This window comes from Globicephala melas, chromosome 2 (assembly GCF_963455315.2).
Source record: "Globicephala melas chromosome 2, mGloMel1.2, whole genome shotgun sequence".
NCBI lineage: Eukaryota > Metazoa > Chordata > Mammalia > Artiodactyla > Delphinidae > Globicephala > Globicephala melas.
Genome location: NC_083315.2, coordinates 127,992,554 through 128,136,732, shown reverse-complemented (window position 1 = coordinate 128,136,732; position 144,179 = coordinate 127,992,554). Strand labels below are relative to the sequence as shown.

The 144,179-nt window shown below is 40.8% G+C and overlaps 1 protein-coding gene across 16 annotated transcripts; it reads left to right on the top strand.

Moving 5' to 3' along the window:
• Positions 1-29,939: 29,939 nt before the first annotated feature.
• Positions 29,940-134,810, top strand: NIN (ninein). 16 transcript variants are annotated; one of them, XR_009563133.1, is made up of 34 exons: positions 29,994-30,067; positions 30,571-30,624; positions 38,773-38,976; positions 49,715-49,796; positions 59,404-59,493; positions 61,573-61,742; positions 80,418-80,457; positions 82,066-82,256; positions 86,091-86,237; positions 86,722-86,889; positions 87,366-87,502; positions 87,840-87,980; positions 88,235-88,409; positions 91,141-91,251; positions 91,625-91,714; positions 95,064-95,202; positions 97,065-97,186; positions 98,285-98,790; positions 99,713-101,857; positions 103,156-103,281; positions 103,390-103,459; positions 105,459-105,674; positions 108,422-108,535; positions 111,660-111,782; positions 114,142-114,255; positions 115,060-115,206; positions 116,436-116,615; positions 117,632-117,781; positions 118,720-118,767; positions 120,470-120,571; positions 124,604-124,804; positions 128,685-128,798; positions 130,887-131,156; positions 131,829-134,810. XR_009563133.1 is itself a non-coding variant. In XM_060294802.2 (33 exons), exons 3-33 carry the CDS (start codon positions 38,794-38,796, stop codon positions 131,094-131,096), a joined length of 6,552 nt encoding a protein of 2,183 aa, XP_060150785.1. In that variant the 5' UTR covers positions 29,940-30,067; positions 30,571-30,624; positions 38,773-38,793; the 3' UTR covers positions 131,097-134,810. The 16 variants fall into 16 exon arrangements, 15 of the variants coding, with proteins under 15 accessions (XP_060150785.1, XP_060150790.1, XP_060150781.1 ...); XM_060294802.2 differs by having other exon boundaries at positions 29,940-30,067; positions 130,887-134,810; XM_060294798.1 differs by lacking the exon at positions 59,404-59,493 and having other exon boundaries at positions 130,887-134,810.
• Positions 134,811-144,179: the final 9,369 nt, after the last annotated feature.

Genomic DNA, 144,179 nt, shown 5'->3' with positions numbered 1-144,179 from the left:
TTTAATTTTTTTTAACATCTTTATTGGGGTATAATTGCTTTACAATGGTGTGTTAGTTTCTGCTTTATAACAAAGTGAATCAGTTATACATATACATATGTTCCCATATCTCTTCCCTCTTGCGTCTCCCTCCCTCCCACCCTCCCTATCCCACCCCTCTAGGTGGTCACAAAACATCTAGCTGATCTCCCTGTGCTATGCGGCTGCTTCCCACTAGCTATCTATTTTACGTTTGGTAGTGTATGTATGTCGATGCCTCTCTCTCGCTCTGTCACAGCTTACCCTTCCCCCTCCCCATATCTTCAAGTCCATTCTCTAGTAGGTCTGTGTCTTTATTCCTGTCTTACCCCTAGGTTCTTCATGACATTTTTTTTCTTAAATTCCATATATATGTGTTAGCATACGGTATTTGTCTTTCTCTTTCTGACTTACTTCACTCTGTATGACAGACTCTAGGTATATCCACCTCATTACAAATAGCTCAATTTCGTTTATTTTTATGGCTGAGTAATATTCCATTGTATATATGTGCCACATCTTCTTTATCCATTCATCCAATGATGGACACTTAGGTTGTTTCCATCTCTGGGCTATTGTAAATAGAGCTGCAATGACCATTTTGCTACATGACTCTTTTTGAATTATGGTTTTCTCAGGGTATATGCCCAGTAGTGGGATTGCTGGGTCATATGGTAGTTCTATTTGTAGTTTTTTAAAGAACCTCCATATTGTTCTCCATAGTGGCTGTACCAATTCACATTCCCACCAGCTGTGCAAGAGTGTTCCCTTTTCTCCACACCCTCTCCAGCATTTATTGTTTCTAGATTTTTTGATGATGGCCATTCTGACTGGTGTGAGATGATATCTCATTGTAGTTTTGATTTGCATTTCTCTAATGATTAATGATGTTGAGCATTCTTTCATGTGTTTGTTGGCAGTCTGTGTATCTTCTTTGGAGAAATCTCTATTTAGCTCTTCTGGATTGGGTTGTTTGTTTTTCTATTATTGAGCTGCATGAGCTGCTTATAAATTTTGGAGATTAATCCTTTGTCAGTTGCTTCATTTGCAAATATTTTCTCCCATTCTGAGGGTTTTCTTTTGGTCTTGTTTATTGTTTCCTTTGCTGTGCAAAAGCTTTGAAGTTTCATTAGGTCCCATTTGTTTATTTTTGTTTTTATTTCCATTTCTCTAGGAGGTGGGTCAAAAAGGATCTTGCTGTGATTTATGTCATAGAGTGTTCTGCCTATGTTTTCCTCTAAGAGTTTCATAGTTTCTGGCCTGACATTTAGGTCTTTAATCCATTTTGAGCTTATTTTTGTGTATGGTGTTAGGGAGTGATCTAATCTCATACTTGTACATGTACCTGTCCAGTTTTCCCAGCACCACTTATTGAAAAGGCTGTCCTTTCTCCACTGTACATTTCTGCCTCCTTTATCAAAGATAAGGTGACCATATGTGTGTGGGTTTATCTCTGGGCTTTCTATCCTGTTCCATTGATCTATCTTTCTGTTTTTGTGCCAGTACCATACTGTCTTGATTACTGTAGCTTTGTAGTATAGTCTGAAGTCAGGGAGCCTGATTCCTCCAGTTCCGTTTTTTGTTCTCACGATAGCTTTGGCCATTCGGGGTCTTTCGTGTTTCCATACAAATTGTGAAATTTTTTGTTCTAGTTCTGTGAAAAATGCCAGTGGTAGTTTGATAGGGATTGCCTGGAATCTGTAGATTGCTTTGGTAGTAGAGTCACTTTCACAATGTTGATTCTTCCAATCCAAGAACATGGTATATCTCTCCGTCTATTTGTATCATCTTTAATTTCTTTCATCAGCGTCTTATAATTTTCTGCATATAGGTCTTTTGTCTCCTTAGGTAGGTTTATTCCTAGATATTTTATTCTTTTTGTTGCAGTGGTAAATGGGAGTGTTTTCTTCATTTCACTTTCAGATTTTTCATCATTAGTGTATAGGAATGCAAGAGATTTCTGTGCATTAATTTTGTATCCTGCTACTTTACCAAATTCATTGATTAGCTCTAGTAGTTTTCTGGTAGCATATTTAGGATTCTCTATGTATAGTATCATGTCATCTGCAAACAGTGACAGCTTTTCTTCTTCTTTTCTGATTTGGATTCCTTTTATTTCCTTTTCTTCTCTGATTGCTGTGGCTAAAACTTCCAAAACTATGTTGAATAAGAGTGGTGAGAGTGGGCAACCTTGTCTTCTTCCTGATCTTAGTGGAAATGCTTTCAGTTTTTCACTATTGAGGACGATGTTGGCTGTGGGTTTGTCACATATGGCCTTTATTATGTTGAGGAAAGTTCCCTCTGTGCCTACTTTCTGCAATGTTTTTATCATAAATTGGTGTTGAATTTTGTCAAAAGCTTTCTCTGCATCTATTGAGATGATCATATGTTTTTTCTCCTTCAATTTGTTAATATGGTGTATCACGTTGACTGATTTGCATATATTGAAGAATCCTTGCATTCCTGGAATAAACCCCACTTGATCATGGTGTATGATCCTTTTAATGTGCTGTTGGATTCTGTTTGCTAGTATTTTGTTGAGGATTTTTGCATCTATGTTCATCAGTGATATTGACCTGTAGTTTTCTTTCTTTGTGACATCCTTGTCTGGTTTTTGTATCAAGGTGATGGTGGCCTGGTAGAATGAGTTTGGGAGTGTTCCTCCCTCTGCTATATTTTGGAAGAGTTTGAGAAGGATAGGTGTTAGCTCTTCTCTAAATGTTTGGTAGAATTCACCTGTGAAGCCATCTGGTCCTGGGCTTTTGTTTGTTGGAAGATTTTTAATCACAGTTTCAATTTCAGTGCTTGTGATTGGTCTGTTCATATTTTCTATTTCTTCCTGATTCAGTCTTGGCAGGCTGTGCATTTCTAAGAATTTGTCCATTTCTTCCAGGTTGTCCATTTTATTGGCATACAGTTGCTTGTAGTACTCTCTCATGATCTTTTGTATTTCTGCAGTGTCAGTTGTTACTTCTCCTTTTTCATTTGTAATTCTATTGATTTGAGTCTTCTCCCTTTTTTTCTTGATGAGTCTGGCTAATGGTTTATCAATTTTGTTTATCTTCTCAAAGAACCAGCTTTTAGTTTTATTGATCTTTGCTCTCGTTTCCTTCATTTCTTTTTCATTTATTTCTGATCTGATTTTTATGATTTCTTTCCTTCTGCTAACTTTGGGGGTTTTTTGTTCTTCTTTCTCTAATTGCTTTAGGTGCAAGGTTAGGTTGTTTATTTGAGATGTTTCCTGTTTCTTAAGGTAGGATTGTATTGCTATAAACTTCCCTCTTAGAACTGCTTTTGCTGCATCTCATAGGTTTTGGGTCATCGTTTCTCCATTGTCATTTGTTTCTAGGTATTTTTTTATTTCCTCTTTGATTTCCTCAGTGATCACTTTGTTATTAAGTAGTGTATTTTTTATCCTCCATGTGTTTGTATTTTTTACAGATCTTTTCCTGTAATTGATATCTAGTCTCATAGCGTTGTGGTTGGAAAAGATACTTGATACAATTTCAATTTTCTTAAATTTACCAAGACTTGATTTGTGACCCAAGATATAATCTATCCTGGAGAATGTTCCATGAGCACTTGAGAAAAATGTGTATTCTGTTGTTTTTGGATGGAATGTCCTTTAAATATCAATTAAGTCCATCTTGTTTAATGTATCATTTAAAGCTTGTGTTTCAGGGCTTCCCTCGTGGCGCAGTGGTTGAGAGTCCGCCTGCCGATGCGGGGGACATGGGTTCATGCCCCGGTCTGAAAAGATCCCACATGCCACGGAGTGGCTGGGCCCGTGAGCCATGGCCGCTGAGCCTGCGCTCCGCAACGGGAGAGGCCACAGCAGTGAGAGGCCCATGTACCGCAAAAAAAAAAAAAAAAAAAAAGCTTGTGTTTCCTTATTTATTTTCATTTTGGATGATCTGTCCATTGGTGAAAGTGGGGTGTTGAAGTCCCCTACTATGAATGTGTTACTGTCAATTTCCCCTTTTATGGCTGTTGGTATTTGCCTTATGTATTGAGGTGCTCCTATGTTGGGTGCATAAATATTTACAATTGTTATATCTTCTTCTTGGATCAATCCCTTGATCATTATGTAGTGTCTTTTTTGTTTCTTCTAATAGTCTTTATTTTAAAGCCTATTTTGTCTGATATGAGAATTGCTACTCCAGCTTTCTTTTGGTTTCCATTTGCATGACATATCTTTTTCCATCCCCTTACTTTCTGTCTGTATGTGTCTCTAGGTCTGAAGTGGGTCTCTTGTAGACAGCAAATATATGGGTCTTGTTTTTGTATCCATTCAGCCAATCTGTGTCTTTTGGTGGGAGCATTTAGTCCATTTACATTTAAGGTGATTATCGATATGTATGTTCCTATTCCCATTTTCTTAATTGTTTTGGGTTCGTTATTGTAGGTCTTTTCCTTCTCTTCTGTTTCTTGCCTAGAGAAGATCCTTTAGCATTTGTTGTAAAGCTGGTTTGGTGGTGCTGAGCTCTCTCAACTTTTCCTTGTCTGTAAAGGTTTTAATTTCTCCATCAAATCTGAATGAGTTCCTTGCTGGGTAGAGTAATCTTGGTTGTAGGTTTTTCTCCTTTATCACTTTAAATATGTCGTGCCAGTCCCTTCTGGCTTGCAGAGTTTCTGCTGAAAGATCAGCTGTTAACCTTATGGGGATTCCCTTGTGTGTTATTGGTTGTTTTTCCCTTGCTGCTTTTAATATGTTTTCTTTGTATTTAATTTTTGACAGTTTGATTAAGATGTGTCTTGGCATATTTCTCCTTGGATTTATCCTGTATGCGACTCTCTGTACTTCCTGGACTTGATTAACTATTTCCTTTCCCATATTAGGGAAGTTTTCAACTATAATCTCTTCAAATATTTTCTCAGTCCCTTTCTTTTTCTCTTCTTCTTCTGGAACCTCTATCGAATGTTGGTGCATTTAATGTTGTCCCAGAGGTCTCTGAGACTGTCCTCAGTTCTTTTCATTCTTTATTCTGCTCTGCGGTAGTTATTTCCACTATTTTATCTTCCAGGTCACTTATCCATTCTTCTGCCTCAATTATGCTGCTATTGATCCCATCTAGAGTATTTTTAATTTCATTTACTGTGTTGTTCATCGTTGCTTGTTTCATCTTTAGTTCTTCTAGGTCCTTCTTAAATGTTTCTTGCATTTTGTCTATTCTATTTCCAAGATTTTGGATCATCTTTACTATCATTATTCTAAATTCTTTTTCAGGTAGACTGCCTATTTCCTCTTCATTTGTTAGGTCTGGTGGGTTTTTATCTTGCTCCTTCATCTGCTGTGTGTTTTTCTGTCTTCTCATTTTGCTTATCTTACTGTGTTTGGGGGTCTTCTTTTTGCAGGCTGCAGGTTCATAGTTCCCATTGTTTTTGGTGTCTGTCCCCAGTGGCTAAAGTTGGTTCAGTGGGTTGTGTAGGCTTCCTGGTGGAGGGGACTAATGCTTGTGTTCTGGTAGATGAGGCTGGATCTTGTCTTTCTGGTGGGCAGGTCCATGTCTGGTGGTGTGTTTTGTGGACTTATTATGATTTTAGGCAGCCTCTCTGCTAATGGGTGGGGTTGTGTTCCTGTCTTGCTAGTTGTTTGGCATATGGTGTCCAGCACTGTAGCTTGCTGGTCGTTGAGTGAAGCTGGGTGCTGGTGTTGAGATGGAGATCTCTGGGAGATTTTCGCTGTTTGATATTATGTGGAGCTGGGAGGTCTCTTGTGGACCAGTGTCCTGAAATTGTCTCTCCCACTTCAGAGGCACAGCAGTCACTCCTGGCTGCAGCACCTTTCATCCACACGGCTCAGAGTAAAAGGGAGAAAAAATGAAAGAAAGAAAGAAAGAAAGAAAGAAAGAAAGAAAGAAAGAAAGAAAGAAAGAAAGAAAGAAAGAAAGAAAGAAAGAAAGAAAGAAAAAGAAAGGAGGGAGGGAGGGAGGGAGGGAGGAGGGAAGGAAGGAAAGAAAGAAAGAAAGAAAGAAGATAAAGTAAAATAAAATAAAGTAAGATAAAATAAAGTTATTAAAATAAAAAATAATTATTAAGAAAAACCAAAAAAAAAATTTGAAGGAAAAAAAATAAAAAGGACGGATAGAACCCTAGGACAAATGGTGGAGGCAAACCTATACAGACAAAATCTCACACAGAAGCATACACATACACACTCACAAAAAGAAGAAAAGGGGAAAAATTCATAAATCTTGCTCTCAAAGTCCACCTCCTCAATTTGGGATGATTTGTTGTCTATTCATGTATTCCACAGATGCAGGGTACATCAAGTTGATTGTGGAGCTTTAATCCGCTGCTTCTGAGGCTGCTGGGAGAGATTTCCCTTTCTCTTCTTTGTTCTCACAGCTCCCAGGGCTCAACTTTGGATTTGGCCCCGCCTCTGCGTGTAGGTCGCTGGAGGGCGTCTGTTCTTCGCTCAGACAGGACGGGGTTAAAGGAGCAGCTCCTTCGGGGACTCTGGCTCACTCAAGCCAGGGGGAGGGAGGGGCACGGAGTGCGGGGCGAGCCTGCGGCGGCAGAGGCCAGCATGACGTTGCACCAGCCTGAGGTGTGCCGTGCGTTCTCCCGGGGAAGTTGTCCCTGGATCCCAGGACCCTGGCAGTGGCGGGCTGCACAGGCTCCCGGGAGGGGAGGTGTGGATAGTGATCTGTGCTCGCACACAGACTTCTTGGTGGCGGCAGCAGCAGCCTTAGCATCTCATGCCCGTCTCTGGGGTCTGCGCTGTTAGCTGCGGCGCCCGTCTCTGGAGCTCCTTTAAGCAGTGCTCTTAATCCCCTCTCCTCACGCACCAAGAAACAAAGAGGGAAGAAAAAGTCTCTTGCCTCTTTGGCGGGTCCAGACTTTTCCCCGGACTCCCTCCTCGCTAGCCGTGGTGCACTAACCCCCTGCAGGCTGTGTTCACGCTGCCAACCCCAGTCCTCTCCCTGCGCTCTGACCGAAGCCCGAGCCTCAGCTCCCAGCCACGCCTGCCCCGGCGGGCAAGCAGACAAGCCTCTCGGGCTGGTGAGTGCTGGTCGGCACCGATCCTCTGTGCGGGAATCTCTCCGCTTTGCCCTCCGCACCCTGTTGCTGTACTCTCCTCCGCGGCTCCGAAGCTTCCCCCTCTGCCACCCGCAGTCTCCACCCGCGAAGGGGCTTCCTAGTGTGTGGAAACCTTTCCTCCTTCACAACTCCCTCCCACTGGTGCAGGTCCCGTCCCTATCCTTTTGTCTCTCTTTATTCTTGTTTCTTTTGCCCTACCCAGGTACGTGTGGACTTTCTTGCCTTTTGGGAGGTCTGAGGTCTTCTGCCAGCATTCAGTAGGTGTTCTGTAGGAGTTGTTCCACGTGTAGATGTATTTCTGGTGTATCTGTGGGGAGGAAGGTGATCTCCGTGTCTTACTCTTCCACCATCTTCCCTACGATCTCCTCTCCATACTATTTTCCATAGTGGTTGCACCAGTTTACATTCCACCAACAGTGCAGGAGGGTTCTCTTTTGTCCACACCCTCTCCAACATTTATTGTTTGTAGATTTTTTTGATGATAGCCATTCTGACCTGTGTGAGGTGATGCCTCATTGTAGTTTTGATTTGCATTTCTCTAATAATTAGTGATGTTGAGTATCTTTTCATTTGCCTCTTAGCCATCTGTATGTCTTCTTTGGAAAAATGTCTATTTAGGTCTGCCCATTTTTTGATTGGGTTGTTTGTGTTTTCAATATTGAGTTGTATGAGCTGTTTGTATATTTTGGATATTAACCCCTTGTCAGTCACATCATTTGTAAGCATTTCTCATAGGTTGTCTTTTCATTTTGTTTCTGGTTTCCTCTGCTGTGCAAAAGCAATTAAGTGTGAATAGGTCCCATTTGTCTATTTTTGCTTTTATTTCTTCTGATCAAAGAGAAGTAAGAGAGACTGATCTAAGAAAATATTGCTGTGATTATGTCAGGGAATGTTTTGCCCATGTTCTCTTCTAGGAGTTTTATGGTGTCATGTCTTATATTTAGGTCTTTAAACCATTTTGAGTTTATTTTTGTATATGGTGTGAGGGAGTGTTCTAATTCCATTGAGTTATATGTAGTTGTCTCGCTTCCCCAAAACCACTTACTGAAGAAACTATCTTTTCTCCATTGTATATTCTTGCCTCCTTTGCCATAGATTAATTGATGGTAGGTACGTGGATTTATTTCTGGGTTCTCTATTCTTTTTTTTTTTCTTTTTTTTTTTTTTTTGTGGTACATGGGCCTCTCACTGTTGTGGCCTCTCCCGTTGTGGAGCACAGGCTCCGGACATGCAGGCTCAGTGGCCCTGGCTCACAGGCCCAGCTGCTCCACGGCATGTGGGATCCTCCCAGACCGGGGCACGAACCGGTGTTCCCTGCATCGGCAGGTGGACTCTCAACCACTGTGCCACCAGGGAAGCCCTGGGTTCTCTATTCTGTCCCACTAATCTATATGTCTGTTTTTGTGCCAATACCACACTGTTTTGATTACTGTAACTTTTTACTATAGTCTGAAGTCTGGAAGGGTTATGCCTCCAGCTTTGTTTTTTTCCTCACTTTGCCTTTTGGTTATGCATTAAAAAGCATTACTCTGAGGAGCAATCCAAAGTCTTTACCATATTGCCAAGAGGTTTAATGATGAAAAAGTTTTAAGAACACCTGACTTAAAGCTAAAATAAATAATGCTTGTTAATGATCAAAGAGGAGGAGTGAGGGGGAAGGAGGGAAACAAGGAGACTCCAAGAATACCTGGCTTGGGCTTCCCTGGTGGCGCAGTGGTTGAGAGTCCACCTGCCGATGCAGGGGACACGAGTTCGTGCCCCGGTCCGGGAAGGTCCCACATGCTGCGGAGCAGCTGGGCCCGTGAGCTGTGGCCGCTGAGCCTGTGCGTCCGGAGCCTGTGCTCTGCAACAGGAGAGGCCACAACAGTGAGAGGCCTGCGTACGGCAAAAAAAGAATACCTGGCTGAGTGACTGGGTGATTGACGGTGACACCTCCCACCACAAAGAACAAGGAGGGAGGAGACGTTTGGAGAGGATGATGATGAAAGTTTTCATTTGTGAAGATGCTGGGTATGAGAAGCCCATAGTACAAGCAGTTGGAACTGTCAGGTGGAGAGTGGGAAATATGGCTACAGAGTTCAGGAGTAACCATGGGAACAGACTCATTTCAGAATCAATGGCATAGACTCATTACAAAATAAGCAAGTATATCCCTCTCAACTACTATGATTGAATAGCCAAAAGAAGAGAAAGAACTCAACATGAAAAAAAAAAAAAGAATAAACAAGCATATCCAGGCAGATTATGTGTAAGGCGGTATCTAAGGGAACTGAGGAGGGAGAGGGGGTGGCGAAAGAGAGCAAGGTCAAGTGGTCAGAATGGAGGGAGGAGAACTGACTTGAGGAGCCAGGGCAGAAAGGATGCAGGAGAGAGTTGTGTCAACATTGTCAGACGCAGCAAGAGGCCAATCGGACTCAGACTATTCAGAGGCCACAGAGTCAGGCAGTGGTGACTCTATGGGACAGTACCCCAAAGCTGCGAGGAGCTAGATCTCAGAGAAGTGAGGAATGAGGATGTAGGAGCCATATATATGGGCTTCTCTTTCAAGACATTTAGTTGGAGGGGGGGGAATAGGGGGAGGAGTTGGGAAGCCTCTGAGAAAGAGGTAGGCAGGGAGTGGTGTGGCCAGAATCAAGGGATGACATTTTTGAGCATGTCTCTGGTCTGACAGGGAAGACCCAGTGGAGAGGAAGAGCTTGGCCATCCAAGGGTGGGGAGGTCCGTGGAGAGACAGAATCCCGAGGTGGGGAGGGGGGAGGAGACCAGGGGCCACGAGGGCACAGGTGGATGGAAGGAGAAGGGCCATCTGTTCCTCTTCCATGAGAGGAGATATTGACTATAACAGAACGTACAGCTGAGTCTGGATGAGATGAGAAGAAACAAAGGCATTCCCTCATTCCTCTTTCCTCCAGACAGAAGTGGATCCACGGCTTGTGGACCTGAATTGTGTGCAGTTTGTGGGGAGGGCCTGTTTACGAAGAAGAACACAAAATTCACCAAATCAAAAGTAGGGACAAAGTAAACATTTATTTAGAACGAGAAACGAAATCACACAAATTATACATTTTTAAAAAACAGACAAATACCACAAACCCTATAAAAGTCAGAAAACAATATGGTTTATAGTTATCAACTGGCACACTTCTGCAATACTTTTTTCCCCTATATATTTGGCTATAAACTCTGATCATCTCTATGACAATACTTGTATAATATTTCCTAAAGAGAGAGTAGAAGGATAATTCAATATTTCTTCTAATGTGGTTGGTTGAATTTGTTTTTTTAATATTGACTGGTGGGATACGTAAAGCTTGCATCTTTACACACAGACTTACCTGCTGTTTGTAGTACTGCTATAGGATTCTGCTCTGCAAATTCAGGAATTATAATTTTATCTAACCGAATTCCCATTAAAAAAGAAAAAAAAAAACACCTGTGTAATGTATGTTTTAGCTGACTCAGGCTACTATAACAAAATACCATAGACCTAGTGGCTTAAAGAATGGACGTTTATTTCTCACAGTTCTGGAGGCTGGGAATTCTGAGATCAGGTACTAGCATTAGTTGAGTTCTGGTGAGAGGCCTCTCCCTGGTTTGCAGATGACTGCCTACTTGCTGTGTCCTCACATGGCTGAGAGAAAGAAAGCAAGCTCCCTGGTATCTTCTTATAAGGTCACTAATTCCATCATGAGGACCCCATCCTCATGACCTCGTCTAGATCTAATGACCTCCCAGAGGCCCCATCTCCAAATACGATCACATTGTGGGTTAGGACTTCAGCATATGAATTGAGGGGGGACAAGTATGCAGTTCATAACAGTGCATTACTAATTAATTAATGCCACATTATCTAGTATGTTCCTGACAGGGAAAAACTTCTGTTTTGACTATGTCCTGAGAACCAAATCCTCTACTTATTTTATATATAAGAGGATTACAAGAACTTTCCACAGACTAACTTCTGGCTTTGTACATTTCAAACCCTGTTTCCCCCTCTATCCCCACACCCCTGCTGCCAGCCTCTAATGGGACACATTCCTGTCACCATGTCCTGCTTGCACAGATGGCACAGCGGGTGGTAGGAATCCTGGGAGCTTCTTCTACACCAGGATGAACAGCAATAACTGAGATCAATATGGGAGCGACCAAACCACATAGATGTTCCCCACTAAATCCAAACTAATGCCTTCAACTTCCTCTCCACTGGAGCCCCAAATGCCGACAGCTGCTTCCAGGCTACCTGACACAAGGGGAACATATGGAAACAGACAGCATCTTAACCAATTGCTATTAAAATACCTTACTTTTGCAAACTTGACAAAAGCACCACATGAACACATTGCTAGGGCCTCTCTCAGGGCTCAGGAAGTGACGGGCTTTCGCTTCATGGTGAACCTATTTCTGCCTCTAGTGCATGGGCTGTGAATGTGAGGGTAGGGGCAGTGGTGAGACAACTATATAAAATAAAATCATTGACAATTATGTAGTGCTTACCAGGGGAAATGCTACGTGTGTATTAAGTTCTTTAATCCTCATAACAAACCTATGATGTTTGCACTATGAAATTCTTCATTTTATGGGCTGGGTAACTGAGTCACAGAGAGGTTAGGTAACTTGCCCAGGGTCACACATGTAGTGAGTGCCAGACCTCGGATTTGAATCCAGGCAGTCCAGCTCATGCTTGCCCCTCGTGCACAGAGCAGCCTTTCCGTAGCATACCTCCCATCCTGCACAACCACTCCAGGACTCTGCAGTCCCACCTGTCACTTTCTGACATAGTATAATTTTACTGATTTGCTTGTTTTCTGTCCCTTGCTACTAAAATATAGACTCTATGAGGACAGAGTTGTTTATTTTGTTCACTGCTGCATCCCCAGCGCCTAAAACACAGTAGCTCTGTAGTAAATATTTTGTGATCATCTGAAACTCTTTAATACTCCTCTAAACTCTTTAATCACTCCAAGAGGAGATTTGTAAAATGCAAAAGAAAACAAAAATAAGAGGAAACACAAACAAATGGGGAAATTTTGGCTCACATGAAATCCATGGGGAGAAAACGAACTTTATATATTTTGAATAAGAAGTTGACGCCGTGCTAAGTGTCTGTAATTCATGTTATCCAGTCCTACATGTCTCAGATCAGGTAGATTATACAGGGAACCACCTAGGAATGACCAAAGAACTCCAGATGGTCTTGTGCACTCAGCTGAGGTTTGAAATCAAAATTTGTGTTAGCACCTGACTGCATATTTATGCATTATGTGATCTTCTCTTGTAATACTCAAGGGCCAAAGAAAACATACAGATGGGTGGATGCAAGACTGAGGATTTGTTGATTGGCTGTGCCAGCACGTCAGAGGAGTGGGGGGGTTGTGTCTGATGAGGAGAGTACCCTTAAAGTGTCCTTAAATCCAAGAGGGCTGGGGGCTGTTATACAGGCAGATTGAAGGCCGATGCCTTGGTAAGACTGAAGATGGGTGGGATGAAGGTGGAGGGGAAGGAAGGGTATAGAGTTGAGGTCAGAGTGGAATTTCAGAGTTCAAGATTTCAGAGGTGAAGCAGTTCTAGGTGATGACAAGGTCTTGTAACAAGATAGGAGGTATTGATGGCAACTGAGTAGAGCTCTCAGATGAGTCATAGGACATGAGAAAATTTGATATTGTGTGGGTTAGGCACTGATGCATACATTTATCATCTTGGGTGATGATTTGGAAACTGCAAAGCCAGCTTTAAATATCACATGATGTTTAAGTATCACCTTCTCCAATAGTCTCCTTTTGCTTGAAAATACTTGACTTATAATAACTCTAAAATAATAATCCTCCCCAAATTAACAAACCAGGATTTTAGTATCATTTCAATTCAGCAGGTTCATAATGTTGGGGGCTGTGAGTTTTGCTTGCTGAAGGTTTGATTCTTTTTTTCCTTAATATTTATTTATTTATCTATCTATTTATTTATCTATCTATTTATTTATTTGGCTGCGCTGGGTCTTAGTTGCGGTCGCAGAATCTCCTTTGCGGCATGAGGGCTCTTTAGCTGCAGCGTGCGGGATCTAGTTCCTTGACCTGGGATGGAACCCGGGCCCCCTGCATTGGGAGGGCGGAGTCTTAACCACTGCGCCATCTGGGAAGTCCCTGAAGGTTTGATTCTGTTCAAAGAATAATTTGCAGATAAACACACACCAAAGGAGTGCCACTCTATAGCTCCAGATTAAAGTCCGTTTTGAGATGATACTGAAGAATCCATATTCTATTTGGTGCCACACACATCATAAAAGATCTTGAGTCTCCAGAAATCCACATTCTAAAGCTACAAGACACTCAGTAAACACATAAATACCATGTTAAACAATGGTAGGATGGATAAAAGCACTTAGATCTCCCAGACACCCAATGCACGAAGTGCTCCAATTACAAATATAACAGGCTGACCTTCAGAGAAACAAAATCTTTACTAAGCATTCTCTAATAGCTTTTAAAAAAGATAATAGAAGCTTGAAATTAGATGTAATGTCCAGTGAAGTGTAAGATTTCAGCTTCTTTCACTGTCAGGTGCAGCTGGGGATAGGCAAAGAAACGTTCTGTTTTGTTTTGTTTTTCGAAGTTTTTTATCCAGTACTAAGCGTGAAACATTAAAGAAAGATATCAGAAATCCCAGATCAACCGTAGCCAGCAAGTAAATTGATTATATTCTTTTTTAAGGATATTCATAATAAAAGAATCAATCCACATGTTTAATTGAATTCACCTAAAATGGTAAGAAATCTTACTGAAGTTGTACAAAGTAGAGATTGTGTAAAAGGCATTCAACCTTGCAAACTTTCTAACCAGGGAGTAACTAAACAATTTCTCCTTTCCCCGCTTGGGAAGGTTGAGTGCCAGGTACCTGGATAGTGTGGGAAAGTTCTAACTGAAGGAATCCATGCTCTAGATTTTACATGTGAAGTCATTTTTAGACATTTTGTAGAGCTAGGGAAACAGTTTTGCCCTTTCCATTTTTCCCCTACCAAGTTTTCCATATCTTCAAGACAGATGGAGCACATGTAACAAAACCAACCCGATGCAGAGGATGCAATCTGGGATATTAAAAATAAAATCTTTTCCAAATCTTCACAAGCTCCTTTAAAAACACTTCCAACCAAGTGTTAAAGCAGCTAACAGAGGTGTCTAAAAATGGAAAAAAGAAGAGGTGCTCCAAAGGGTTCTTTTTTCAAAACCAGTCAACATTAATATTTACTTCTCAGAAAGAGCTCTTTACACAATCAGCAGATATGACCAAATTTAGTCATATGTGAATTGAAAATGATTATATCCCAGAGGGCTCTCCATTGACAATCCTTTAAATATAAAAATGTTGAATCAAATCCAGAAATAAGACAAATAGTCAAATGCAATTAATACACAAGATAATGTTAATATTATATTTTACTTTATTTATTTTTGGCTGTGTTGGGTCTTCGTTGCTATGCGTGGGCTTTCTCTATTTGCTGCGAGCAGGGGCTACTCTTCGTTGTGGTGTGTGGGCTTCTCATTGCAGTGGCTTCTCTTGTTGTGGAGCACAGGCTCTAGGTATGTGGGCTTTAGTAGTTGTGGCACGCAGGCTCAGTAGTTGTGGCTCATGGGCTCAGTAGTTATGGCTCACAGGCTCTAGAGTACAGGCTCAGTAGTTGTGGCACATGGGCTTAGTTGCTCTGCGGGATCTGGGGTCTTCCTGGACTAGGGATCGAACCCGTGTCCCCTGCGTTGGCAGGCGAATTCTTAACCACTGAGCCACCAGGGAAGTCCCAGTATCATATTTTAACAGACTCCAAATAAACATTCAGCACCATTGCATTATTCAAAGAAATCAGTAAAGAAAATATGGTTAGGTAGATTTTGACATTGTATTCTTACCCTTACTAACTCTAAGCCCTTTATTATAGAAACATTGTAGCTTATATTTTACATTTTTGTAATATTTAAATTTTATATTTTCATAATATTTAAAAATAGGAGCCTATCAATCCTGACTCCTGGATTTTTAATTTTCTATGTAAAACTAATTTATTCTGAGCCATATATAACTTCAGATTTTCTAGCAAGAGATTATCCGCACAAAATTGTGTTCAAATGTTACTCTCCCATTGCCATCGTCCAAAGAATGCATCAATATTCAATTAAATGTAAATAAAATTAATCTTTCTTCTTTTTTCCACTGGGACATATAAGTAAATTGTTTGAAATGTATTACTGGTGGAAATTAAATGTAAATTACTTCTTAATTTATGGAGCCTCAGTGCACTGGGAACTGATCTAGGTGCTAGGGATACAGCCATGAATGAGGCAAACAAGGCCAATTCAGGCCAATAGGGGAGACTGGCAACAGCCCTATAAACAAGCAAAGGCACAAACAAGACCATTTTGGATAGTGATGAGTTTTGTGAAGCAGAGGGAATCCGCCAGTGGCATGGAGGGTGGCTGAGAGAGCATGAGGGCCAGGGAACAGGTCAGTTGGGAAATCAGAGAAGGCGATGTTTCGATCAAGACCAGAGCAGCCGAAGGAGGTAGCTGTGCAAAGAACAGGGGGGAAAGCATTGCAGGCAAAGCGAACAGCTAATGCAGGGAGGAGCTTGGTGTGTTTGTATATCAGAAATGCGGCCAGTGGGGGTGGACTGGGGCGCCGGGGGTGGTGGTGAGAGATGAGGTCCAGGTGTTAGGCAGGGCCAGATCATGGAGTCAAGATTTGGGGGTTATTCTGAGAGTGAAAAGAAGCCACAGTAATTGATTGCATTTTTAAAAAAATCACTGTCTCCTGTGAGGCAAATGGAAGGGCAAGGACCAGAATAGAGGCAGGGAGACCAGGTTAGACCTGCCAGGAGTCTGGGGGAGGCACAACTAGAGGCCCTTAGCAGGGTGCTGGCAGTGGCCACAGCGGGGAAGGTGAGAAGTGCTCAAATTTGCAATATATTTTAGAGATACAGCCTAAGGGACTTTCTGGTAGTGAATTGCAACTCCTCAAACTAAGTTCTCTCTCTTGAACTACCTTTCCAAAGCTTTTCTGATACAATTTTAGATCCCAGCCCCTTGCGCTCACCTCCCTACTCCTCTGCACATCTGTGCGCCCCTTTCAGACCTCAGAAAAATGCCCCCTCAAACCTCTTAAATCACAGTTGGTCCCAATGGCTTATCCAGCCACCCATTCCAGAAATGGCTCTCCAGACAGCCTTTCCCAGGTCCTATCACCTTACAATCCATACCTTCCAAAGGACCCCCTAGAGAAATCCTCAAACAGTCATTTCACATTTTTACGTGACTCCCCGCATACACAAGACTTCTGCACCCTCTGGGGATCTGTCCTAGAATGTTACAGCAGCCCCAGTCACATTCAGAGGGTGGTTTTGCAGGCAAGCTCTATACTAGGGTCTTTGCCTGCCTCAGTTACCTTGCAGGGGACAGAGCTACCAGTAGCGCCTTCTTACAATTGAGGAAACCAGGATGTAGATGTGTTTTGCAAGTTGCAAAACAACACCCAGCTAGGATTTAAGTCAGGTGAGGCTCAGCTAGGCTCTTTACCTCGTGCTTCTCTAAGAACTGCTTCCCCCAAAACAACACCCCTCCCCACCCACTCTTGGTGAAGCATCATGGTTAGAACACTTTTAGGAGTGTTAGGAGCCAGATTGCCTGGACTAAAACCCGAGTGTCATTACTTTTTAGTTGCATGACCTTGGATAAGACACTTAACTTCTCTGTGCCTGTTTCCTCCTCTGTAAAGGAGCGATAACGATAATACCTACCTCATAAGGTGAGGATTAAGTGAGTTACTATATATAAAGTGCTTAGAATGACATCTGGTTTAGAACAAGTGCTACATAAATATGAATTATCATTGTCATCATTCTCCTGTCCCCCACTGACACGTCACCTTCACTTCATATTTGTGCCACAAAACTTCAGCTACGTGATTATCAAGCTATTCCCAAAAGACTCCTAGGTAGGTGTCTAGGTAAGGGGGTTGTTAGGGGAGTGCAGAGTGAGGTCATCATAAAAAAAACTTGATGGGCAAAGTGATGAGGCAAGTGTCAGGGAGGCTAAAGAGACACTTAATACGTTGTGATTAATTTACTCTGAATAATGCATTGAAGTGAAGGCATTTTTAGAGCATTATTTAGATTAAATGACTTACCATTCTGAGGCTCATCTCACGAACCAGGAAGTGTGTGGAGCGGGCAGCGGGGAGCCTGTTCTCTCCAGTCTTGCATTACCTGGGGTTCAGGGCCTGCATCTCAAGCTCTTGCTTCCACTTCATTGTTTTTAGTCACTACAATGTTTAGGATGTTTACCAGTCTAAGTAGACTGGGTTTATCTGTGGGAACGACAATAACAACACATTTCATCAGCTCAGTGATAAGGTTTGTTTCTTGTTCCTGCCACAAGTCTGTCACAGAAGGCCTACTTCTTGTAGTCATTGGGGAACTAGGCTGGCAGAGGCTCTATCTCAACATGCTTCCCTGACCATGGGGGCAGGGGAGAGGGAGCATGGCAAGCCACACACATGGCTCTTGAAGCTTCTGCCCAGAAATGCCCCATCATGCTGCTCATATTAACTCCACAAGGAGTTAACTGAAAGTGAACAGAAAACCCAACTAAAAGTAGCTGGAACAATAAAAGGGGGGGGGGAGGGTATTTTCTCACCCAATAAGAAGTCTGGAGGTGGATCAAGGCCCAAGTCTGTATATCTAGCAATACAAGGAGGGCTTCAGGGGTCCACTTTATTTCCATCCTTAGGGTGTCAGCAATATCTCCCGTCAAGGTCACAAAATGGCTGCAGCAATACCAGCCATCACATGCATACCAACAACGTCTGGAGAAGAATAGTGATGTTTCCTCCCATTAGCCTCATATTATTGAGAAAATGTTTCCCAGAACCTCCAGCTTCCTTGGGTCCCATTGGCCAGAATTAAATCATATGGCCGTGTCTTAGCCAGTCACTGGCAAAAAGAATTAGACCACTTCCTGGTATGAGAAAAGGCCTGTTTTCCCTTTGCCCAAACAACTCTGACTTCTGTAAGAAATATGCCACCGAACATAAGAAATCAGGAAAACGTAACCTAGTTTCACCAATAAGCTCCTTTATTCAGAGTGTAAATAAAGAAGGACCACGATGACCCCTCATGAAAAGCCTTCATTTGTGCTAACGTAATTATCCACAGTGGAATAACTATGGGCAAATAAAGCAAGCAAAACAGGCATTTAATAGGGAGGGATCATTTACCTAAGGGTCAGGGAAATAAGAAACTACTTTGGGTTGATATTACATCTGTCTCAAAAGAGTTGACCGAAAGAATTCCCCACTCCCTTCTTTGTGATCTCCCACCATAACCTAAACATACCTTCTTCATCATTCCACTCACCACACGTTATTGCCTTTATCTGTGTACCTGTCTGTCTCCACCTGCAAGACTGTAAGCTCTTTGAAAGATATGGTCTGTTTCATCTATTTTTTTCCTGTGTGTGCTAAAAATAACAATGGGTAACATCAGTGGATTGCTCCCTGTGTACCAGTGCCCGTTCTAAGTTCTAAATGAATGAATTCTTGTAATGTTCACAACTGTCTTGTGATGTCTGTGCTGTTATTATCTATATTTTATAGATGAAGAAGAGACGAAGGTTAAAAAGGTTAAGTCACTTGACCAAATGTACGCAACTATTAAGTGAGAGAGTTGAATTTCAGATGGAGGCAGCCTAGCTGAGTCATGCCTCACAGATGTGCTCCACAAATGGGTCAACCTAATGTGCTTGAATATGCAATGTGAAGGTGAGAGAGAACAGGAGTGAAGAACAAGTGAAGTTATCTTTTATTGACATGTGGAATCTGAAATCAAGTATGAGAGACCTAAATTCCCTAACGGTAGAGATCATGTATGTTTCCCCTGTTCAGTATGGTATCTCTGACTTCTAGTAGTCCCGGCACACAGTAGGTCCTCAAGTATTCCTGGAAGTGGGGGAGGGAGGAAGGGAGGGACTGAGCAGGGAAGAGAGGGAGGGAGGAAGAGAGATTAAATGAATAAACACAACTAATGTCCTCCTTCCTCTATATTTTCTACCTTCTCTTCCTCTTACTTCCATGGGTAACTTGGCTTCTGTTACCCTAACATCCTACCTAGGAGAGGAGGAAGTATTGTTTCTAAGTATTGTGTTCTCAAAGAGAAGAGTTTAAGTGTAACATTGTTACAGAGTACTGAGGCCTCTCTGCTGCCCTAAAATTCATTTGGGTTTTGAAACAATGTATCTTGTATAGAGTAGACTTTTCCTCAAACTGAAACATTTTTAAAGAATTTGGACTTGTGCTTGTTTTCTAATTGTGTGCTGCTTGAAATAATGCCAGGCAGGGTTGCCAGTTTCCACGTGGACACATTGATTTATTTGTAAAAAGTCAATGCAAGTCCATAAGCAAATGAACAGCAATAATTAAGGGCCAGGAAATGGCCACTCTCCGTTGATGGAACTAGTACTCCAGCAGTCCCTCCACCAGCAATGTGTCACATTAGGTAATAGGCTGCGAATGCTAAAGGCACTGTTTTTCTTCTTTCAGCACCATTGTCTTAGGACTCTGTTTTCATGGTCCATAGAATTTCACAGTCCATAGAAACAACCGTACAAATGCAACATATCAGATCTAATCTTTGAATCATATATACTCCCCACTCTAGTTTTAATCATCAAAGTAAAATCATACTGAAACTGAAGCATTGCACTGTTGTCGCAAGTGCATTTTAAGTGTTCTTATTCGTAAAGGGTGTCCAAGTTTCTGTTGTTGATTTTCTTGTTTGATTCTTATCCAGAGAGCTAATTTTTAAAAGTGTCTCTTTGGTCTAACCTTGAACTGGAATTTCATGGGTCTTTGAATATCCCAAAATTTGTTTGTTCTTTATTCTCAGGTTACTTTCCGATTTCATTTAAATGTCTTTGAGTTATTAGGGATTTTTTCTGGTGTCTCCTTCAATTTCAACACATCCAAAAATGAGCGCATTGATTTCTTCCCCATCTGGCTTTTTCCTCTGTGTTCTGTCTCTTGACTGATGGTACCGTCCTTCACCTTCTGATCTAACCCAATACTTTAGCCACTCTTGATCACTCTGATTTTCCCACCTAGAGCCAGTTAGTTGACAAGTCCATTCGTCTAATCTCTAGATCCATCCTTTCCTTTTCATTCTCACACCCACTGCCCTAAGTCAGTCCCTCATCCTTGTCACGTGGAATATTGACCCCCAAAGTGGTTTCCATTGTTTATCTCTTATCCCTCCAACCCATCCTTTATATTTCCATTCAATTCTCTCCTAAAAGAGAAGTGTATCATTTCTCCCCTGCTTGGAAATCGAAAATGCCTCACCCTGACCAATTTTTAAAAAGCCCAAACTCTTTAATGACACCTTTCACTCCCCACCATCACCTTCATTATCCCTGCATGTGTATGTATTTTCCCCAGATTTACCATGACATTCCTCAATTCCATCTGCCTGGCAAAATCCAAATAACCCTTCAAGGTCTAGTTCAAATACCCCTCCTTTTATGGAAAGGTCCTTGATCGCCAGGCAGAATTAATCCCTCCTTCCTGCTCTCACAGCATTTTGTTTATATCATTATGCCCTTTGTCTGAGGTCAGGTTCCCAGAAGAAGAACCTGAGAGGAGCATTTGTAGGCAAAGGTGTTACTAAGGCGATGTTCCCAGAAGAGACTGGCAAGTGTATGAGGGAAGTAGGACAGGGAAGGAAAAGAGACAGAGCGAATGTAAGACAAGGCAAAGTCCTAGGAGTAGCTCGGCCTGATCTGGTAGGGAAAGCCTGGACATTAACTTAAGTCCTGCTCTAAGGCAAAGGGAGCTGGGCTTTTTTTATTCCCACACTGAGCAGTCACTGCTAGGAATTAAGCTCCCCAGCACTTGCTGCTCTCTAAATTTGTACATAGTACCCTGGGGTAGCAACTGAAGAAGAGACACTAGGTCAGCCCAGTGGAAGCAAAAGCACATCAGCTGATGGAGGGGCACAGAAATGGTGACAGGGATCCCCGAACATCCGGGAGGAGGCAGACAATGTCAGCTCTGCTCCTTAGTATAGGCTGACTTGGTTCCGTCTAAGCCTCCCCAATCCCTGGATCCCCAACCACTTGGGGGCAGAGAACCCTTCTTAGTCATCCTTACGTCCCCACAGCGTGGAGGGTATCACTTTGCACCTCGAAAGTGCTTAAATAACATTTGTTGGTTCAAATTGAATACTCCTTTCCTAGGTCTTGTGCAACATTTTGCTGCTACTAATCATACTGATGAGATGGGTTTTTTTCCCCCTAGCTGGTTTTAGCTCAATAATAGAAGATATGGCTTCTGGGGTTTCAAAACCTATGGTTCAACTTTTCACATTGCGCTTTTCTTCCTGGGGCAACAACTTGCTGAGCACATCTCTTCCTAAATTCCAAGACAGGCTGCTTGCTCTGCTCAGTCAAGACTGCCAACTCAAGAAACATTTTTGAAAGATCACAGTCAGCATCACTGCCAAGAGAAGAAGTTCTTGGCACAAAAAGGACCTGTTTCAATATGAGATGCCAGATGGTGATTTCAACTTCAGCTAAATTCCTGCTGAAAAAAAGTGTTTGAGCTGCAGATGAGAAAAGCTTCTATGACAAATTTCCAAGTGTTAGAAGCTTCAGAAGGAAATGGCAAGTGTTGATATACTCCCTTCCCAACCACATGCACACACACCATAGAACTACTACCTGCATCTGGTAGCTAAGATTCCTACAAAGATGCCTTTGCTTTTTAAGAAGACTTTCAGCCCTGATATGATTTTTACTAATATTAAAGTATATTATCCAAATCCATGAAAATAAAATACTATTTGTTTTTTGTGCAGTGTTTTTTCAAAGTATGTGTCCCTTTAGCATCTGCTGTGAGCTTTTTTGGTATCTGGAGGCAATGCTTTCCTCTCCACCAACAACTCCATTATTAAGCCAATTTATAAACAGTGTGTCTCCCCTCTCTAAATACTTTCATGTTACAAGGGATGTACGTGAAGTATACATCGATGGTGCTCCGCCTGGATGCCCTTGGGTCCCTGACTTACTGGTGCAGGAAATAGAAAGCCCAGCTCCTCTAACTCAAGTCGGGGCAAACTCTGAGGTGCAGTTTATGCTCCAGAGCTCCACTCAAGATTAGGCTGAGGTTGGGACTTTGCCTGAAATTTTGCCCTTGGCCGGCTTCTTCTCTTCTGCTCTCCGTGTCTTCCCCCTCTCCCTCCCCCTCCTCCACCACTCTCCCCTATGGGTTTCTGCTGGAGCATTTCTTTAATAAAACTCATGCACACAAATCCTCATCTCAGGGTCTAGTTCTGGGGAACCAACCTAAAATTATGGACAATAGAAAAACTAAAGGCATTTTGTGCTAACAGAGGGAAGACAGTTTTTTCTGGAGCAAGGAATGTATGCATACCTCCTTTATCAATCAAGGTCTCAGAAGGAAATAGTGGATAAGCTCAAATTAGGTATTTGGAGGATAGTTAATAAAGGGACTACTTACAGAAGGGTAGGTCGGGTGCAAAGAAACAAGGATAGTGCCTGCCTGGGAGCTGATAACAGGGGTGCCATTACCAAGCCCAGGCCTGAGTGGCAGAACGGATGACTGAGAGTTGTGTAGCAAAGACTGTGCCACAGAAGCTGTGATCTTAAGGAAAGCAGCCGGCCTACAGAGACCCTATAGGGGGCAGCTGGCTGAATAAATTCCCCAACCTCATGCTCTTTCCACCTTCCAATCTTTTGCCAGTGACCCTGTCAGCCGAACCTAACGGGATGCCAGGTGCAAAGGAGTCCCTTAACGCAATACATTTTGATGGCCTCTTAGGGAATTGAGCAGTAGAGAAGGGTAGAGGGGGCATCTGGAAGGACAAACAAGCACACCTACCTATTTTCACACACACACACACACACACACACACACGTTTGGCCCATTCTTGACTTTGCTTTGTGACCAGATTCACAGAAATAGGCACTCATTTTTCTCTCTGCTGATTTCCCTCCTTCCCCTTTTATCTTATTTGTACTCCAGGGGGTCCAGAAATAGGCTGCATGATGTTGGGGAAGAGACCTCAATAATAAAAAATCAGACAAAATGCTTTTTCTGTTAAAGTCTGAGCATGGCATCTGGGCATCTCAGCATAGCCCCCAAACCTCATCTCCAAGATGGCTTTTTTTTTTTTTTTTTTGGCAGATTGAAATATGACTCACAGAGCTCACTGCCATAAGATTTATCATCACTTTGACCTCAGTATTTTGGCGCAAAGAGGTCTAGATTATATCCTTAGAGAACCATGCCCATTCTGTCCAAATTGAAAACAAAATGCAAATCAAAGATTTATGTCACTTTTGGTAATGAAGGATCTAATTGCTTTCTCATCAATCCAGATGCGAAGATGCCCTCATTATTCAGTTTAGACCCAAATGTCCTCATTATTGGAAATGATGCTGTCTTCTTATTGGTTTCATTTTCTGTTTCTGAAATGGTCATTTCCCCTGCATTCACCTTTGGCTTGGTTCCGAATATAAAGCACTGCAAAATGTGCAGAGTGGAAGACAAAAGGTCACCCAGTTATTTCAAGGCCTTTGAGATTAATCATGGAAAACAACACGGCTCCTTAGGATGCCAGCAGTAGCTGATGTGGGCGGGACAGAGGATAGAGGATGGAGCAACGCCCCTCCCACTCATCCTTAGAGGACAGGCACACACAGCAGTGACTGCCCTCTGAGCCTCCACCCCTCTCTCTCTGGGTCCCCTGCAGGTGCAGATACAGCTGAGCAGAAAACAGGTAGGCTGTGAGACAGGTATTAACAAATGGCCTGCAGGGTTGTCATGTTTAAGTATTAAAATAGGGTACACTGGGCTATTATCTCCTGAAATTTTATTTTTTTAAATACTTTTTGGGGGTCCAAAGGTTTTAGAGGGTGGTGGCTTTTAAGAATACTTAAAAACTCTGTGTTTCATTCCAAGAAGGCTGTTTGCATCACCCATGAACCTGCATGGGAGGCGAGTGCGAGTGTAGATGAGCCCAGCCCAGGGGACTGATATGTGATCTTGAACAAAGCACCAAACCCTCCTGAACCCAGGCTCGTTGTCACAACAAGGAATTGGGTGGGATGAAGTAACAACCCTCTTCTTGTTCTAACATTACACTCCCTGAAACATGAGCCAGCAGCCATAGGCAGCTAGTCTGAGGGGAGATGAGCTACAAAATACACACACGATTTCAGACTTAGTACAACCACTCATGTAAATCATATCATTAATAATTTTTATATTGATTACATGTTGAAATGATAATATTTGGGGTATATTGAGTTAAATAAAATATAAACATTTTACTTGTTTGCTTTTACTTTTAAAAATGTGACTACTAGAAATTTTTGAATTGCACATGTAGCTCACTTTATATTTCTTTCAGACAGAACTGTTTATTTATTTATAGGACTATTTTAAAATATGTTTCTGGGTTCCTATTTTACGTGTGCATCAAATTCTAGAAAACTTAAAGTAGTCTTGCTTGGGGAAAAAATGTTACGTCATTTTCCACTCAAAAGTCTTTCTTTTTTTTTGTGTGTGGTATGCGGGCCTCTCACTGTTGTGGCCTCTCCCGTTGCGGAGCACAGGCTCCGGACGTGCAGGCTCAGCGGCCATGGCTCACGGGCCCAGCCGCTCCGTGTCATGTGGGATCTTCCCGGACCGGGGCACGAACCCGTGTCCCCTGCATCGGCAGGCAGACTCTCAACCACTGCGCCACCAGGGAAGCCCCCCCCCTTTTTTTTTTAAAGGTAAAGATTTCATGTCATGTTGGCTAAATGTTTAAGAAAGTGCGAGGTGAAGGAATACCAATGCTTCTTAAACTAGAATTTTATTTTCTTCTGCTTTGAAGTAAGCTATAAGTGTCAGTCTTTAGGCACTTAAGTCTTTAGAACAGTAGAACATTTCCAGATTCCAGACACATGAAAAAAGGTATTTCCAAAAGCGAAGACCAGCCTCCCTGTGCTGCCATGCACACACATGTGACATCTCTTCTCCATGTAAGGGCCAAGTATTTGGAAAGCACCTCATAGCTCAATCCGTGAGCTCCAAAAGGCTCATGTTTCTGCTGTGCAATAACTGCTGGGTCAAATAAAGAACAGTGGACAGAGACAGGGCATCGGATATACCTTCAGACTGATGATCTGGGCAGAAAGAGCAGCAGAGGGAAGCTGCAGAGGCAGTTATGAGCACAGTGGAAGGAGGGTAGGTTGTCTGCAGACAGTGAGGATACATATATCTGCATGGATCAAGTAGGGTCTTGAATGTCAGGAAGGAGATCTAGGACCTGATATGAAAGGCAATGGGCTGAATGACTTGATAAAAGCCATGTTTTCAGGAAATCACACCTCTCTTCTCTGTCATGCTATATATGTGTATGTCTCCCAACTGGAGGACCTGACTGGAATCCAATGCCACCTCACAGTGTTCCCTCACTCTCTCATGTGTGCATAGTTTTGCTTCCCCAAAGGAGAGTAACACATTCCTCAAGGGCAAGGACCCAGGTTGATGTTTCTTTTGAACATGACTCCCAGGATAGTAATGGGCACAGAGTAGGTGTTTAATGCTTATGTTAAAAAAAAAAAAAAAGTGCTGAATCCCTGTTTCTTCTTCATTCATATATTTCACGAGGGAAGATGGAGAATCCTAATTCCTAATAGAGGTCCTTCAGGGCAGAAGTGTAAACCTGTTTGCTTTCTGTCTCTTTCCCATCCCTCTTCTGTGTTTTTCTCATTTCCTGCTGGCATCTTCTTGGGTTCTTACCATAAATATTTTGTCACTGAAACTCCTAGTCTTTGATTTGCATGTCTGGAACCCAGATTTCCCCCTTCCTCCTTTCACCATTTCCTTAGGGCCTTGGGGAGAGTATAATGTCCTTTTCACCCAGACAGTCCCTGCGTTGGATTATTCCCGCTAATCTGCTTTATCTACTTGGTCCTCCCTGATATAGCTCTACAGCTCACATGAACACCGTTCTGATTAGTTCAAATCACCAGAGAAATAAGAAAGACACTTATTAAAGAAGTGTAGAAGGAGCTGGGAGCTACTACATAGTGATAGAAGAATTTTTTTTGACTATTCTGTGATTAAGAAATAATGTATACCCAACTATGACTTTGAGGGAGAGTACACTGAGTTTGGTTAGAGGTCTAGCCTTTCTTTAACCAGAAAAAAATAACTCTGCAGATCCCAGGAAATTCACGAAGCCTGAATTTCCCTCTCTCTCCTCACCCCCAACCCTTAAAAAAATGTAAGTCTATTTATTTATTTTTGGCTGCGTTGCGTCTTCGTTGCTGTGTGTGGACTTTCTCTAGGTGCGGTGAGCAGGGGCTACTCTTCATTGTGGTGTGCGGGCATCTCATTGTGGTGGCTTCTCTTGTTGAGGAGCACAGGCTCTAGGCGCACGGGCTTCAGTAGTCGTGGTTCGCGGGCTCAGTAGTTGTGGAACACAGGCTTAGTTGCTCTGCAGCATGTGGGATCTTCCCGGACCAGGGACCGAACCCGTGTCCCCTGCATTGGCAGGCGGATTCTTAACCACTGTGCTACCAGGGAAACAAAGAATAACTTTCTTTTCCCTGGATGATGATTATTTGTTAACTTTTTACAGCTTTTTACCACTCGAAGAAAGCCAGTCCAGTACTGAAAAATGTAGCAGAAAAGCCATTTAAAAATTTCGGCTATAAACACCTCAAGGATACTGGGTCCCTGAACAAGGCTTTTTTTTAGGTGAGAGCTGATATCAGAGGCAGATAAACTGTAACAGATAAGAAATGTGGCTTGTAAAGGGTATGAACTCTGGGTATTTACATTTCTTTTAATTTTTTTCTTATATTGCATATAATGTAGTATTGGAGCTTGGCTACTATTTCTGCTGTTATCTTTATTTTTTGTTTAACAGAGAAAAGCTCAATTGATAGCTTCTAAGGTAAATTCCTGCTTTCTTCCAGTAGCTCAGTCTGGACTAAGACAAAACTTTCACGCTGTGTAACCTAAATTGCAGGCACATTGTGTCAAATTATCTGAGTTAGCAGGACTGTTTGTGCAAAGCTACACTGTGAAGTAGCCATGCTGCACACTTTCCCCTCCTTTGTAGGGAAGCTGGAAGTTATATGTAATTTCCAGCATTAACTCCACCCCATTAACTCCCCTCATGAAAGAGTATCTTGTGTTTTTGAAATTACACAATCCCCACCAATTCTGATCTTTCTCTATAGGGAACATCTCCTGGCCCCCAAGAATCACTGCTTGAAACTAATGACAGTCTCATCCTTAAGGATTCTTGCAGGTTAAAAAGGGATGCTTGGAGAGAGAACTTGTAGGATGAGGTTCCCATGGCAGAGACTAGCTGAAACAAGAAAAAAATCTATAACATATATAAATCTAAATATATATATTCTTTTTCATATTCTTTTCCATTATGGTTTATTGCAGGATACTGAATATAGTTCCCTGTGCTATACAGTAGGATCTTGTTATTTATCCATCCTATATACACTAGTTTGCATCCGCTAATCCCAAACTCCCAATCCTTCCCTTCCCTACCCCCCTCCCCCTTGGCAACCACACGTCTGTTCTCTATGTCTGTGAGCCTGTTTCCATTTCACATATATGTTCGTTTGTGTTGTATTTTAGATTCTACATATAAGTGATACCATATGGTATTTGTCTTTCTCTTTCTGACTTACTTCACTTAGTATGATAATCTCTAGGTCCATCCATGCTGCTGCAAATGGCATTATTTCATTCTGAAAAAAAAAAAACAAACTCTTCATTCTTACCTTCTAAGACTGTTGGCTGTTTTAGTCCCCAATGAACATATTCTCTTATTTATAAGATGACACCTATGTAAGGATTCTGGTAACAGGTTAGCTATTCCCATAACAAAGAGTGTGTGTGTGTGTTGTGTAATTATTACTAGACTGAACAACCACGCATAAAGTACATGAGTGTGTGTGTGTGCATGCTTGCACAAGATTGTTAAAAAGCGGGAGAGAGGAGCATGAATCTCTCCTTTTTCTTATTCTCCAGGTGCATTGTGTTGAAGGAATAGAATTTGGGTTCTAAAAGAAGACTGACCTTCTTGGGGCTTCCCTGGTGGCGCAGTGGTTGAGAATCCACCTGCTAATGCAGGGGACACGGGTTCCAGGCCTGGTCTGGGAAGATCCCACATGCCGCGGAGCAACTAAGCCTGTGCGCCACAACTACTGAGCCTGTGCTCTAGAGCCCGTGAGCCACAACTACTGAGCCTGCGTGCTGCAACTACTGAAGCCCGCATGCCTAGAGCCCGTGCTCCACAACGAGAAGCCACCACAATGAGAAGCCTGCGCATCACAAAGAAGAGTAGCCCCCGCTCGCCACAATTAGAGAAAGCCCGTGCGCAGCAACAATCAAGACCTGACACAGCCAAAAATAAATAAATTTATTTAAAAAATAAATAAAATAAGACTGATTTGCTTAAAAAAAATAGCAAACAACCCCCCCAAACTTTGAGTTAACTGTAGATTCACACTGTTATAAGAAATAATACACCTTTTACCCAATTTTTCCCGATGATAACATTTTGCATAATTGTAGTACACTATCACAACCAGGAAATTGATGTCAATACAATCCTAGGGCTTTATTCAAATGACACCAGTTTTATGCTCACTCATTTTTGTATATTTTGTTCTATGCAGTTTTGTCACATACGTCATCTGGTTTTGAATCCCAGCTCTGCCAACTAGCTGTGTGGTCCTGAGGAAGCTCCTTAACTTCTCTAAGGCCCTAATTTGCAAAATGGATATAATAAAGTCTGCCTCCCAAAGGTGGTGTGAGGATTAGGTAAGATTATTCCTGTCAAGTTTCCAGTACACTGGATTCTCAATAAATGCTAGTTTCCTTCCCGTCTATCCCTTGTTCTTTCAGTAGCAAGGGAGCGTTCTCCAGTTTCCTGCTGAAATAACCAGACTTGTGTAGAAATGTAGAGATGGGGGAGTGAGAAGCGGAGACTCTGGGGGAGCCCATGGAGTAGGGGTGGGGGGGAGGAGGCGGTAAACACCGAGCAATCATTGGCCTGAGCGGTACCGACTCCAAGGAGTATCCGTCCCGCGTGGCTAGTGACGGAGGGTTGGATGCACCCACAGAAGCCTGGATGGGGGTGGGAGCCTAAGAAGGCATGGTGGGCAGGTGCGGAAGTCAGTCTAGACCTGGTAGGAGGGACGCACTCGCTCCATAGGGTTCAGAGTCAAGTCTGGAGCTCTTCAGCCTCCTGGACCCCTCTTCTAATGACCGCCAATGGGCGCTCGAGGGCTGAGAAATCCAAGGTCGCCTGGGGGAAAAAGAGGCACCTGGATCCCCACCTTCAGTCCCACGGGCTGGAGGCGGGGACTCTTCCCCGACCCGGAGACGTTGCAGGCCGGGTGTCCTAGGCACAGAGGGGTTTGTGCAGGTGCCTTTGGAAGGAAGGAGAAGCTATCCGGAAGGGGGTCGACCTCTGCTGACCTCCTCCATATGCGCCCCGGCAAGCGCCGGAGCTTCCAAGTTCAAATCTCCGAGGCGAGCGCCCCAGGGTCACAGCCAAGCCGGGACCGGACTCCTCCGTGCTCCGGCCACCAGAGGCGCAGTCCCCGTGGAAGGGGTGGAGTGGGGGGGACGGACCCCGCGAGGGCCCGGGCGGCGCCCAGCGCTCCTCCCTCAGCGGCCCCAGCTGCGCGGGCCGCGGAGGAGGAGCCGCGCCCGGGCCGGCGTCGCCCTGGCTCCTCCTCCCCGCGCGGGCCTGGCCCTTCCTCCCCTGCGTCCAAAGCTTCGGGTGGCCGCGGCCGAGCCGGGAGCCGAGCGCGCTGGGCGCGGCCGTCCTGCTGCAACTGCCGCCGCCGCCTCCGAGCCCCGAGTGCGCCCGCGGCCATGGCCCCCGCGGCAGCGCCAGGCGCCTGAGCCCCGGGACGCGGTAAGCGCGGAGCCCGCTCCCGCGGACCCCCGCCCCGCGGCCTGGGGGTGCGCGGAGGCCTCTTGCTGCCCCCGCGCTGTGGGCGAGGCCCTGCGCGCCCTGGCGGCCCAGGCACCGGAACAGGCTGGGGCTTCCCCTGCCGGGCTGGGGCCGGGCGGTGGTTGTCCCCGCGGGCCGGGAGCAGGGGGCGGCAGCGAGGAAGCGGGTGGCCCGGCGGCCAGCTCGGGCCGGGGCGCTCCAGGCTGACCCCGCGGGGAGGGGGCGGTGTGGGAGGCGGAGGAGGGGTCGGTCCGGGAGAGCGGGCCGGCGGGCGGGGAGGATGCGCACCGCAGCCCCCAGGAGACGCGCTTTTGTGAGCGCTGGCCCCTTACAAATGGAAATGACGCTCGCGCGGGTCCCCATTCGCGTCCTTTTGAAGGACGCCCGCCCTGAACCCCGGCGCCGACTGCGAAGTATTGTCCCGCTTCTGGAGCCCTAACAAAGCGTCCTCCCCCGCTTTGCAGAGCACTGGAGGCAGGCGGCCGGCTGTTCGGGCGCAACGGAGAGGCCGACAGAAGGTAAGCGAGGACGGTGGGGGCCGAGAGAGCTGCTGCCCGGGGACACAATGGGGTGTCTGGGGTTTCCGGGGGTGGCGATGGGCGGGCGGGTCGGGGGCGCATCTGCATCACGCGTTGCCGGGGACCTGGGCGGCGCGCCCGCGCTCCAGCCGCACGTCGCCTCCCGGCTTTGCAGCGCAGCCGGGTCTGGGCACCTCCGCCACCCGCGTTGTCCCCGCCCGCGCTGCCAGCTGAAGGCGGCTACTGTGTGCTGGTCCAGGAGAGGACTTGAGTCCCGGGGTTGGGGGGGGGGGAGCAGAAAGGGTGGTTGTTCTGTTGCCTTGTGCCACCCAGGCACCCCTGTGACTGGGAAACTGGAGAGAAACCTGCCTGGGGAAACCCGAGGTGTTAGTCTGGGCTGTCTGAGTAGCGGAGAGCTGTTTGGACCCATTGTAGAAGGTGTCAGGGATCAAGGCACAGAGAAAGACTTTACCCAGTGCGACTACTAAGAAAGGAACAAAATGACGCTCGGCTATTGCCTGAAACCCTTGACCGCCAGACCCACGGAATGGAAGTGTGGAGTGTCGCGGCAGAAGCTTCCAGGGTTCCAGGGGCTGGGCTTCTGCAGCTACCAAACCGGTCTCTGACAAAAGGACAAAGCTGATGGAAACAGTTTACTGCTGAAAGCTCTTTCTGTGAAGCTGAAAGAGATAGAGATAGGAAGAGGCGATTTCCCAGCCTCAGCCCTGACAAACCGGGGCTAAGTCGGTGCAAGTAAAATGGAGCTGGAAAGATTGTCCTACCATGCACCTTGTTTCTAGACAACTTAGCTCTTATGAGATCTTCTGCTTTCTTTACTTGACTGGGGCAGATCCCCTCCTGGTGTTGAGGAATTCCTGAGATGAGCTTGCCATAGAACTTAACTCCTGAATTTGTGAAATCAAAATGGATCGCATGGTTGTCTTTTGTGACTGAGGTGGAAGCATGTTTTAGGATTAGAATCCTAATAAAGTCAACCGAGGCACATGAGCTAAGCTTCTGAGACCATGGAAGGTTCTCGATCCCGCTCCCTTAAATACATTAACATAAATGTATATATGTTTACTTGTTTCCTGAGGATTGACAATCTGCAAGGATATGTATTTTTTTCTGTGTCAGCTTAATTCTGAGTCTTCCCTAGTGGCTAACGTATTGGTAGCTGACCTGAAATATTGGCAGGTCTTGCTGTGGAGTTGAAGAGGGATGTGGAAATTCCCAGACTGTGTGTAACAGTGACATGACAGGCTGGCTGATAAAACAGTTTGCTGTGGTCTCCTCAGCTGTTGTCAGTGTCCTTAGAGAGGTGAAGTAAACTGCTGGAGAGTTTCTTTGCAGATGTGTTTATTTTCACCTGGTCTCTGGTGATTCCTTAGAGGAAAGCATTCTGAACTGCAGTATAGATAAAGTGTAGGACTTACGGATGTTCCAAATGGGTTGGACATCAGCAAAGATATTGCCAAGGCAGGAAAAGGCTTTACAGGGGGCAACGGAAAGGCAGCCATCGCAGGCACGGTCTTTGCAGTAAAATGTCAAGGATCAGTCATCTTAATAGACACTTACTCAGAATGGCATGGGTGTCTTTTTTCTTGCTTTTTTTTTCATTTTAGATATGTGGTGACCCTTAATATCAAAAGATGTTAACTGTCAGAGGGGGAGAATAGGGCTCCAGTGAATTTTGAACAGTCAATCTTAATAGACAACGTTCTTATCATAAGTCAAATGTTGTTCCAATAAATTGTTTTAAGTGTCACTGCAAATGACTTTGTATACTATCATTTCACCAATCTTGGTGCTTCCATTTTATGTTGATAATGAAAATACATTTTATCAGTCTTACATTGATAAAGGGTTGGCACATTTAGCCAGATCATTTTAGAGGGATTCAAACAGCCTAAAGCTTTTTCAGGAGGTTTATTTTTATAGGTGCCAATTCATTTGTAAGCCAATAAATTATGTGGTTTGAATTCTGGCTATTGAACTTACATCTGTTGGGCAGGGTCTTCTGGAGAGATTTACTGAAGCTTGCAAAAAGATATTTTTATCCTATTCACAAATAAAATAGAATTTTTAAAAGATTATGGGAATATGCAAGTGAGCAACTTTATTTGAAATCAGGACACTTTATTGCAATTTATATCAGCAATTAACCATTTATTCAAGCTTCTAGATACAAAAATGATGAACTATTTATGATCTAATCCTCCCTTAAAAAGCAAAGTTGGGAAAATACTGTTTATAGATATAGAGAAGTGCTTCATTTTTATACCCCAGGGAACGGTAGTCAGAGCTGCAGGCATTCTAAATTAATTAGAGTAAATATGGCTCAAGAAGTGAAAGTTGTTACAAGCTGTCTCTTTTAAGAAAGTAGCAAAAGTGCAGCTGTTTTCTGCTTCCGTAATTTTACGTAGTAGCTGATTACAGGTTATTGAATCTACCATGTGCTAACCTAATGATTTTATTCCTCCAGCCATCCTGAGTTAATGACTTGATTGGGTAATCCACCTAGCTATTAGGTTTAACAAAAGCTTGGGTTTGCTACATCATTCAGGGTGGTAAAATACTAAAGCTTGTTTATGTTTTAGAATAAATGCTAGTGGGATACCCTTAGTTAAATTAATTTTTTCTGTAGCTAGCAAAGGTTGTTATTTTCTTTCCAATTTAATATGATTCTTTTCCGGTGTGGTGGCATTTAAGCTTTTGTGTTATATTCTTACACTCTGATTTTATTCTTGCTGATACTCTTGTGCTTTTAGTATCCAGCTAGAAGTGAGGTGCTATCTGAGCAGAGAGGAGGCTATCTGACAGTAATCAGTTTGATGGGCAGCAGTTTTGGGCAGAAATATTCTATTATCAACACATAAATGGGGACAATTGCTTTTTCTATTAAGCTTTTGCTAAACTTGAATTTATTCTCGTCACTATTTCACGTTGTGCTGAAGTTAGTCCAAAACGGTAAGCCTGGAAATCTTTGCAGCAAATTCAAGTGTCTGCAAAAAAGAGAAGAAAAAAGAAACATTTTATTTTGACTATTGGCCTTATGAGGCTCTGACTTGCCAAACGGTGAAAGCTAAAGGCGTGAATGAAAAGCTTTGCCAAAGCAGAGTTTGTCCACGTTCATCTCTTTAGTTATAAAGTAAATTAGTCACTTGGTGGTCACTGCCTGGACTGTGGACCCTCAACAGCTATGTCTGAACACAGATCCGAAAGCATCTATTATGATACCCAGGGAAAGCTGCTGAGCCAGGAGGGGCATCCAGACATTCCTTGTAGCTGTTCAGCTGCTAGACCATCTGGAGGGGAAATAAAAGGCCTGGGCTAGGGCTCTGGCATTGTGTTCATTTTATTATTTGGTTTTTCCTTGCCAGACTTTGTCTCCTTTTCACTCCCTTTGGCCCAGAGCAGACGTCCCCTTTGGCTGGTCTGCCATTCTTAGAAGCTCCTTTCTATACCTTGGATGCTGGAAAGTTCACAAGTTCATGGATCCACTTCATGTGGACCTTATGTTGGGGACTTCATTATCCCAGCAGCACCTCCACCTTGCTCTTTTCCGATCCCAGTTGGCACTGTGATTTCATCAGCGAGGGCTGCCAAAGGGAGCACAGTGACACCAGTCTCTGATGGACTTCCCTGTCAGGGTCTGCTCATTCTGGCAGCCTTGTTTTGAGTTATCTGGAAGGAAAATACTCTGAATAGTTCTTATTATGGGCGGTTGTTGGGTGGTAATTGTTATGATTAATGGCCCTTTGCGTCTGCCTCTTACTTAACCATCCCTTGTTAGAACTCCAAAATATTGCCCACACTGGCCCTTTTATTCCAAAGGAGTCATGAAGGCTTCTGGCAACTTGACTGGGAAGGTAGGTGGTGATGAGAGGCCCAGGTTTGTGGCAGGCTTTATAAAACTGGAATTGTCCTTGGCAATTTGAAGGACGATTTATCATTCAAAACCCAACTTGCTTCATCTCTAAGGAAGATTCCTGTCACTGGTGAGTGTCAGCTAGGCTCTGACTCTGGAAAGCATTGAATTGCACAGATTAGACATGCTTAAATATTTGTGGGGGAAGTACTTTAACAATGATCAGTTTCTGGACTGTGCCCATTATCGAAGACACAGGACTCTTCATAATCATATTTATGTAAAAGTGCTTGTCTTCTTTGCCTTTAAATCCCAAAGCTACTTTAGAAAAAAGAGAATGCTTATTCTGTGTATCCTTAGTGTCTCATAGGCTATAATTAGTCAATAAATGAATCAAGGCACATAGGGAGGAAGGAACCCCACCCCTCCTCCTTCCATTTTGGAGGAGTTTAGTTTATGGCCACCAAGTGTTCCATGGTCATTTCTAGTTCTTGTTACCGTACAGCTGGTTAACACATAAAAGTGGAGCTAAGTGATTTGTCAATGATACCGTTCCAGTGGTCCCATTCACGTGTTCTGTGTGCATGTGTAGGACTAAGAGATAGTATAGAGTCAGACCAGAGTTCAAATCGCGCGTCCATGACCATTATTAGCGTTGTATCATGGGACAAGTAGCTTAACCTTGCCAAGCCCCAGTTTCTACGTATTAAATGGGAATGTGAGATCTACTTTAAAGAATTAGGAGGATTAAATGAAAGCATTTATGCTAAGTACTCAGCATAGGCCAGACTTAGAGTAAATGCTCAGAAGTTTAAAAAAAAAAAAGTGTCTTCTGAACTTCCAACTATATTTCAGGCTTTCTGCTTTAGTTTGACATTAAATTTATCAATAATCTGCCTTTGAAGACTGAGGAAGCACTGAACGTTACCTACTACTGTTACCATTTAGTAATACGATATGGCTTATGTTTATAATATGTCCCTCGCCCATTCTTGCTTTCTGGGTTATGGTGTTCCACAGCTCCTGTTTTGCTTCTAGGAAGGCAGATCTATGACCTGTTGATGTATGTAAGTTACCCCTCGTCAGTTTACCCCTCCTTTGCAAATCGCAGGTATTTTCTTAGTTGTTTTCTCAATTCCCCTCTTGTATCAGCTTTCTCTGGGATTAGCCGCTCTTGCTTGCCATATTTAACCCTGAGAACAACCTTCCAGATGGGTATTATTATTCTCATTCTATAAACAAGGGGACTTGGGAAAGTATTTTAATACAGATTCTCCTCCAAAGTCATATCCCATAACAACAACAAAAATGCAGCTGAAAATTGAATCCACTGGCTTAATGACTAAATCATAGAATGAAACTTCAGATGGCTCTACGTGGTACAGTCTGGCAGTGGGTGCTCGCTTTCTACTTATGCCTGGATATGTCTAAGACTGAAAATGCCTTTGAAAAGGGGTTGGATGGGGAAAGTAGAGGTATGCTTGTGGAAGAAGTAGGTGTCTCAAAGTCTTCCTATGCTCATTTCTGTAGCGTTCATTCAGGGTAAGTTTCCTTGTAAGGAACCTCCATATCCTAAGTCAGTCCATGATGTTTTACTGAGTCCCTGGTGTGAAGAACAGACTGTACTATGCATTTGGGGGAAGCTATAAAAGAAATTGAAATTGTGAACCTTGCCCTTCAAGAAATTTCTGCCAAGTGGGGAGAAAAATAATTCTTGCACATGAAATTACTGATGAACGTTTGGGGAATAAAATCAGCCAGTAAAAATGCCTTCTGTGCTAGAAGAGTACTGACAACTTGTCACCACATGTAACGTCTTTTGGATGTTTCCATATGATCATTTGTTCTCCAGCGGTGGGGCCGTTTTCCCTGTTAAGTCAAAAGAATGTTTTACTAAGCACAGTTCTTGAGAAGCAGGGAGATAAAGAGATAACAAAGGAAAGTTGCTGTGAAATGAAAGAGGTTTGATTTAGTGGAAATCCAATGACCTCCCAGAGAGCAGGGCATGATAGCGTATCAGATTCAAAGCCGTGGATAAGATTGGGACTTCTCAGTACGTTGTGAGACTTTTTTTTTTTATATTGAAGTACAAATGAACTTATTTACAGAACAGAAATAGACTCACAGACATAGAAAACAAACTTATGGTTACAGTTACCAATGGGCAGATAAATTAGGAAGATGGGATTAACAGATACACATTACCATTGTGACCTTTATGGTCCTCTTTCATTGGTTTAGATGGACAAATCCCCACCCCTTAAAATAATTATTAAAAGGGGGAGTGTTAGAATTCTTTCACTTTTGAGTTTTTCTTTTTCTTGTTTTTTTTTTAAATGTAAAGTCAAGCAGAAGCAGAATAGTCTTGCTTTTCTGACGTTGGTCAGATTGCAGCCCAGGGCACTGTAGAACTCAGAGAGTGAGTCTGAGAGCTGTGGCAGCCCTGAAAATCCCAGTGCATCTTGGGGATTCTCAGCAGATCTTAGGTGATGATGAACTGGGTGGATGCTAAGTGAATCTCATTAGCTAAGCCTTGGCCCTGTCTAAATTCCTAACTTTTGAGGCTTTGCTTAACACCTTGGCTTTTCATTTCGGATGCTTTGTTGTTTATTTAGCACTCTCAGGTTATTTTGTAAACATTTACGTGGTGATTAGTTAACCCAACAGACCAACCCTGGGAAGGCAGCCAGAGCTAGCAGCACTGTAATAGAAAAACTGATAATTAGGAGAAGAGACCTGGGAGGCCAGGAGCCTGGACCAGAACATTACCTCTTTGCTTTAATGAGTGGCCCAGCTGTTTGGATCCATATTCTGACTTCACTTCATTCTGCTGAAACCCTTGGGATAGTCGTTGGCTCTGTTTTAGCTCGTCATGTTTTGAACAGTTGTCTCTGAAAAGAAAGCAACCCAGCTTAGAGCAGCACGGATGTGTTACAGAAGGCTCGCTTATTTTCAGGTCTGGCCGCGTTCAGCATCTTAACGTGTGTGGTTCCCGTGCTGTAATGATCTTCCCTGTAACATCACCTCTAAGTTAAGAGTTTTCTGACCCAGGACTCGGTTTAGTTAAAGGTGTGCTTTTAAAAGTAGAGTGTTGGTTGCCAGGGACTAGGGGAGGGGAAATGGGAGTTGCTGGGCAGCGGGTATAGAGTTTCAGTCATGCAAGATGGGAAAGTTCTAGGGATCTGTTGTACAGCAGTGCGTGTGTAGCGAACAAATATGGTACTGCATACTTAAACTGTTGTTAATAGGGTGGGTTCCATGTTATGTGATTTTTATCACAATAAAAAATTATATTGGCAAGATAAATACTTTTTTAAAAAGGTGCTGCTTTTTATAGTCAAGGGGCTGGTTCTGCGAGCCTTGTTTGAGCTGGCTGAGGTCACCCTCTCAAGGGCATACGTTCTGTTTGGCTTCCATTGCATCATTGTGAAGGTACCTTCACATGAGAAGGTTTCAGGCTTCCACTGGAAAACCCAACACATTAAAAGTGAATTATTGTGCAAGCAAAAAACCAGATTTCATTCTTCAAGTATTGAGGAACCTAGAATTTTATGATATATATTTTTAGCAAACAAGATTCTGAGAGATATTGATGACTCTGTGTTTTCACAAATCCCATGAAATGTGGAAACATGGAAAGTCTGGGGTTAGGGTGGATCAGAGAGATGGAAGACCTATTAACCAGGAGTACAGAGGGGAGACTGTCTAGGTAGTGGAGGGTCCTGAGATGCTGTGTGATTCACATGTGGTCTGTGGCTCCTTCGAACCTCATTGAAAGGCTGCAGTTGTGTTTTCCCCTTTCTCTAGGCAACTAAGCATTACCTAAAACTCCCTGGGGCTGAAGCGAGCCTCAGGGAATACTCTTCCTGTCACACCTCATGTAATTGCACCAGTGAAGTTAATTGAGTTGTTTTTTGAGGAACTCATGTAAGAAGTGTTTGATCTTATGTAAACAGGGAGTGGTTTTGTATCAGAAGTATTCATGCAGTGCCTCTTTGCTGCAGCCCTCCAGTCTGACTACGGTGGGGGGCAGTAGGCTGAAGAAAGAGAAGGGAAATGCCTTGGCAAGTTGCAACATCTGGCAGGTCCTCTGGAGCGGGAGGTGTAGTGTTACCTCCCCTGCTGACCCTCACAAGGTCCCGATGGACCAGCATGAGGGGACCGGGACACACAGAGTGTTCTTCCCAAGGGGCTGGCAGGGGTAGGAGTGGCTAGTGGAGGGGCGGTGGCAGGACTCCAGCGCTGCCACCACCCATCCCCCTCTCTGTCCCGCACAGGTGAGCGCTGTGGGCGATGGGATGGATGAGGCAGAGCAGGACCAGCATGAGGCCCGACTCAAGGAGCTGTTTGACAGTTTTGACACGACGGGCACCGGGTCCCTGGGACAGGAGGAACTCACCGACCTTTGCCACATGTTGAGCTTGGAAGAGGTGGCCCCGGTGCTGCAAGAGACGCTGCTTCAGGACAACCTCCTGGGCAGGGTAAGGCCTGGGAAGAGGCGGGGTGGGGGTGGGGGGTTGGGAAGTGGGTGTGGTTTCTGCCCGGGCGCTGGGGGTGGGGCGAACCACAAGTGTTGCAACTTGTTTCTAACATCCTGGAGGTGTGTGCTCTTAGCTGTTAACCTGATAAACAGAAAAAAGAAAAAGGAAAAATTAAAAAGTAATGGGTGTGACTTAGCAGCGAAGTTTGCTCGGGTGATGAGGGCCCGCTTTAATTTGTGCTCTGGAATGAAGGTGTCCTCTGAGCCTCTCAGCTGAAAAGAGAAAAAGGTAACAAGAGGATGTTTTCCGGTGCTTTCCTTATTCTTTGTGTATCATTTTATGGACTCCACACTCATCAAGAGAGGGGGCTGAGATTTCCATGGAAGTGAAGGAAAGTACAGTAAGAAAACTGCCATTGCCAGGAAGAGCAGCTTGCTGTTACGACTTTCACTCCCCGTAAAGCTATTTCTCGTGAGGATTGTTCCTAGGGTAAAGTATTAATTAAACCTTTCACCCAGAAAATAAGACAGAAGGGTAAGTGCAGTTTTACTTAAAACCCAGCACGACTTGCTTCCAACAGGGGTGTGCGTGTGTACTGATACTAGCTTTTACATACGAAAACAAATAGTCACGTTCTCCCCGTAGATCAAGTCACAGATGAGTAAGAGGTGAGAAGGGGTCCTTTTTTCCCTCTTGCTGTTAGTGGGAAGGATGTCTTGACCTGACAGTGTCTTCAGTTCTCATAATTAAAATTGAGAGCATCATTTGTATGGCTTTGAGTTGAATCTTGCTGCTGGTGTTTTGCATGATGAGAAGGAAAAATGGGCCGTACTTTTTGAGCTCTGTTGCTGCCATCGCTGATACTTTGTAGACGTACGTTTTTATCACGTGGTATAAATTGAGGAAGCAGCTGTGAAACTCAACTTTATTCCAGTGACCAAACTTCCTTTTCTTCATTTCATTTTCACTGTCTCTTAGCTGAAGCTTTGGGCAGGTGGCCTCAGATACAGTGCAGTGTATTGGCTCTCTGTGATGTGAGATGGACGGGAGTGGCGATCATCCTGAAGCTGAATGATGTTCTTGGGGGCCTGGCACTGTGGAGGTGGCATTTAACAGGGCTCACACTTAAAGAAAGTGTGAGTTTTTGTAAAATTAGAACCATTTTTGGTAACTTTGGGGGCATTAGCTGCTTGTGAATACCCGTGATCCCTAAAAAAAATGCTAAAAATCTTGCTTTGAAAGCAATAGAGATGGGAGCTTTGAGAATTAAATGATTTGCTTCTCATCGTGTAAGGCACTCCAATGTTTTCTAGTTCTGCCTCAATCTCAGAGACTTCGGGGAGCCAACAGAGTAGCGTTTCTCCCTGTCGTCCTTGGGGATCTCAGTCCTTTGGGTATCTGAGGAAGAGTATCAAAGTGGGGATCTGTTTTCACACCTATTAAAGCCGGAGAAGACATGATACAACTTCAGGTTTCCTTGAGAGCCAGTGTAAATGTGGAACCCGCTGCTGTAAACAGATTGCTCCCTGGCAGCAGATCGACAGCTTGCTCTCCAGATGCCACACATCCTTGCCCTCCTTTGGCAGACTAAAACAGGGGCCCAGTTATCGATTGATTCGTTAATGACTTGACACTGCCAGCCCGCCTTTACGTTTGCTCTTCGCCTGCGAATAATGAATACCTAAGTGGTCTATAGCCTGATATTTACTTAGTGAGCCAGTGATAAAAGTTAAATAGATGTATGCATATAGATTTCATGGGGGAGGTCCCTGGTGGTTGTCTTGAGAGCAGGGTTGGCATGAAGTAATGCACTACTGTTAGATTTGCATTTTCTATGAAACTGAATTATTCTCAGATGATCACATAAACTGGGCCATATGCTGTTAAGATACTCTGTATGGTCTACAATTTTAAATTATAAAGAAAAAAATTTCCTTAGACTTCACTGGAGAATTCCAAGTTCTACCATCTTGATATATTGAAGAGGAATCATAAGTTGTAACATTATAAAATTGTAAGCTGTTTCTAATACCAGCCGTCTTTCTTCTCTTTAGATGGTATTTATAGAAAAATATGTAAGAGTTAGCAGTTTGGTTTCATAAAAAAGGAGAAAGAAATAACAGCATGACAAACCTAAATATATTCATCTATTCGTTAATTCAAAAAATATGTATTGTGTATGTCCGGTATGTCAGCATTCTAATGGTCTTATGGTATGAGTGCAACTTATGTTTATTGTAAACTAAAGTTTTCCATTAAATTGGCTTTTGGAGCACATTAGTACCCATCAGCCTCCTGGATGCTTGTGGTTTTAATTTTGTCTTTTATATCATAACAAGTATAATTTTTAAATAAAAGAAAACATCTGAGTTTTACCTCCTTTGGTATTAAGCTGAATTAATCTTTTTTGTTGAAAAAGAAATAAGGTAAAAAGCATTTTCTCCCTCAACTAAGAATATTATCTGTTTATTTTTTATCTTAAGATCCATCTTTCATAACTTCTTGTCCTTTTTTTTTTTAAAGCCTAATGTTTCTTATGACAGTTGTCAAGGAAAGTAACTTAAATCGACTTGCCATTTTCATGCATTTTACTAATGGGCCATTTACCCTCAAATTAATCTGTCTGATCTTGCTTTATAACTTGAAACCATATTCCCCTGAGCATGGTGGTTACCCTGTAAATGTTTGAAATGCCCAAAGATTGCGGATCACTGATATAAAGGAAAGAGGACATTGCTGGTAGGTGTTTCCTACTAGGTTATCAAAAGAGCTCCATTCATATCTTTGTCATCAGTTGAGCACCTGTCAGGTGGGTCAGACCCCCAAGACAAGGGATTCCTTGAAACACTGAGGAACTTATAGTCTGGTCAGGTAACATTCCTGGCAGGTGAATTGTACTGGGAGTAAATACTACAAACATTTAAGAAAGGGAACCGGGCTTCCCTGGTGGTGCAATAGTTGAGGGTCCGCCTGCCGATGCAGGGGACACGGGTTTGTGCCCCGGTCCAGGAGGATCCCACGTGCCGCGGAGCTGCTGGGCCCGTGAGCCATGGCCACTGAGCCTGCGTGTCCGGAGCCTGTGCTCCGCAACGGGAGAGGCCACAACAGTGAGAGGCCCGTGTACCGCAAAAAAAAAAAACAAAAAAACAAAGGGAACCATGTTAGCTCACTTATTGAACGAAGTTTCCACCCAAGCAATTAATTCCAGTTGTAGTTGCTTCCTGTTTATTGTGCCTTTTAAAGGAAGTGTTTCCACATGCCTCTCTATTTCCTTTATTAGAAATCAGAACCTAAAAAAAAAAAAAAGAAATCAGAACTTAAAGGTGATAATTTACCTTGGTTTTGTTGAAGCCTTTATTTAGTTAGGTCCAGCTTTAGAAATACATTTTCCTTTCCTTATTGAGTACACTAACTTTGAGACAAAGCTGCCTCCCCCATCCCCTGAGCTTCCCTGCTCTACTCTTTAATATGAATCTAGATGCTGACATATTTCATGTTCTTGACACTCTTTAGAATCAGAACAAGCCGCGTGGTAGCAGAACTTACCATTGGCTTCCAAAGAGTCCCATAGGTGTGTGGACTTTGGTCATCAAAGGCACTTTGGAATTTTTTGTATTAAAATTTGATAACTGTACAAGTATATAATTCCACTCAGCTTTTGCAGTTTTCATTTTCAAGTGCTTGTGTTCTTTTATAAACATCACGATTAATTGTATATGGCCATTTGCTGGTTTGTTTCCACTTCATTCAGCTTTTTAAGATTTCTTTCACTTATATACATTTTAACTGTTTGAAAAGTGAATCAGAAGTACAGCAGTACTTTCTGGTGGTGATTATTTGTACTTGTTCTCTATGTGCAAAACTACCCTTGATCATCAAACAGTGCCTGTTTATAACCACCCCATGTTCATACTCCTGTTTCATATTATTGATCTGGGCTTTTTGAATGAGTTGGAGGGAAAGGTGGGAACATTTCTCATTACATCTCTTAAATGTCTGAACATTTGCCATCTATCTTACTGTTTAACCTGAAACAGTGAGGGATATTTTCTAATTCCATTTTGGTCTTGTGACTCTGTGGGGTTGATTTGAACTCCTAAGGGTCTATAGTTCACATTTATAAACAAAAAGACCTTCTGATTAAGAGGCTGCAAGACTTGCATCTTTTCTTTATTAACACTTTGTCAACCTCACTGCAAAATTGACTTTGGTGTTGTATACTGTGAACCTCGCAAGGTATTTAGTTTGACATAAAGCAAGGGCAAAGGGGAGGGCTGGCCTTCCAGCAGCCTGTTGGGAAGGCCTTCTACTCTCGACAAGAGGTATGAGCAGGTGCTAAATGGCTGTTCTTCTCTACCTACTTTATTTCAGTAATGACTGTCACTCCCACCAGAGAAAGTATGATCAGGAATGCTCATTAGATTTCTGCAGTATTCCATTTATACTTTTATGAGTAGCTTCTTGTTTGGATGGAGGGGACTTAAAGTTCTTCAGTGTCCAGCACAGATTTTAGACTTCAGTGTTCATCTGTATGACAGAGAAACCTAGAACCCAGAACTTGGAAAAAGATGGTGACTTGTCTGGGGTCAGGCAACTCATTTGAAGCAGCATCAGGATGGGAACCCAGATTTCCCAGTCCCTGAGTTTGAATGCATGTCTCCACAGCCTCCTCAGACTCCACATATGCAAATATGGATCTCATTCTCCATCCCCCGCAACCCACCCCGATCCTCAAACTCCCTCCCCCACCACATGGATGCCGTATGCTATTGGAGCAGTCTTTGAATCAGACCTGGATTCAAGTACTGACTCCTGCCACTTTTTAGCCATGTATGTACATTATCTTAAATACTCTGAGCCTCAGTTTCTTCATCTCTATAATGGGAAAAATAATACCCTCCCTATAAGATTGGGATGAGGTTGACTTAGAGCATGTGTATCAAAGGCCATCTAGGAGCCAGGAACACAGTTAACTACTGTGTCCTGTGTCTCCCTGTACACTGCCCCCCTCCATCTCTTACACACTGAGAGTGGGTTTTCGATAAATGGTGACTTCCCAGGAATGATTTTCTGAGAAAGCTCATTAGAGTAGGGAATGGATTTGCTAGCAAGTCTCTTGTGTGGCGGTGGTTTGCATCTGTTTCTATCTGTAGGCAGGGCTCCTTGGGTCCATCTTGGAGTACAACTTCACACAGTCGCTTTAGGTTTTACAAACCCGCCTCTTAAAATGGCCTTTGCCTCTCTCCACGTTGTCTGCAGTAAATGACTACTAAGCTGCAAAAACCTAAATGCTGTATTTAGGAGAAAACATTTGTAACTGTATCTTTCATTATGAAACCATGTCTCTTTGTTCTTCTGTGTCATTTCTCTTTGCATAATGCTGTCAGTTATTTTCCTCTACATTGACCTTCTGGTGAGTCCATATTTCTGTACCCATTTTAGCTACCACTTAATGTTTTGAATGTCCTTTCTTTGATTTCCCTGTGTATTAATAGCTGCAAACCTCCTAAGTGTGATGAGAGTTACGTGGGCCTTTGTCTGGTCTAATAAGCCCACTTTGTTGAACGCTGGCTTGAGCCCTGTCATCTCAGGTCTGTTTGAAGTGCTGCCTGCACACATGGGGAAACCGTATGCATCTGATCTCCATGATTGCTCGAGATGATTTTATGCAACGTTAAGTTCCTCATTCTACTTCCTGTTACAGGGTTTTTTGTGTGTGGTTTGAAATAGAATTTGTTTCTTATGCTGTGCTTAAATTATTTTTTTCAGAAAGGCAAATTATGTTTCTCAAAAAGCATTCCTATGAAATTTGGGGAGGAAAAGTGATGAGGTAAATTTCTATTAAGCGGTGGTGACACATGACAAAAAATATCAGATTTAACTAGTCTTCCTGTTAATTTAGTGTAAATGTCATGTGTTTTTAGTCAGTCATGTAATTTTCCCATTGCTGCAAACTGCCCTTTGAGGCATACAAGGTATAAGAATGCTTGTAAAATGAATGGTGGCAATTATTATTCAAATGAGGGGGTACCAGCCGAGGTACACATGGCTCTCGCTGGTTACCATGTGAGATTTAATCGCATTGTATATTTCTGAAGATTTCTAAATTTTAACAGAATACAGTAGTAAAGCTCCCCTGGAGGAGAAAAAATGGTACTTCAAAATTACAGGGACTGAACTGAGTTGAGCCCACTGACGTGCATTTCTTCACAATAGAGGGCGTTTATTCACGTTTTGGTTCTCGGTTGTGCCCTGAGGGGCTTTTCTGCCCCATCTGTATTCATGAGCATTGATGGAAAATAGTAGTCACCGGCCTCTATTAGAGAACTCTCTTGAAAGATGTGGAATTTACTGCTATTTAAAGCAGAGGGTCCGGTGTCTCTGCCCTCACAAGAAGGAAAATAAAGGGCAGTTTAAGACTTCAAGCTGCTCCAATTGTTTTTTGATCAGCTTGCCAGGTTTTCTGTTTTGGATTTTTAGATTCTTTTTGTGGGGGAAGAAGGGTGTCACCCAGATAGGCATTGCTGGATTGTGAAGAACCCCTGAGTTAATAATCATGTTTAGTTTTTTGTTTGTTTGTTTGTTTGTTTTTACGGTAGCGGGCCTCTCACTGTTGTGGCCTCTCCCGTTGCAGAGCACAGGCTCCAGACGCGCAGGCTCAGCGGCCATGGCTCACGGGCCTAGCCGCTCCGCGGCATGTGGGATCCTCCCGGACCGGGGCACGAACCCGTGTCCCCTGCATCGGCAGGCAGACTCTCAACCACTGCGCCACCAGGGAAGCCCCCGTGTTTAGTTTTTTATAGATTTTTTTCCTTCTAAAATGTGGCTGATTTAATACATCCTAAGTCCATTTGGAAACCTTTAAGCTCTGCCTGTGAACATCTTGGAGAAGTCAGATGTCACAAAACTGTCCCTCTTTTCCTCCCTGCTGGCCTACTAGGACATACTCATTTATCAGAGGCCCCTACCAGCTTTTTCTGTCTCTCTCAAAGTATTTGCTAGATTCTGCCTTGTATTATAGTTACTAATCAATTTTCTTCTCTTCTTCCCCATTCCACCCTCCCACACTCTAGAATCTTATATATTCTCTTGCTCTTGTGTCCTCTGAGTCCCCAGTGTCCTACTTTGTACCTGGTGACATTGTGTAAAGTTGAGGATTTGACCTGGAGCAGCAGAGGGATTTCCCTGAGAGGTCAGACCAGGAGTGAAGAGGGCCTGGGGCAGGCAGGGTGGCTGGACTTTGATGAGTCCATTCAGAAGGCCTCAGTTCTCCCGGTAACTCTATCACTTCAAGACAGGTGGCCTTGGGCAAGGCACATGCTTCCTCTGAGCCTCTCTCCCCTCAGTTCAAAGGAGGGACCTTGACCGTCTCTCATGGATGTCGTGAGATTCAACTGGCCAAATATCCAGGACAGAATGAGCCTACAATAATGCTCCCAGAACTCGCATTAATATAATTTTCTAATAACTGGATCTCTTACCCCATTTAGTGGCAAACTTTAAAAAAATTAAAAAGAGGTTAACCATTGGGGATTGAGAAAATTTTATTAAAGTTTTACCCTACCAAATAGAATAATAAACATCATGAGGTTATTCTTGATTATTTAAAATCTTCTTGGTCTGTCAGTTATTCTTCTGTATTATAAGAACAATACCCTCAGGATTTATTTAGCAGCACGTAGATCCTCCTCCAGCACGTAGCCTCAATACTAAATAACCCCAGCCTATTAGGTTTTGAGTGCGTATGTCTTTTAAACTTTTTTTAAGTATAAAAAATTATACTTTACTTTTGTTCGAGGGGGTATAGTTAATGTCTTCTCTCAATCCCAGTATGTCAGTAGCTACTTCTTGTACTTACCTGGAAGTGTCTCTGTCTTTTAGTTGCTGTTTCTAATCTGTAGGGGGTTGGGAAGCAGGAAAATGAAGCTGATAATAAATCATGTAGAGTGAGAGGAAATAGCTTCTGAGTCGGTTCCAGGGCATATTCTACAAGAAGAGCGAGTGGGCTTTACGACACCTTCCTCAGCTTTGGACACCACGTGTCCACTTCCCGATTGTCTGCCATGCTCTAGAGGACTGAGGCTGAGAGAGGAGCAACCTCTATGTCAGTGAGGTACATACTGTCTCAGAAGTGGGTGTGTTTGTATGAGGCCTAAGTGTCCCTTGAATCTGGTATAATAAAGTCTTAGAAGTTGGTTAGAATTAACTTCCAGGTTATTGACGTCTTTGTCATGTTTGGAGGTTGGGGGAAGTAAACTTGAGATACAGAAACCCTTGAGTTACCTGCATGGCTAATCCTCGCCGAGTTGAACTATGTTAGGACTAAATTCCGAAGGGCTCTTTCCAATGACCTCTGTCAAAACTGACACGTTGAGGAGACCCAGCAGAGATCCACAGAGTCAGATATAAAGGATGTGGAAGTCTCAAGGCAACCACGTCCCTTTTGAAACAGGAGCCTCTTTCTGTTCAACTCATTACTGTGGCAGTGAGGGACTCTGGTTTCATTTGGGTTGTGTCCACTGATACCCTAAGGGAGAGGAGAATCTCGGAGTTGGGGTCCCTGAACACAGCAGACCGGATCCATTTCTCTGATGCTGGCCAGCTGCACAGGTCCTGGGGGGAGGCAGGCTCCTGGGCCTCCTGCTGTCACCCCCGCCCTACCACGTGGCTGGTTGGGTCACTCTCATGGCCAGTTGCTTTGCTTGAAATATGGCCCTGTTTCTCTGTGAAAGTGGTGAGAACAGTCACCCCCATTACTAGTTCTGTTAGTAGTGTTAACTACCACTTGCTGACTACCTAGCAAGTCCCAGAAAGTTCTAGACACTTTCCATAACTCTCATTTTATCTCCCTAAAGCCACTATGAGGGAGGCGGTAGTATAAATAACATAAAATACATGCAGTGCCCTTAGCAGTACCTACCTGATTCCCTGTGACAGTTCTTGAGACTACGTGCTCCATGGCGGCTCTATCACCGGGGCCTAGGATAGGGCCTGGCCCATAGCAGTGGCCCAATAAATATCTGTTGAGTGAATCATAAAGATCAGTTGTTAGATAACCCATTTTTCAAGTGGAACAAACTAAAACTTGGAGAGGTTTGGTAATTGAGCCAATTCACAGAGGCTGAGCCAGAGTCAGGACCTAGACCCAGCTGCCCCAGCTTAGAGCTTTCACTCCTCACCCTTCTCCTGCCCACCCTAAGAGGAAAGCCTGATTCTGGTAGGAAATAGTAGATGCCAGGGTGGGAGATGCCCCTGAGTGGGAGAGGCTTGGGTAGGTGCTGTTTGTGGGCCGGCTGGTTGGGAAGATGGCCTCGCCCCCGGTAACTGAAGCTGGATGCCACGGTGCCTGAAGCCCATCCCTGACTCTGGCGGAACCTAGTTCTCCTTCCTCCCCCAGGCTTCTCTGTGATTCATCAGCTATGAAACCTAATTAGCACAGTTTATAATTCTGTAATCTTTTAGTCCTTCACTGATTGTACCACCCTGGCTCTTTAGCAGATGCCCTCCCTTCCTGAACAGACTTCTGCTCTGGCTGCACAAATATGCTGACTTTTAGTCTGTGTGATCTAAAGGAATATGATTTTAGAAAGCAATTTCAAGTAATCAAAATGAATGTGGTAGAGAAATCACATATTCTTTGGGAGAGAGTGGTAAACTGCAAGCATATGCTATTTTATGACATGTGAATCTCAGTGGATTCCTCTCCTTTGCACTGATTTGCGTGAATAAGACATATGATTGGTTTCCTTCGTTGTTTAGATAACTAACAAGGTTTGCTGCTTTTCCACATTTAATTCAGAAGTGGTTTTTATCTGTCACTATATTTAATCTCCTAGGCAACGTTTTGTAATGATGTCTAAAGAGACCCATAGCAGCACAAGTTATAAATTTACCAACTTTGTATTTACATACAGGGTTCTGTATAAATAGGCACCACGTTATTAAACTACAATTATGATGAGAAGAAATACCATCTCTCCCTTCTGCCGCATGGTGAGATCATGTAAATTTAAGTTATAGAAGAATGTACTTGACCATAAAGAAAACTATTTTATCCCGTTAACCAAAGTAATATCCCAATTCTGAGTATTCACTTAAGTGAAACTCAGGTTCTTTCCTACTTCAGTCAAGGTAATTGTATTTTTAAGAATTCAGGAGAATGCTTCCCAAGGTTCTTTTATTCTTTGTGTTTGCTATTGATTTCTATTTGTTTATAGAATTACAGGGGCCTTGGGAGATAAATATATAACATATTCCTGCCTCAAGCAAGACTGTATTTCAAGTCATCTTCGAAAGGTAGTTTCCCCTCTTCTAGAATATCTTAAGAGATGAAAGCATCTTTGGGACATTGTTACAGAGGATCATTTACTTGGAAAGTTTTTCCTAGTACCTAACCTAACATCTTTCTCTTCCGGTCTTGTTTAGAAAAATTAAAGGAGCTAAGAATTCAAAACCTATCTTTTTCTGAGTTTATAAAGAGGGTTTTGATGTGTAGTTTTCCCCCTCAGGGTTGAATAAATATTGATATTAGTGTTGGTGACACTGGCGTGTAAAATGATCAGCCTATTTTCCCTTTAGTGCTTTAGAGAAATGAAGAAAAAAAGGAACAAAAACAGGTTATACGACTCACTTCAAGGCTGTCAGATGCTAACAAATGGTTCTGGAACCTTGTAGATGGATTTGCTTCCTTAAGGCTGTGGAAACTATTTTGAATTTCTTTTGAATTGTTTATTTTTAGGTGCATTTTGACCAATTTAAAGAAGCATTAATACTTATCTTGTCTAGAACTCTATCAAATGAAGAACACTTTCAAGAACCAGGTAAGGACACTAACTTTTCCTCTCTTCCTTCTGCTTTAAAATTTGTCCAGGGAAGAATTTGGGGACCTTGAAGCATGTCTGTGAAAGCTTTGGGGCATCCGCCTCCCACATATTGAGTGGTTATTTTTGGTCTTTTGACATGGTCATAAAAGCCTTGCAGCTGTTGCCCACTACGATGAGCCTTCTCTACCACAGCAGCGAATTGTGGAAGAAATCACTGGATTGTTCCTAGGAGATGTGTCAGATGGTGTGGCCAAAACTCATTCTAGGAATGAGCAGAGTGGGGCTGGATGGTACTTCCTCCCCCCTCATTTCCTGTGAACGAGGAACGGTATGAACTGGGGGGGAGTTTTGTCTGAAAGAAGAAGGTTGGCCAATGAAGAGATAATTTTATTCAGTCCTACTGAGCGGATAGCCCTCTGTTACAGACCTTATCAGATTATATTATAATTGTTTCTCTATCTCCTCTCGAGTGATAGTTCCTTATGGTCCACGTTTATTCGTTTTTGTACTTTTAGTGCCTAATAGGATGTTTAGCACATAGTAAGTATCCAGTGAACGTTATGAAATGAAAAACTTAATATTATACTTCACTGATTTTTTTAAAGGCACCATAAATTATGACACAATTATTTTATATACCTCTAAAAAGAAAAATTATTCTCAATTATAATGGTAAAATGCCATTGTTTGTAAGACACATAATAATTTCAAAATATTCTAATCTAGGGGTGTGTGGGGGGAGGTTATGTCTTAAAATCAATGAAATATGGTAAATATTTAAGGGGAAGTCTAAAACAGTGTTGGAATTTATATTATAATACAGTCTGGTTTTATAAAAAAATAATCAGTGGTTATTAGGGGTTGTTAGAGGTTGTTAGAGGTTATTAGGGGTTGTTAGAGGTTATTAGAGGTTGACTATAAAGGGGCACAAGGGAATTTGGGGGGTGATGAAACTGTTTTATATCTTGATTGTGGTGGTGGCTACAGATCTTACCAGTGTGTGTAACCCATAGAGTTGCTCACTAAAAAAGAGAACACTAAAAATATAGTCCAGTGCTGAGACTGAGGAGAAATCATTGACAGTTTGTCACTGTAAGGAGTCACTCAGTGTGACCTATTTAGAAGAAGCACCAATGGGAACTCATGTCTCATCCTCACTGGTGATCTAGTTCTTCATCGTATCTTCTGAAATGCCCCAGATTTGTGTCATATGTATGAACTCTGCATTTAGCAGTGTTTTGGATTCCAGATGGAGTCTCCCCCTTTTTGCTAAGGTTATTGCCAACTCTGAGGCTTTCCAGAGCTCTCTGCAAGCCCCCAGTGGGCCTAGGAGGGAGGTTACTGCATTCTAGAGATTTTCCAGACAAAAAGTAGAATTTCTGTAGGTGACCACTGCTGGAACATGGACTTTTGTTCTTATGGGGTCTCACATTTTATTGGCAGTTTCACTTTTTTAAAGTTGTCATCTTGGGAATTCCCTGGCAGTCCGGTGATTAGGACTTGGCGCTTTCACTGCTGGGGCCCAGATTCAATCCCTGGTCAGGGAACTAAGATCCCGCGGCCAAAAATAAATAAATAAAAATTTGAAATCAAGGTTGTCATCTTTTTTTAAAAAAATTTATTTATTTAACTTATTTATTTTTGGCTGTGTTGGGTCTTCGTTGCTGTGCGCGGGCTTTCTCTAGTTGCAGCAAGCAGGGGCTACTCTTCGCTGCGGTGCAGGGGCTTCTCATTGCGGTGGCTTCTCTTGTTGTGGAACACGGGCTCTAGGCACACGGGCTTCAGTAGTTGTGGCACATGGGTTCAGTAGTTGTGGCTCGCAGGCTCTAGAGCGCAGGCTCAGTAGTTGTGGCGTGTGGGCTTAGTTGCTCCGTGGCATGTGGGATCTTCCCGGACCAGGGCTCGAACCCATGTCCCCTGCATTGGCAGGTGGATTCTTAACCACTGCGCCACCAGGGAAGCCCCAAGGTTGTCATCTTGATGACAATAGTGCAAGATCTAGGGACCCTGACTAGAGCTATGGTGACATTACCACATCTGTTTTATTTCATGTAAGCATAGGTAACATAAGCTTAAGTTCAGTGTTCTTCTGTATTACCATAATATGGGTTTGGAACAGGCAGTGCTACCACTAGTTCACGTGGTCCTTTTGCTGCTCTTTCTTCAAAACCTCTCCTATCACCTGCCAGAAAAGTGTCATCATAAATGTACAGATTGATGTGACCACAAATGTGAAGGGTGCCCCATAGAGGGCTCTGCATGATGGGGAGGTAGACAATGGCTGGCTGAGCTTGGTAACAGCTCGGAAGTAAGGTTTATGAATTCAGCTCCAGGCGGTAGTTTCAGAGTTATGTATATGCCTCAGTGCTGTGCAGGCTGAGGCCATCATTTGGACAAATCTTCCAGGGGGACACTCAGAGGGATTTTTATAGGTCACCGCGTGCTCCATCCTTTGGGTGGGCTGCAGCAAACCTTTGTTACTGAGCTGCCCCAAATCAGTGTAATGAAGCAGCAAAGTAATTATAGCATTTCATCCAGCGTGTATGCGACTTCCTAAGGTTTGGCCTGGCAGCGTAAAATCCAGGATTGAGCCTGTGCCTTAAGAGTGTTTTATCTCATATGAGGCTGGGAGTCATTCCTTCTTTGTTCCTGAGAATCTCTGCTTCTTCTATCTTTTGCCCATCGCTCCCTGGCCCTTCCAGTTGTTTTTGGGGATCGTGCATCGCTTTCCACTCAGATGTTCTCCCACCCACTTGAAAATGTGACTCCACCCCCATAGGCTGTCTGGCTTGGCTGGCGAAAGACAGAGAAAGAAGAATCAGGACTCAAATGCTGTATATCGAGAGGCCACTTGAGTTCGCCCCCTCCTTCCCCTTTATGAAAATAACTCTCCCTTAACTCATAGACCATATGATTGTAGGGCTGGAGCAAATGCTGCCATTTTATTCATGAGCAAATTGAGGCTCAAAGAGGGATGTGGCTTAATTGAAGTCTCACAGATAGTAGCAGGGGAGGATGCTGACACTGTATCACCAAGGGATGGGACTCCAGGAGGCTTTGGCTTGAGGATGTTAACCCTCAGATGGATGAGCTGGGGGCAGCAGTCCTCAGTCAGTGCAGCCTGGCCGGAAAGATTCTGACAGGCGGCCAGAGGCAGAAGGAAGGAGCAAATAAGAGCAGGTTTCACCTGATCATTAGTGACATTATTTGGCTGTTCAGGACTTAATTCATCTTCTGCCGTAAGGGGCCAGGGCTGTTGTATTTTTGTCTTGCCTTTTCAAATCAGTGGACCTCCTAGACTTTGAGGGAAAAGGTTACTCTTCAACTATGGAAGGTGACTGCAAAAATAGGAGGGCCATGGTGCACAGCCTTAGACATTGAGTGGGTCATGAATTGATATTTTATAACATCCAAGATTTTTATAAGTTAAAAATATCAGGTGTTGCACCTGACTGTAATACAGAAAATCCAGCTTGATGAGGTAGAAAGACCCTTGAACCAGGAGTTACAAAATACCGGCCCTGCTCCTCTAATCTGGTGGCCTTATACGTCACAACCTCTGTGGTCTTCAGTTGCCTCGTATGTGAAAGTAGTTGTGCTGGAAAATACTTAAAATCCATTCAGCTCCAAGATTCAGTTGTGTTGTCTCCTAATATCTAAATGACATCTACATTTAGCAGAAAGCTAGCTTTGTGTTTCTATAAAATTTCACCCAACATAAGTTGACACTATAAGGGTCTGCGTCCTAAGGACAAATGCCCAGTATAGTTCATGCTTTCATATTCTTCTAATAAAAGGCAGTTGTATATAAATAATACAAACACAGAGCTATAATAGGATGTCAGAGGAGATGGAATTAAGTCATTATTTATGTAGTCTTGGGTTGTGCCATTTGTAACGTCTCTGCGGTACAGTGTCTTTATTTTTAAAATTAGCGGGTACGAACTAGATGATTTCCAGCATCTTTTTAATGCTGATGTGTATGATTCTAAGACTCCTAGGAGAGAGTTTTTTCCCTAAAACAACAATAGTACACAATGAAAAGTACTGAAATTCAGATAAGGTCAGAAAAATGGGTTGGGGATGTAGAGAGTCCTTTGTAAATTCCAAACTGATTAACGTCACCGATGGCGTCGCTCCCTCATGTCTATGTGTACAATTTAATTTTTATAATGGAGATGCTGGCACAGGCTCTAAGTGACGTGGTACCAACACGCTGTCTGGATCTGTTCTCCAGAGATTTTGTCCTTGTTTGATGCATCTTACATTAGATTTGTGTTCTGTAGTAGATGTTAGCATAATGCAGGAAGCTCTTTCTTTCCCCCATGCGGTTAATGTAAAATATCTCTCCTTTGTTTATTTGGTGAGGGAAAACTCAGGTTTGGAAAAACCAAATCATTAGAAAAAAAGGCACGGCAGATGATTGTTTTTTTCTTTTTCTTTTTTTTGGTCATAAACATTACTGATTCCAGAAACTGCCCTATTTCTAGTTATTTTCCTTATATTTTGGGAAGCTATAAATATAATAAACAAATATCTCTTCATTCACTCAGCAAGGCAGGTCTCATGGCCAGACAGTGGGCTAGATCCTGGTTTGCAGTGATTGAAGATTTGTGTTTGCAGCTGTATTCAGAGTTGAACTGAACTCTGGCTGAGGACCCTGTTTTTAGGAGATATACACAGATGGCCCAACAGGCATGTTCTCTTGTCCTCTCTCTGGTTGAGTAAGGGCTTAGTCCTCGGTTCCTTTGGTATGTATGAGATGCTAACAGTGAGCACCAGAAAATTTCTCCAAAAATTAAAAGTAAGGTAAAATCACTACCACTAACCACCACCACTATCAAAAGAGGGTGTGAGGACCCATTTCCTAAGGTCAGAGGGAATTGGAAACATTCACGCCCACTGGTGGTCATGTAAACTGATAAAACCTTCCTAGAATCATGTAAAACAATACCATAAAAATGCCTTTGGCCAATCAATGCCACTCTCAGATTTTATGCTATGGAAATAATTATGGATGTGCATGAAGATGTGTGTGTAAGGATAGTCATTTAAAATAGTAAAAAAAAAACAAACCCAAAACTATATATATATATCTCAAGAATAAATATTTGACAGTGTATTTTGGTTAGGCAAATTATGATGTATCTGTGGAATCAAAGACTAAGCAACTATTCAGCTGTCCTATAGAAGAATACTTATTGTTATGATTTTACAAGGAGTAAGAAGGCACTCTTTTAAAAATATGTGTATGTGCAAAAAAGATACTCCTGTTATTTAAAATTAAATAAATAGGGCTGGTGCGAATGTTGATAATGAAACAGTTTGCTTGGGAGTTGTGCTGATGTAAGTTTATTTCAATTCCAGTGTATGAGAAGGTTTCCAAACTGGGGACATGAAAATGGTAGTTTTCTTCAGGGAGTCTTAGAGAATTGGTGTGTCCTCTCATGTCAGCCCATTGACGAAGGGAAAGGAGATGACAAGGAAGAGAAAATTAGGGCATGAATGAGTCGGAGGCAGCCTCAGTTTCTGAGATGACAGACTGGATGTCGTCACTGTGTGTTCGCCAGTAATCTCACCCATGGCGACAGATGAGGTCAGGGAATCTACTGCGGGACTGGGGGCTGTGAGGCTCTCCCTGACTCTGCTCTGCTGGCTTTGAGCCACCGCTGACCCCCAGGAGTCTGGGTGGGAGGACACTACCTGACAGAATAGTGACCTTGCCCCACGGAACTCCTGTTGTATTCCCTTCCTCCGGATGAGGAGACCAAGCCTCAGGACGTTAGGTCCTCCTCACCTTGATAAGGACAGAGGGTCCAGGTCTGTTTGAATGCAGAGCCCACAGGCTCTTTCCATGAAGCACTGCTGCCCTGGAAAGCATTCAGTCCAGCTGGGTAGGTAATTCTAACATGTAAGATGCTTTTAGAAAAATATGACCGTGATCGTTATTAAATCGGGAGCTGTCAACAGTATGGGTCGCACTAAATTCACAGAAAAAAACGTTCCGTGAAACTTGCGCCAAGCAGTTACTTGAAAGAAATGAGTTTTGAGTTGAGCCTTGAACGATGGGGAGGACTCAGTTAGGTGATAAGTGAATCTCTGCCTTTATCCCCCAAATGGCTCAAGATGCAGGCAGGCCGATCCTCCTGGGAAGAAGGTTGGGGAACAATCACATCATCATTATCAACTCGAAGAGTTTTTCTTACTGACGGACCTTCACCTGCTCTAGGGCTTAGATAGACCATCTGATCAGACCAGTCAGCCCTGGGGGTTGCCAGACCACACGCATCCACCATCCTCAGCACCCTTGCGGGGTGCTAACCTTCCCCTCGATGCTTCCTTCCAGGCAGGGCTAATCAGAGCCACCTTATTACCTTTGTGCCCAGAAGCCCCTGTGTTCGTGCAGGAAACATCACTCAGATTGGTAAGAAATGATGTGAAGACTGCTCCTAAAATTCTGTCATTGCATCCGGGGAGGACCTGAAAGCTCCAGTTGACCTCTGCATCTCGTGTGAAGATTCTGGAAGAGAGGCGTGATTGGGGAGTGGGGTGCTAGTGGCTGGGAAGCAGCTGCCTTGGCAAGGGCTGTGTGCACACGAAGTGTTGGGGTGGGGAGCCTGCCTGCTGACGGTCCCTGCAGAGGCGGGGCACACTGGGAGGCAGAAGGAATGGCCGATAGTGTCCAAAGGTTTTCCGGGTGTCTCTTTTTATGTCATTCATTCTCTCTTGGCTTCTCTTCTCTCCTCGCTTCCTTGGGACATCTCCCTCCCCATCCCTTCTTTCTACTTCTCCAACTCACCTCCACCCTCCTCTCCTCTCCTTCTTGGCCCATCACTCCATTCTTCTCCTACCTCTTGGTCCCCAATCCATCAGTTCCTCCTGCTTCCCCTCCCCCATCCCCACATAGGCCTCCAGCTCTCTGCCTGTCTTCTGTCCCTCACCCGCTTCCCTTGCTATTGGTCTCAATCTCTCTGTCTCCTTCTGCGTTGATAATTTGATGATCAACAATTGATTTGATTCTTTTCTTCCCTTTTCTCTTTGATTTGATTCTTTTCTTCCCTTTTCTCTTATTTAGTATCAGGTGTGGGTTTGCACTCTGACTGTGTAAGCCCTGTGCAACGGTGCGTTCAGAGTAGGCGAGGAGGTGGCAGGTGCAGTGGGGCTGGTGGTGCTCATTTGCTGCGTGACTGCCTCTCGTGGGGGGCTTGTCCTGCGGTTTACACGTGCTTCATTTTTGACTCCTTATTTTCAGAGGGGTTTCAGGAATCCCGTGAGTTCAGCAGAAATGTAGTATAGACAGGGCCTCAGATGATCCCCCGTGCCCAGGTCCTTTGGAAGGGGGTGGGGTCTCTGGGAATGATTTCCCAGGTTAACGAAATGGGGCAGGAAGGGAAGTAGAAAGCAAGGGGGTCTACATGAGCAATTCCAAAACAGGAAGATCAGGCACCATAAAGGCAGGGCTTTCTTCACCCTGGAAGCATCCTCAGGTCAAACAGGGAAGTTTGAATCAAAAAGTGTTAACAATATCCATCTTATCCCTCCACAAGTATGATAGAATGCTTTGCCCACGGCAGGTGTCTGATAGATGTAAGTTAAATGAATCCACCTAATACTGGAGTGCATCTTTGAAACTCTCCTCTAACTTCCCATGTATGTGCTGAGGATGGTACCTCATCCCATGTCCTAAGCCTTGTGTTTTTCAAGAAAAACGTTGATGGAATAAATAGTGTTGAGGTTTTTGGGTAACGATTTCACCTTCCTCTTGGGTCCTCATTGCTTCGCCTTTGGTCATTGGAAGAACTGCGTGTTCCAAGTGGCCATCCACATCACACAGGTGGCTGGGGCAGTTCTGGGAGAGAGTACAGAGTGTGAACTGCCCTGCTCAGTTAGAGGGGGGAAGGGAGGGAGAGGCGAAGGGACAGGTGGGGGGCTGGTTGTTTTCCCTGGCTGCAGCTGGCCCGTGCCAAGTGGTCATTCTCATTAACATTGAATTTCAATTTTTCTTTTATTGTAAGTGCAAGACCTTCTGGTCACAAGTCATACATGTGCACTGTGGTTCATCCTGGTTCTGGAAAGTGAACATGATCACACCTCTGGAGTTTCTCTTCTTGGTGCACCTCATTGTGAGCTCGCCAGGGGCTCCAGGAGTCTAAGACTCCTCTGGGCAGGCCGGGCCTGTCTGCTTTCCTTCAAAGCTCATTTGTATTTTTATGTAGTGATGCCAAACAGGGAAAATGGAAAATAGGAAAGAAGGGGAAATGGCTCAGAAGCTTGACAATCTAGGTAGAATCATAAATATACATTCAAGGAAATAAAATACCGGAAGTACAAGCAGTCCTTTATATCTCGGTTTTTTTTTTTTCCGCTGGCATTTCATGTCCCTCCTTGGAGCTTATGATCGGTGCAGTTACTTACACTTATGTTAAAGGAAGCTGTGTGTAAATAATTTCATTTCTTAATAAATTAAATAACCCTATATTATCTGGCATAGATAAAATTGTTCCAGGCTAAACCCCTGAAATACATACATCACATCTGGATGTGCCCATAAAGTAAAGACACTTTGCCCCAGGGCTGTGGTTTGGCAAGTCTTTGTTGGGCATGGTAAGGGAGGGGTAAGGCATTCTTTAACTTGGGTGGGCAGGGGTGTCTTGAAATCCCCACCAAGGCCTCCTGTTTGGTGGACTGCTGCTGAGCACTTGTAAAGCCCTGCTTGAAATTCATCAGGAGAACGCTGGAGTTTTCAAAGGCTTAGCACAACAATGGCTGTTGACCATGAATGTTCTCTCTGGATCTCCTTACTTTTAATGCCTTTCTTCCCCTTCTTATCTTGTAAATACAATGAGGCTGATGCTCTAAATAAAAGAAGGCTGTAGGAGTGTGTTCACGTCTAAAATATAACTATTTGTAATTGGTGTGATTAGTCTAATTCTTTATTGTATGGAAGTGTTGTGAAATTTCTTACGAGGAAACTTTAATGCCCCATTTTTCCTTTGTGCTAATATCTTTATTCAAGAAGATTCTACATTTTAATAGATTTCTCTAGAAATTGACTTTGTGATGTATGCACATTCTGTGAAAGATATTAACTTCGAGTTTTAAGAATTAATTTAAAGTTCCTGGCAATGCAAAAATAAGTAAGTGTATAAATAAACCAGAACTCCACAGGATCCCTAATGTTGCACAGTCTGTTATCTTTCATTGCTTAGAAAAAGAGCTATTTCAAATCTACCACTGCTCCCTACACAGCATGAAACATTTAGTAGTAAATATTTCATCCACAGGTGGATTTTGGATTAAATCACAGTGGGTTGTGGTTTTGTTTGTTTGTTTGTTTTAAGACTGTGGCTTTTCCCCACTGCTTTTTTTCCTCTGAAAAAGTGCGGCATGCATTCAGAGTTCCTCTGCCACTTCCTTCCCCAGACCATGACTTATGTTCTCATACCGGGAAAATCCCACGTTCCATTTTCTGACGTTATACATTTTCCCTTTAATCTTTTCCAAACCCCCATCATCACTAATGGTGTATCTTGTTGTCTGCCACTAAAATTTAAGAATATGTAATAAATTAAGGATGGTTCTACATTGCCTTTTATCTGACTAGCATCTGTGGGTGTCAGCTGCCAACAAGTAGCTCGGGTGTCTGGGCCGCTCCTGAACGCTCACAAGCTGACACACTGTCTTCTGATAAAAGGTACCTTCAAATATGCATGCGACTTTCAATATAACTTTTGTATGCTTGAACACTTCCTGTAAGAGAATCGCTCGACCTAATAAAATGACTTGGCTGGGACTTTGGATATAAATATTGCTAGAAATTATAGAGCAAGCATAAATACTTCACTCTGAGCTCTGCCGAGCATTTTCAGGATGTTTCTGACCACAATGGTGAAACCTAAGCTTATCCCAGAGGAAGGGCATGGGAGCGGGGAGGACAGAGTTAGTCACGCAGGATCACCAGTCCTCCCAGGGAGACTACAAAGTAATAGCTACCCCCAACATGGTTTCAGTGGTGATAAAGGAAAGGTTTTGTTCTTTTAGTTCTTATCTAATCAGTTACCCTTGTTTTGATGATCTGTGTACAGCCCTCATCTAAAAATCTACATGTCTGAGTTCAGACATACCTTGTTAAGACTGTCATGTTCAAACAGAACACATATTATGTTCTCCAGAGAGACAGTATGTCCATGTGGGTGATAAGAACTGAAATCAAAGCATTGCCAGTTTTATATTTTAATGGAATATTTTGTTCTCCTGATTCTGTTCAAGGTGCTAAAAAAAGTGTGTCTCTAAGCTGACATTTCTAATGAGTGAAGTATTTATTTTATTGCTCTAAAGCTACCATTGTAGAGAAAGGTTAGTATGTGGTGGTGGTGGTGGTGATGGTGGTGGTGATGGTGGTGGTGGTGGTGATGTTGGTGGTGGTGCTGGTGATTTTGGTGGTGGTGATGGTGGTGGTGATGATGGCGGTGGTGATGGTGGTGGTGATGGTGGTGATGGTGGTGGTGGTGATGATGGTGGTGGTGATGGTGGTGGTGGTGGTGATGTTGGTGGTGGTGGTGGTGGTGGTGATGGTGGTAATGGTGGTGATGGTGGTGGTGGTGATGGTGATTTTGGTGGTGGTGATGGTGGTGGTGATGATGGCGGTGGTGGTGGTGGTGGTGGTGGTGATGGTGGTGATGATTGTGGTGGTAGTGATGGTGATGGTGGTGGTGATGGTGGTGGTAGTGATGGTGATTGTGGTGGTGGTGATGGTGGTGGTGGTGCTGGTGATTTTGGTGGTGATGGCAGTGGTGGTGATGGTGGTGGTGGTGGTGATGGTGGTGATGGTGATGGTGATGGTGGTGGTGATGGTGGTGGTGATGTTGATGGTGGTGGTGATGGTGGCGGTGGTGGCGGTGGTGGTGGCGGTGATGGCGGTGGTGGTGGTGGTGATGGTGGTGTTGGTGGTGTTGGTGGTGATGATGGTGGGGTGGTGATGAAGGCTGAACCTGAGACATGTTCTGCTGAATGCTGAAGTCCTTCAGGGTCAAGAGATGACTTTCCCCTTACACACATTCCTTTTATTTTGTACAACACAAAGCTCATGAAGAGAAAAGAACATAATATATTATTTTCTTAATGCAGTTTTGCGTTTGCTATTTTATTCCACAGCTTTTAATTTTATAATGAGATCTTGATGACAAGTTTCATATGAACAGTGAGCTGTCATTAATTGATTAGGATCCACTGTGTCAGTTTCTTTGTTCTGTCTTCCTGCTTGTCTGATGGATCAGAAAGTGGGATGGTTAACAAAGGACTCACTAAGGTACTAGAGGGGTGTGTTCCAGACTAATTGGTGTGAATGCTAACTTTACAGTGCTGATAAGGTGTTCTTTTTAATCATCATTTTCCAACGTGTCTCTGGTAGTATGATCCTTCCCTCTCCTGTTCCCTCTGTCTGCAAAACAGAGCTTAATAAACAGAAGAACACATATGACTGCTTGCTTTGTCCTGATCTTAATTCCCTAGTTTTAAACAAATCCCTCACTGCTGGCTCCTCATCTCTCCCATCACATGCTGAGATATACTCGGGGTGCTATAAATCATTCGGAATTAGAAGCTGTGCTCTGCATCTGACTTACTGGCTCATATACGCCCACGTCCACCACAACTGGCAAACGGTGGTGGTTTATTTTGGGGCTGGTATAAGAGGCTGTGTCCGAAGGCTGTGTGTCAGATAGGGGCTGAGATTGTCATGTAATGTGGCCTCAACTCTTGTCTCCTTGCCCAGACTGCACTCTCGAAGCTCAGCCCAAATATGTTAGAGGTGGGAAGCGTTACGGACGAAGGTCCTTACCCGAGTTTCAAGGATCCGTGGAGGAATTTGCAGAGGTGACAGTGATTGAGCCACTCGATGAAGAAGCAAGGCCTTCACACATCCCAGCCAGCGACCGCGGTGAGGTAAGAAATTGGACAGGCACATCCTTCTGGATCACAGGTGTGGATAGCCATGGATAGCCATATCAGAGTGGTGCAGAGACAGGAGAACTGAGGGGTTTGTGGCTTTTCTCAGCCATTTTTTTCAACTACTTGCTGATCTTATTACTTGCCTTTTGGATATATGTGACTACTTTTTCTGTTGTTTATACGTTTCATCTGTTTCAACTTTTGGAGAGCTGACCTTTCTGTGCGTGCTTTATGTTTATACATTTTTGAATTCAGTTATTCTTATACTATCTGAGGTCTGCCACTTCTAGCTCTTCTTGGGAATATCTCTCTCCTCCACAGCACTGTTATTTTTAGTTATGTAAAAAGCTAACCAGCTCCTTCCCCGCAGACTATAAGACAGCCGCCGTGACAGGTAAGCAATGAAGGCAGTGTGGTTAGGCATTTCAAGAGCCAGCATCTTGTCTTCTGTGGTGGGACGAAGCAGCTCTGCAACTTCATCCTTGTCCCAGTGCCCGGCAGTTACCAGGGTTCTTAGTGGTTCTGTCCCACCTGGCATGTCTGGCTCCCTAGCAGTCAGAGATTACCCTGCCTCCCTCATCTCCCTTCTTTCCATTTGACATGGTGCTATAATCTACCAATTAAGGAGAAGCAGTGACATTTTCTTGTTTCTTTACGGCTCATTTACCAGCATACCATTTATAGAACATGATTGAAGGTGCCATGCTGAGCAAGCTCTAAATATTTCTTGTAAATCCCAGCTTAGACTGGGGATGCAGATACTTCAGATGCTCATAATAAGCTGGGAAGGAGACAAAGTGCCTCAAGTTTCTTAAAGTAGTCTTTAGATCGTAGGTTGATGGGGGGAATGAGTGTTTGTTGCTGTCTCAAGTCCATGTTCAGCTTGCTGAAATCTACAAGAAGCTTGCTCCAGTAATGTCCCCAGCAGTCAGACATCTGGCATCTTCACAAACCCAAAGATACCTACAAACCCCACAAACTCAAAGGTAACTGGAAAGGGCTCAAGTATTGAGCAAAAATGAAAACAACCACAAGTACTGCGAGTTAGAAGACACGTGACTGGTCTGCTGATCAGATCACCTTTTTTTTTAAAATCCAGTGATACCTATCCTCACAATAGAAGTAGAGGAGCACTGGCAGAAATGTGAGTGAGAAGAGAGGAAGAAAAGCAGCTAGAGGGGAGAAGGGAGACAGATACCACAAAAATGGTGTGAGTGGTGCGGGTGAGAAGTGACAGCTGAAAACAGAAAGACCATGAGAAGCAAAAAGGAAAACATTGCCTAGAACATCACAGCACTGGGGACCAATGGGTCTGGGGCAGAGGCTACTTCCCATCTTGGTTCAGTCGGTTTGAGACCCTTTCTTGGGTCCCTTTGAGAATTTAGGTAGGGCCCTTTCCCCAGAAAACACATAGACTCACATGCACAAAAGTGTTATATGTACTATTTCAGGGAGGCAAGTAATTTGCATACTTCAGTTATTGCAGTGTTCATAATATCTTGCTATCAGGAAGGGTATCATTTTATAACATTAAATCTGTTTCATAACCCTAAAGAGTGTGGAATGTATCTGAGACATTTCTCTGTGAAAAAAATGGTTAAAATAGGTCTCAACACTTTACGGGGGAAGCTTTTCTTATACAGAAAACACCTTTAAGTCTAGTATCTCCTTTCTCCAACTATTTTCAATACCTGAGGCACTGTTACTTGGTGCTCACAAATTAAATGGTTGCTTGTTTTTTTGAGAAGAGAGTTTCTAGTTACCACCTGGGGATACTCAGAAATCTTCTTGGGCAGAGCTGATTTTGTTGCTGGCAGGATATTTCTTTTATCCTTATTTAATCTTATTTACTGATTTCCAGGGAGATGTACTGTTTAAAAAGTGAGGCTTTGGTTTTATGTGTAAATAAAATGAAGGGTTGAGGCCTGAGTCTGGGCAAAATCTTGCTGCTTTTGTCTTAGTGAGAGGGTATGTTGGGAGAATCATTTCACCCCCAATGAACTTCAGCTTCCCTAACTCCTCCAGAAACCTCTTAGGCGTGACCTTTTTTTTTTTTTTTTTTGCGGTACGCGGGCCTCTCACTGTTGTGGCCTCTCCCGTTGCGGAGCACAGGCTCCGGATGCGCAGGCTCAGCGGCCATGGCTCACGGGCCCAGGCGCTCCGCGGCACGTGGGATCCCCGCGGACCAGGGCACGAACCCATGTCCCCTGCATCGGCAGGCGGACTCTCAACCACTGCGCCACCAGGGAAGCCCAAGTGTGACCTTTTGACACTAGCCACAGAAGCTTTAATGTAACGACCACCATCAATAGAGAGCAAATAGAGTGCTGTAGAGAGTCATTTATCTCTGTGTCTGCTCTCCCCAAGGACTCTACTGACTTGACTTTGAGAGTCTGTTATATCCCAACCAGAAAGCCTCTAGTAGAATCACATAACACATTTTTACCTCCCCCCCTTTTTTTAATTGCTGAAAGTGGACTCAAACCAAAGTTCATCCAGCTGCTTTCTTGCCTAAAAATGAAGTGTTTTGCTAGCTGAATGGAGCCTGTCAGTTTTCAAGTTGATTCATCATTTTACAAAGTTAATAGACCCATGTGTGATGTTTTTGATGTTCCTCTGGGCAGTAAGAAGGGCCAGCCCCAGCTTCATGCAGTAACCATGGCCATGGGTCACATGCGCTGCCCTCACGGGCTGTGGCATAGTTTCTTCAGCGTCGGTCTTGTTGCATCCTGTTGTGTCAAGATAGCGCTCCTGTTTCCTGGCCAGTTTCTGCAGTAGCCTCAGCGGTTGAGGGCCACTCAGTTGGCCAACACAGTTCACGCTCTGGGCAGCATGGCCTTGCCGTAGAAACCCTCCTCCCTTCTACAGAAGCTGCCTAGGGCTCAGCGGAGTGCCAGGTCCTCTTCCCTATTCTAGAGTGGCCCTCAGGTGGGGAAGATGAGGAGAGCAAGATTCTCAATGAACTGTGGGATTTATTTGTTCTTAACTTACAAGGAGTTCAGAACCTGTCAGGAGTTCTTTATTGAACTTCTGGCTTTTTTTCTCCCTTTTGGTTGCTTCAGGCCCATTTGTCTCCTGCCCATGGGTGTTAAGAATTTCTTCCTTGGGCTTCCCTGGTGGCGCAGTGGTTGAGAGTCTGCCTGCCGATGCAGGGGACACGGGTTCGTGCCCCGGTCCGGGAAGATCCCACGTACCGCGGAGCGGCTGGGCCCGTGAGCCGTGGCCGCTGAGCCTGCGCTCCGCAACGGGAGAGGCCGCAACAGTGAGAGGCCCGCGTACCGCAAAAAAAAGAAAAAAAAGAATTTCTTCCTTGGGTGTGTTTGTGATCAGGGACTCATACCTCATCTCAGTGCTGCTGGGCAGTATTGAAGGTGGGAGGGGGCTGGGTCTCCCATGACATGAATATTTCATGAGGAGTAGTGAGATGGGGAGCTGGAGACAAGCCTTCTTGGTTTGATTGTGGGTTTCTTTTGACTCCTGGGTCCTGGCTTAGGGGTTCCTAGCTTGCCCTGAGACTGCAGTTTCTCCTGTCCTCAGACAGGCCTCATTTTTCCTGAAGACCAAAGAACCTGAATCTGTTGTCAGAAGGTCTGTGGAGAAGTCTGGCTGTTGCTACCCAACAGGAGACTAATTTCAGCCCTAAGATGAATCAAGTAATTATCTCATGTATCTGAGGACTTGGGAGGGGTGCAGTGCAATGGAATGGTGTCACAAGCCACCTATACAAGCTGTCCTCAGGGTGGCTCGCTTCCTTCTAGGAACTCATCCTGTAGGGATATGTGAGCAGACAGTCATCTGAAGGGATAAAAGAGTAATCCCTTCCCTGCTGCCCTCTGGGGTTGTTCAAGAGTTGGGGAATTGCTAAGAGTGGACATTTCATTCCTAGGCTCCTGGACTAGTGGTTCACGATGTTCTTTATGCATCCTTGTTTGGAAGGCCTTCTCCCACATGTACAACAAATTTTTATTTATTTATTTTATTTTGGGCTGTGTTGGGCCTTCGTTGCTGTGCACGGGCTTCCTCTAGTTGTGGCGAGCAGGGGCTACTCTTCGTTGCGGTGCATGGGCTTCTTATTGCGGTGGCTTCTCTTGTTGCAGAGCATGGGCTCTAGGCTCCCGGGCTTCAGTAGTTGTGGCACGTGGGCTCAGTAGTTGTGGCTCGCGAGCTCTAGAGCGCAGGCTCAGTAGTTGTGGCACACGGGCTTAGTTGCTCCGCGGCATGTGGGATCTTCCCGGACCAGGGCTCGAACCCATGTCCCTGCATTGTCAGGCAGATTCTTAACCACTGTGCCACCAGGGAAGCCCATGTACAATAAATTTATAGGTAATTCTCAGTAGTCATGATTCTCTGTAGTCTACTTGTAACTCCACCATTTCTGTCTCATCCAAGAAAACAGAAATGCAGGCAAGTAAGAGTGATGCTATTGTAGAGATTGCTTTCAAGCACCTAAATTTTTAACGTAAGTTCCATGTGAGTATCCAGTCTTCTTTAGTTACAGCAGTTTGGAACTCCCCCCATGACCATTCATGGTGCACCATTGTGATGGCTTGGGTGAGAACCCATGTTGTGACTGTGGCATCGCAAGTGCTTCACGCTTTGGCCTCATCCGCTGAATAGAATATATAAGTCTTAACCTTGTTAGGTGGTTGTGTTCGACTTTTGTTTCAGTCTGCATGTTAAAGCCCTAACATAAATTGTAAACATTTTAATCATCTCCACCCTCCCCTCCCCCCGTCTTTATTCAGTCAGTTTCTTTCCTGATGAACCAGAAAATATCTAACATAACTATTAAGTGTGTCTCCCCTACCAAGTTTACTTTACAAGGCCATAAAGCCTTTGTACAGGGAAAGACCACTGTAATCTTGCTAAATTTTCAGCACTAATATGTGTATTTCAGAATTTCATTTAGAAACCCCGAAGCAAAATGTGCTAGTTCGCAAGTGACAGGTGGGTTCCACTGTCTGGCTGAAATGTGCATTCACCTTCCAATTTACTGTGTTTACCTGGCAAATGGATCCCTTGGGAGTCTGACCTCTCATCTGGGGTGGTATTGAAAGGAAAGTGGTGATTTTTCTTTGTTTGTGGGATCATTTTCACTCAAGGCAATTCAGTTAGACATTCTATTCTGGATTAATCCAGACTAACAAAGGGCACATTCTGGAGTTTTTAGACTCTGAAGAGTATATATTCCCACCCCCCATATATGCAGTGGCTACTGAACTGACCTTGAATTTTATAAGGGTTTCTTCTAAGGTAGCTGGAAGTTGGGGACAAAAACAAAACTAATTCTTGGTTTTATTCTGTGTTACTCAGACGTGGTAGGAAAGGTTGACAATGAATACAGTTGGGGCAGGGCCACTTTGCTTTCTGCCCTTGTTCAAAACAGGGGACACCTTGTTAACTGTTTTCCTCCACAGGGAATAAATTGGGTCTAGTAAGATTCTTATCAAGAGCCAGAGGCTTTAAACAATGATTTCTTCAACTGTAGACAATAGTAGTGTAAGCCAAAACCATGCAGTTTAAGTGAGGACCTGAGAGAAAAGTTAAAGCCAATTGCTTCATTCAGCGGAGAATGGACAAGCAAACCAAGCCCTTGTGTCGGACTGTGAGGGTAGGAGGATGAGTGGTCGTTATTTAAAAACAAAAACAGAAACACAAAGAACCCCCAAACTGATTTTACTGCCCTCCATAAAATCAATCTTCTTCCAGAAGTGCGAAACTGACTTGTGTCCCCCTTATTTCCATTTTCATATATGCATAACTTTGCGGTTGAACTTCATAAATTATTCATTTACATTGTATAGAGTAAAGATTTCATTCTGGCGCAAACTTCTTAATGACTGAGAGAAGTTTTTCTAAGAGCTTTTGTAGTTGAAATGCACCTATTTTCCAATTACTCGCCCGTTACATTTTTTGTTCTAGTCCTTGACAAAGTAAGCAATTTCATTACTGATGCCATTCGTTTCCATCAAATAATATGACATCATCAGGATAGGTTTTTAATTAATGGAATTCCAGTGTTTCCCTTTATATTTCTTGAGTATTATTAGATCATCTCTGGCTATTCTCAGAGATGAAACACTCATTCAAGAAGCAACTATAAATCACTTGAAAGTGATATAAAGAAGCCCCTTCAAAGCTAATAAGATGTTTTCATTCTAACACAGATTCAGCTTTCAGACTTTCAGCCGTGGCTGTTCTGCTAAGTCCTCCTGTCTTGGCCCCAGAGGAAGTTCCCTTGGAGTCTAGCCCTCATTCTCACCTCCTTGCAGGTCAACAATTTCTAGTATTTATTTTCCAACTAGAAAATAAAATCGACAACACATCAAAAGTTAACAAGTTAATTTTAATGATAATAGTAACATTTTCCAACTATACCATTAAGTATTTTTCAAATAGGAGAGCAGTATTCACTATCTGTTGAGAGCAACTCTGATAAGCAGGATACCACAAGCAGATGTATCAAAGAATCCCTTTCCTTTAAGGACTTTAAAATCCAGTGAAACAAAACCAGTCCCCAACCTTGGTAGAAGAGGCTTAAGGCTCAGATTTCTTGAAATTCAGCATTTCTTCACACTGGCGGTACTGAAGGCTGTTTGGCACCGTAGCGGGACTCATCTAAAAGTGTGTGCACTTAAAAGTCATACATCGATTCTTGTTATCCCCAACACTTACTTGTAGCTCTTAACTGCTTTTAAAGATAAAGGAACTGATTTGCATTCTAGTCATGACAGCCCTGCAACTGAGCAGCTTGTCCCTGGGTTCAGAATAGAGAGATTGGGAGCGGGGCTGTCAGGCCCCCTTTCATCGCCCCTTTGCCTTCCTTCACATGCGGGAGAGGTGGAGATGAAGTCCTAAGAAGCGTGTCGCTGCAGAAACAGTAGCCAGCCTTGCTGGGTGCACTTAGCTTCCCTGCCCAGAGCACGGGCTTTATCGGTATTTAGGATTGTTAGTTAAATATGCGATAGATGCTGTGTTTTTAAAAGTCCTAAGGTTTCCATCGTAAGTATCTCCTAAACGGATCCTGTTTTTCTGCAGAGACTTCCTGTGCTTACTTAAGTGCGCTGCTCTTGTAAAATGGACACCAGGGCTCAGTGTGCTGGGGGAGCTTTGTCGCTTTAATAAATTTCTCTTCTCTCTGGGCTTGCAAGACTTTCCCTTTTACAAAAAAAAAAAAAATCTGCTTAAGGCTGCTGAGATCAGTTCAGCAACCTCTGCTGGGAAAGAATAGCCCCGTGTGCGCCCCCCGTAATCGCTTTAATTAGCCGAACATTCTGAGGGGCACAAAGGTCTGCGCCGGAGCAGATGGCTGGTGGGTCTGCGGCTGGGCTCTTGTGGGAAGGGGCTGCACCAGACCCGCAGTCTGCAGATGCTGGCCCGGCCTCGGGGCTGGAAGCCCCGGGATCCAAGAGGCTCGGGCCATCTGTTCCACCGTCCAGTGAAGCAGGTGTCCCTCCAAAGAAAGCATTCCTGAAAGCAGTGCAGCCCACAGGTGCAGGGCACCCTTGTCCAGCTGTAGGACAGCCCGAGAGTTGACCACAGTGGCCAGCGTTACTGAGACGCGCAGCCCACGGCGGCGGTGTGTGGCATTCCCTTTGTCAGCCTACCTGGCGGTGCTGGGCACTTCTTTCTGCAGCAGCCTTTTTAGGACCGGGCAACCTCTGACCGTCTCCCCTCTGTCCGCTCTCACGGGGCCTGTTGGCCAGCACACATAGCATGGTGGGCCCTGACAGATGTGGCCACCCAGGGGACACTGTCCACAGTGCGGAGGGCCCCAGGGGAGGCCCTGCTCCTACGTTGAATCAAAAGTTGATTGCTTCATCAGAACTAACACACTCAAAGCTGGAGTTTCTACAGAGTTTCTTCTGGGTTTGTTCTTAAAGCTGGCACTGGTCTGTCTGCTGTTTCTTTCCTCTGCCCTTGTCCTAGTGTTGAACACCCAGGTAGTAGGAATAGTAATTATAAAATTTATTTACTTAACAGACAGCACTTAATTCGCAGCAGGCACTGTTTCAAGTGCTTTCCAAATACTAGCACACCCTCGTAGGTAGGTATTATTCACTTACCCCCGAGGAAACTGAGGCACACAGGGATTAAGTAACTTGCCCAAGCTTGCACAGCCAGTAAGTGAAGAGTCCGGCTCTGGAGTCTAAACCCTTAACCACGTCATTGTTCTGGCTGAAATAATAACAAGAGCTAACATTTCCTAAGAGCCAGGCATATGCCTCCGTGTCCCTATCAGACGGGTCACTCCCACTTTGCAGATGAAGTAAGGTGTCGAGGGGTCACATAAAGTGGCAGGGCCAGACTTAACCCCAGCAATCTCCCCCGGCTACCATTTTGCCTCCAGAGTCAGGAATTGCTGAATGATTTTTAAAAACTTATTCATATCCATTCTTTCTCCAGTGAGAGGCTACATAAGATTTCAAAGGAAGAAGTTGAAACTCCTTTTACTCTCCTTTTATGAATAGTATGGAGAACACATCCCAGCAATTGCCACCCCCTTCCTCTCCCACTTTTCCAGAGATGTTCGTGATCACCCCCCTTCCAGTACTCATGGCTGATCTGTGTCTAGAGGCCACCTGCCAGGCTTTCACTGTGCTGGGTAAACCCTCAGCAATTAAAAGACCTTGTTCCAGAGTGATGCCTCCTTTTATTGGTGGTGTTCCAGTAGCCGAATGATCAAATCCCCCCCCGCCCCCCCCCAACCTTCTAACCTGCCTTCCCTTCCCTCTCCCCCTGCTTTTTAATTGGAACTACTGGCCCCAGGCAGTGAGAATGAAAATAAAAGAGCTGTGAGTGAATTGAATCTGCTCCCACCCACCCCCTATCCCACCGAAAATGCAATTTAATAACAAACATTCAGCCACCATGTGCTTACCCCTTCTTAAAGGAATAGGCCCTTGGGGGAGATGGGGAAGAAGCATAGCAAAACATCTGGGTGGCAAACTCAATCTCCGGTTGAAGTGGTCTTGGAATGAAAATGTAGCCCTTAGCATAAGCTTGCTTCTCCTTCTAGCAGGGCTGGTCTTAGCTGGATCTAGGCTTCTTACACAGGGCCATGGAGAAATGCTTGGGAAATCGTTACCCTTGGAGATGTTAAAATAAGTTATCGCTTACCTTGCCACTACTTGCCCTAAGAGTTCGTGTGAAATCACTTAAACTGCTGTACCTGACGCCATTGGGTTAGGCTGTCTGAAGAATGCCTCTTTGGATGGCTGTGGTCACAGTCCCTGAGGCAGATCTCAGACGAGTGTCCTTGATCTTCCCACACTCTGCTAAGTTTAGGAGGCATTGGCACAGAGCAGCTTTCACCCTCCTGAAAGTGCCTGGACCTCCCACCAAGCATGGTCTCTCCATCACAGGTCACAGAACAGGAGGACGTGGCTGACTAGCAGAGTGGTACATACCAAGGGGACAGAAGTTTCCCTTTGTCCCCACCCCCAGGTCACAGGGAATTCATTTAGTGAGAATTCAGGGGCAGGTGGGCAAAAGAAATAGTGAAGTTGTACCTATTTATATGGTATAAACAACATTTATAACAGTAAAGGAAATAAAATGGTTTCCCATATTCCCTCAACCAAGTATATATATATATATATTTATTGTCTCTGTTTCCTTCCAGTCTTTGTCTAATTGTATATTTTTTTCCATCATAGTGTTGATGACATTTTTGTTGTGGTCTTTCATTTAACATTTCATGTTTTTCATGCTCCTACATTGTTTTATAATTATACTTTTATCGACTACATTATGACGTATCATTATACTTTATGCCCCATTGTTGAATATTAAATTGTTTTCAGTACTGTACTTTTACAAAAAGTGCTAAATGTACATATTTATATATACACTTTTTTTCTTTCTTTGATTTTATTGCCATCAGAAATCATATGAAACTGGATCAAAGAGCATGAACATTTTCATGACTTTTGATACATAAAGCCATTTTCTTTACTAAAAGGGTAATATCCATTTACATTGTTACCAGTAACATAAACAGGCCTATTTTAAATCATAACCTTGTTGGTAATAGGAGTTATATTCTTAAATACTTTGCTAATTTAATGGGAACAAAAAGATTCCTTGGTTTTAATTTATACTTCTTTGATTGCTATTGAAATGAACCTTTCCCCATATCTGTTTAATTGTGTTGCCTCTTATGTGAATTGTCTGTCTGTATTCTTTGCATATCTGCTGGATGCTTGGCACTTTTCTTACAAATTTATATAAATAACTGGTACTCCCCAGCGTCACTCAAATTAATGCTTTAAGTTTGAACATGGTAATGAAAAAAACCTGCAAATATAAACTTAATATGTACTACATAAACATGTGTCCAAGAAAAATAATATCAAAATTTATAGTGCTTATTAGGTGCCAGGCACAATTCTAAACATTTTACCCAGCTCTGTGAAGTATGTACTGCTTTATTCCCATTTTATAGATGGAGAAGCTGAGGCAAAAGAGGTTAAGAAACTTATCCAAGCTTAACCCAGTAAGTAAGCCAGGATTCAGAGCCAGGCAGTCTGGCTTCCACCCTCGATTTCTTACTAGTTAGAGGTGAGAATCAGGGCAAGAGGGCATCCGGGAAGAGTGGATCAGATGAGGCACCCAGTTGCATAAACTCATGAGATGTTGTAAACAGTATATTGGAGCCTCTTGCTCCTTTGAACTAATTAATTGCTCACTAGTTTCAAATGAATCAAGAAGTAGGTGAGCAAATATAAGAAATAAACTTTTCTGTAGCAATATAACCTTGTTGCTTTCTTACCAAGGATTTTTTGAAGGTATGTGTTTGCATTTTTCCAGCTGTGTATCCCAGCAGGGGCTTGTCCAGTGATGCATATTCTCCTGCCATTTCTCATGTCAGCTTGTGCTGTTAAAAATCATCCCCTACTAGTAATTTGGTAGGTTTTATCTTGATGGTTCTTAGATGATAGAAACCTATTTTTTTTGTTTTCTTTAAAACTTTATTATTTTTTTTTAATTGAAGCATAGTTGACCTACAATGCTGTGCTGATCTCTGCTGTACAGCAAAGTGACTCAGTTATACACATACATTCTTTTTTTAACATTCTTTTCCATTATGGTTTATCACAGGATATTAAATATAGTTCCCTGTGTTATAAGTAGGACCTTGTTGTTTATCCATCCTATATATAATAGTTTACATCTGCTAATCCCAAACTCCCAATCCTTCCCTCCCCCTTTCTTATGGCCGAGTAGTATTCCATTGTATATATGTACCACATCTTCTTTATCCATCCATCTGTCAATGGACATTTTGGTTGTTTTCATGTTTTGGCTATTGTGAATAGTGCTGCTATGAACATAAGGGTGCATGTACCTTTTTGAATTATAGTTTTGTCTGGGTATATGCCCAGGAGTGGGATTGCTGGATCATATAGTAATTCTATTTTTAGTTTTCTGAGGAACCTCCACACTGTTTTCCATAGTGGCTGCACCAGCTTACATTCCCACCAATAGTGTAGGAGTGTTCTCTTTTCTCCACACTCTCTCTAGCATTTGTTATGTGTAGACTTTTTAATGATGGCCATTCTGACTGGTGTGAGGTGGTCATTGTAGTTTTGATTTCCATTTCTCTAATAATTAGTGATGGTGTGCATCTTTTCATGTGTCTACTGGCCATCTGCATGTCTTCTTTGGAGAAATGTCTATTAAGGTCTTCAGCCCATTTTTCAATTGGGTTGTTTTTCTGTTGTTGAGTTGTATGAGCTGTTTGTATATCTTGGAGATTAAGCCCTTGTCTGTTGCATCATTTGCAAATATTTTCTCTCATTCCATAGGTTGTCTTTTCATTTTTGTTTTTGTTTTCGTTGTTGTTTTTATGGTTTCCTTTGCTGTGCAAAAGCCTGTACGTTTGATTAGGTCCCATTTGTTTATTTTTGTTTTCATTTCTATTGCCCTGGGAGACTGACCTAAGAAAACATTGGTACAATTTATGTCAGAGAATATTTTGCCTATGCTCTCTTCTAGGAGTTTTATGGTGTCATGTTTTATGTTTAACTCTTTAAGCCATTTTCAGTTTATTTTTGTGGATGGTTTGAGGGTGTGTTCTAATTTCATTGATTTACATGTAGCTGTCCAACTTTCCCAACACCACTATTTTATTTGTGTTAGGTGGACTGACCGAATGGATTTCATTTTAGGGTGTTTCCAACTTATATATTGAATACTGAATTTTCACCATTTTGGGTGCCAAAGTAGTACGAGCATTTCAGTCATTTGCTCTGTTGGGTGAGGAAATAAATGTGGAGGGACAGACAGGATGCTTTTATTAGTGGGGTTTTATTGACTTAAACTTTAAAAATAAAAACAGGAGGGAACCTTCAAGATGGTGGAGGAGTAAGACGTGGAGATCACCTTCCTTCCCACAAATACATCATAAATACATCTACACATGGAACAACTCCTACAGAACACCTACTGAATGCTGGCAGAAGACCTCAGACTTCCCCAAAGGCAGGAAACTCCCCACATACCTGGCCAAGTGGCTGACAGAGTCTTGGTGCTCCGGCTGGGTGTCAGGCCTGAGCCTCTGAGGTGGGAGAGCCGAGTTCAGGACATTGGTCCACCAGAGGCCTCCCAGCCCCATGTAATACCAAACAGCAAAAGCTCTCCCAGAGATCTCCATCTCAACGCTAAGACCCAGCTCCACACAACAACCAGCAAGCTCCAGTGCTGGACACCCTATGCCAAACAATAGCAAGACAGGAACACAACCCAGCCCATTAGCAGAGAGGCTGCCTAAAATCATAATAAATTCACAGATCCCCCCAAAACACACCACCGGAGGGGGTCCTGCCCACCAGAAATACAAGATCCAGCCTCATCTACCAGAACACAGGCATCAGTTCCCTCCACCAGAAAGCCTACACAACACACTGAACCAGCCTTACCCACTGGGGGCAGACACCAAAAACAACAGGAACTACGAACCTGCAGCCTGTGAAAAGGACACCCCAAACACAGGAAGTTAAGCAAAATGAGAAGACAGAGAAATACACACCAGATGAAGGAGCAGGGTAAGAACCCACCAGACCAAACAAATGAAGAGGAAATAGGTAGCCTACCTGAAAAAGAATTCAGAATAATGATAGTAAAGATGATCCAAAATCTTGGAAATGGAATGGAAAAAATACAAGAAACGTTTAACAAGGACCTAGAAAAACTAAAGAGCAAACAAACAATGATGAACAACACAATAAATGAAATTTAAAATTCTCTGGGAGGAATCAATAGCAGAATAACTGAGGCAAAAGAATGGATAAGTGACCTAGAAGATAAAATAGTGGAAATAACTACCACAGAGCAGAATAAAGAAAAAAGAATGAAAACAATTGAGGACAGTCTCAGAGACCTCTGGGACAACATTAAACGCATCAACATTCAAATTATAGGAGTCCCAGAAGAAGAAGAGAAAAGAAAAGGGACTGAGAAAATATTTGAAGAGATTATAGTTGAAAACTTCCCTAATATGGGAAAGGAAATAGTTAATCAAGTCCAGGAAGCACAGAGAGTCCCATACAGGATAAATCGAAGGAGAAACACGCCAAGACACATATTAATCAAACTATCAAAAATTAAATACAAAGGAAAAATATTAAAAGCAGCAAGGGAAAAGCAACAAATAACATACAAAGGAATCCTCATAAGGTTAACAACTGATCTTTCAGCAGAAACTGCAAGCCAGAAAGGAGTGGCAGGACATACTTAAAGTGATGAAAGGGAAGAATCTACAACCAAGATTACTCTACCCAGCAAGGATCTCATTCAGATTCAACGGAGAAATTAAAACCTTTACAGACAAGCAAAAGCTAAGAGAACTCAGCACCATGAAACCAGCTTTAGAACAAATGCTAAAGGAACTTCTCTAGGCAGGAAACACAAGAGAAGGAAAAGACCTACAATAACAAACCCAAAACAATTAAGAAAATGGTAATAGGAACATACATATGAATAACTACCTTGAATGTAAATGGATAAATGCTCCAACCGAAAGACATAGACTGGCTGAATGGATACAAAAACAAGACCCATGTATATGCTGTCTACAAGAAACCCACTTCAGACCTAGGGACACATACAGACTGAAAGTGAGGGGATGGAAAAAGATATCCCATGTAAATGGGAATCAAGAGAAAGCTGGAGTAGCAATTCTCATATCAGACATAATAGACTTTAAAATAAAGACTATTACAGGAGACAAAGGACACTACATAATGACCAAGGGATCAATCAATCCAAGAAGAAGATATAACAATTGTAAATATTTATGCACCCAACATAGGAGCACCGCAATTTATAAGGCAAATGCTAACAGCCATAAAAGGGGAAATTGACAGGAACACAATCATAGTAGGGGACTTTAACACCCCACTTTCACCATTTCATCCAAATGAAAATAAATAAGGAAACACAAGCTTTAAATGACACATTAAACGAGATGGACTTAATTGATATTTATAGGACATTCCATCGAAAAACAACAGAATACACTTTCTTCTCAAGTGCTCATGGAACATTCTCCAGGATAGATCATATCTTGGGTCACAAATCAAGCCTTGGTAAATTTAAGAAAATTGAAATCGTATGAAGTATCTTTTCCAACCACAACACTGTGAGACTAGATATCAATTACAGGAAAAAAACTGTAAAAAATACAAACACATGGAGGCTAAACAATACACTACTTAATAACCAAGTGATCACTGAAGAAATCAAAGAGGAAATCAAAAAATACCTAGAAACAAATGACAATGGAGACACGACAACCCAAAACCTATGGGATGCAGCAAAAACAGTTCTAAGAGGGAAGTTTATAGCAATACAGTCCTATCTCAAGAGACAAGAAACGTCTCAAATAAATGGCCTGACTTTAAACCTAAAGCAATTAGAGAAAGAAGAACAAAAGAAAACCCAGAGTTACCAGAAGGAAAGAAATCATAAAGATCAGATTAGAAATAAATGAAAAAGAAACGAAAAAACAATAGCAAAGATCAGTAAAACTAAAAGCTAGTTCTTTAAGAAGATAAACAAAATTGATAAACCATTAGCCAGACTCATTAAGAAAAAAAAGGGTGAAGACTCAAACCAATAGAATTAGAAATGAAAAAGGAGAAGTAACACCTGACACTGCAGAAATACAAAGGATCATGAGAGATTACTACAAGCAGCTGTATGCCAATAAAATGGACAACCTGGAAGAAATGGACAAATTCTTAGAAAAGCACAACCTTCCGAGACAGAACCAGGAAGAAATAGAAAATATAAACAGACCAATCAGAAGCACTGAAATTGAAACTGTGATAAAAAATCTTCCAACAAACAAAAATCCAGGGTCAGATGGGTTCACAGGCGCATTCTATCAAACATTTAGAGAAGAGCTAAAACCTATCCTTCTAAAACTCGTCCAAAATATAGCAGAGGGAGGAATACTCCCAAACTCATTCTACGAAGCCACCATCACCCTGATACCAAAACCAGACAAAGATGTCACAAAGAAAGAAAACTACAGGCCAGTATCACTGATGAACATAGATGCAAAAATCCTCAGCAAAATACTAGCAAACAGAATCCAACAGCACATTAAAAGGATCATACACCATGATCAAGTGAGGTTTATCCCAGGAATGCAGGATTCTTCAGTATATGCAAATCAATCAATGTGATACACCATATTAACAAATTGAAGGTGAAAAACAATATAATCATCTCAATAGATGCAGAAAAGCTTTTGACAAAATTCAACACCCATTTATGATAAAAACCCTCCAGAAAGTAGGCATAAAGGGAACTTACCTCAGCATAATAAAGGCCATATATGACAAACCCACAGCCAACATTGTTCTCAGTGGTGAAAAACTGAAACCATTTCCTCTAAGATCAGGAACAAGACAAGGTTGCCCACTCTCACCACTATTATTCAGCATAGTTTTGGAAATTTTAGCCCCAACAATCAGAGAAGAAAAAGAAATAAAAGGAATCCAGATTGGAAAAGAAGAAGTAAAACTGTCACTCTTTGCAGATGACATGATACTGTACATAGAGAATCCTAAAGATGCTACCAGAAAACTACTAGAGCTAATCAATGAGTGTGGTAGAGTTGCAGGATACAAAATTAATGCACAGAAATCTCTTGCATTTCTATACAGTAATGATGAAAAAATCTGAAAGAGAAATTATTTACCATTGCAACAAACAGAATAAAATACCTAGGAATAAACCTACCTAAGGAGACAAAAGACCTGTATGCGCAAAACTATAAGACACTGAAGAAAGAAATTAAAGATGATACAAACAGATGGAGAGATATACCATGTTCTTGGATTGGAAGAATCAACATTGTGAAAATGACTATACTACCCAAAGCAATCTACAGTTTCAGTGCAATTCCTATCAAACTACCAATGGCATTTTTCACAGAAGTAGAACAAAAAACTGCACAATTTGTATGGAAACACAGAAGACCCCAAATAGCCAAAGCAATCTTGAGAAAGAAAAACAGAGCTGGAGAAGTCAGACTCCCTGACTTCAGACTATACTACAAAGCTACCATAATCAAGACAGTATGGTACTGGCAAAAAAAAAAAAAGAAATACAGATCAGTGGAACAGGTTAGAAAGCCCAGAGATAAACCTACACACGTATGGTCACCTTATCTTTGATAAAGGAGGCAAGAATATACAATGGAGGAAAGACAGCCTCTTCAATAAGTGGTGCTGGGAAAACTGGACAGCTACATGTAAAAGAATGATATTAGAACACTCCCTAACACCATACACAAACAGTAAACTCAAAATGGATTAAAGACCTAAGTGTAAGGCCAGACACTATTAAACTCTTAAAGGAAAACATAGGCAGAACATTCTTTGATATAAATCACAGCAAGATCCTCCTAGAGAAATGGAAATAAAAACAAAGATAAACAAACGGGACGTAATGAAACTTAAAAGCTTTTGCACAGCAAGGAAACCATAAACAAGACGAAAAGACAGTCCTCAGAATGGGAGAAAATATTTGCAAATGAAGCAACTGACAAAGCATTAATCTCCAAAATATACAAGCAGCTCATGCAGCTCAATATCAAAAAAACAAACAACCTAATCCGAAAATGGGCAGAAGACCTAAACAGACATTTCTCCAAAGAAGATATACAGAATGCCAACAAACACATGAAAGGATGCTCAATATCACTTATCATTAGAGAAATGCAAATCAAAATTACAATGAGATATCACCTCACACCAGTCAGAATGGCCATCATCAAAAAATCTACAAACAGTAAATGCTGGAGAGGGTGTGGAGAAAAGGGAACCCTCTTGCACTGTTGGTGGGAATGTAAATTGATACAGCCACTATGGAGAACAGTATGGAGGTTCCTTAAGAAACTAAAAATAAAACTACTATATGACCCAGCAATCCCACTACTGGGCATATACTGTGAGAAAACCATAATCCAAAAAAGTCATGTACCACAATGTTCTTTGCAGCTCTATTTACAATAGCCAGGATATGGAAGCAACCTAAGTGTCCATCGATAGATGAATGGATAAAGAACATGTGGCACATATACACAATGGAATATTACTCACCCATAAAAAGAAATGAAATTGAGTTATTTGTAGTGTGGTGGAAGGACCTAGAGTTTGTCATACAGAATGAAGTGAGTCAGAAAGAGAAAAACAAATACTGTATGCTAACACGTATATATGGAACCTAAAAAATAAATGGTTCTGAAGAACCTAGGGGCAGGACAGGAATAAAGATGCAGATGTAGAGAATGGAGTTGAGGGCACGGGGAGGGGGAAGGGTGAGCTGGCACGAAGTGAGAGAGTAGCATTGACATATATACACTTCCAAATGTAAAACAGATAGCTAGTGGGAAGCAGCCACATAGCACGGGGAGATCAGCTCGGTGCTTTGTGACCACCTAGAGGGGTGGGATAGGGAGGGTGGGAGGGAGACACAAGAGGGAGGAGATATGGGGATATATGTATACGTATAGCTGATTCACTTTGTTATACAGCAGAAACTAACACACCATTGTAAAGCAATTATACTCCAATAAAGATGTTAAAAAATAAAAAAAGTAAAAACAATTGAATTCTGCCCAGAATCAATAGTAAGAAAATCTAGAGTGCTATTTCCTCCATTGCTCCCTCCCCACCCTCACACCTCATATCCATCCATCAGGGTTGAGATACGTCTTTATGGGGAAATGTAGCCTGATATAATTGTAATCACAAACAAGTAAAAAATCACACTGTGCACCAATTCACCTTCCATAGATATACCATGTATATTAGTGACTTTCAGTTGTAATCTGAATGAGTTGTAGTGAGCTAATATATTTTGAATTATAGCCTTTTTAATGTCTCTCTGTGGCAAGAATAATTTATCTCAGTGCTGTCAGTCTGGGGTTTCAGCTTAGTGTGGCAAAGTTTGGTGAACGCTTTGAACTGGTGCTGTCTTCAGTATCTTTCTGAGTGAAATACAGAACTGTGAAATACAGAACTGTGAAGGCACTGAAGGGTCCCGAATCATGTGACTCCCTCAGATGATGATTTCAGAGCAAGAGAGTGATCGGGTCTTGGAGAACAGAATTAGTTCTAAAACGCACTCATCTTCTCTTGCCTCCTCTAGAACTGGAAGACGCAGCGCAGCGAGGAGTATGAAGCAGAAGGTAGGAATTGAGTGTGCGTGGGACCTGCCTGGGAAGGAGGGGCTGCCATTCACAGGGCACTCTCCACATCCCCTTCCTGCATCCCTTGCCTTCTTACTAACCACCTTGCCTGCTGGAGGCCAACTGAGAAATAACCTGAAGAACAACAGCAACAAAAAATTCATTCCCAGTTGAGAGCTCATAGTTTTAAATCCTTGCATTTAGCATCATGCAAGATGTGGCAACTAAGATGTAGAATTTCACTTATGGGTTAATTACTCTCTTACATAGACTTTCACATTAATCTATGAACAGTCCAAAACTAAATAGTTACCTATTAAAATGTATCCCTTGACAGGGCTTCCCTGGTGGCGCAGTGGTTAAGAATCCGCCTGCCAGTGCAGGGGACACGGGTTCGAGCCCTGGTCCGGGAAGATCCCACATGCCGCGGAGCAACTAAGCCCGTGCGCCACGGCTACTGAGCCTGCGCTCTAGAGCCTGTGCTCCGCAACAAGAGAAGCCACTGCAGTGGGGACCCCGCTCGCCACAACTAGAGAAAGCCCGCGCGCAGCAACGAAGACCCAACGCAGCCAAAATAAATAAATAAGTTTATGTTTAAAAAAATGTATCCCTTGACAAGTTTCAGATGTATTTAAGATAGATCAAAACACGTTGATCTTCTGGCCAGCAGATGGCACTGTGGTTCAGCTGACGGAACCTCAGCCCACTTCACAGCCTACCCTGGATTAACTGTACTTAAGTGTAATTACACGTTCTCTAGGTTTCCAACCTGTAAAGACACAGCGGTGATGGGCTTAATGGCTTTGATTAATAGTAGGGGTAGCACTAAATGCTCTTCTCAACTCTCTGAGGTTCTTCCAGGCACACACAATCTTGTCAGTAATTAGCTCATGTTTAAGTAATGACTTTACAGAATCTCTAATATGGAAGTAAATTTTAACTAGAAGTGAGAACTTTTAATAGAGGATAAATAAATTTTTATTTTTAAATAAGTAGTTTGATCCTTAAATCTTCAAATAGAACTTATCCATAATATACCAGTAATTAATAGCTTGCCCTGGCAAACATTTATTCTTTCAAGTTGGAATCCTTATAGGTCAGAATATTCGTATGTGTAAAGATTTGGAAACAGGCTAATCTCGCCTTTTATAATCATGTTATGATATTTATCATGAAATTATTTCCTTCGCAGTAGAAGCAGAGCTTAGACTAGAAAGAAAGTGGAGATAATAAAGTCTGGTAGCTATAGCTGAGGTAGGGCATATAAAGCTCCTTAGAATGGCTCTCAACCAGCCTTCCTTCCGATCACACCAAAGCCTAAGCCTGTGCATATTTTCCTTTGGAATAAAATGAGCCTAGAACCTTGGCATTACTGCACAGGAGATGGTATTTCTTACACAGGTATGGCTGCCAATGAACAAAAAAGTGTCTGTTGGCCCTAGTTGCAGCCTAAGAACCAGTGGTTCCACTTCATTTGAACTTCAGGATCAAATCAAATCAACATCTGTAGTCTCTTTATTATAGCATTTATTTTCAAAAAGCACATTTTTCTTTGAGAATAGGCTCTCAGTTCCTTTAGGGACAACACACTGTATGCTTTTATTTTAGGCCAGTTAAGATTTTGGAACCCAGATGATTTGAATGCCTCACAAAGTGGGCCTTCCCCTCCCCAAGACTGGATAGAAGAGAAACTGCAGGAGGTTTGTGAAGATTTGGGGATCACCCGTGATGGTCACCTAAACCGGAAGAAGCTGATCTCCATCTGTGAGCAGTATGGTTTGCAGAATGTCGATGGAGAGGTAAGCCTTGCATCATATTTTTATTCAGGAATAGTAATCATGATAAAAGCTAAACTGGCCACAGGCTAGGAATAGCCATATTTCGGTTTCCTGCAGCATGTTACAGAGACTCCATTCTCTTTTTTTCCTGGGAAGTCAGCCATGAAGATCCTGTCTCTGAGGACCTCATGTTGTATTGTGGAAAAGAAAAACTGACAATAGCTGACACTTACTGAACCCGTACTGTGTGCCCCTCACTGTGCTAAGCACATTACCCCACATTACTATCAGACACCAGTTCAGTGTAGCATGATGTCAATCTATGTGTAGATGTGGCATTCACGGAGCAAAATGTGGGAAAGGTGTCGAGGAAGGACGAAGAGGGGAGTTCAGGAGATTTGAGTTGGAATATTTTGAAGGCCAGGCTGATAAGTTTAGTTTGTTGGAGAGAAGATCTCAGTATCACCCCTGGGTTCTTAAGCAGATTAAGTAATAGTACGTAGGAAAAACTTACTTAATGAGGGTGGTCTGAACTTCTTTTATGGGGTATAGTGGTGTAAAGAGAGCCTTAGATTAGGAGACCAGCCAGGAGCCATCACAATAATCTGGTCATGAGGAAAGGGAAAAGGGTAGGTTGGTGGTTTTGAAAATGTACAACAGAAGAGTCCTGAAGGAGCCCCCGGAAGACTCTTGCTCGGTAAAATTCTGAACTTCACGTTTTCTAAAAAATTAAGAGGGGTGGCAGGACTGGGTGCGTGAACAGCCATGAAACATAAGAATGTAATTAATTCCAAGATATGTCTTTCAAAGAGCTGAAAATAAGGATTGGAGGGACTTAGAGGTTAGGGCTACAGTTGTAGCTTTGGGAAACTTTGATTATAATGATATTTGAAACCATGTTATCTGCTTGCTCAGAGGATAAGTGGTATTATTTTCCTAAACCAGAAAGAGGTTTATTATCAAAAGCTTCCAAGTAGTGTAGCTTGCAGAAAAGTTCTTTCCCCCCCTTCTCCCTTGTGTATGTGACCATTGCACACCCTCTGACTACATTTCAATGGCTCAGTCGTCATTTATTTTTCAGGGATGGCTGTTGAGTCATAAAATTAAATTCATCCTCCTAAATTATAAACCAGCGCAGTATGCAGAACCTTGGGTTGTTCTGCCAAGAAATATTGCACAAACTTGGATTATTTATCTAAGAACGAATCTTGGAATAAACTTAGCTATTTGTGGGAAGTTGCATTTTCTTCTGTGGTGGAGACTCCAGAACCCAGGAAAAGAAGCAGCACATTTATTTTCTTCTGATGTGAGGATGAGTAAAGGATTGCTAATTGAACGTAGCTTTTACTTAGTGTTTTTCCTCCCCACCAAAATCATGAAACACTATAGTACTTTGTATTACTAGCTCTAGACCACAGCGGAGCTGAAAGTTCAAGATGATCTCATCAGCATACAACTTGGAATCCTAGAATTTTACGACTGAAAGCAATTTTAGATCTAGTCACCCCTCATTTTATAGATAAAGAAAGAGATCACTGCTGCCTGTTGCCATCATCACGAAGGGAAACTAGATTCACTGTCTTAAGGCTAAAACTAGTGCCCTGCTTTCCAGAAGCAAGGACGACTGTAGGGCAGGGATGGCAAACTGTCACCCTAGCTGCCAAATGTGACCTAAGGGCTACGTCGCCTACCCAATGTTTAAAAATTGAATTTTTTGCTATACTTTTTAAAATCAGGAGATTTTTCTAAAAATCAGAAGATTTGGCTCCATTTTGCTGGCAGTGAGAAGCAGCTAGCCCCTTTGGACAGGGCATGCACTCGTGTTCCGTTCGCTGGTTTAAAAGGCACCACTTCCTAATGTCTCAAGACCAACCTGCCTCATTTATTTACATCACCTTCCTGGCCCCTCGAGGTATTTGTGATCCCTATTCTAGTGCATTATTTCCCAACTTACACATTGGGAAATCAACCATCCAAAGGCCTGGCTGGTGATGGGGAGTAAGAATGTCCTCAGGGTTCTAGATTCAGCTCCTGCACAGACTGCAGGCGGTGCCCTAGTTGCCCACTGACTTGCATTCTTGTCAGCCCAGCCCTGCCCATCCACCCTCTTCTGAATCCACATCCCTTTATTCACTGCTTGTCCACTCCCCCACGTACAGTAACTGGCGGGATTTACTTACTCCACCACTTCAGGTGGATCAGGTGATGGGTGTTTAGGCAGTCAGGAAGCTGTGCATTGATTTGGCCAAGGTCACAGGGCCAACCCACGTGGAGCTAAGGTTAGAGCCAAATATGCTGATTCACTTCAGTCAGCACACTTGGATTTTACTGTGACTTCCGGTTTGACAGTCCTGAAAGCCTAGTCCTCTAAGAAAGTGTTCTTTTGGTTGATAAGAACCAGACGGAGAAGCTAAGGGAGCTTGGCAACTTCAGAATTTTGCCCCAACTACCTTTCCATCTGTTTCATCATATGCTTCTCTATTAGGAACTGTTGCTTCTTCCCAAGATTTCCACTCTTTAGAATGATTTTCTTGTTTCAGAGTCCTCTCCAGAGGAAGTGGTATAAAAACAAGAATAGAGACAGATGTTTCCTATTGGGTATGAATTGGAAAAAAAAGCATTGGATAAAAGAAATGCCTCAGGCACTTAGATGAAGGATAAAATCAACAATTATGAGATGACAGGAGTCCTAGCCATAGTCCGGACTTAAGAAGTGAATATTGAAAATTTGAGGATTTGTTACAAAGAGGCCTTTGTGAGAATGGAACCAGGTGTAGGCTCAAATGCAACAAGAGTAAGTTTGTTGCTTGTTCTATTCCTCGCTACTCAGCAAACTGGGCATCACCTTGTTAGAAATGCAGAATCTTAGGCCCTACCCCCAGATTTAACTACATCAGAGTCTGCATTTTAACAGGATTCTCAGGTGATTTCTATTTTGTACACCGGGGGCATGTCCTATAGAAAAATGTTAGCCCCCCAAATAAAGAGGAAGCCGACTGTGAGGGTGGAGGTCTTCGCCTTCCCTCCCTGTTTTGCGGTATCCACGATTCGTGCTGCTTATTCCCTTTTCCATTCCTCTGTTAAGCTGGGGAACAAACCATCTCCTAGGCAAGCCTCTAGAAGGGACTGTATGTGGTGAGGACTACTTGATTACTGTCACAGGGTGCAAAGCAGTCAGGCAAAAGTCCCTTCTCTTTACATCTCTTGGAGGGACCCTTCTATTGCATACACATGACATCCTTCCTATCCAGTCCTCACTTCTCCTGTGCTAAAGCATTAAAAGAAATAAAGACCCCAAACACGCAGTGCTGTTCCAAGTAATGTTCTAAATCCCAAGTCACGGGTTTCAGACCCCAACTATTAGATCATTGCCATCTGTCCCAGACCCAATTCTGCCGTGCTGACGTACCAATTTCCAAAATTCAATATCAGCAAAATATCATGTGGAGTCACCGTAATATAACGGCTTAACGAACGTCTAACTATTTTCTGTTGTTACAACACTGGGACGCTATATCTTTATATTTTTAAGTAATTCTTTAATTCGCAAGAATAACGTGTAGTAACATTAAAGATTACCCGTTCTAACAGTGTGAGCAAAAGAGAAAACAGTTAAATGCTAAATTGCATAGAACTATGAAGGTGTTGAAAATGAATTTTATTTAGTTTATGTGAGGGGGAAGGACATATTACTAGAAAGGAAAAAAATTCAGTCAAGTGAGAATAAAGGGACATGTTATATTTCTGGAGTCCTGGGATCAAGCGTGGTGCCAAGTTCTGTTGGCTGGAAGTGTACTCTGGGCCTTTGGGGTTTTTTGAGTGAAATAGTTAAAATATATGGTTGCCCTTTTCTAGATGCTTGAAGAAGTCTTCCATAATCTTGATCCTGATGGTACGATGAGTGTAGAAGATTTTTTCTACGGCTTGTTCAAAAATGGAAAATCCCTTACCCCATCAGCATCTACCCCATATAGACAACTGAAAAGGCACCTCTCCATGCAGGTAAGAAATAGGAAGTGGTTTCTTTGTGAGTAGAAGTTAAAATCCATTTGAATAATTTCTAATGAATTAATCTGCTGTCTAAAGAAAAATACTGAGGAGAAAGAGAGGCAAAAGAAGAGTAGTAAAGAAAGACTGAACCATTGGGGAAGGAAAAGCTGGGTTTGAGAAATGACCATAAATTACAGTAGGAAGACCACTAATTATGCCCCTTCTTGTTGGCTGTAGGTCAGAAGAAACCTGGTGTTAAGTAGAGGCACATTTCATCTATATGAAGGAACTCTCGGCCAGGTCAACTGTTGATAAGCTTTGCATTCTAGGCTGACTTAGGAAAGGGAGATCAAAGGGGCTGCGTGACTTCTTATCCTAGCAGTATAAATTAGAGAGACACGCCTTCTGCTCCTTGTGGTCAGGACTGACCAGTTTTGGTCTTGACCAACACCATGTTGCAATGCCTGAGCTTGCTTAAGTCTCTTTCTTCTTCCAGTCTTTCGATGAGAGTGGACGACGGACCACAACCCCGTCTGCGATGACAAGTACCATTGGCTTTCGGGTCTTCTCCTGCCTGGATGATGGGATGGGCTATGCATCAGTGGAGAGAATACTTGACACCTGGCATGAAGAGGGCATTGAGAACAGCCAGGAGATCCTGAAGGTGTGGCAGCTAAAATGAGAGAAAAATGACGAATTGGGGCAGGGTTGAAAAATTCCATTTTTTTGAAACTGTGATTTGATTCGATTTCTCCTTAATGATTCTTCTATTCACAAGATCTCAGACGTAAGAGGTAACTTTTCCTACCCACTTCAACCAGGATTATTGATAACCTCTTTCCATGTTTTTAACTCCTAAATTATTAATAAGAAATTTCTTAGCTGATCTCTGGTTGGTAAAGATTAGAGTTTTACCGTTGTGTTTATTTACAGTGCCAGATAGCAGTTTTTTTAAACATGCAAATAGTCACGTTATGTTTTTCTTAGAGAGAGCTTAGTTATGCTGTGGATTGAATATTGTTTCTAAGCAATCACTAAAGAAATGTAAGCATCCAGCCTGGAGACTGTAAATTCAGCTTCACATTTTCTGCTTTCACAGGATAGAACTTGTGATTGTCTTGAACTTGTTCTGATTTCTAGGCCTTGGATTTCAGCCTTGATGGAAATGTTAATTTGACAGAACTGACGCTGGCTCTTGAAAATGAACTTTTGGTTACCAAGAACAGCATTCACCAGGCAGCTCTGGCCAGCTTTAAGGCTGAGATCCGGCATTTGCTGTGAGTTAAGCAGAAGGTTCACCTGCTCTATTCCCTTTCCTACTTGTCGAGCAAGTCATTCAGATGCCTGTGGCATACATTCTTCCATCCTGTACGCAGTTGTGGCTAATCGCCTATCATCTCATTTCTGTGAAAATGAGGTAGAGCTTAGATTTGCATGTAGTCTGTTGAAGAGGAATGTCTCTTCAGTGTCTGTGTGGAATGTCTGTGTGTTTTTGAAGGGTTTTGGTTGTCTTGGTTTTGTGTTTGTATTGAAGCAAGCCAGATGAGAGCTTTTTGGGGTCTACTTGTTGCTTAGAAACAGTTTCCCTCATACTTGGTTTCTTTCTGTTTCTAGGGAGCAAGTTGATCAAGTGGTCAGAGAAAAAGAGAAGCTACGGTCAGATCTGGAAAAAGCTGAGAAGCTCAAGTCTCTAATGGCCTCAGAGGTGGACGATCACCACGCAGCCATAGAGCGGCGGAATGAGTACAACCTCAGGTACGACTGGCTGGGCCAGGACCCTCCTTTCCCACCGCCCTGGCCCAGGGCAGTGGGGCTCAGCCTGCCTGCCCGCTTGGCCACACCTGGCCGGAGTGACTTAGGTGTGGCCAAGCCTCAAGGAAAGCAGGATTCACTAGACACTTTCTCAAGGAGCTTCCCATGTCTGTGACTCTGTGTTTCCATTTTTGGTGGATCCACGTAGGGACCTCTGAGGGATCTGATGGCAGCTTGTCAGTCTTTCCTCCTCACAGGAAACTGGATGAAGAGTACAAGGAACGAATAGCAGCCTTAAAGAATGAGCTTCGAAAGGAGAGAGAACAGATCCTACAACAGGTGGGCAAGCAGCGTTTGGAACTTGAACAGGAAATTGAAAAGGCAAAAACAGAAGAGAATTACACCCGGGACCGCCTTGCCCTCTCTTTAAAGGTAATTATCCTATTGGTTGTACAGTCTGTGTCCCTGCTGGGAATACACATGGAAAACCACAGCTCTGTAAGAGGACAGGTCTGCACGGGGCTCATAAGTCTGCCCAGCTGGGTCATGACCGGACATGGTAGAGCCCCCACTGGGAGCTAGATTTCAGGGGTGTCTAGGCTTCTGGTTTGCCAACAGCGTATCTTGTTCTTACCCCCGGAAGTTGCACTGGGTCCTCAGGGCTGTTTGGCTCCTGGTTGATGCTCTGTTCCTTCCTTGCACTCCCCCTTCCTCATTCTTAGCAGATGACTTTATTTCCTGCCACACAGAGGCCATCAGCTTTGTTTCTTTGCTTCCAAATGTACCTTTTCCCTTATACATCCTCCTGTCCTTCCCTGTGCCTCTGTAGAGGAAGTGATCCTTTTCTTTATTGGACTCTGACACCAGATAATATGGTACAGTGTTATCTAGAGATAAAGGGCGGGCGGGGTAGGAGGGGGTCTGGCCTCAAGACTGCCTGGTTCCAATCTGGATACCACTACTTACAGAAAACCTTGATCAAGTTACTCAAACCTGTTTCTTAATGCACAAAAGAGGCACCATCGTAATACCTACCCCCATAGCATTGATATGGAGATTAAATGAGTTGCTACATATTACAGTATCTAGAAGGTAATAAGTACCTATGGAATATTCACTACTGTTGAAGTTATAAAAGGTTCCTGAAACTCCACACATCAAAAACTGAGCTAATTCTCACTTCCTAACCATCAAACTGCTTCCTCTCTGGAATTTTCTCCCTAATCTACATCACCACCTGTGCTGAAAGTCATAGAAGCTAAAGTCCTCAGTCATCCTTGATTATCAGTTTCTGAGTCCCGTTGATGCTCTGAAATGCTTCTCAGATTTATCCCATCTCTCCATTTCCACAGCCTCTGAAGAGGTGCACAATTCATCACGATTTCTCAGCTGACCTACGTGCATCCTTTTTTCCATCTATCCAACCTCCATATTGTCACCAGAGTTACCTTACTTAAGAACACTTAAAATCATGCTGTTCCCTCTATAAAAGTGCAGCATGGCAGCACTGAAGGGCCCTGAAAGGGAGCTTGTCCTCATGCCTTTCTAACCTCAGATCCTGCCAGCAACCCCCAGGGCCATGCCCTCAACCCTGCTGCACCTGCCATCAGCTGTCTCAGTTCCTCAGTAAGCTTTTAGGCTCCTTCACTGCTTTCTCCAACACTGCAGGCCAAACTACTTTTTCATTCCCATTACACTTTTTTTTTTTCTTGCCAGAAGATAGCATATTTTCTATCACATCATAGATAATTGTATCCATATCTGCCTCCCCGGCCGTGGTCCCGATTGTGTGTTCCCTGCGGTCAGCAACAGAAGCTGATTTGTCAGTTTCCAGAGCATCAACACAGGCCCGATAGTTGCTCTTGATCGGTTGTTTTTTTTTTTTTTGCGGTACGTGGGTCTCTCACTGTTGTGGCCTCTCCCGTTGCGGAGCACAGGCTCCGGACGCGCAGGCTCAGCGGCCATGGCTCATGGGCCCAGCCGCTCCGCGGCATGTGGGATCTTCCCGGACCGGGGCACGAACCCGTGTCCCCTGCATCGGCAGGCGGACTCTCAACCACTGCGCCACCAGGGAAGCCCTGCTTCTGATGGTTTTAACATCTAAATTTAGACACACTTTGGAAGATTAGAGTTGTAGAACTTGCATTTTGGGGGAAGGTAGTACTTTTCAAAAACACTTCAGGCACATTCTTTTTCACTCCATGTTACTGTGTGAGGGTGTGAACAAGAATGTATTTAAGATATATTGGCTCTATATTCTTTTGGCAAAATATACTTTGAAAATAATGTTCTTCCAATTATCCTATAGCATTGGAATAGAAAATATGTCAAATGGCACATTTATTTTTTTAACAAATGTGGGTGGAAATCTTACAAGTGTTTTATATACAGAAAAACCCCATCTTTTTTATTATGAAAAACCTGTATGTATAGCTTTTACATCTTTAAACCAAAATAAAATTGTAAATTAAATATAACATATCTATATCATCATTAAATGAAAATTGTTAGAGCTATCCTACTTTTTAGAGTTTTTTTGAGTTCTCTTTTGCTGTCAGATGAACAAGGTATTCTGCAACCAGTCTTTCATCTGACAGTTTATTGAGAATGTTTTTCACGTCATTAAATTTTCTACTACAATGCTGTCGAATTGGAAATACAATGCAAGCCATATATGTAATTTCAAATTTTCAAACAGGCACATTAAAAGGTAAAAAGAAACAGGTGAATTTCATTCTAAATCATTTTTATTTAATCTAATATCTCCAAAACAGTATCTTTTTGACTTGTAATTCATCTACAGAAATTATTACTGTGTTTTTGTTCTAACTCTTCAGTATCTGGTGAATATTTTATATTCACAGCACATCTCAGTTTGTGCTGTATACATTTCAGGTGCTCCATAGTTACCTGTGACTGCTTGTGACCACTGTTGGGCAGCATGGTTCTGTAGGATCAAGAAAAGCATGCCTCCAGGAGGCATGCTTTGAGGTCATAAGATAGATATCAGTTTTTTAATATTTACTTTTTCTGCTCTAATGTACTGAAACTTTCAAGATGAACACATTTTCTCGATCTAGAGCATTGATGTATGTGTGCTATAAAATGGTACAACAGTTTATTTCTTAATCTGTGCCCACTTAATTTCCCCAAATTTCTTCAGGAAAACAGTCGTCTAGAAAATGAGCTTCTGGAAAATGCAGAGAAGTTGGCAGAGTATGAGAATCTGACAAACAAACTTAAGCGAAATTTGGAAAATGTTTTGGCAGAAAAGGTAAGTCTTTAAATTTGATTTCCTGATATGTAGCCCCAAAGTGTAGTTCACTCAAAAGAGCAGAAGCTATGCCACCAAGAAAATTTCTTCTATGGAATTATTTATGTGACTAAAGGAAGCTGTCATTTTTGCAGGGATTTAATTTATACGAGGGAAACATGGCGTGGCACTGAGAAACAATCTCTGCTTTGACTGAACACATCACTCTAGAATCTTCTCCCCATCATCTAATTGATGGTGTTTCTGCTTAAATGTCACATTCCTTTCATACTCCAGACACTGGGTGAACACCAGAAACTTGGGTCTTTGGTACATTATAGGTCAAAGAAGGACACTTGGAAAAAATGACAACTTTGCCCTTTTCATTTTCTAGTTTGGTGACCTTGATCCCAGCAGTGCTGAATTCTTTTTGCAAGAAGAAAGGCTGACACAGATGAGAAATGAATATGGGCAGCAGTGCAGGGTGAGTGACTGAAGAGAACTTAGCGGAGGAGTGCCTGGGTTCAAATACTGCTTCACCATTTACTAGCTGTGTGGCCATGAGCACATCACTTAATCTGCGGGTGTTTCAATTCCTCACCTATGAGATAGCAAAAATAAGAGTACCCACCAGATAAGGTTGTTGTGGAGAGTCAATGAGTAAATATATGTAAAGTGCTTAGAACAGAGCCTGAGACACAGAAAACACTTAACCTACGTGCTGGTTGTTAATGTTATTGTTTAGTATCCTGAAATACGAGAGAATCATGCAAACTGCATTTGTCTGCTTTATCTGGGTCGGAAATTGCCAGTAATTGGAGGAAAATAAAGTTTTATTCTAAGAGAAGGAAAACGTGGTCATGTTGATGTGCTTATTCCAAAACTAGTCTTTCCTGAGCGATCAACGCAGGCTGATATAATTTGCTTTTGTTCTGTGGTTTTTTTTCCTGAATACAGTCCTTATTTTATTTACAAAATGCAAATGGAGCAGAAACCACTCAAGTCTTTAAGTAGTAAGGCATTACAAATTCCTACCAGAGGACACAAAAACATCCTTATAAATAATAGGAATCTTTGATTTTTTAAAAAAGTAACTCTCCGAAGCTCAGGAATGTGGGGTATTTTTTTTTCCTTAAGCCACAGACACTTGTTTATTTTAACAAGGTAGGCATAACTGAGTTCTAACTGCTTTAGGTGAACATTGTACTTGGGCAAAAATGAAGAAAACAATCACCTCCTTATGAGGTTGTTCATAGCCTGCCTTCTCAGGAAATACACGTGCACGCTTTGAGAAAAGAAACGAAACATTTATGCCACTCTTATAAATAAGTTATGGCTCTTGACTCTAATCAAGTAGAGGTGTTTTCTCCTATGCTTTTAGTTATTTCATCAGTAAAATCTGTCAGCTCTACCTCCAAAAATTCCCCAAATTTGTCCACTTATTTATTTTTTTAAACAGTTTTTCATAACCATACAATTCACCCATTTAAGGTGTATAATTCAGTCTCTTTTAGTATATTCACAGAATTGTGCAACCATTACCATAATTCATTTTAGAACATTTTCATCACCCAAAAGGAAACTACCTCTCCACCTAGCTGTAATCTCTCCCATGACCCCCAGCCCTAGACGACTAATAATCTACTTGCTGTCTCTTTGATTTTGCCTATTCTTTACATTTCCTATAAATGGAATCATACAATATGTCATCCTTTGTGACTGGCTTCCTTCATTTGGCATACGTTTTCAAGGTTCATCCATACTGTAGCATGTATCAGTAGTTCATTTCTTTCCATTGCTGAATAATATTCCATTATATAGCTCTACCACATTTTATTTAACCATTCATTAGTTGATGGACATTGGGTTATCTTGAATATTGTGAACAATGCTGCTGTGAACACTTGTGTGCAAGTTTGGTTTGGTTTTGTTTTTTTTAAACAGAAACAGACTCACAGACTTAGAGAACAAACGTATGGTTACCAGCAGGGAAGGGTGGGAGGGAGGGATAGATTGGGAGTTTGGGATGGACACGTACACACTGGTTTGTTTATTTATTTATTTATTTATTTTGGCTGCTTTGTTGCTGTGTGGGCTTTCTCTAGTTGTGGTGAGTGGGGGCTACTCTTCATTGCGGTGTGCGGGCTTCTCATTGCGGTGGCTTCTCTTGTTGTGGCACACGGGCTCCAGGCACACGGGCTTCACTGGCTGCAGCACACGGGCTCAGCAGTTGCGGCACACGGGCCCTAGAGCATGTGGGCTTCAGTAGTTGCAGTGCGTGGGCTCAGTATTTGCGGTGCGTGGGCTCAGTAGTTGCAGCGTGAGGGCGCTAGGGTGCGCGGGCTTCAGTAGTTGTGGCTCATGGGCTCAGTAGTTGTGGCTCATGGGCTCTAGAGCGCAGGCTCAGTAGTTGTGCATGGGCTTAGTTGCTCCATGGCATGTGGGATCTTCCCAGACCAGGGGTCGAACCCATGTCCCCTGCATTGGCAGGTGAATTCTTAACCACTGTGACACCAGGGAAGTCCTGTGTGCAAATTTTTGTGTGGACATACGCTTTCATTTCTCTTGGGTATGTACCTAGGAGTGGAATTCGTGGGTCATATGATCACTGTATGTTTAACCTTTTGAGGAAGTGGCAAATTTTTTCCAAGATGTTTGCACCATTTTACATTCCCACCAATATGAGAGTTGCAATTTCTCCACATCCTTGCCAACAGTTGTTATTATATGTCTTTTTAAAAAAATATCTTTATTGGAGTATAATTGCTTTACAGTGTTGTATTAGTTTCTGCCGTACCACAAACAAAGTGAATCAGCTATATGTATACATATGCATTCCCACCACTGGGCATATACCCTGAGAAAACCATAATTGAAAAAGAGTCATGTTTCATTCAGTCATGTTCATTGTGGCAATGAACCACAATGTTCACTGCAGCACTATTTACAATAGCCAGGACATGGAAGCAACCTAAGTGTCCATTGACAGATGAATGGATAAAGCAGATGTGGCACATATATACAATGGAATATTATTCAGCCATAAAAAGAAACGAAACTGAGTTATTTGTAGTGAGGTGGATGGACCTAGAGTCTGTCATACAGAGTGAAGTAAGTCAGACAGAGAAAAACAAATATTGTATGCTAATGCACATACATGGAATCTAAAAAAATGGTACTGATGAACCTAGTGGCAGGGCAGGAAAAAAGATACAGATGTAGAAAATGGACTTGAGGACACGTGGGGGAGGGGAAGCTGGGCCGAAGTGAGAGAGTGGTATGCACATATATACACTACCAAATGTAAAATGATGGCCAGTGGGAAGCTGCTGCATAGCACAGGGAGATCAGCTCAGTGCTTTGTGACCACCTAGAGGGGTGGGATACGGAGGGAGGCTCAAGAAGGAGGGGATATGGGGATACATGTATGTCTTTTTTATTTTAGCCATCCTAGTGGGTATTAAGTGGTATCTCATTGTGAGTTTGATTTGCATTTCCCTGATGGCTAATAACACTGAGTATCTTTTCATTTGCTTATCTTCTTTGGAGAAATGTGTCTTTGGATCCTTTGTTGAATATTGAAATGTGTTATTTGTCTTTTTATTATTAAGTTGTAATAGTTCTTTATATATTCTACAAGCAAGTCCCTTATCAGATATATAATTTACAAAAACTTTTCTCCCATTCTGTGGGTTGTGTTTTTACTTTCTTGTTGGTATCCTTTGAAGCACAAAAGTTTTTAATTTTGATGATGTACAGTTTATTTATTTTTTCTTTTGTTGCTTGTGTTTTTGACATCACATCTAAGACTTGTATTGGTTTTTAAACTCCAGCTATTACAAGACCAAGTAGATGAACTCCAGTCTGAGCTGGAAGAATATCGTGCACAAGGCAAAGTGCTCAGACTTCCCTCGAAAAACTCACCATCAGAAGAACTTGATATTAACAGTGGTTGCGTCGAGCCTGACCAGGGTAAGCCATTCAGACGCCATCTTTTCAGAGTCTCTGCCTTTGACTTTTGTTTTTAAAACCGTGGTTGAATGTAGAATTGCAAAATGTTGGCAATCCCACCCCACCCCAGCCCTCCCCTCGTCAAAAAAAAAGACTTTGGCAGTGCTGTTTTCTTGAGCTGTTTCACTTGTGGTCTGTTTTTTCATTTGTCCTTGAAGTCTTTATGAGAGTATTTCCATCTGATTTTTATATGCATCAACAAAGAAATGGAAAAATCAAACCACAAGTATATTTGCTTCGTTTAAAAAAAAAAAAAAACTGGCCACAAGTCTGAGAATCCAGGCCTTGGGAGTGTTAGAATTCAGTCACTGAGTTATTGCTGAATCCTCCCTTTCTAAAAGAGTGCCTAACTGGTATGACAGTGTTTTGGAGAGCGAGCCAGCCAGAAACCACAAAATTTGATTTCCTTATGCTGGCTGTGCTAAATGTCTGCAAAACAACAAATAAGATAAATAAACCTTGGTTGCCTGTACCTTTGAGGAGGATTTTGAGTCGCAAGGTTGGAAGGCAGAGTCATTTGGGAACCCTCCTACATTCATTATCAGCTCTTTTCCTCCCTCCTGGCATCCTGCCCCTTTCCTCCAGTGTGTTGAATTTCAGTTTCAGAAGGGTTTATAATAAATTCTTCATCATAAGTAGTTTTCCCCACTGCTCCTTGGAACAGGAGTACAGGTTCTTACAAGGGTTGTTTATTCTTCTCCTTACCTATTTATTCTGGAATAGATAAGGGATTTGGGGGGGGGGACAGGGACAGGCTTGAACACCTTTCCTCTGATTCTAAGTCTGTACTCTGTAGCCTTACTGTGGTATAAGAATGGAGCCCAACTGATATGATGTATCTCAGAAGCTTTTCTGGGCTTTTCCATAGATGACCAAGGGCTGGGAGTTCTCCTCATGGGTACATGAGGCTGTGTCATCTTGGGGTGGTTTACACCCCAGGTATCACTTCTCAGTTGGGGATGTGCCATGATAGATGAAGAGAAAGCCCAAAGCAGGACTGTCAATTCCAGATGCTAGACTTATGCTCTTTCTTGCATCTGCCTGTGTATCTCCACATGAAAAGCTTTTTTGTGTCGCCTGCCTTAAGAGATTTCTACGTAGTAGTAGATGTAATCATTTTGTCTTTGTACTAGCTCAGCCCTCAGCTTATGCTTCACATTTCAGTGTCCTTCTCAGTCATCATCATGGGCAGTTGCAGAGGTGAACTCATATGAATGAGTCGAGAATTTTCTGTCGAATCTGCCTACATCCAGGTTCCTAACCTATGCCCTAGTCTTTAAAAAATTTTAGCTGATAATTTAAGGTAAGGCCCTATCTGCACTACAGGAAATTAATATTACAATACTGAATCTTTTGTAATGTTGAGGGGTGGGTTGGATATCTTGACCCATGAAGTTAACACCTCAAAGCATAGCAAGTATGCTGGCCATTCATTCTCCTGCCACATTGCCCCTCTGCTAATTTGTCACTCAGTATTCATTGGATGGAAAGAAGGCTGGTTGGTTTGACCTAACTACCTCACTCTGCAGGATTTTCATTAGGAGGAGGTCACCTTTAAGCAACAATTTCCACATCTACTCCCACCTCCTATTTTGTTGGATTCTATTAAGGTTTGGTACATTGCCTGTACATGAAAGAATCTGTTCACCTTCACTTTTTCTTGTTTCCCCTAATACTTGGCTTCTGTTGTTTCCTAGTAGATCTCATCTGTAGTAATTTAAGCTAAAAATTATTCCTCAATTAAACCGGATATCCTTCCTTAGATGCCAGTTGTGTTATTGAAAGAACCTGCTGCAGGGTCAACAGATCCGATGTGTTTTCAGGGCTTGGTTCTGAAGAATGCAATCCATTGAATATGAGCATCGAGGCGGAGCTGGTCATCGAACAGATGAAAGAACAACATCACAGGGACTTGTGTTGCCTGAGACTGGAGCTTGAAGATAAAGTAAGACCTTTTTATCAGTCCTGTTCTCTGATTTCTTTGAGCTCTGACAAGCGTTTGCATGTAGGACATTCTCAATTCTTTTTCCTCAAAGAGCAGCACTTTCTATACATTTCCTCTTGTGTCCTGTTGGCTACCAGGAACGCACTACCTCAGCATGGCTTCACAGGCCAAGGGTGAGGCCTTTTCCTCACAGGAGAGAGCTTCTTTAAAATGTAGTACCTTCAGTCCTAGCAAGCATGGAACTTGAAGACAATTACATTATTTCCAACTCATTGAAAGACATCTTAATAAAACTAAAAAGCCCTTTGATATAGCATTACTTCCTAAATTAGGTGAATCTTGGCCTTCAAAACCCTTTACCGTGTTGCTTTAGGTTATATTTCCAGTCTTCTGTTTTACCATTCATTTGAGTTACCTTATCTTCCAGCCAAACTAGGTAGTTTGCTGCTCTTCATCAAACTGTCCTCTTTTGCTCATGCTATTACGTGCTGTGTTATTATTTCTTTCTACCTCTTGAAAGTCTACTTAACCTTGAGAGTTTATATCAAATGCTACCTCTTACATTCCTGAATTCTCCCAACCAAATGTGATTTTTCCCTCCTTTGAATCCCAGGTTACATTGTAACTATTTTTCCTATACCTTTGATATGTTTTATTCTGACTTGTAGTATACTTTTTTGTAGTTGTCATGAGCATGTCTAGAGTGGTTTTTCCTTAATGACAGGGGCTATGTCTTACCCAACTTTGTGTCCTCACGAGGCCTGCAGGGTACCTGACAGGTGTTAAACAAATACTTAAATTTAATTAACTATGTTAAGGCCCTGAGTTTGCCCGTGGAGACAAATGGTATCTCTGTGAAGGTCTAGTCAGTTTTAATAGGGTTGTTCAGAAACTAATAAAATTCAACCAAGTTAAAAAGGTAATCAAACCATGCCTGACTTAAAAATATCTTATTTAATGTGTTTTTGAATTGTTACTTTAGAACAAAAAATGGGAAAACTGAGGAATGTCTTGTAGGAGAAAAGTAATTACTGCCCCATCACCTTTCCATGGCCTTGAGTTGAATAACATTGGGGTGGTTTTACTTTCCGGCTTTAGGTGCATCATTATGAAAAGCAGCTAGATGAAACCAAGGTTGCCTGTAAAAAGGAGCAGGAGAACGTGAAGCAAAAGTATGAGGATGAAGTGCACATCTTGGAAGAACAAATAAGTGACCTTAAAAATGAAATTGCAGAACTTCAGGGCCAGACAGTGGTACTCAAGGAGGTACAACACACGGCTATCTGCCGACATGAGGAGGAGAAAAAACAACTGGAAATGAAGTGGGATGAGGAAAAGGCTCACCTGCAGGAGGAGTTGAGGCTGGAGCATGAGATGGAGCTGAGGGCTAGGCTGCAGCAGGCAGAGGAAAACTTTAATGAAGAGAGGGAAAAACTCATTCAAAATGGTGCCTGGACAGAAGAGAAGGTGAGAAGCTTGACTCAGGAACTAGAACAAGTTCACCAGGAGCAGCTGAAAAGCCTGGTGGAGAAGCATACTCTTGAGAAAGAGGAATTGCAAAAAGAGCTCTTGGAAAAACACCAAAGGGAACTACATGAGGGAAGGTAAGAAAATGGGGGAAATGGAGGAACCTGGGGCACCATTCCTTGGGGGCACCAGAAATCCCAGTCAATTAAGGAGACTTTGAAAAATCAGAAGACATAATAGCCCACTGACTGACTAGATTCTTTTTTAGTTTTTCAGATTGTTTTGCCGTGGTTTAGATATAAGCCTACCTTGGGGTATTGAAACTTTTTTTTAGAAAGAGGAAAGTATTTTTTGTATCAGGCATGTACTTTTTAAGGTTCCAGATGAGGATAAGATTATCACAAATGTGATTTCTTCCTAGTTCAGTCTTGCTGTTTTCTGGGAAAGGCCATTTATAAGCTAGATTCTGGGCAAAGTGACATTTCCTTCCAGGGTTATGAAACACCATTTTGTGCTTACTTTCCTCACGTGGAATCTCAGGTACTTTTCAGGGCTTCGGTGCTTCATACTTTAACCCGGTGCTACTTTATTAAATAAAAAGCAAAACATAATGAATTTGTTAATATGTGTGGTTTATATGACTGTTTATCCACCAATGTCTACTTAAGTAAAATGGAAGAATTTTATGTATTTCCCAAATTAGGGTTTAGGCTAATATGCATTTGAACATTTAATGTGAAACATCAGCCTACGTTTTTGCTAAAAATCCATAAACAAATACGTCTGGGAGTAAACCAAAGAACTGGGTTTCTAAATTTTCCTTCCAAATGCAGAGAGAGGTAAGTCAGTCTTTTAAATTAATTATGGCTGCCAGCACTGGCTCTCAGAAATGAGATCCCTTCTCAGTATAACTGAATCACATAGGAATAAGTGGAGACCATGTTTAGAAAATATTTGAATTGTTTGCTTGGCTGCTTCTTCTATGCATGGGAAAATGTTTTTTGTTTGCTTCTGGAGTTGATGGCAGTTTCAGTAATGCTGTATGTTGACCACATTTAGGGAAAAAATGGAAACTGAGTGTAATAGAAGAACCTCTCAGATAGAAGCCCAGTTTCAGGCTGACTGTCAGAAAGTCGCTGAGAGATATGAAAATGCTCTGCGAAGCCTGGAGGGGCACTACCACCGAGAGCTGAAGGAGGTCCTGGAACAACAGCGCGAGGAGAGATCCCAGTGGGAGTTTGAGAAGGATGAGCTCACCCAGGAGTGTGCAGAAGTCCAGGAGCAGCTTAAAGAGACTCTCCAGAGAGAGAAAGCGACTTCTCTGGTCCTGACCCAGGAGAGAGAGATGCTGGAGAAAACATACACAGAACATTTGAATAGCATGGTTGTTGAGAGACAGCAGCTACTCAAAGACCTGGAAGATCTAAGAACTGTGTCGGAAAGTCAGCAAAGTCTGCTGTCCAGCCAGATACTTGAGCTGAAGAGCAGTCACGAAAGAGAACTGAAGGACCGTGAGCAGGTCCTGTGCCAAGCAGGCGCCTCGGAGCAGCTGGCCAGCCAGAGGCTCGAAAGGCTCGAAAGGGAACGTGACCAGGAGAGGCAGGAAATGATGTCCAAGCTTCTGGCCATGGAGAGTGTCTACAAAGCGACCTGTGAGAAAGCAGATCGAGAGAGGGCTGAGATGAGCACAGAAATCTCCAGGCTTCAGAACAAAATTAAGGAAATGGAGCAGGTGGGATCTCCTCCCTCCAGGCTTCAGAATGGCTGCCAGGCAATGGGAAGGGAGGAAGTGGAAGGAAGTGGAGCCATGTCCCTGCTCCAGCAAGGAGAGCAGCTGTTGGAAGAGAACGGAGATGTCCTCTTAAGCCTGCAAAGAGCTCATGAACGAGCAGTGAAGGAAAATGTGAAAATGGCAACTGAAATTTCTAGGTTGCAACAGAGGCTGCAAAAATTAGAGCCAGAGTCGGTAATGTCTTCTTGTTTAGATGAGCCAACTACTGGGTTTTTTGGAAATTCCGTGGAACAAACAGAGCCATTTTTACTGCCAAACCGAATGAAACAAGTAGAAGGTGGAACCATGCAGCACGTCCTAAGTGACCTGCAAGGCGATGAGGTCCGGGATCTGGAAAGTACGGGGACAAGCTCTGGTCAGAGACAGGAGGTCAGAAGAGAGGAGTCTGAAGCATCAATAGAGAGCTTTTCTGAGCTTGAAAATAGTGAGGAGACCAGGACTGAAACCTGGGACCTAAAGAATCAGATTGGCCAGCTTCAGGAACAACTAATGATCTTACGTGCAGACTGTGATCGAGCTTCTGAAAAGAAACAGGACTTACTTTTTGATGTTTCTGTGCTAAAAAAGAAATTAAAGACGCTTGAAAGAATCCCTGAGGCTTCCGCCAAGTATAAATTGTTATATGAAGATGCTAGTAGAGAAAATGAGTGTCTTCAGGAGGAGCTGAGAGTGATGGAGACGCGGTACGATGAAGCACTAGAAAATAACAAAGAACTCACTTCAGAAATGTTCCGATTACAGGATGAGCTAAAGAAAGTTGAAGAAGTGACTGAAACATTCCTTAGCCTGGAAAAGAGTTATGACGAGGTCAAAAGAGAAAATGAGGAACTGCATGTTCTGGTTTTGAGACTTCAAGACAAGATGGAGAAGCTGCAAGAAAGAGCAGTGCTGCAGTATGACTGCTTCTCCTTATGGGAAGCCCATTTAGATAACCTGGAAGTCGGACCTGATGAAAAGATCCTGGAACTAAATCAGACGCCGGAAGAGTGTGTACCAAAGATTATGAATGTACACCATATTATAGAAGAACACTGTCAAGAAAACCAGTACCTAGAGCAGGAGAATACAGAGCTCTTAGAAAAAGTAAAGGCACATGAAATTGCCTGGCTACATGGAACACTCCAGACACATCAAGAAAAGCCTGGAGTACAGAACCAAGTAATACTGGAGGAAAACACCGCTCTCCTCAGCCTTCAGGACAAACATTTTCAGCGCCAGGCCACAATCACAGAGTTAGAACGGGAGAAAAAGAAGCTGCAGGAGCTGACTAGAAAGTTGAGGGAAAGAGTCACTGCTTTAGTTAAGCAAAAAGATGTACCTTCTCAAGGAGAAAAGGAGGAAGAGCTGAAGGCAATGATGCATGACTTGCAAATCACGTGCAGTGAGATGCAGCAAAAAGTTGAGCTTCTGAGGTAATGTATGTACCTTCTACACTTCACGGAATCCCACAGAGCACCTCACCACATCTAACTTGGCTGCTTGCTGTGCCTAGAGAAACTAACCTGTTAGTCTTCAAGAAGAGAGCAGTACTTTAGACTTCCTTCTGCTTCTGTGTCGTATTAACAAGTAGAATAACCCTGCCTAGGAGGCACTGCTTCCTCTATAGGACATAAATGTCGTTCATTTAGGGTGTGAAAGTTCATGACGGAGAGTGTTAGTTGTTTAACCATGTGCATCATCAATGTATGTCAAGTCTTTAACTCTTCTGTAGCACTTCATTTGGATGGATAGTTTTGGTGGGGTTTTTTTGGCTCAATGTTGGTTATTTTCTTCATTTTGATGAAACAAGTTATATGAGAATGAATGCCTTTCGTGTATCATTAACTCACTTGGTAGATAAGGAGTCTCTTCTTACACTAATATAGAAAAAAAGTGTTGTGTCTCATGGCTTATAGTTTTTCACTTATATCACTTGAAGTGCAGGCTGATATTCTGTAAACATTGGAAATTTATCTTAGAACATATAATTTTTTGAGGAGCTATCAGATTCTAATAAACGTGCTTGAAGAACAAAGACAAAAATCATACTAATTTGAACCACTGCTCACTCAACTTTATAAAATATGATTGCAATAGCCTTCTAACAAATTTGGTTCCAAAAAAAACTTGTAAAATACTACATCATGTCTGAAATATCTTAAAGATATGAAAAAACAAAATAATTCTCGGCGTAGTTTTTCCTCGTTTTACTTCAGACCATATTTAGTTCTGAAAACCATAATGAGATGAAAGAAATCACAAAGTAAACATTAGTGTACATATTTTGACATGGCCCTTTCATTTATGTAGTGAATCTTCTTTCTCTAGGTACCCTGGGGTTTAAAACTGAAGCTCATACAGCTTAGTAATATGGCTTTTGTCTTTTAGGAGCAGGCAGGACTTCAGACTGAAATAAATAATTTGCTCAAAGCATATGCTTGCCACTGAGAAAGTCAGCAACCAGGATGGGCATTGAGTCTCCTTTCTGTCTCCATGCTCAGGTGTTTCAGTCACACTTCCCTAATGTCTTTTAGTGAAATTCTTACATCCCAAAAGAAATGAGTCAATATGTCGTAGCTTGATTTCCAAGCACCAAGAGACTACTAATTTAGGCTTTTCTTTTTAACTGGCATGGAGTACGTGTTTAATTGGAAGTTACTATAAAGTATTTTCCAAAGATGCCAGATGACTGCCTTGTTATAACTATTTTTTAAAAATCTCTGTACTTCAGATATGAATCTGAGAAGCTTCAAGAGGAGAATTCTATTTTGAGAAATGAAATTACTACTTTAAATGAAGAAGACAGCATTTCTAACCTGAAATTAGGGAAATTAAATGGATCTCAGGAAGAAATGTGGTAAGACATATATTTAAATGTTCTTAAGGCATTTTTGTGAGGACTAAAGCTATTTTACTTCAACTGTTAAAGCCTAACTCTTAAGTTATATTTTCATTGTCCCTTTAGGCAAAAAATAGAAACCGTAAAACAGGAAAAAGCTGCAGTTCAGAAGATGGTTGAAAATTTAAAGAAACAGGTAAGGAGAGAATATTTCCCAATGTTTCCTGATTCTAAAATTTTCTTTTTTTAAATTTGAAATTTACAGCACATGCTACTGGAAACATAGCTAATAATGGTAAGGTTGTAAATCCTGAGTTTCAAAATGGAAACTCACCTCATGCTAATTCTAAACTAGGTTTCTGTTTTTTGTGAATATAATAATATATATATTATTTCTAGACTCTGGTGCTGAATACTAGCTTTATAATCAGTGGGAGTGGGGAGGTGATAACCTCTAAAACCGAACCTGTGAAATACTAGCTCTATGTTGGTTTTGTTTTGTTTTGTTTTTAATTAGATTCAGTTGTGCTCTTTGTAGCAGATGGCTTTTTTTAAAAAAATATTTATTTATTTTGGCTGCACCAGGTCTTAGTTACAGCACACGGGATCTTTGTTGCCAGCATGTAGACTCCTTAGTTGCAGCATGCATGCATCTAGTTCCCCGACCAGGGATCGAACCAGGGCCCCCTGCATTGGGAGTGCAGTCTTCTCCGCTGGACCACCAGGGAGGTCCCCACATGTGGTTTTGATTTATGTTAGCTCCTTCCTCTTTCCTCACCACAATTAAAAGCAGAAAGTTAAGAACAGCATTTTACAGATATAGAATACTAGTTAATCTGTGTATATTTTCACAGAATTATGATTTATTTAGATAGCTTGTGCCGTTCAGTGCCCAATTTATATAATCTCAACAATATGCAATTGTGTGGGGAAAAGCCATTTGAGAATCTATCTGAAACAGTCAAAAGACAAGGACATCCTGGGAAAAGACTATTTTCAGCACTTGAAATAGACAAGGTGTTAACATACAAAATATATTCTGTACTGTTACAAACAAATTGCAAAATGGAGTAGAAAAGTGAATAATTTATATGATTGGTCAAGTCAGAAAAAAAGAAGAGAACATATAAAAGGATGGTTAGCCTCATTAGTAATTAGGGAAGGGCAAATTAAATGAGTCTCTTTTTTTCACCTGTCAGATTAGCAAAAATTAAAGATTGATCTGGTCTAGTATTAAAAAGGGACTGAGGAAACAAATATACTCATACATTGTTGATAGGACTATAAATTGGTAGTCTGTGAGGAAGACATTGTGGGGATATCGATCAAAACAGTAATGTATATGCACGCCTTCTAACCCAGCAGCCCTACTTCCAAAAATAAGATCCTAAATACAAAATGCTACCATGTGTAAATGAATTTTCCAAAAGATTGTTTTGTTTCTTCATAATTAAAAGAAAAAATGATAATAAACCTATATGTCTATCAGTGTGGGAATGGATAAATACAGTATGGAATGTCTTGATACATGGAATACCCTATAGCAGGGGTCCCCAACCCCTGGGCCGTAGACCACTACCGGTCCGCAGCCTGTTAGGAACCGGGCACACAGCAGGAGGTGAGCGGCGGTTGGTCGAGAGTGAAGCTTCATCTGCCGCCCCCCCTCACTTGCGTTACCGCCTGAACCATCCCCCTCCCCTGACCCCACCCACCCCCCACCCCTCCCCAGCCCAGGTCCGTGAAAAAATTGTCTTCCATGAAACTGGTCCCTGGTGCCAAAAAGGTTGGCGACCGCTGCCCTATAGCCACTAAAAATATAGCATGTGGTGGTTTCTGAATGCACCGATTTGGAAAGATAAGAGCCTGTAAGATATTATAAGTGGAAAAAGCATGTTCTAAAGAAGGAAAAAACTACACGTATATAGGTCTGTGTATGCATAGAAAACAATCTGTAGGGATACGTACCCAGCTGTGAACAGTGGCTACCCCTGTGGAATGGGATTGGACAGAGTGTCTGTCACTTCTTCATACACTTCTGAACTGATTGACTTTGTAATAATGAGTATGTATTTTTTCTGTTATTAAATGTGTGTGTGTATAACTTTACATAGAGAAAGTAAAACAATTAGTCTCTAAATATATTTTTAGCAGAAGTAGGATAACTAGTTTTTAAGACTTATTTCAATTTTAATTAGATTTCAGAATTAAAAACCAAAAACCAACAGTTGGATTTGGAAAATATGGAGCTTAGCCAAAAGAATTCTCAAAATCAGCAAGAACTGCAAGAAGTTAATCAACGTCTGGCAGAAATGCTAAGTCAGAAGGATAAAGAGCCAGGACACAGTACATGTGAGGAATGGGAACAAGAGAAGTCTAATCTAAAAGAAGAACTGGAACACTGTAAAGTGCAGGTATGGTCTACAGCCACTCTACAGCCTTTCTGGAGGAAATCCCAGTAAATAAAAGAAATGCTTGTATTTAATTTCTTATACAGTCCCAATTATTAAAACAGTGTGGTGTTCGCACATGAATAGACAGATAAGTGGAAGAGAAGTCTAGAATTAGACCCAAATACATATGGAAACTTAGTATATAACAAAGGTAGCTTCTCAAATCACTGGGGTAAAGATGGAGTTTTTAATAAGTGGTGCCTAGATAACTGGGTAGACAACTGAAAATAAAATTAGATCCATATCTTATACCATACATAAGGGTAAGCTCCAATTGGATTAGGAGTCTAAATATAAAAGGTAAAACATTCAAGTACTAGTAGAAACTGGGCAAATTCATCTTTAGGCTTGGTGTAGAGAAAGGCTATGTAACTATGACTCATAAACTAGAGGCAAAAAAATGACCTGATTAAATTTTTGCATGACCAAGAAAATACCATAAACAAAGTCAAAAGACAGCTCACAAACTGGGAGAAAATATTTGCATCATATACCACCAAGAGTGGAGCTAATATCCCTACTATGTAAAGAACTCTTAAAAGTCAAAGGGCTTAGGAGCAAAATCTGATAGCCAAATAGGAAAAAATGCATGAACAAAAATTCACACACCAAAAAAAGAGATAAAAATGGCCCTCAAACCTTGAAAAAATGTTCAAAATTACTCAGAATTAGAAATGCAAATAACGCTGATATCTCATTTCTCACCTATGTGATTGGCAATAATTTAAAAATATAACAACATATTCTGTTGTCAAGGGTTTGGGAAAACAGGCACTTTCATACATTGCTGCTGGAATATAAACTGATATTGTATTTATGGAAGGAAATTTGGCAAATCTAACAAAATTACATATGTACTTACCTTTTGTCCTAGCAGTCTGACTTCTAGGAATTTACCCTAAAGATATTCCTCTAAAAATATGAAAATTCACCGCAAAGCGTTGGTTATTCATTGCAGCATTGTTTGTAACTGCAAAATACTGGAAACAACCTAGATGCCCGTACATCAGAGAGTTGTTGGATAAATGTGATGGGTATAGCCACACATGGGAGTAGTATTATACAGCTATATAAAAAGAAAAAGAAAGAATGGACAAATGAGAAAGATCTCTTCGTGTGAAATGATTTCCAGGACATACCGTTAGGTGAGAAAAGAAGAGCTCAATAGAGTATCTAAGATAGTATGTCTCCGTCCATGTAAGAAAGAAGGGGATATTAGGCAATACACATGTATTTGTGTAAAAGAAATACAGAAATTTATGTAAAAGAAATATGGGAATGATAAACCAGATAACTAAAGAGATGGTTACCTATAGAGGGCGAGTGGGAAAGGGATGGAAGAGAGGAATGGGAATGTGATAGAAGGAATGAGGAAGGGAGTGACACTGCTGAGAACATTTGCACATAGCTCTGATGCTTAGAACCATAGTAATGTTTTACATACTCTTCGCATACCCCCTCAAATAAACACACAATTAAAACCAATCCAGAAAACAAAGATGGGGGGGTACCAAAATGGAACACAAACACTAACAAATGAACCTAACTGTATTGTAAATGGATAACATAGCTACAGTGTGGAAGAAAATAAGTAATTTAGAAATTAGTATCTTGACTGTATACAGTAGGGTTAAGACAAAAAGAAGTGTACATAAAGGCAATAATAATCTAGTGAGTAAATGTGTTTCTCATGGGGGTGTATGTTAGTAATTCTGGAACTACTCTGTGTATACTAGAATTGAACAGATAAGTAAACGTAGTGTAGATAATAAGAACTGTGTTTCTCATTTTTGGAAAAGGAAGTTGCAAGTGGGGAAACTGAGAAGGTTAAAATGAACCCTCTGATATTGGATTGGAATTTGAGGTATTAGTATAAACTCGTATTTCTTAATATATAGACAGATAGACAGATATAGAGATGTAGATGTGTGTACATGGATCGAGTACCCAGATCTTGGTTTCTAAACACTATTCTCGTATAAGAGGAGCCCGGGCTACTTGGAAAAATGGTTGCTCCCAAGGCTGGGGCAGGGTCAATTCAAGATGAGCCTGGAACATCTCATGGTGTCAGAAAGAAAAAGGTGCCCCCCAAAAGATGGGGTATGTCAAAAGGACAGGGCACAACCTGAAGAAGCTCTTAATGGCCAAAGCTGGAATAATTTGATCAATAAAATAAAACATAGCATAAAAGAATTATAAAATGCAAAATAAAATAAATATCTATAGGTCCATACTGTTATAAAAAAATTGAATACATAAATAATGGGGGGAGAAATAACAGCTCTTCCTTACAAGAGAATTCCAATTAATAAATGTATGAAGAAGGAAATAGAAAGTCTTCATTAGGCAAACACCAGAGTAATAATTGTTGTAGATAAAATCCACTGATAGACACTAAAATCAATAAGCAAAAGCTTAAGGAAACACACTATTTGCATGGTCTCAAAGCATCTCCCCCCAGAGAAAGATAGTAACTTTACAGTGAAGAAATCTTCAAAAACTTAGAAATCATGTTCATGCCATTTTAGTGGAAAGTCTATTAAAAGATAGTTTTGGTTAGTTCCATTGAGTATAAGGACAAATGATATTAAACAGTGTGTCACTGAATTTGTACTAGTGTTTCCTTAATGCTGCCTTTTGTGAACTTACTAAGTTTCCCCAGGCTAAATGAATATGTGTATTATATGACTTTTAAAATTTTTTCTTAGTCTTCTACTTTAGTGTCTTCTCTGGAGGCAGAACTTTCTGAAGTTAAACTACAAATTCATATTGTGGAACAGGAAAACCTCCTTCTCAAAGATGAACTGGAGAAAATGAAACAAGTAAGATCGTGTGTTGCTTAGGTGGGGACAGGAGGTATGGGGGGGCTCATAGAATAATATGCACCTGATGGTCTGACTTTTCTAGCCACCAAATGTCCTTTTTACTGAGTCCTGTTAACTAGCTTATTACTTAGTAAAGTTGAGGGCTTGCAGTACAAGTCTATTTATAAGGGCTCCTATTGCTAATTCTCTAAATGTTGTTCTAGTTATGTAACTTACATGTTGTAGACTGACATTCTGTTACTATAAATGAACCATAACCACTTCAGTTTAAGAAATTTGGGCTTCCCTGGTGGCGCAGTGGTTGAGAGTCCGCCTGCTGATGCAGGGGACACGGGTTCATGCCCCGGTCCGGGAAGATCCCACATGCCGCAGAGCGGCTGGGCCCGTGAGCCATGGCCGCTGAGCCTGCACGGCGTGTACTCCGCAACGGGAGAGGCCACAGCAGTGAGAGGCCCGCGTACAGCAGAAAAAAAAAAAAAGGAAATTTGTTGCTCTACCTTCTCCCGGCCAGGTGTTAAATAATATAAATTTGTCTAAAAAGATGGTGACTTTCTTACTCATAACTTTAATAACTATTCACCCAGATTTGTGAGACACAGGTGAAGCTGGTCCCTCATCATCCCTTTTTCTCATAGTGAGTTTGAGGCATCTATCTTGGGCAGGAGAGTAGATTCTAGAACATTATCAGGGATGCAGTCTCACCTATGAATTTGGCTTTAAGAAGCACATTTCAAAGTTTCAAACAAAGACCTAATTTTAAGTATAAAAGAGGGTTCACCTTAATATATTCTGAACGTTGTCCAATTTTATTCTTTATTCTGAATTTTTCAATGAGCACATGAATCCCTCAGTTTGAGCAATCCTGATTTACACTAGGAGAATTTAGTTTTTCCATTTTATTTATTTGCTTCACCAAAGGATTACTTTAATATTATGATATCCTTAGATTATAAAATTCTTATACCTATTCAGCCTATGAGCATAAAGGTGTCCTTCTCTGAATGCTGAGTCTGTACCACTGAGTGTGTTATGTTCATGTTGATTCCTAATTGACACCTGTAATTCTTGATTTCCTAATAGGATTATAAGACTCTCAGGGAATTTGTATCTCTTACAGTGCTTAATACAGTACTGGTACCCGATAGGTGCTTTATAAGAACCTTTTCAAGCCAGATGCTGCTATGCAAAGTTTATCTGTTCTGCCATAGCAGAAGCTGTCTGTCCATATAAACATTCCAGAAGTTAAAAGGCTCTTCTGTGGTATATAAGTATTCCAGAGCTGTTATTACTAAATTCATCCTAATTAACTTGGGCATACTTTTCTCCTTTATCATTTTCTGTCTGTTGTTCAACCTTTCAGATGATAATGGTGGATTCCAAATCCATAGCATGGGAAATGTATGCTTTGTGATTTTGCCAAGCTAGGGATCAGAAGAAAAGGAGCCGAGTTGGGAGTAAAATAGTACGATGAGGACATCATTTGGCACATTTTTATTGCATTTTTTTTTGAAGCATTGATGTAAATAGTGAGATGGAAAAACAGTGAGCCCTTTTGCTTTTGGTGGGCAGTTGTTCAAGGCACCTGGACTCTTGGATCACAAGGGTTAAGGTGGTGTCAGCCCATTGTTGCTTCCACACAGCTTGGACCTAGAAAGCCTGTGCTGCTCTGTATGACATAATAATTTCTTGTTCACAAAACATTTTTATTTGTATTATCTGTTGCATTGAAAAGAAACACGAATAGCATCAGCAGTAGTCACATACCAGTCTGTAGACACCCAAAATGGTACCAGGCTTTGTGAGGGTCTGGGGATGGGGTAGTGAGCAAAGGAAAAAAGGCCTTTGTTAACCAATGCCCAGGTTCTTTACACTTTCCTTCATCCTTCTGACTTGTTTAGATTTGTAAATTATGCTGGATTTGTTGCCAGTTGAAGACAAGATTCAATCCTTAAAGTCCATTTTGTCATACTATTCCTAAAGCTAAATGTAAAAGAACTTTAGGTAAAAAGTTGAAAGATGGCCGTAAAATCATAATGACAATAAATAACTGAAAATTGAAAGCCAAGTGAAGTAGAGGGAAATTGAAAACATATGAACTATGGGAAGGGTTAAGAAGTGTAAGAAACAATCAGTCTCCTTAAAGCAGTGGTTGTGGGGAGGTGGAAATTGCTCCCCCACCCCAAGACGTTTAGCAATGTCTGGGGACATTTTGGGGTTTCACACCCAGTGTATGGGGAGGCAGGCTGTGCTACTGGAATCTAATAGGTAACACCAGAGATGCTGCTAACCACCCTACAGTGCATAGGACAGTCTCCCACAGCAAGGAATTACCTGCCCCAAAATGTCAGTAGTGCTAAGGCTGATGATGAAAAGGAACAAAAAGTTTTCCGTTTGTCTTGATGCCATAAAGTGCAGAGGACGAAGCCAGTGTGTACATACCAGCAACCTTTTTCTTAGCAAGTCAATTTAGGCATCTTCCAAAGGGAAGGGTATGCAGAACGTGCTGAAAAACACTGCTTGATTTATCTTTAAACTTGCCCTTGGGACTTCCCTGGTGGTCCAGCGATGAAAGACTTCGTGCTCCCAATGCAGGGGGCCCGGGTTCGATCCCTGGTCAGGGAACTAGATCCTACATGCCGCAGCTAAGACCCGGCACAGCCAAATAAATAAATAAATATTAAAAAAAAAAAAACTTCCCCTTTTGTTGGTTGATACATTGTACTTGGTTGATGCCAATTCCATAGTCTTGATTGAAAAAGATTTTTTTCTAGTTAAAAAACATGGGGAAAATGTTTTGTGCTATATGTATACAAGTTAAATTCATGACAGAATGGAAGTATGTTATTTATTTTATCCTGAAGGTAAAACAGAAAGCTAGGACCATTACTTAATGTCTGGTTGATTTTGTCCAAGCAGACATTTCAGCAGTCAGTTGAAGAATAGAGAGAAGCCAGCAGGGAACATTTTGTTAAAGTTAATTATAGTCCCCTAGAGTTTATATGTCCTGGGAAATATCTACAGATAGGGAAACAGCAGCAGCCATGAAAATGTCCTGTTTATAAATACATCTTTTTAAATACAACCATGAGACGTGATGGGTGGGCTTGTTTATCTCTTACAGCTGCACAGATGTCCCAATCTCTCTGACTTCCAGCAAAAAATTTCTAGTATTCTAAGCCACAATGAAAAACTGCTGAAAGAAAAGGAAGCTCTAAGTGAAGAATTAAATAGCTGTGTTGATAAGGTAGTAAAAATAAGACTTTTTTACCATCATTGGACAGTGTGTACCATAATGAGCATTTCTCTAACACCAGTGGCACGTGGGGGGCTACATGTTAGCCTAAAAGTCGCCTAGAACAGCATTTTGTGACCTTAGAGCTCCTGAAGCCATGATTTTTTTTCTTTTATTGAAGTATAGTTGATTTACAATATTGTGTTAGTTTCAGGTGCATAGCAGTGATTCGGTTATACGTGTATGCGTGTGTATGTACTGCTTTTTTCCCATTCTTTTCCATTATAGATTATTACAAGATATGGAATATAATTTCCTGTGCTATACAGTCAATCCTTGTTGTTTATTTTAGATATGGTAGTGTACATCTGTTAATCGCATACTCCTAATTTATCCCTCCCTCCTCCTCCTCTTTTGGTAACCATAAGTGTGTTTTCTATGTCTGTGAGTCTGTTTCTGTTTTGTAAATAGTTCATTTGTACCATTTGTTACATTCCAGATATAAGTGATATCATGTAATATTTGTCTTTCTCTAACTGACTTCTCTTAGTATGATAACCTCTAGGTCCACATTATTTCATTCTTTTTTATGGCTGAGTAATATTCCATTGTAGGAAGGAACACTTACGTTCCTTCCATGTCTTGGCTGTTGTAAATAGTGCTGCTATTAACATTGGGGTGCATATATCTTTTTTAATTAGAGTTTTTGTCTTTTCTGGATATATGCCCAGAAGTGGGATTGCAGGATCATATGGTAACTCTATTTTTAGTTTTTTAAGGAAGCTCCATACTGTTCTCCATAGTGTCTGCACCAATTTACATTCTCACCACAGTGAAGGAGGGTTCCCTTTTCTCCACACCCTCTCCAGCATTTATTATTTGTAGACTTTTTGATGATGGCCATTCTGACTGGTATGAGGTAATCCCTCACTGTAGTTTTGACTTGCATTTCTCTAATTACTAACAATATTGAGCATCTTTTCATGTGCCTGTTGGCCATCTGTATGTCTTCTTTGAAGAAATGTTTGTTGAGGTTTTCTGCCCATTTTTTGATTTGGTTGTTTAGTGTTTTTGTTTTTTTGTTTTGTTTTGATATTTAGTTGTATGAGTTGTTTGTATATTTTGAAAATTAATCCCCTGTTGGTCACATCGTTTCTGCATGTTTTCTCCCAGTCTTAAAGTTGTCCTTTTGTTTTGTTGATGGTTTCCCTTGCTGTGCAAAAGCTTTTAAGTTTAATTAGGTCCCATTTGTTTATTTTTGCTTTTATTTCTTTTGCCTTGGGAGACTGACCTAAGAAAATATTGCTACAATTTATTTCAGAGAATGTTTTGCCTATTTTCTCTTCTAGGAGTTTTATGGTGTCATGTCTTATATATACGTCTTTAAGCCATTCTGAGTTTATTTTTGTGTATGGTGTGAGGGAGTATTCTAACTTCATTGTTTTACATGTAGCTGTCCAGCTTTCCCAATGCTGCTTATTGAAACACTCTTTTTTCTCCATTATATATTCTTGCCTCCTTTGTCCAAGATTAAATGACTGTAGGTGTGTGGGTTTATTTCTGGACTCTCTATTCTGTTACATTGATCCATATGTCTGTTTTTGTGCCATTACCATACTGTTTTCATTACTGTAGCTTTGTAGTATTGTCTGAAGTCTGGAAGGGTTATGCCTCTAGCTTTGTTCATTTTTCTCAAGGTTGCTTTGGCAATTTTGGGTCTTTTGTGGTTCTATATAAATTTTAGGATTATTTGTTCCCGTTCTGTGAAAAATGTCATTTGATAGGGATCACATTAAATCTGTAGATTGCTGAAGCCATGATTTTAACAGGAGTCTAGATTAGTTGTTTAATAAATACTAAGTACGGTAATATAAAGTTTGTCTTATTTTAATAAGTAACTATGCTACTTAATATATATTATTTAAATACATCACTATTCTACTTATATATAATATAAATAATATAAATATTATGTATTTAATAATCTGAAATCCATTACATAGACACTTTTTTTTTCTACTGTATTTTCCCTAGCAAATCCAAAAACACTGCCTTTGTGCCACCTGCCTTAATAGGCATTCCATATTTTCCTATTATGGCACACTCTTGGGATTTCTAATTGCCTTCCAGCCCACCACGTCTCACCCAAAAACATGAGGCAATGAGAAGGAAAAATTGAAATCCCCAAAGAGAAGAGACTCCTCAAAATTAAAGGTACAAAGGGAGTCAAGGAAATGTCTCTCTTTTACCTTGTCTTGATCCCCTTTGTAGAGAAATGGTACTTGATCTTTTCAGTATAAGTGAAGGCATGTGAAATGAAGCTAGACATGTTTGTAGAAATGCTGTTACCTCTTTTCTTTTCCTGAATCAGTTGGCAAAATCAAGTCTTTTAGAGCACAGAATTGCTACTATGAAGCAAGAACAGAAGTCTTGGGAACACCAGAGCGAAAGCTTAAAATCACAGCTAGTGGCTTCACAGGAAAAGGTATGTGGACAATTCTTATTTCATCTGCACAGTTAATATTTTCCTATATCTCCCAACAGAACTCCAAGTGGAAAGAATGTTCCAGGTGGATGTGGTCTAAGAGGGCTCAGAATGATTCAATTTAACTAATATTTGACACCTTACAGTATAGTAAAATAATTTGAACAGTGTTTCTCCCAAAGTTCATTATTATGAAATAATCATAAGATTATCTCATCATTATGAGATTATTTATTTATGAAAGCTTGAGAATAGTGTGTAAAAATGACTGCTTATTTCTAATTTAGAATTAGGATTTCTAAGGCAGGTTCATGCCCTATTATAGTTAAAGCTCTCTATTAACATTCTGTTTACCAATTTAAATTTTTTAAAATTGAAATATATATGAGCTGTTAGCATGGAGTAGGGTTCTACAAAGTATGTTTTTATTTTCATCTAAGAGGTCCTTTACAAACCAACATCACAGTCTAAAATGTAATTTCTACAAAGTTCAGTAAAATCATCTGTCGTGATGCCTGTTGGTATTCCTTGGTTCTGTAAGATATCACTTGGTAATATACCAGATGACTATACCAGCAATACCTTGCTCTAGGTGTAGTTCATTATTGTCCTAAATATAACTTAACATCCTGTAAAGATACATAATATCCTAGATTTGCACTGAGCAACTGAAAAGACCTGGATATAGTAAGTAGAAGCAGAAGGGACCTTGGAGTTCTCTTGTCTTAGCTCATTCATACATGGACATGCTATAGGTGAGACCATGAGGATTTGTCGCAGTGTATGACTGTTCTCATGATGCAGGTTCAGAATTTAGAAGACACCCTGCAGAATGTAAACCTGCAAATGTCCCGAATTAAATCTGATCTACGAGTGACTCAGCAGGAAAAGGAGGCTTTAAAACAAGAAGTGATGTCTCTACACAAGCAACTTCAGAATGCTGGTGACGAGGTAATTTCTTTTCTTCTTTATTGAGATCTAACTTTATACAGTAAAGTGCATAAATTTTAACTCTATAACTTGATTGTTTTTATACACATATATGTATGTATATGTAAATATACACAGTTATAGGTAAAATATATATGTATGTTTGTCTTTGTGTAACCACCACCTAGCTCAAAATAAAGAACATTTCCAGCACCCAGGAGGCTCTCTTGTGTCCCCTTCAGTTGATAACCTCAAGGGAACCACCATAGGTTAGGGATGCTTGTTTCTGAACCTCACATAAATGGAACTATAGTGACAAGGTAATTGTGCAAGTCAGAAGACCATGGCTGAGTTGTTTTGTAGTAATAAAAACATTTTGATGTTGTAGAAAGTAAGTCTCGTTTTAATATATCACAATGCTGTTTCACCTATGTGCAAATAAATTAAGAACAATGTATGTATGTCAGTCTTGGGTAGATGTTAAGACTTTGTCCTACCATAAAAGTAGGCACTAAATTCAGCTACTTTATCTCTTGGTGATACTTTTTTTTAAATAGTGTTTTTTTAAAAAAACATAACAGTTGCTTCCATTTTTACAAAATTACTTCTGGGCTGAACATTTTTTCAAAATGAGATTGTACCTTTTTTTTTTTTTCCTTTTCATGTTTTGGCTTAAAAGGCAAAACGTGAAAAAGAAAAAACCCTAACCCTAACCCTTTTTTTACCTTTAAAAAAATTTTTTTAAAGCATTTTTCAGGATCCAAAAAAATCACCGTGGTAGCTTAAAGCATATTCCTGAGTTCAGGCCTCAATTATGTGGATGATACGTGCTTTGGATTCTAAAAAAGGATATGATTGCATATGTGAAAATGAAAGTAGAGTTTAGCAAGGGAAATCTTTCAAGTTAGCAGTGCGTTTCAGAGTTCTCTGTGTTCTCTGTTAACCAAAAGAATAGTTATTTGGGTTCAAAGCATAAGAATGAGGTAATTTTTAAGGTCCCCAGTCTCTATGCGCTTGGGTCCTATATGGAACTGGGACTTGCCCTACAATCATCTTTGCTATTAGATTTGACGGGACTATTTTGCCAAAGATCATTTTAAACAGAGAGTTTCCAAACCTTTTTTTTTAAAAATCAGCATTCAAGAATATTGTTTTACTTATATCTAGATATACATGTGCTCACTCTCATTAGATGCTCAAAAAAGAAATCAGCTTGTTTTTAAGGCTTAACTCTACAATTCTCTCTTAAGAACTGGGCCCCAGAAATAGGCACCCATCCATCAGGATTCCATAACCAACAGCAAAGCCTGTCCTGGGACAAGTTGGATCACCTGATGAATGAGGAACAACAGCTGCTTTGGCAAGAGAATGAGAGACTCCAAACTGTGGTACAGAACACCAAAGCGGAACTCATACACTCCCGGGAGAAGGTAACTTGAAAAGTTGTACATGGTGGCATATGTTTGTAAATGATTCTTTGATACAGTGATTCTAGGGTATGGATTTGAGTATTCTGGTGTGGCAGACTTATTTTAAGAATGTATAATTTATCATTTACTTGCAATATAATTTTATCATGCTGTGTTTATATAATATTTTTCATTTTGTATAAGCAGTTCTATATTAAAATCTGTGATCTTATGAATGGAAATTATGTTAACCATATATTCCTCATTCAAATAGGCTAGCCGCCAAGACTGGTAGTATAAAAATGGCAAAACTAAACTCAGTTCTTGTGGGTCTAACTTCTTGTAAGAGAAAAGGTGCCCCTTTTAAAAGACAGCATTTCAAGGCTAGAATGGTCTTTAAAGATCATCTTTTTCATCACTAAGCTGATGTTTAAATCCTTTACCTCTGCTAAGCAGTTGACCAACTATGTTTAACCTATGCTTAAATACCTCTTTTGAGGAGGAACTCTCTTAGGAGTCACAGATATTCATTTAGAACACCTACCATGTGCCAGAAACTCTGCTATCACTGAAGTTGCAGTGTTGAACAGACTAAACATGGTTGCTGTCCTCGTGGAACTTAGTTGATGTAAATGCATTGTTTCAGGTGTGAACAGTCCAATACAAAGTCAATGGGACTGTCACCCCCTTCACTCCTAAAAGTTATGCTCATGTCAGAGCAGAGGTGCCTACAGACTATGTTTTTTTGGCAGCCACGTCACACTATTGACTCCCAGTTGTTTGGCTGAGCCAGGAGTCCCTTTGTCCTTCTCTGATCCTCAGTGTTGCATCAGACTAAAAATAGATTTACCTAGAAAGGATCTTTTGAAATCCAAAAATGTAATAAGCTTCAAGAATTGGCAGACTTGACTGGAAAAAGTTTTCTTAATACAACAAAACCCAAGCACTGAATACAAACTTTCCTTATGTTCGCTTTTTGTTTTTCCTGGCTGGGTGGTTATATTAGCATTTCTTCCTCTTATACTGGTTCTTGTTAGGTCCGTCAACTGGAATCCAACCTTCTTCCTCCTAAGCTCCCAAAACATCTAAACTCATCAGGTACTGTGAAGCCCACAGAGCAGGAAAAGTTGAGCTTAAAGAGAGAGTGTGAACAGTTTCAAAAGGAACGATCTCCTGCTAATAGGAAGGTGAGTTTTTGAGAGTTAATACCAAGTGGCTGTGTTCTGACTATGATGCATCCCTAAGTGTATGTTTCTTCCCCTGCATGCTTCCAGGAAATGATTACAATGGCATATTTTGGTTCTTCCTTATATCTATGCTTTTGTAATCTTGTCAAAACAGTATCATAGTTCTTTTTGATTGAGTGACCGCTAGAAAGGAGCAATTTAAGTTTTTATAAAGAAGATGGTTAATTATCTTCATTAGTATCATAAGCTTCTATAAGCCTGAATATTAGGAACATCTTAATATGGTCTGTATTAGTTAACTATTGCTGTGTAATAAATTAAAACAACAAACATTTATTGTCTCAGTTTCTGTGGGTCAGGGATTTGGAAGCAACTTAGCTGAGTGGTTTTGGCTTAGGGTCTTTCCTGAGACTGCAGTCCAGATATCAGCTGAGACTGCATTTATCTGAAGGCTTCACTGGTACTAGAGAATCCGTTCCAGATGTATTCATATAACCGTTAGGAGGAGGCTTCTGTTCTTTGCTAGCTGATCGCCAGAGGCTCAGCTCCTCACCACCTGGCCTTTTCTCAGGCTGTGGCAATGAATGATCCAAGAGAGAGAGGCCCCAAAAGACCAAGATGGAGGCTGTAGTATGTTTTATTTGCTAATCCCAGAAGTCACACACAATCATTTCTGCTGTATTCTATTGGTCACACAGACTAATCCTGGTGTAGTGGGGAGGGGACAAGGCAAGGGTTTGAATACCAGAAGACAGGGATCACGGGGTACCCTCTTGGAGGCTGGCTACTACGTGGTTAAACCTCTGTAGCATGACTCAGTTTGTTTTCTATTCTTGGTTCCATGAAGTTAGAGTTCTAGGCCAGTGTTAGCGTGGGAGTTCTTGTTGTTACTTGTTTTCCTTTCTTTTTCTAAACTAAACTCAGAGTTTTCACTACAGGCACACCTTGGAGATATTCTGGGTTCAGTTCCAGACCACCACAATAAAGTGAGTCACACAAATTTTTTGGTTTCCCAGTGCCTATAAAATTGTTTCCACTATACTGTAGTCTGTTAAGTGTGCAATAGCATTATGTCTAAAAAAACAATGTACATATTTTAATTTAAGAATATTTATTGCTAAAAATGCTAATAACCATCGTCTTCAGCAAGTTGTAGTAGTAACATTGAAGATCACTAATCACAGATGACCATAACAAATATAATAATAAAAAAGTTTGAAATATTGTGAGAATTATGAAAATGTGACAGAGACACAAAGTGAGCAAATGCTATTGGAAAAATGGCACCAATAGACTTGCTCGACACAGGGTTACCACAGACCTTCAATTTGTAAAAAACTCCGTATCTGTGAAGCACAATAAAAGCGAAGTGCAATAAAACAAGGTATGCCTGTATTACCTTCCTCTTCTGAAAATTATGGTTTGTTTAAAAATCTGGAAAGAATGATGAACAGTCATTTCCTTTTGTTATAAATATTTCAAAAAAATTTTTTTAAGTTTGTGAAAGTTACGACCATTGGTAGTAAGGAGACTGGTTGTGCTCTAAAGCTGAAATGTCATTTAAGTTTAGGTACATTCAAGTAAACTTTTCAGAAAGACATTGGGTTTCATCTAGCTGCTTACCAAAGGAAAAGTCTAATGATAGGTTTTAAAATAACAGTGAATTTAAATGTACTTAGAAAGATTACACTTAATTCCATTTAACAATTCTTGCTACCCTCCTCAGTTGTTGTTTTTTTTTGCGGTACGAGGGCCTCTCACTGTTGTGGCCTCTCCCGTTGCGGAGCACAGGCTCCAGGACACGCAGGCTCAGCGGCCATGGCTCACGGGCCCAGCCGCTCCACGGCATGTGGGATCTTCCCGGACCGGGGCACGAACCCGTGTCCCCTGCATCGGCAGGCGGACTCTCAACCACTGCGCCACCAGGGAAGCCCCCTCCTCAGTTCTTTTTGATAGAAACAAAAATCAGCACTCTAGAATAGTGTCATATGTTTTCTACTTAGCAATATTCTGAGTCCCAGTGTGCTCTAGCTCATTAGATTCTCGTAAGATTCTGTAATAAAGAGAATTCCAAAAAAGGATACTCATAAAATCTTCAAATTTCTTCTTTAAAATTGAGAAAGGAGTTAAATCAGGTTTTATGTATTCTCAGTTCTAAACCTTTAAACTTTGCCTTAAGACATGTTTTTCCCTACTGCAGATCCATAGTAGAGGATCATGAAATCAATCTAGTTAAATAGCAGCATTTTAAGTTATTAAATTATACTAGAAAATATCAGAGTGCATGGCCCATGGTAAGGATAATTTCATGAAATTTTTCTCTTAGTGATATATACTTATAACTGATTACGTATATATATTCATACACACACACACACACACACACACGTGGGTGTGGGTGTTTGTACCGGGTTGCAAGAGAAAATGTGCTTCTTACAGTGAGTGGCATTGAAGTTTGAAAGCTACCTGCCTTTGGAATCTGTTCTATGTGAGGAGTGGTGATTAAAACTAGACTACCTAAATATAATCAGTACACTGAATTATATTGTTTGTTGTTTTCCCTTGATGAATGAACTCAGTTTTCTTCCAAGAGTTGAGATTTGTGACTAGCGTAAATTCGTCAAAATAAAGTAGAGCAACTCAAGTGTTTTGTTTTTGGTTTTAAGGGAGTTTTTTGTTTTTTAACAGGTTAGTCAGATGAATTCCCTTGAACGAGAATTAGAAACAATTCATTTGGAAAATGAAGGCCTGAAAAAGAAACAAGTAAAACTGGATGAGCAGCTAATGGAGGTAAGTTTTTAAGCAAATGGCCTTAGCTATGAAGAATATTTTAATCCATGAATGAGCCATTTGTTGAGAGAGACTAGCATAGCATTAAATTCCTATTATGAAAACAGTGAAAATCTAAGTACATTGCCAAGCTGGATTCTTTGGTCTGTCTTACCAAGTTTGATAGATATTTTTGCTAATTATACAGCCATAGGAATATATACTGCTTCACAGAGGGAGGAATAATGTTGACTATCTTAAAATGCAAGGACCTGTACCTCAACAAATTCAAGTGGCAGGGACTCTGTTCAGTACTGACCAAGAGGCTCAGAGCTCTCTCGCCATTGCTGTGGTTTTAACAGTTTCCTGATACATCCCACAGTGTAGTGTTTTATAGATGTGATTGCTCTGTAACAACCTGTTCAGTTGGGAAATGTATGCAGGGAATTTAAGAGCATTAGCATTTAGAGGTTTAATTTTCAAGGGCTGCTGTTGTTCATTACTATATTTGTAACTCAGCACTGCCTTGGGAGAGGTACATCTGATAAATATAAAAGTGGATTTGTAAAACCTGTCAGCTTGGACATTGAGTTTCCAGTCTAATAGATTGCTTTCTGAATACCAAGCACAATTATAGGATGTAAAACAACTTATGTAAAATCCTCCTTAATAAGTAAAAATTTCATTGAGATACTTTGCTTTGGGTAATGAAAATATTAATTAATCCAACATTTAATGACCTGTAAAATTTATATAAGGTATAGAGGCCTGGGTAGAAAATGTCTTTCTGTGCTCTTAAAAAGTACTATGTATACAAATATTTTTAAGCCAGAATTATAGGAAGGAAGAGAGATATGTAAATATTTTCTTTCATGAAGCTGGATACATGCAAAGGTAAGTTTGATGCTCGGTTTTTATATACGAAATATGGGCAAACATATCACATTGACATTTAAATGACCGCTAAGGTTTCTGTCAATTTTATGTTCTCTGATTTATCCACTAATAGGGAGATTAGTGAAACTATAAAGAGTGAAATCCAAACCATTTTTTATTTCTCTGACAGCGTATAATAAATGTGTTTAAAACCGTGGGCTGCAGGCTGTGTTTAGATGTAGATATGCTTTTCTGATGAAATAATTATATACTCTAATGAATAAGATATCTGAAGCTAAGCGTGACATGTCTGGTACCTGATTGAAAAGTAACAAGGGTATACTTAATCACTGTCAGATTCTCTCCAAATGCTCTGTCAACAGGCCAGTTCTTCTCCCACCATTCTCTCTGGCCTCAGAAGCCCCCTTCTCTCCCAATCCTACTTTACATGATTAATCATCATAAGCAATTTCCCCTCATTACTCTTCTCCCTGATCTAGTAGTAAATATTTGCTAATGGATGAGGGAAATTGAGTGTTCCTGGCCCTGGAGCTGGAAAAAGAAAAAGCATGAATTTTTAATTGGAACACTGAAAAGAACATCTCATACACTGTTCTAATTAAAGTTTCATTAGAAATAAGACCGAGCTATGAATTCTGTCCAGACATATAAATTCGATTCTTCAGCAGCTTTATTAAATGTAACTCACACACTACACAATTCATCCATTTAAAGTGTCTAATTCAGTGGTTTGGGTATATTACATTATTTTAAAAATTGTGCTAAGCATATAGATAGATAGATATAAATGGTTAAAATGACAAATTTTGTTAAGTGGCATTCGGTGGCATTAATTACTTTCACAATGTTCTACAACCATCACCACTGCTTCCAAAACTTTTTCATCACCCCAGACAGGAACACTAACCATTCGCCTGTAACACTCCATTCCACCTTCCCACCAGACCTGTAAATTGGATTTTTATTTATGTTATGATATCTATAGATTAGGCCAAATTTGAGGATGAACAGTGGTTTTCACACCATTTTTTGTGCCCACCTGACCTGAGGGATAGGTACATGCCTCTCACTCTGGCATTGATTCTCATCGGGTTTGGGGGAGAGGCAGTAAGTAGGCAGGGAGATGTTCCTACATCAGAATCTTTGGGATCAAGAAATTTAGGGAAAGCTTTCTAGGTGATTCAATCTGATGTATGCACCCCCTTGGGGGAAGGGGTTTCTCCTCATCCCTATATGCCAGTTTGAAAGTCACTGATGTAACATAATACATAGCCCTACCCCAGGGTAATTAAAGATCCCAAATCACTAGACAAGAATATGGAAGAATCTGCCTCCCACTCCAGGGTTTTTTCCAACTGTATGAAGCAGGGTTCTATAAGCAATTCATTTTGATCACTCAAAAACAGGGTTATAGACTATTAGCAATTCTTAAAGTCTGTTGTGTACCTCTTAGCCAACAGTTCAGACACTGGAACAACAAAAATGTTTTATAGTTTATATTCTGCATCTCCACATGGCAAGGTGTTTAACATCAGGTCCATTCCATAGTGGACTTGAAATCTTCTGAATTATTATATTGGGATGGGTGGAGGTAAAGGTAGCAAGCTCGTAAACCAACCAAATTGCAATAGATGAGGAAGCGGCTGCAGAATTAGAGCTGTGAGACATTTTAATATCTGTAAAATTTATATACGGAGAAATGTAAATGTTGGTTCTAAGTTCCTACTGACTAGAGCACATGTGGTCAGGTATATAATATACACAATTTATACTGTTCTTTCTCTTTATAACTCATATTTTCTTCCTCTTTGTATAACTCCTTAATTCTCTTTTGTTTTTGTTTTATCTGTGGCTAACCTGTACCTAGAACTCTGTGGTTGGAACTAGCAGAGAAGGGTGCAGTTCTCTGCCTGAGATAGTGTGTGAAGGTAGAACATTCTTTCAATGAATTTCATGGCATGGAGACATCTCATTAAACTCCTTGTTCATGTAATCATTTCTGCCACTATGACAGTTAATAAATACTTAAGGTAAGAGCCAATATTCATTTTCATTTTGCTTTAATTTTGGAATATATCTGTTTACATTTACATCAGGATTTTCCTTAGTATTTGAAGACGTGTGTGAAGAAAATCATCCCACTGATATAAAATCAGGGGATCATAATTCTCCATATTCTTTATTCTTAAAAATAAAGTGGTGGGTTTTCTAAATCTATAACTAGAAATATTTCAAAATGGGTAACACCCCACCTCAGAAATTTAGATTTAAGGAAATGGATAGTGGCTCTGAAGTTTCATGATAACATTTAATTATAGATGTGTCTTAGAGGGCCTTTTTCCCTTCTCACATGCCTGGGGGTGCTTCTTCTTGAGCTTAGTACTTGGTCATATTTGTTGCATGTCTTCCATTGAGCTCTGTGTCTGCTGAATGTGTTGACAGATGTGAAGTGGCATGCTTCAATAGCCAAATGCAGTGCCTTCTCCTTTCCCTCGCCCCAACTTTGACTGGCTTGCGATACACATACCATTTCCTCATTGTCTTGAATAAATACTTTCATTCCATGTACTTCAATTCCCAGATGTTCTGGGGTATCACCTTATGCCCCGGAATTGCCTGTCTGATAAACTAAGATAGGTTAAAATAATTTGAGATGCAAGATGAGAATCTTGAAAACAAATTGCTAACTTGGAAAAAATGTAGTCATTGAACATTCACTCTTAAGAATCTTTATGAGTGGTAAGTGGCAAAACTCTAAAGCATAATCTCATTCTCCCCTTTGCCTATTCCAACCATTTTTTTTTAAAAAAAAAAAAGAGGGATAATTAAATGTTCTAGTGTAAGAAGAAAAAAGGAGAATTCAGACATATGTACATCATGTACCTCATGTCTTATAGTCACTTAAGAATGAGGAAGTACAGTTTAAGTCTAAAACTTTTAAGGCCTGCTTATGCATTAAATGTATTATCTCCTAAGCAAAATGATTGATTCTTTATTCTTACTCAGGATCATGTGCTGCCTGCTTTCAAGTTACCAGTGAGTCTGAGAGGCCATTAATGAATTCATAGACTTCATTACTCTCTGCTTGCCACTTTCAAGGGCAACTCTCTGATTGAAGGCACTGCAGCTGACCAGGGCTTTGCCCTTATCCTCTAGATGCAGCACCTGAGGTCCACTGTGATGCTTAGCCCATCCCCTCATGCTTGGGATCTGCAGCTGCTCCAGCAGCAAGCCTGTCCAATGGTTCCCAGGGAGCAATTTCTGCAGCTTCAATATCAGCTGCTACAGCCAGAAAGGATAAACCAGTGCCTGCAGAAGGAACTTGAAAACAGGACTTCTGGAATCAACACACCACAGGTATGAGGATCTTTTTCTAATAGTAAACTCAGATCACCTAATTTAATTTTACCTGCTTATTTGAAAGTTATACCAGTTCACATGTGGGGATGAAGAACCTAAATCTTTTGTCAGGCAGTTACACCTTACCTGAATTACAAATCCACAGAACTGCAGTGCTGTTTTGGTTTTGGTTTTTTGCAGTGCTGCTTTTGAGCTCTCAGCTTCTAAGCTAGGTAATTAAGTGTTCTGGGTCTCCTTTGCACATTTGTAATCGATGATGAAGTCTCAGGATCACTTGAGCATATTGCACAATTGACCTAACATTCTTGTCTAATGCCAAAGATATTACAGAATTCAAGTGCAACTCTAGGATATGTATTACTAACAAAGCATTCTGGGTTTTCTTGTACCAGAGGAGTATAGCCTGCTGAGTTCCATGGAATTCACAAATGGGCACTTTTCTCAACTAATAAAGTAAAATGTGTCATCAGTGACTTTTTTAGTTGACATAGTTCATTTAACTTATTTTTTTAATGATCTAGTTTGAAAAACTCCATTTTTAAGAAAATAAAGATCTTCTTCCTCTTCCCTTTGAATTAGCATTATCCCAGCTCACTACCAGACACAATCTTATATTACCTAGGTTTTCAAATAGTTATTTCTCTTTAGTGCTTCATTCATGATTCTCCTCTTTCAGAAGTCTCTTGACTCTTTGGTCTTGCCCATTTATTCAGAATTAGGAATAAAATTAAAACTACTCCTTAGTTTGTAGAATTCTAAATTAGTTTTTTCTAGTTTGGATGCTCTTCTTCTGTTTTCAAATACCTTACTTTTCAGTTGACGTTTGACAAGGAATTTCCCACCTCTCTTTCTGTAATCCCCTCACCCTGGCTTTGCAAAGTCACATTAGCACCATAATTATACATTGTAACAACCTGGTTTTCTTCTCCTACTAGTATATATCTGTGCTTTTGCATGATGTACTTCTGTCATCTATTCTTTCTAACAGAGGCTTAAAATCCATGTTTTTGGAAGCTTCCTACACTCAATTTCCAAATACTAAAATTTAATTCCAGAATTAAAATTGTGATGGTGGGTGTTGGACAGATGCTTCAACTCTTCATTAAAAACTGAGTGACCTCAGTTTTTAATGGACATTTAAAACCAAATGATTAGACTAAGATCCTACTCATTGCTCTTTCATATACACTATTTTCAAAACATGCTCTTCCCAACCCACCCACCAGTGTTTAATCCTTTTACTTCAATTATTTGAGGATTAGATAGACAAAATTTAAGACTTTTGTACTTAAAAAAAAAGAAAGAAAGAAAGAATTTCTCCAGATGGCAGGGTGGACTGCTTATTGCTCTCACTAGAATGCCATGGCAGGCTCTCCTGTTTCTGGTAACTAAGCTGACACTAATTTTAAGAATATAGAAAGCTATTAGAATCTGCACGTTGTCTGTGTGTGTGGAGTGATGTGATTTCTTCTGCCTTGTGTTGCTTTGCTTGCATATGTAGTATTGATGTTTGCTTTTAAAAATTGTTTGCATTATAAATGTGTGAATTTAGACTCCCCCAAAAAACATAATCTTGACATCAGGGTGAAGTGTACCACTTGCCTTCTTTCTCTAGGCCTTGCTACCGGAGCAGCGAGCAGTGCATGCAGATTCCTACAGAAGGATTGGGCACCTGTGAACACTGGGCTGTTATTGCTGGCATTTCTTACCATGGCAGATACTCAAATGCACACACCCACACACACCACACAAACAGAGACATAAGCTGAGAAATGTTTTGGAATCAAGTGCTCTTTTAAGTTTATTATTATTATTGTTGTTGTTAAGCCTTTGCAGTATTATGTTTCCTATTTATGTAGAAATGACAGATTTTGTGAATCAAATTCACAAATTTCAGCTTGTTACACGTAATTATTTATACGATTTAAAGAGTGTGGACTTGAGATTCTTGAAAGGATGTATTCTATATATTTTCTCATTCCATATGTTGTAACTATTTTTAACAAAAGGTACTACTTTTATATGTGAAATTTGAAGAAAATCAGGGTTATTTATACTGTTTTATATAAGATGTATAATACTTTTTTGACAGGAAAAAGGAAATTTTTGATGAAATAAAATAAATTTTAAATATATGACTGCTTTTGTTTTTCCTCTTTCCCCACTCTTTTGCCATGCCCCGTGTTCTTTGAATTAATTATCTGGGGTTTTTTTTGGTTTGCTTAGCTTTTTTTTTTTCTTTTAAGGCAAGTGGAAATCTGGCATTTTCCATTTATGTTTGAACTTTAAAAAGCCATTATAACTTTTAAAATATAGGATTTTAGATGTTCTTAAGACCTGGTTTCTTGAAATTTTGCATTACTCTTTTGCCTACTACAATTTTTCTCTTCAAATTAGTCTTATGGCTTAGTTGTTTCTTTTATGCTTGAATAAATGTTATTATTTAATATCCAAACACATGTTGGCTTTCCACTCACATTTGGTCATTCTTTTTGTGCTTTTTAAAGGACACCACCTTTTTTGGGAATATTTTTTTATTTTATTTTATTTTTTTTTTTTTTTTTGCGGTACGCGGGCCTCTCACTGTTGTGGCCTCTCCCATTGCGGAGCACTGGCTCTGGACGCACAGGCTCAGTGGCCATGGCTCACGGGCCCAGCCGCTCCATGGCATGTGGGATCTTCCCGGACTGGGGCGCGAACCCGTGTCCCCTGCATCGGCAGGCGGACTCTCAACCACTGCGCCACCAGGGAAGCCCCGGGAATATTTTTAAGGACAGGTTATGCCATCAGCCATTAATACCTGAGTCTTGCTTAAACATTTGAAGAACCTTTTAAAATCTGAAATTCTTTTTTTTTTTTTTTTTTGGTACGCGGGCCTCTCACTGCTGCGGCCTCTCCCGTTGCGGAGCACAGGCTCCAGACGCGCAGGCTCAGCGGCCATGGCTCACGGGCCCAGCCGCTCTGCGGCATGTGGGATCTTCCCGGACTGGGGCACGAACCCGTGTCCCCTGCATCAGCAGGCGGACTCGCAACCAGTGCGCTACCAGGGAAGCCCTGAAATTCTTTACGTGAACATTTTGGTGGACTGGGAGAAAGGGCCATCAGTTGCACTCTAAATCTTGTTCCAGGTCACTCTGCGCTCCAAAACCCACACACTCCTTAATCCATCACTGTTGTATGAGGAGAGAAGGAGAAGCCAGGGTCCTTTTTCTGCCCTATTGTTTTGTCTAGGAGTTTTTTTATGGGGAGATTTTCAGTTTTAAATCTGTTCTAATGATAAACCCATCCTCCAATTCAGATATGTGCTTCACATTGACAGGTCAAATTAGGAAACCAATAACCAGAATAACTAGCAGAAAGAGGCTATTAGAAACACTAACACCCTCACAGTAATCAGCCATTTCAAAGGAAAAACAGACACATATTGCAAGCTAATTGGAAATGTTAGGTGATCCTAAATAAACTCAGTTTTTGATTATTTTGTTGTTGAGATGCCCACAGTATTGCAAAGACCCAAATCACAGATGAAAGGTTGAGAACCATCTTTTAATTTACTTTGGATACCTATTTTACTATAATAAGTACACACAGATCTTAAATTATGGGTTTTAAGAATTTTGCTTTATCTCAGGGGAAGATGGTAACACAGGTAAGATTCTTCTTTTGTCTTTGATTCTTTCTCTAATAGGGTTACTTTTCTAACATGTGCAACCCATGCAGTGTTCAGAGCTCCCATTTCATCAGAAATCCACCCTTCCTGTTCAAAGGCAAACATTTGCTGTCCTTTCTCTAGGCATTTTATGGGGAAAATTAACTATTAGTGCTTTTGTGTGGCATGATTTTCAAATGATAATACAAATTTTTTTCTTTCCTTCAGGGAAACCAGGAACACCTGGTAACTGTCATGGAGGAACGAATGATGGAAGTTGAACAAAAATTGAAACTGGTGAAAAGGCTTCTTCAGGAGAAAGTGAATCAGCTCAAAGAACAAGTGAGCCTCCCAGGTCATCTCTACCCACCCACCTCATATTCAACTTTAACTCCAATTTTACATTCCTCTATTGCTATTAACTTGTTAACTTTTGTTGTCTAATAAAAGCAAATTCTATTATAAATGTTTAGAAGAATTTAGGAGTCACTCTTTCCCATATCATTTCAAAAATATGAATTCTGTATTCTACATTGTTTTTTTCCAAAGTTCTTTTGAGTCATATGTTTGTCTACAATTTAAAAAATGTATATTTGCTAGCAGTGACTCTCATGGACCTAAAGCATTTCTAATGAGGTTCAATTTAAATTGAAATTTTATAGATTTTTTTTTCCCCAGAGAGGAAATATTCCTATTTAAATAAAAAGAAATTTTATATTGGTAAAAAATTGGGGGATAATAAGTATAACTTTAGCTTTCCTGTTTGCAACAGCTATGACAGCCTCAAAAACAACCTTATGGCTATAGCCAGACCCCAAAAGGTTGTGTTTTGAATTAGAATCTGGACTCTTGAATTCAGGACCACTAGTTAGCCTGATCCTTTTTTCCTGCTGGTGGCAGGTGTGGCCTCAGTGCTTAGAAATTATTTGTGCATCCACTGAAGAGACATACAAGAAGGACTACTTTCTAGGAAAGTTTTATAACTTCTCTGGAATCTGAGATTGAGACAAACTGTGGCGGGAGTGGGAAGGTGGAAATTGCCCAACCTGGTTTTTCAGATATATAAAATCCAAGAAGAAGAATTCCAAGGGAAAGTCTAAATGCAGAGGTAGACAGGAACTTTCCTCAGCCCTATATCTTAATACACAAAATGGAGAGAAAGACCTGTATTTACATTTATTGATTCAATCCTTTAATCCTTTATTCAACACATAGTTACTACATGCCAGGTTCTGTTCTAAGCACTAGAAATACAGCAATGAACAAAACAAAATCCTGCCTATATGGAGTGTAGTTCACTTACTACAGCTACTAGTGTAGTTCACAGTACCAAGCATTTGGCCAGATAGCAGTTTCAAAAATAAAGAAAATGGGTAACACGGGGTGTGGTCATCTACAAACACTAGCATTAACTGTTCATCCTGTCCTGGGAGAAGAAAAAGAAATGAGAGATAGGGAAGAGGAGACAGTAGAGGGTCTTAGTGCTAAGCCACAGAGTTTGAATTTCATTCGGTAGTAGATAAGAGTCATCAGAGTGTTTTTTAATGGCAGGAAAGGAGGAAAGTTTGTATAAAAACTGTTCGATAGAAAGTATGTTAGTATTATGTTAAACTTGCCAGTCACTTAGGTTCTGGGCTTCAGTGTGATAGTCTTTATCATTGCCCTTTGAAATGCTATTATGTAAATTAATTAACCACTCCTTAGTTTTCTTTACTCCCTTAAACCTTTATACTTGTAGATGCCCTGCCTGAAACTGGGTGTAAAATGAGGAGTTAAAGGTATAATGAGGGAAAGGAGATTATAAGATATTAACTAACAGGAGCAATAATAAAATTATCCTAATGCTGCTGACAAGTTTTCCTGCCCTAACCAAGACTGTATATTCTAACAATAAAGATTAGAATATCTCTTCTAGACAAGGTTTTATACAAAGAGGGAGAGTTAAGGAAAAGTAACCGCCAAATCTTCTCTCTTTATTTTAAAATTTGGCTCATGTATTATAACAATCAGTAGGTTGTATGTGGTTATGAATGGGAAACTCAAGCACCTATTGTTAATAACAGTTAAACACAGTTCACACCCTCAGAAATTTAAGTTATAAAAGTATTTTGGTATTTTTAGAGAATGAATAAAGAAATAATACCTAATTTATTAGGTTGAAAAATACCTTCATTTTCGAGCCCTCAAATATCAATTTGTTCTTTTTATTAGTGACTTCTACAAACATATTATGCAGAGAAACAGCTTGGAATAAGTGGATTTGCTCTACTTGTATCCCTGGTGCCAGGTCTGATGTTAAAGCTGTATTGTAAAATGAAAGAATATAATTGATAGAAGCCATTTGCCTTTATAAACAACTGTCCTATGTCAGACCTTAAATTTAAGAGAATTACAGAAATGGAGTCAAGATGTTTCTGGTTCTGTTTCTAGCTCTGCAAGAATACTAAAGCAGATGAGATGGTGAAGGATTTGTATGTGGAAAATGCCCAGTTGTTGAAAGCTCTGGAAATAACTGAACAGCGACAAAAAACAGCAGAGAAGAAAAATTACCTCCTAGAGGAGAAGATTGCCAGCCTCAGTAATATAGTCAGGAATCTGACACCAGCACCATTGACTTCTACACCTCCCTTAAGGTCATAGCCAAGCCAAAGGATAAACACTCATAGTTGTGCACTTTACTGAAATGGATGGAGCATTTCAGTATGTTCTCTCAACCGTTGTTTTTTGTGGGGTTTTCTTGGGTTTTTTTTTAAACTTTAATGGCTTAAAGTTAAGCCTAACGTAAAACTTCCAGCAACAGAATTAAAATCTCCATTCATTGTAATTAGTTTTTCTAAATAGACTATAATGGAAGTTGCAAACAAATACATATTTCACTGTTTGAATTATTCCCAAGCTTTGAATTTTTAAAAATATTCTAATAGCCATCAAGAAGGTGATACAAAAACAACTCAAGAATCTTAAAACCCCAGTTTTGAATGAATTTTTAAAAATTACTATTATGTATAAGTTTATATGTAAATTGCAGGTATTTAAAAGTTGAGAAATTATTAGCTGGCTGTTTTGATCTTTATTTTATAACCAAATGTACATCTTCTCATACATTTACATATGAAAAAGTCATTCCGTTTCTAATAGTTCTGGTTTTTTGAATTAATTGTTAGACTTTCTGTTTGGTAAGAGAAGCTGGTATTAATACCACTGAGGTCAGAAATGCCAGAGTCCATAGAACTCTACCTTCTAACACCTATGACAGTATTACCACTCTTTATGTATTACAGATCTAAAACTCATTTACTCAACTGCACTGTTAACTAATGTTAAAACTTTACCTTCTTTAAACAGTCTTTTTCTTTTTTTTTTCCTTCTTAGAAGTTTCATTTGGGAGCTTGTCTTCTAAGAAATGGATAAAGCCACATTCTTAAAGCATTTGAACTATAGGGTAAGCACTGAACAAACTGCTTTGGAGTAAACAGCTACTCCTAGAAGAGAGAGAAGTAAACCATGTGGGTTTTTCTCTCTCTAAAGTCTTGGATTTCATGAACTTATATTTGGGGTTGCCTCAAGAACTCAGGGAACAATACTTTAAGACGTCTTCCTGAAATACTGTAGGGCCTCGTTAAGAATTTGAAATGTATAAACCATGTGACCTTATTTATTTGTCATATATTTAGAGCCATAGTGGGATTTTTATTTCTACATTTTTAGTGAATTTAATTTTCTGGAAAAAGGCCTTGATTTTAGAGTTAAAAACCTCTTCTAACATATGGAAGAGTTATTGTTTGCTTGTTTGTTTAATATAGGTCAAAATTTCCATGCTTCCTATTCCTCTGCACCTCAAATCTGATAAGAATTTCTTACTGTGATAAGCATTCGCATGCCATCTGAGGTAAAGGAGTGCCAAATAGGATTTTTCCATTCAGTCTCAAGACTAGAACATTATAGAACAGTAAACATTTTGAATAACTTTTTTCCCCAGGTAAAATCTCTGCTTCTAGCCTACTTCAGCCAGGAGTTGGTTGGTAAAGAACTTACTATGTGGGACACAAACAGAGCTCATCACAGCCACCTACAGAGCTCATCACAGCCACCTATTTGTTTTTGTGGAAGAGTAATTAGATCAGAAAAATTCACTTTGATAAATTCCAGGAAAGCCAAGCCCATCAATTTATAAGAGGTGTCACAGGAAAATCAAACACTGCCTTATGGGCAGGAAAAAAAGATGAAGCAAACTGCTTAAGAAGCCACGTCAGAAACTCAATATCAACAAAATAATTTGCATTAAGGAACTTTAGAGTTCCTTGGGCCTAACCATATACTATTAGTCCTACCTGCCAACACAGGAGTCCTTGCTACAAGAGCCCTGACAAGGCAAGGTCATTTGTGGGACTGGGAGTTCATGCTTCAGAAGCAGACTTTCTCACTTTTGAACAGCTCTATTATCAGAAAGTCCCGATTTTCCCCTGGAAAAGAATTAATTTTAATCCCTCCCTACAATTATACTTCAAAACATTTGATATCTGCTGTCATGCCTCCCCTAATCATTTTTCTCCAGTGCAAACATTACTAGTAAACTCAACTACTTGTATGGCATTGACTTTAACACTTAAAACTGTGGATAGGCCTAGGTTAAGGTCATAAATAAACTAAGCACCTGTGGTATATTTATGTGATATGCTTTAAGTTATTCAAGGTTTTTGCCATCAGAACTGAACACCAAGCACATTTCTCAAATAGATGGCTTACCATATGATCACACATGTTGTGTTTTTTATCTTTATTTTTTACATTATGAAAAGTATAGATTAATTTGTTTCTTATAAATCTGTATGTGTATATAAAGTGTTGTACAATGAATGTAAATATGACTTCTGGAAAATTTTAGACTACATTTAGAATCCCTTTATCTAAAATCAAAATGCTGCTCAAATGAAAGTTAATTTAACTAACACCTCGGTGCTTACTTCTTGCTTCACTGCACTCATAAAATTGGAAAAAAGATCAATACAAGAAATATATAGTTACCTTAAATTATATATTTGTGCAGCAGATTATTTTTGTAGACTAGAGTGGGAATTTAACTGGCAATTTATAATATAGCTTACAGCTTTTAAAAGGCCTTTTAAAGAGATTAAATGTAAACTATTAAATGTTTAGATTTTGCTTTCAGACTTTATAATAGAACTCTTTACAGTCACCTTATATATCTTATAGGCATTTAACTCCTCATTTATTAAAAGTACTGGTTGTTAAATTCTCTTGATTTCTTAAGAACAGTTATTTAAATAAGTCTTAGGAGATAGGATCTTCATTTCAAGGAAAGAAAATCAAGTTTGCCTTTGTGATAATGTTACCCTTAGAAAAGGAAAGTGTGGATAATAAAACCTACATTGTTCTATTTTGCTTTCTTCTGCTTTTTAGAAGCCTGAGCTATTAAGTTCAAATTTGTGAAGGAAGAGAAGTAGAAGAGGAGGGGTAGAACCAATCACAGTATTTATTTTTCTAAAACTTAATAAACCCAGATTTTTTTAAAACTATTTTAAATATGAATTCTTCCCAGAAGCTTCAAATGCATCGTTTATATTTTTAACCTTAAACATAAGTAGATCACAGTCATAGGCTTTCAAGGTTTATGAGGAGTTCTTACAGGTCTAATATTTCAATAATGTACCAATACCCAGGGCAGGTATTATGATGAGGAACTTTTGTTTTTTTAAGAATGAATAAGAGTTTTTGGTGGACTTTAACGTGTGAAAATGATTTTTTTATTCTTGTGATTTCTTTTTTCTGAGTAAAGGAAAAGAGAAATGTGTTGCTATTGTCAGCATCTTAAAGGTAGTCTCACTCAAGGCAAGGCTAAGTGCTTCGTGATAGTATTAAGCAAGTCTTGTTTTGAACGGATTACCTAATGACTCACTAGAATGATATAAATTATACAAGTTATGCCAAAACTAAGTCAAAACCTAATAACCAAAGCATTCGTTATTTAAAACTTATTCACTATATCATGTTTGGACCTATTCAAACATCTCAGCCCTGTAAAACAGTTTTGGTTTTATGACATATGGATAGTGGTTTAATAATAAATCCAAGTTAGCTTTTTGTTTCCCAGCTTTTTTTGAATGATATTCATTAAATCTGTTCTTATTGGAAGACATTATCACAGCATGATTGAAGGGAACATTGGTTTTATAAAGGAAAACCCGAGTTCACCGATAGCCATCACTAAGATTCTTTTCATGTAAAGATTAATGCTTATGTGTTTATATCGACTTTGTATATTTCATCTTAGCCATTCTATCCTATAAAGATTTTACCATGAGCTTAAGATGTAAATAAATAATTTTGCAAATATGGCTCTTTTTTTCTATACACCTTGAACTTTTATAAACAGTTTCAGTATGTTTATCATTGGTTTTTAGAGTGAAAGCATCAAAACATTGCACTAAACATATTTTATAAATGCAAAATCTCTGGAGCATTCACTCCAGACCTACTGAATTAGAGTCTGCATTAAAAAAAAAAATCCCCAAATTATGTGATTTAGAGCACTGGGACTCCATTTCTGTAACAGAATTGATGACTTTCACACCAGCCAGTTTGAGATCCCTGTACCCTGTGGTGGTTCATAATTTACTTCTAAAATCCTGACAAACTCAGGTGAGGCCCTGCTTGGGAGTTTGGGAGCTTCAGAGGTGGCTTTATTTCACTTTGCCGTATTTGTGGGTGACTCAGACTATTTCAGTTGAGCTACTTGTAAATGATGAGATATATGCAACTATTGGTATAAAAGTTAACCTAAAAGCACATTAAGTTAATATGCTGAGTACTGAAATTTAGAATGGAAATACTGGCCAAACTAGACTTATCTCACAAGGCTTGTTTTATTTGCAAACCTTTTATACCAATCTCACACTGCCTTTATGAGGCAATAACTATTATTAACCCCATTTTACAGATGAGAAAACTGAAACTTAGCTAAGTTATGACTTAATCAAGGCCACAGAGCCAGCTAAGTAGGGGACTCAGGACTCTCTGAGCAGGTTTGTCTGTATTAATATGTTGCAACAGGTATCCATTTCTCTTTCCGGCAAACAACATTTAATTGGTGCTACTGAATACTTATCTTGTGCACTGCACTCTAAAGAAAAATATTTAAAATTCTTGGTTTTCTGTTTACAGACTTGGGTAGAGCAGTGAGATTTATGCACAAGAAAAAATTAGAAAAAATTACATCGATACAGAAGACAATCAAGTTTTATTGATGGACTCAGTGCTATAGGCACTAAGATATGGAATATTAGTGCCCTCAGGTATTTTAATACAGGAAATGGGAAAAGTTCTTAACCTAGCATTAAGTATAATTCTGCACTTATTTGAGATTAGTGTAACCTGTTTGTTTTGTAGTCTCTTTTATTCATTTTGCATTGAAAAAGTCTTATTTTTCTAATATATACCTGATATACATTTTCCCGTAATAATGGTCAAATTTTGTCCAAAAGATCAGAATTTTGACCTAATGCAAAATATCTATAATCTGTAAAGTTAAATTTAATATAGTTAATATGTTATAAGTCACAAAATTGTTTATTCTTTGTTTGGTTTTGCCTCTTTTGCATTCAGGAAAAATGGCTAATTTTGACAAATGGACATGTTAAAAAAAATTAAAACTTCAAAAAAGGAACTATAAACTGAATCAGTGAAATGCTATAAATTAAAGAGTAGGCAACAATGTAAAAACAGAGCTGGAAACCCTTAGGTTAAAATAATATTTAATTCTGAGAAATGATTACATGAGATGTGCTTTACTAGCTAAGGCAAAGTAAACAACTCTGAACAGTCCTTACAGCCCAGATGAGCATTTACCAGTCATTTTTCTTTCCTGTTTGAGTATCTGTCTTTAAGATCTTAAGCAATAAATAAGCATTAGAATATGGATGGTAGATTAGAAAACAGTATTGTATCAATGTTGATTTACTTAAGTCTATAAGTACTGTGTTTATGTAAGATTATATTCTAAGGAAATACACAGTGAAGTATTTAGGGATATGTAACCGTAATGTACGCAAATTATTCTCAAATGATTCATAACAAAATTACAGAAAGATATAAACAAATCAATGAAGCAAAATGTTTTAAAAAATAGGTAATGGGTATGCAAGCATTATTTGCATTATTCTTGCAATCTTAAGTTTGAAACTATTTCTAAATAACACATTTAAAATGTTATAGATAGAAATTTACTAAGTGTGGTACTAGGCACTTAACTTTAACTTCCTTACCCTCATAGCAATTCTGAAGAGTAGACGGTATTTCAATGGTACAGAAGAGGAAACTGACTAGAAACCATTTATGGCAGCCTATCCGCATGCCTGTGGTCTATTATGAAAAGTTCAGCATAATCAGACATTTTTCCTATTTCCCTGGGCGTGTAGAAAATGGGGAAACGGGAAACTGAGGCAGTTGGCAGAAGAGGTAAATGCCAAAATGAAGCATTAAGGGGGCGCATAAGGAACAGGAGGGGCTGTTAAGCAAATGAATCCCACACACACATGCAAATGACAGTCATGAAGCAACACCTAAAGGTCCAGTGGGGGCTCAGGATATCTCTAGTATACACTGCCCCCTCCTTTATCTCCACACCTGATAGCACACAAGTATTTTTCTTGAGGTAAAAGAGACACTTTATCCATGTCTTTTATTCTGTTGCTACCTTAGGAAGAATTTGACAAAGAAACAGAAACCTGTTCTGACTAGTCTATGTGAAAGGGGAATTATATAATAAAATAAGGAATTATATTTGGTTCATGGAACCAAAGGGCAGGAAATACAGACTTCACGAGGCATTAAAACAAAGACCTTTGGTGCTCTTCCCTACTCTCCCCCTCCTTCTCTATCCCTACTTCTCATCACTTGGTCTCTTGTTTTTCCTCCTCTGCACCTGTTTGTTGAGGCTGGCAGTGTTGCGGGGTGGAGTTGTTGTTTGTTTTTCCTGTCTTATCTCACTTTCTTGTTTAAGTGCCAAATGGAGTCCAACAATTACTTCCAAGTCACAATTCCAAATTCTCAAGGAATCTGATTGACCATGCATAGTCTTCCCATAATCCAATCAACTATGGCCAGCAAGGGTCATGATCTTGGGATACAAGCTGCAGAGGCCACCACATCACAGAGAATACTCTCACAAATAAGGGGCTGGAGCAGTTAGTGAGGGAAATTTAGACTCAAGATGTGTAGACAGTAGATAAAAATGGCTTTAAAAGGTAGAATCTCAAATAAAGATTTTCATGTTTACTCACATTTTTATGGAAGTGTACTATCTATTCAAAGAGAAGCACCATTTTAAAATGCTGCCTGGTGACAAATGTCACTAGTACTCCTGTTACCCTATCTTTTGTCCTTGTCCCTTGCCCATACTCCTTTGTCCTGATTCCTACATATTCTCTAGATATCACATATAGAGTTTCATCAAGGTGTCCATCCAAGTCACAGTGGGTATAATAAATGCCACCCATCATATCCTACTTAAGTGGCATAATCCTGAAGTAACTTATTTCAGATATTGCCAGAGAAGGTAAAAGTTAGAGGTCTTTTGAAAAATATAATTAAAAGAGATTTAAATTTTGTATTAAGACCATGAATAAAAAAATTATATTGAACTTTTTCAAGATACCTTCCCTTACTCTTGAAGAATGGGGTAGGAGCCCCTACTATGTGCTCACATGAGCACCCTGCACATTCCCAGGTAAAGCAGATGCCACTCCGTGTAACTGCCTACTAACTTGTCTGATCTCCATTAGACTCATCTTTTAAGACAATGATTGCTGTCTTATCACCATGCTATTCCCAGTTACCAACTCAATGCCGAAAACAAAACTGGTGGTCAATATTCATTATACAGATGGAAGAGTATGTACATTTCTATTTTGAGTTTGTCATCCTGTAGTGGCACTCACAGGAGAGTATGTATGCTAATTGTTTTATGCATATAATTTAATGTTTTCAGTCTTTATTATTTTTTAAAAGATCAAAAAATTTTAAATGTATTAGCAAGCAATTGAAGAAATTTTTCCAAGTAATTTAAGGAAACATCATCTTTCAGTGTGATAAAAATTAAGTGCTATATTCTAGCAGTTGAAAGAGTATATATACCTTTTGGGCCCATAAATCACAATCTAATAACTCTGACAATAAGTACTACAAGCTCATGATATTTACTCAGATTAGTGGTTTGTAACAACTGCAACAAATTAAATATGACATTTTCTAAAGAAAGAGAACAAAATTCTTGTGGCTTTTTTTTGGTAGCGGTGCTTGGCTTATGTTATCTCATATAATGTGATGTTTAGTTTTTGCTATTCAATAAATTCCAACATTATCCTTTTTTCTGGTGGAAGCAAAAACTTGAAAGTTGATTTATTTTCCGATGTCAGGAAGTGGGATGAGCCTCTGCCTCTAGGCTTGTGCCTAGATGTGATTCAGATGTCTTCCTACAACAAATTTTCACCCACCTGCTTAAATCTAATAATCCCATGGTACAAGAAGACTAAGTCACTTCCCATCTGCTCCTTATTTCTGTTCTCCTGCTCATTATACATGTAGTTAAATTGAAGATAAGGCAAGGACCAGAGCCACTTCAGAACAATCCATTAAAATTTTCTCCCAAAATGATAAGTAACTTTGCATCTTCCTAAATTCAAAGATGACACATATTTTGAAAGAATATTCAAGCATTTAAAAAGAGCACTATAAAAAAGGTAAAGATTACCCAAAATCCTACCACCCAGTGGTAGCCACTATCAATAGTTTGGTGAACTCTCTTCCAGACATAATTTTATGCTTACAGACACACATACACACATTCACACTTACACAATTTTATATAAATGATAGCATACACATACATGTATATACATATTTACAGACATGTACATATAGTTTCTTCCACAATGGTTTTCCTCCCCCTCCCTCTATGTAAAGAATGCCACATTATTTCCCTTAACTAGTATAAATCTGGCTTCAAGCTGCTCATTCTGATATCAGTGATCAGTCATAATTGAATGGTCCTTCTCCTCTTTAAGACTGTACAGCAGTCCCATCTCCTGACCTTTAGGCTATCGCATTCCTTTACCCCCATTATTGAAGAGTTTAGCACCTGGGTCACTGTATTCTCAACAAATATTCCTATCATTATCCTTGGTGACTTCTATTTGCACATAAATGACAAGAGCAGAGGAAGTAAAGAGTTTAGGCAGCAAATAAGTTGGGCTGTGAAAGGGAGGAGGGAGAGTAGGTGGTAGAGGGAGATATGGCCTAGAGAAAAGACTTGTTTTTCAGATAGGAGATGGTTGAGTTTAAATGCTGTGAGAAGATGCCAGTGGAAAAGGGGGGAATAACAGAAATAATGGTCATGATAAAGAGAAAAGGACAAGAAAATTAGGGATGTGTCCAGGGCAGAGGTTTAGTGAGGAGCATGGAATCTAAGCTAGGTAAAGAGGGCAGTGAGGACAGGAGTTGGATATGGGTAAGTGGTTGATATACAGAGGGCCAACTGTAAAGGAGGTGAGCATCTATAGATTTTGGTATCTGAGGAGGGGTGAGGGAGTGTCATAGAACAAATATCCCGTGGAAACCGAGAGATGACTGTATGCTGAGAAGTGATGGAGCCAGTGTTTTGGAGTAAAGACATTTTGAAGTGAGGGTGCTAAAGTAGATGAGTTTGGAAGGTAAAAAGTGATGTATATAAGACTTCTGAGGTGGTCTACATAATGGTGGTAAAGTGGGTAGAGGAAAAGATCAGGAGAAATGAGATCAAGGACCTGAAAGGCCAAGATTTGGGACTGCTTTCTTCTCAGATGCCTGTCCCCATTATTTCACCAAATCTGCTTGCCAATGTCACCATGAATCTTAAAGTTACCCCACTCCAACCTGTACTCCACACAGCCTCAAAAAGTAGTCCTAAAATAAAATTGCATGTCACACTAATGTTTAAAATCTTTCAGTGGCTCCCCATGTCCTCAAGTTCAATCTCTGTTCTTTAATATGACTTAGGGCAGATCATCCAGACAGAAAATCAATAAGAAAACACAGGCCTTAAATGACACATTAGACCAGATGGACTTAATTGATATTTATAGAGCATTCCATCCAAAAGCATCAGAATACTATATTTTCAAGTGCATATGGAACATTCTCCAGGACTGATCACACACTGGGCCCAAAAATGAGCCTCAGTAAATTTAAGAAAATTGAAATCATATCAAGCATCCTTTCTGATCACAATGCTATGAGATTAGAAATCAAGTACAAAGAAAAAGCTGTAAAAACACACACACACACGGAGGCTAAGCAATATACTACTAAGCAACCAATGGATCACTGAAGAACTCAAAGAATACGTTAAAAAAATACCTAGAGACATATGAAAATGAAAGCACAACAATCCAAAATCTATGGGATGCAGCAAAAGCAGTTCTAAGAGGGAAGTTTATAGCAATACAAGCTTACCTTAGGAAACAAGAAAAATCTCAAACAACCTAAGCTTACACCTAAAGCAACTAGAGAAAGAAGAACAAACAAAACCGAAAGTTAGAAGAAGGAAAGAAATAATAAAGATCAAATCAGAAATAAATGAAATAGAGATAAAGTAAACAATACAAAAGATCAATGAAACTAAAAGCTGGTTCTTTGAAAAGATAAACAAAATTGATAAACCTTTAGCCAAACTAATCAAGAAAAAAAAGGGAGAGGGCTCAAATCAATAAAATTAGAAATGAAAAAGGAGAAGTTACAGTGGACACCAAAGAAATACAGAGGATCATAAGAGACTATTACAAGCAACTATATGCCCAAAACTTGGACAACCAGGAAGAAATGGACAAATTCTTAGAAAGGTACAATCTCCCAGGACTGAACCAGGAAGAAATAGAAAATATAAACAGACCAATCTCAAGTACTAAAAATGAAACTGTGATTAAAAAAACCTCAACAGGGCTCCCCTGGTGGCGCAGTGGTTGAGAGTCCATCTGCCAATGCAGGGGACACGGGTTCATGCCCCGGTCCAGGAATATCCCACATGCTGCGGAGCAGCTGGGCCCGTGAGCCATGGTCGCTGAGCCTGTGCATCTGGAGCCTGTGCTCCGCAATGGGAGAGGCCACAACAGTGAGAGGCCTGCATACCGCAAAAAAAAACAAAAACACCCTCAACAAACAAAAGTCCAGGATGAGATGGCTTCACAGGTGAATTCTAGGAAACATTTAAAGAAGACTTAACACCTATCCTTCTGAAACTATTTCAAAAAATTGCAAAGGAGGGAATACTCCCAAACTCATTCTGTGAGGCCATCATCACCTGGATACCAAAACCAGACAGATACCACAAAAAAAAGAAAATCACAAGCCAATAACACTGATGAACACAGACACAAAAATCCACAACAAAATACTACCAAACGAAATCCAACAAAACAATAAATGCTCATACACCACGATCAAGTTACAAAGAAATGGAAAGATACCCTGTGCTCTTAGATTGGAAGAATTAATGTTGTTAAAATTGCCATACTACCCCAAGTCATCTATAGATATAATGCAATCCTTATCAAAATATAACATTTTCACAGAACTAGAACAGTTATTTTGAACAAATAATCCTAGATTTATATGGTACAAGAGACCCAGAATTGCTAAAACAATCTTGAGAAAAAAGAACATAGCTGGAGATATCACTCTCCCAGACCTCAGACTATACTGCAAAGCTACAGTAATCAAAAGAGCATGGAAATAAGGAAACACAAGCTTTAAATGACACATTAAACAAGATGAACATAATTGATATTTATACGACATTCCATCAAAAAACAATAGAATACACTTTATTCTCAAGTGCTCATGGAACATTCTCCAGGATAGATCATATCCTGGGTCACAAATCAAGCCTTGGAAAATTTAAGAAAATTGAAATTGTATCAAGTATCTTTTCCGACCACAATGCTATGAGACTAGATATCAATTACGGGGAAAAATATGTAAAAAATACAAAGACATGGAGACTAAACAATACACTACTAAATAACCAAGAGATCACTGAAGAAATCAAAGAGGAAATCAAAAAATACCAAGAAACAAATGACAATGGAGACACGATGACGCAAAACCTATGGGATGCAGCAAAAGCAGTTCTAAGAGGGAAGTTTATAGCAATACAAGCCCACCTTAAGAAACAGGAAACATCTCGAATAAAGAACCTAACCTTGCACCTAAAGCAATTAGAGAAAGAAAAACAAGAAAACCCCGAAGTTAGCAGAAGGAAAGAAATCATAAAAATCAGATCAGAAATAAATGAAAAAGAAATGAAGGAAACAATAGCAAAGATCAATAAAACTAAAAGCTGCTTCTTTGAGAAGATAAACAAAATAGATAAACCATTAGCCAGACTCATCAAGGAAAAAAGGGAGAAGACTCAAATCAATAGAATTAGAAATGAAAAAGGAGAAGTAACAACTGACACTACAGAAATACAAAAGATCATGAGAAAAAAAAAAAAAGATGATGAGAGATTACTATAAGCAACTCTATGCCAATAAAATGGACAACCTGGAAGAAATGGAGAACTTCTTAGAAATGCACAACCTGCCCAGACTGAATCAGGAAGAAATAGAAAATATGAGACCAATCACAAGCACTGAAATTGAAACTGTGATTAAAAATCTTCCAACAAACAAAAGCCCAGGACCAGATGGCTTCACAGGTGAATTCTGTCAAACATTTAGAGAAGAGCTAACACCTATCCTTCTCAAACTCTTCCAAAATATAGCAGAGGGAGGAACACTCCCAAATTCCTTCTACGAGGCCACCATCACCTTGATACCAAAACCAGACAAGGATGTCACAAAGAAAGAAAACTACAGACCAATATCACTGATGAACATAGATGCAAAAATCCTCAACAAAATACTAGCAAACAGAATCCAACAGCACATTAAAAGGATCATACACCATGATCAAGTGGGGTTTATTCCAGGAATGCAAGGATTCTTCAATATATGCAAATCAACCAATGTGATAAACCATATTAACAAATTGAAGGAGAAAAACCATATGATCATCTCATTAGATGCAGAGAAAGCTTTTGACAAAATTCAACACCCATTTATGATAAAAACCCTGCAGAATGTAGGCATAGAGGGAACTTTCCTCAACATAATAAAGGCCATATATGACAAACCCACAGCCAACATCATCCTCAATGGTGAAAAACTGAAAGCATTTCCACTAAGATCAGGAACAAGACAAGGTTGCCCACTCTCACCACTCTTATTCAATATAGTTTTGGAAGTTTTAGCCACAGCAATCAGAGAAGAAAAGGAAATAAAAGGAATCCAAATCGGAAAAGAAGAAGTAAAGCTGTCACTGTTTGCAGATGACATGATACTATACATAGAGAATCCTAAAGATGCCACCAGAAAACTACTAGAGCTGATCAATGAATTTGGTAAAGTTGCAGGATAAAAAATTAATGCACAGAAATCACTTGCATTCCTATACACTAATGATGAAAAATCTGAAAGTGAAATCAAGAAAACACTCCCATTTACCACTGCAACAAAAAGAATAAAATATCTAGGAATAAACCTACCTAAGGAGACAAAAGACCTGTATGCAGAAAATTATAAGACACTGATGAAAGAAATTAAAGATGATACAAATAGATGGAGAGATATA

What these genes read in the sequence shown, in the direction of transcription:
- NIN (XM_060294802.2), top strand. Translation starts at nt 38,794, where the DNA reads ATGGATGAGGCAGAGCAGGACCAGCATGAGGCCCGACTCAAGGAGCTG. An exon ending in GACTGGAGCTTGAAGATAAA is followed by an intron (nt 97,187 to 98,284) that starts GTAAGACCTTTT and finishes TTCCGGCTTTAG; the next exon opens with GTGCATCATTATGAAAAGCA. An exon ending in TTGAAAATTTAAAGAAACAG is followed by an intron (nt 103,460 to 105,458) that starts GTAAGGAGAGAA and finishes AATTTTAATTAG; the next exon opens with ATTTCAGAATTAAAAACCAA.